Source organism: Cannabis sativa, chromosome 6 (assembly GCF_029168945.1).
Source record: "Cannabis sativa cultivar Pink pepper isolate KNU-18-1 chromosome 6, ASM2916894v1, whole genome shotgun sequence".
NCBI lineage: Eukaryota > Viridiplantae > Streptophyta > Magnoliopsida > Rosales > Cannabaceae > Cannabis > Cannabis sativa.
In genome coordinates this window covers 17398596-17527112 of record NC_083606.1, presented here as the reverse complement: position 1 = coordinate 17527112, position 128517 = coordinate 17398596, and the positions used below count along the sequence as shown (strand labels likewise).

General features: G+C 36.5%; 6 protein-coding genes and 1 non-coding gene across 9 annotated transcripts; 3 read left to right on the top strand and 4 right to left on the bottom strand.

The window, feature by feature from the left end:
• Positions 1-60416: 60416 nt before the first annotated feature.
• LOC115724656 (nuclear pore complex protein NUP205) lies at positions 60417-81800 on the top strand. The gene is made up of 45 exons (XM_030653994.2): positions 60417-60783; positions 60960-61055; positions 61789-61863; positions 61983-62087; positions 62184-62294; positions 62793-62952; positions 63921-64006; positions 64190-64312; positions 64449-64673; positions 65643-65732; positions 66229-66387; positions 66815-66931; positions 67035-67241; positions 67868-67969; positions 68078-68221; positions 69672-69802; positions 69892-70011; positions 70132-70255; positions 71241-71438; positions 72366-72484; positions 73277-73427; positions 73510-73622; positions 73711-73792; positions 73996-74082; positions 74200-74277; positions 74691-74897; positions 75117-75209; positions 75365-75478; positions 75574-75744; positions 75849-75904; positions 75985-76057; positions 76176-76366; positions 76513-76639; positions 76739-76816; positions 77396-77560; positions 78117-78281; positions 78359-78496; positions 78880-79023; positions 79446-79562; positions 79656-79751; positions 79878-80015; positions 80098-80198; positions 80901-81020; positions 81270-81402; positions 81509-81800. The coding sequence occupies exons 1-45, from the start codon at positions 60643-60645 to the stop codon at positions 81590-81592; spliced, it is 5655 nt and encodes a 1884-aa protein (XP_030509854.1). The 5' UTR covers positions 60417-60642; the 3' UTR covers positions 81593-81800.
• An 83-nt stretch (positions 81801-81883) lies between these two features.
• Positions 81884-89175, bottom strand: LOC115724657 (probable polygalacturonase At1g80170). Of its 2 annotated transcripts, none has more exons than XM_030653995.2 (11): positions 89061-89175; positions 84260-84355; positions 84013-84150; positions 83771-83908; positions 83467-83637; positions 83361-83387; positions 83053-83260; positions 82878-82959; positions 82680-82788; positions 82462-82578; positions 81884-82331 (listed from the first exon to the last, which is right to left on the bottom strand). In XM_030653995.2, the coding sequence occupies exons 2-11, from the start codon at positions 84260-84262 to the stop codon at positions 82101-82103; spliced, it is 1224 nt and encodes a 407-aa protein (XP_030509855.1). In that variant the 5' UTR covers positions 84263-84355; positions 89061-89175; the 3' UTR covers positions 81884-82100. The 2 variants fall into 2 exon arrangements, with proteins under 2 accessions (XP_030509855.1, XP_030509856.1); XM_030653996.2 differs by having other exon boundaries at positions 81884-82245.
• Positions 86047-88752, top strand: LOC115725307 (uncharacterized). Its single transcript, XM_030654775.2, has 2 exons — positions 86047-87006; positions 87917-88752. Exons 1-2 carry the CDS (start codon positions 86395-86397, stop codon positions 88277-88279), a joined length of 975 nt encoding a protein of 324 aa, XP_030510635.1. The 5' UTR covers positions 86047-86394; the 3' UTR covers positions 88280-88752.
• Positions 89176-89256: 81 nt separating the features above from the next.
• LOC115725308 (uncharacterized) lies at positions 89257-95941 on the bottom strand. Its single transcript, XM_061117135.1, has 8 exons — positions 95800-95941; positions 95474-95619; positions 95223-95298; positions 94386-94468; positions 90441-90479; positions 90128-90198; positions 89941-90055; positions 89257-89830 (listed from the first exon to the last, which is right to left on the bottom strand). The coding sequence occupies exons 1-8, from the start codon at positions 95843-95845 to the stop codon at positions 89756-89758; spliced, it is 651 nt and encodes a 216-aa protein (XP_060973118.1). The 5' UTR covers positions 95846-95941; the 3' UTR covers positions 89257-89755.
• Positions 95942-96053: 112 nt separating this feature from the next.
• On the top strand, positions 96054-98237 carry LOC115725311 (protein BUNDLE SHEATH DEFECTIVE 2, chloroplastic). Its single transcript, XM_030654781.2, has 5 exons — positions 96054-96193; positions 96273-96370; positions 97068-97143; positions 97494-97590; positions 97891-98237. The coding sequence occupies exons 1-5, from the start codon at positions 96136-96138 to the stop codon at positions 97967-97969; spliced, it is 408 nt and encodes a 135-aa protein (XP_030510641.1). The 5' UTR covers positions 96054-96135; the 3' UTR covers positions 97970-98237.
• Positions 98238-98350: 113 nt separating this feature from the next.
• On the bottom strand, positions 98351-98423 carry TRNAR-CCU (transfer RNA arginine (anticodon CCU)). Its single transcript has one exon. It is a non-coding gene; the product is annotated as a tRNA-Arg (tRNA).
• Positions 98424-98725: 302 nt separating this feature from the next.
• LOC115725310 (uncharacterized) lies at positions 98726-100546 on the bottom strand. 2 transcript variants are annotated; one of them, XM_030654780.2, is made up of 3 exons: positions 100261-100546; positions 99689-99747; positions 98726-99596 (listed from the first exon to the last, which is right to left on the bottom strand). In XM_030654780.2, the coding sequence occupies exon 3, from the start codon at positions 99579-99581 to the stop codon at positions 98922-98924; it is 660 nt and encodes a 219-aa protein (XP_030510640.1). In that variant the 5' UTR covers positions 99582-99596; positions 99689-99747; positions 100261-100546; the 3' UTR covers positions 98726-98921. The 2 variants fall into 2 exon arrangements, with proteins under 2 accessions (XP_030510640.1, XP_060973117.1); XM_061117134.1 differs by lacking the exon at positions 99689-99747 and having other exon boundaries at positions 100261-100463.
• Between the last annotated feature and the right edge of the window lie 27971 nt (positions 100547-128517).

Sequence of the window (128517 nt, the reverse complement as noted above, 5' to 3'; positions counted from 1 at the left end):
TCTTTGCCCAATTCAGCTAGTTGTTGTTGTAATTGAAGCTCCAATTCAAGGTAAAACCCTTTTGCTTGCCTTCTTTGATGTTCTTTGATTTTATTTTAAGTTATGGTTTGTAGTTTTGGGATTTAAGGGGGTTGTGAGTGTATTGTTGGTTTGTTCTCTTTTCTAGAGTTAGGTATTGATTGCTTTGAGTGTTTAGGGCTGAATTAGTTAGTTATTTTGAGGTTGGGATGGAATTTGAGTTTAAGAGCTCAAGTTGGAGCTCTAATGGTGGTTTTGTTTCTTGGTTGATTTGTTGAGTTTTCTGGCTTGGAACTGGTTTATTTTAGTGCATACAGGTGTTCTAGAAAGTATTGAAAAGTTTGGGCTCGATTTGAATTGAAGGGATCGAAATTTTTGTTCCCTACTCAGAACCGGTCGACCGGTTCTGAGAAGCCTCTTGCAACCGGTCGACCGGTTGGTACCCAGGAACTGGGGTTCCGGTTGGGAACTGGTTTGCGGGTTGGGGCTTTTTCCCGAGCCTTAGTTTTTCCCGGTTTTGTGTAATTTAGGGTATTGGCATCCTAATTATCGATAGGGTTAAGCTTAGTTTGTATTTTAAATCCCCGTTGAGTGTTTTAGCGTGACTCTCATCGAATTTTGAAAACTATGGTTTAGGGCCCTGTAAAACGTCGAGCTGCGTTTCCACTTAGGCTGACCGGCACACTTGAGCACGGAACAAGGTAAGATAGCGTAAGAATTTATATATGAATGTATATGCTTGTGTTAGTATAGTGTTGCAATTGAGGTGGCTACGGTGTTACCATCACGAGTACCTAGGGTATGTCGTGTTCGTGGTATAACACTTAGTAATTTCCAGGAGTACATTTAGGGCTCTACCAACACGAGTACAGAATTGGTACTTTAGTGCATTTGGTACAGTAGTCGTACTACCCTTAAGAACGTTCTTAACCATTTGGTGAGCTTAACTATTGAGCTTAGGGCGGCTTAACCAATAAGCTAGCATCGCATTATTTTTATATATTTCTTGCATATCTTACTGAGTCTGTTGACTCATCAGTTTGCTACCTTGTGTAGGTAAAGGAAAAACAAAGTTGGAGGAACAGTGAGGCAGAACTCAGCAATGATTGTACATATCGCGGCAGTGCAACTTGGAGGGTTTCGATCTTTTACTATTTTGGAGTCTGTATTTTGGGGTTGCATTTTAGCGAGTTGGTTTTAAAAAAAAAATATATGTATTACATGTACATATTAGTAAAGTACTTTTAACTTGTATTTTGATACTCGGGATCCCGACCCATATGGTTATTAAGCTATAAATTATTAAAATTAACTTTTAAGTTTATTAAATATAAAATACGGGTGTTACAGTTTGGTATCAGAGCCACTAGGTTGTCCACTGAAGACCGTCAAGATATGTACAATCAAGGCCAGTGTCGAGTTCAACTCACGGTTTTGTAAGCTTTATTTCTTTTTGCAAACTGTTTTAAGATATGTTGTATATATGATTAAATAAGATGTTCTTAACCCTAATTGCGGTCTAGAAAATATTTTGACCACTGTCTGACCTACGTGCCTTGTGGGTTCGCAGGCTAAGTCCTAATTAATGGACGACCAGCGAAACGTTAGAAGGCAGGGTGAGTTGGGTGAGACCGGAGGTGGTCGGGGTGGTAGAAATCCCCAAAACCCCCGTGGACGCGGTGAAGGCCGCGGTCGTGTCCCGAGAGGTGGACAAGAGAATCCACCTCAGGCCCCGGTTGATTGGGAACAAAGGTTTGCTGAGATGCAAACTAGAATTGAGCAACAAGAGGAAGAGATCCGACGACTCAGGCAACGGGATGCTCCTGTTGAGCTTCCCCCGCAACCGCCTGCTGCGGTTCCTGCAGCCCCTGCGGTGCCAGCTAAGCAGACTGTTGCTGGTAACCGTATGGAGCCTTTATATGAGAGATTCAGAAAGCAAGCACCTCTAGTATTTCTGGGAGGTCCTGATGTTCTTAAGGCTGAACAGTGGTTGACTGTTATTGAAAGAATATTGAATTTTATGGGAGTGGTCGGAAATGACAGAGTGGCATGTGCCACATTTCAATTTCAAGAGGATGCCCTGATTTGGTGGGAGATGGTATCCCTCACCAGGGATGTGACCAGAATGACCTGGGAAGAGTTCCGGGAATTATTCAATGCCAAATATTATAATGAGGCGGTCCGCAGTGCAAAGCGGAAGGAATTTGTTGAGTTGGTACAAGGCGAGGGTATGTCAGTGACTGAATATACAACCAAATTTGATCGCTTGGCCAAACTAGCCTCTGGGATTGTACCGACAGATTTTAGTAAAAAGGAAAAGTATTTGGCTGGACTGAATGCTAAGATCAGGCATGATTTGGTTAATACCACGAATGATACCACAACTTATGCAGAAATGGTTGACAAGGCTCTTCGAGCTGAAGGAGCACTTAAATTTTTGCAAGAAACCCGAGAGTCTCCTGGTGTTGGTGGGATCACTATTCTCCCTATGTCTGGTCCTAAAAAAGAGAGTGGGGGTTCTACATTTGAACAGAAGAAAAGAACTTTCCCATCTTCGGGGAAACCAGAACAAAGGAGGACGTCAGACTTTCTCCTATCCTGAGTGCCCGCGTTGCAAGAAGCATCACCCCGGGACTTGTAACCGGAGAGCCTGCTTTCAGTGTGGTTCTGTGGGACATCTCAGGAAAGACTGTCCTCAGTTGAAGAAAGAAGAACCAAAGCCTGAGGTCAAACCTGTGCCTGCACCTGCTCGCGTATTTGCTATAACTCAGGCTGATGCTGCTGCCAGCCCTTCTGTAGTTACAGGTCAGCTTCTAATCAACGGTTTTGTTTATACTGTTTTATTTGATTCGGGTGCTACTCGATCTTATGTGTCATCAAGACTCCTTGATCAGTTTGATAGACCTAGTGATATTCTTGAGACGGGGTTTGGAACCCTGTTTCCTACTGGAGAATTAATTATTTCAAGAAAGTGGATTAGATCTGTGTTAATTAGAATTGAAGATAGAGAATTGAATGCTGATCTTGTGGAGTTACCATTGGCCGAATTTGATATTATACTTGGTATGGACTTTTTGTCCAAATATTCTGCTAATATTGATTTTAAACGGAAAATAGTAACTTTTGAATCAGAGAATGAGGAACCTTTTGTTTTCGTTGGTTCGGTTCAAGGTTCTCGTGTTCCAAGAATCTCTGCATTGAAAGCTAGGGATCTGTTATGTAGTGGATGTGTTGGATTCCTAGCAGTGGTGGTGGATTCCAGTAAACCCGTGTTGCTTGGACCAGAAGAGGTTAAAGTGGTTAAGGAATTCCTGGATGTGTTTCCAGAGGAGTTGCCTGGATTACCACCTCAGCGGGAGATAGATTTCATCATTGATTTAATTCCTGGAGCAGAACCTATTTCAAAAGCACCCTACCGAATGGCACTTGCTGAACTAAAAGAACTAAAGATACAACTCCAAGGGATGTTGGATCTAGGGTTCGCTCGGCCTAGTGTGTCACCTTGGGGAGCCCCTGTGCTATTTGTGAAGAAGAAAGATAGAACTCTTCGAATGTGTATCGATTATCGGGAGCTGAACAAGTTAACCATTAAGAATAAATATCCTCTGCCTAGAATTGACGATTTGTTCGATCAACTTCAGGGAAAAACGGTATTCTCTAAGATTGACTTGAGATCTGGATATCATCAGTTGAGAATTCGAGAAGAGGATATTCCGAAGACAGCCTTCCGAACCAGGTATGATCATTATGAGTTCCTGGTTATGTCTTTTGGGTTAACAAATGCACCGACAGCTTTTATGGATCTCATGAATAGGGTATTCAAGGATTTTCTCGATAACTTTGTAATTGTATTTATCGATGACATTCTGGTGTACTCTCGGTCAGAAGCAGAACACGAGCAACATCTTCGAATGGTTCTGGAGCGACTTAGAGATCATAAACTCTATGCAAAATTTAAAAAGTGTGAGTTCTGGCTGTCACAAGTGTCCTTTCTAGGGCATATTGTTGGAAAGGACGGGATTATGGTTGATCCAGGGAAGATTGAGGCGGTGAAGAATTGGCCTAGACCTAAAACAGTCACTGAAATTCGAAGTTTTCTCGGTTTAGCGGGTTATTATCGGCGCTTTGTGGAAGGTTTTTCCAAGATTGCAATGTCGTTATCTGAGTTAACTAAGAAGAATCAAAGATTTATATGGTCAGATAAGTGTGAAAAGAGTTTTCAAGAGTTGAAGCAACGGTTGATTACAGCTCCAGTTCTTGCCCTGCCATCTGATCAAGAGAAGTTTGTAGTGTATTGCGATGCATCAAGGCAGGGTTTAGGCTGTGTGTTAATGCAAGCAGATAAAGTCATAGCCTATGCTTCCCGGCAATTAAAAGATTATGAGCAGCGTTACCCAACTCATGACCTAGAACTTGCAGCAGTGGTGTTCGCCTTAAAAATTTGGCGACATTACTTATATGGTGAAAGGTGTGAGATCTATACTGACCACAAGAGTCTCAAGTACTTTTTCACTCAGAATGATCTGAACATGAGACAGAGAAGGTGGTTAGAGTTGGTAAAAGACTATGACTGTGAAATCCTGTATCATCCTGGAAAGGCAAATGTGGTGGCAGATGCTTTAAGCAGAAAGGGACCGGATCAGATATCAACATGGTCATGATTTCTCCTCAGTTAGCCTCAGAGATGACTAGGGCAAACATTGAATTGGTGACTGAGAGATTATTTAATCTGACACTTCAGTCAGACTTGTTGGAAAGAATCAGAGTGGCCCAAATGGAAGATCCTGAATTGGTTAAGATTCGAGAAGATGTCTTAGCGAGCAAAGCTAAAAACTTTTCAACTTCTGAAAATGGAATGCTATTGTTTAAAGCACGAGTGTGCGTCCCTGATATCAATGAACTTAAGAAATAAATTATGGAAGAAGCTCATACTACTCCCTACTCATTGCATCCAGGAACCACCAAAATGTATCAAGACTTGAAACTTTATTTTTGGTGGTATGGGATGAAGAGGGATGTGGTGGACTATGTCACTAAGTGCTTAACTTGTCAGCAAATTAAAGCCGAGCATCAGCGACCAGTAGGGTTACTTCAGCCATTAACACTTCCAGAATGGAAGTGGGAAGACATTGCGATGGATTTTGTGGTTGGCTTGTCTAAAACCACAGGGATGTACGACTCAGTTTGGGTTGTGGTGGATCGCTTTACAAAGTCAGCACATTTCTTACCTGTTAAGGTAACCTATACAGTGGATCAGTATGCTGATTTGTATGTGAAAGAAATTGTTCGTCTTCATGGAGTACCGAAGTCAATCGTTTCAGATAGAGACCCTAAATTTACATCAAAATTTTGGGTGAGTTTACAAAAGGCTATGGGAACTAATTTGAAATTCAGCACAGCCTTTCATCCTCAAACAGATGGGCAATCTGAGCGAACCATTCAAATACTTGAAGACTTGTTACGAGCTTGTGTCATGGATTTTGGAGGGTCATGGAGTAAGTATTTGCCTCTGATTGAATTCTCCTATAACAATAGTTACCAAAGTACCATAGGAATGGCTCCTTATGAGCTGCTCTATGGCAGAAAGTGTCGCTCCCCAATTCATTGGGACGAAACAGGAGAACGGAAATATTTAGGCCCTGAATTAGTCCAAAAGACAACCGAGGCAATTGACAAGATCAAAGCTCGAATGCTTGCTTCTCAAAGCAGGCAGAAAAGTTATGCAGATCCCAAGCGACGGGATGTTACATTCCAACCTGGTGATCATGTCTTTCTACGGGTATCCCCAATGAAAGGAATCAGACGCTTTGGAAAGAAAGGCAAGTTGAGTCCTAGGTTTATTGGACCTTTTGAAATTTTGGAAAAGGTTGGTCAAGTTTCTTATCAGTTGGCTTTACCTCCATCATTGTCAGCTGTACACAATGTATTCCATGTTTCCATGCTGAGAAAGTACGTGTCTGATCCAATGCACGTTCTGAGTTATGAGATGTTGGAGTTGCAACCTGACCTATCTTATGATGAGCAACCAGTGTAAATTCTAGATCGGAAGGAAAAGATCCTTCGAACTAAAACCATATCGTTGGTTAAAGTACTCTGGAGAAATAGTAAAGTGGAAGAAGCCACTTGGGAACTGGAATCTGTTATGAGGACTCAGTATCCTGAATTGTTCAGGTAGATTTCGGGGGCGAAATTCTTTTAACGGGGGGATAATTGTAAAGACCGCATATGGTTAATGCTTTGAATTATTAAATAATTAAGGTTTGTGTATGAGATTAACTAATAATTATGAAATGTTTATTTTGGAAATATATTTATTATTATATATGTTATTATGCTATTTTATGTAAATTACCTAATTTCTGTGATTGTGTTCGGAGGCTGTGGACAGCGACGTTGGGCCTTTAGAGAGTCGTATTTTATATGTTATAGAATATCATCGAAGTATTATAGTTAGATGTTAGAAGCGTTAGAATTGTCGGGGTTTTAATTACCAACTTACCCTTTGTAGTTGGTCAATATTAGGATTTTAGTTAAGGGCAATTTAGTAAATTGCCAAGGGAAGATTTTGTCTTATTTGGTCTTATTTAGATCTGAATATAAGCTTAATTGAAAAAGAAAGTCAAATATACTTGGTGTGAAGAAATAAGGAGAATAACCTAGAAAATCACTTCTCTCTTTCCCTCTTTCTCTCGACTTGGTAGGAACCAGCACTAAGCTGGGATTTTCTTTGCCCAATTCAGCTAGTTGTGTTGTAATTGAAGCTCCAATTCAAGGTAAAACCCTTTTTCTTGCCTTCTTTGATGTTCTTTGATTTTATTTTAAGTTATGGTTTCTAGTTTTGGGATTTAAGGGGGTTGTGAGTGTATTGTTGGTTTGTTCTCTTTTCTGGAGTTAGGTATTGATTGCTTTGAGTGTTTAGGGCTGAATTAGTTAGTTATTTTGAGGTTGGGATGGAATTTGAGTTTAAGAGCTCAAGTTGGAGCTCTAATGGTGGTTTTGTTTCTTGGTTGATTTGTTGAGTTTTCTGGCTTGGAACTGGTTTATTTTAGTGCATACAGGTGTTCTGGAAAGTATTGAAAGGTTTGGGCTCGATTTGAATTGAAGGGATCGAAATTTTTGTTCCCTGCTCAGAACCGGTCGACCGGTTCTGAGAAGCCTCTTGCAACCGGTCGACCGGTTGGTACCCAGGAACTGGGGTTCTGGTTGGGAACCGGTTTGCCGGTTGGGGCTTTTTCCCGAGCCTTAGTTTTTCCTGGTTTTGTGTAATTTAGGGTATTGGCATCCTAATTATCGATAGGGTTAAGCTTAGTTTGTATTTTAAATCCCCGTTGAGTGTTTTAGCGTGACTCTCATCGAATTTTGAAAACTATGGTTTAGGGCCCTGTAAAACGTCGAGCTGCGTTTCCACTCAGGCTGACCGGCACACTTGAGCACGGAACAAGGTAAGATAGCGTAAGAATTTATATATGAATGTATATGCTTGTGTTAGTATACTGTTGCAATTGAGGTGGTTACGGTGTTACCATCACGAGTACCTAGGGTACATCGTGTTGCAATTTCCGGGAGTACAGTTAGGGCTCTACCAACACGAGTACAGAATTGGTACTTTAGTGCATTTGGTACAGTAGTCATACTACCCTTAAGAACGTTCTTAACCATTTGGTGAGCTTAACTATTGAGCTCAGGGCGGCTTAAACAATAAGCTAGCATCGCATTATTTTTATATATTTCTTGCATATCTTACTGAGTCTGTTGACTCATCAGTTTGCTACCTTGTGTAGGTAAAGGAAAAACAAAGCTGGAGGAACAGTGAGGCAGAACTCGGCAATGATTGTACATATCGTGGCAGTGCAACCTGGAGGGTTTCGGTCTTTTACTATTTTGGAGTCTGTATTTTGGGGTTGCATTTTAGCGAGTTGGTTTTAAAAAAAAAATATATGTATTACATGTACATATTAGTAAAATACTTTTAACTTGTATTTTGATACTCGGGATCCCGACCCATATGGTTATTAAGCTATAAATTATTAAAATTAACTTTTAAGTTTATTAAATATAAAATACAGGCGTTACAACTCAAGTAAGCCTTATCTTGAATAGTCTGACTCCAGCTTTTCTACCCTATGCATCAAATTATGTCATGAACAAAATAGGACATAGACTTTCATGAGTTAGTCAATGACCTTCAAACATATGAAAATTTGATTGGAGGACCCAAGAAGAAAAGGGGTAAACCTCAAAATTCTAGCAATGGTAATGGGACAGTTAAACCTGAGGCACATGTTGCCTCTACTTCAAGACCCAAATCTAAGAAGAAGTGGAAAAATGCCAAGAAGCGAGCCAAAGCTGTGAAAACAGTTCAAAACAAAAAGGCTGCTGCTACTGGTGATGCACTAAAAGGAAAGTGTTTCTACTGCAATGAGAAAGGTCATTGGAAACCCCAATGTCCTAAACTTCTTGCAAAGAAATAAGGTATTTCTTTTTTATAAACTTTAAGAGTTTTAGTGAATTATTATCCAATTGGATTTTTTGATTCTGGACTAACTTTGTTTATTTGTTCTTCTTCTTATTGTAGGCCAAGCTACTTGAACTCAGATGCTATCTTCGTGAGTTGGATCGGAAAGCTGGACAAAAGGGTGAAGATCGTCCAAGATGAAGATGAAGCTCATTTATTTATCTAATTTTGAATTAATTGTTTTAGTTTAAAAAACAATTTGGATTTCAAATTTTTAGTTTGGGATTTTTATTCCTGTTTTTCTCATATTGTGCAATACATTATTTTCTTATTAATAATATTTTATTTTCTATTACAAATAAATTGCAATTTATGAGATTGAGCTTCATTTAATTTATCTTAAACCACAATTACCACATTATATTTATATGTTTGTATGTGTAAGTGTTTTGATTATTGATACAAATTCTATAATATTTACAACTCTTCATAGAGTTATATTAAATAAACACTAGAAATTATTTCTATGTTTATAAATAATTGTTAATTCTAATACAATTATTGAGAATTTGTTTAATAAAAGGATCTTTTGATCTGATAGGGGTGGAGAAAAGTTAAGAAAACTATGCAGTTCAACGATAATTAACTCTGGATTGTATTCAACTCCACATAATCTCTATAACACTTAGAGAATCATGATCTTTATAACCTTTAGGGGTGGATCATAATCTCTATATACTTAGGGGTGATTTTTTAAAATCCACAGTACTCTATGTTACACATATTTTCTTTAAACATGGAAGTAATATAATGAATTAGCTATTATCAGTATAAATCCTTGATCTTGATTGTATGTTCCAATTTAGTTTTACAGTTGTAGTAAATAATGATACCTGTAAAAGTTCTTTGATAATGTATCACACTACCTTAACTGAGTGGGAGAATTTTAAAATTCTTTACCCATCTTCATTAGGTTGACACTTGTGATAGGAACTTAAGAACACTACTGAAAGCTAATCTAACCATTCATGTGGATAGAAATAACTTATCAGAATTATGAGAATAAGATAAAAGAATTCTAGCACAGTCTATTCGAATGACTTGAGCCAAGATTTCTTAATCCTCATAACATTTTATGTTATCTTAATTTTGATTACTTAATCTCTAGCAAGTATTTTTCACTTCAAATACTAGTCTGCTATGTTGATAATTTAGTCTTAAAAGAAACTTATAGTTTCAGACTAATACAATAAGTCACAACTAGATAACTCTCCAAACAATAAAGAGGTTAAAAGTATTATTTAACCAGACATCTGCTATTGAGTAGGAGCTATCTGAGATGTAATCAAATAAGGAACGTTAGAAGATATTCAAGAAAGATTTATGAAAGTGATCTATATGTTAGATATTAAGGAACTGTATATCAATTATCCTTATATCCACCCCAACTCATTCAACATTTTGACGTGGTGGTTACTCTAGGGGTGGAGGAGTTATTCTATAATAATTCAAGCTCTACCAGAGAAGATTTATAGCTTTGTAAATTCGAAATAACCAGAAAGTTATTTTACTGAAGAAAAATCTACGCTGTATTATCTCAATTCCACATTTTAAAATATGAGAGATATGTCTTCTATTTATTCAGATGCACTTTAAACAGTAAGGATTTCAGTATCCATTGATGAGTAATGCATATAGTAAAGGTATTGGGTTTTATGCCCTAAATAAAACTCTTTACAATCTGATTAGTTATCAATACAAGAAATTTGAAGTGATTGATGTTTGCATGAATTTTACATGCTAATGGTTTAATATGTTTATTACATTCATACACACAAAATCAGTTAAATCCAGATCATATGTTTATTCACAATTACAGTATCGTCAACACAGTGGAATGTGATTGTGATCATATGAATCAAAAGTTTTGGTCCCTGTTTCATCAGTGTTATTGGATGTGTACTTACACTTGGAGTAAGTGTGTTCTTTCCAGGACATTAGTAAAGTATACTAGTTTCGAATGTATGGAGTATACATTGGACTGGACCGATATTGCAACTAAGTTAAGATATTACAAACTTACCATTATACATATCTTTCCAAGTCAATGTCAGTAGTTGATCTTAAGATTAAAAGAATCTAAATCCTGATATGCTTAGGCTCAACTCAGGAGTGCTATTCATGTTCTTAGATTTATTAGTTAAGCCTACCTTTGGGTCAGGGTGATACGTATATTTTGGGAACATGATAGTATGATTGAGTGGGAGTGCTGAACATAAATATGGAATCTATAGCTTCTACTGGTGTATAGAAGTCAAGTGATGATTCCCTTCGAGCTTAGCAAATAGAAGTAAATGGATGAGCTCTTGTTTAACTGACTAATTATTAGATCACTAAACACCATTTACAGGTAGCTAAGTGTTTTAAGGGGCAAAATACATTGAGGGGTGAGAACGGTAAAGAAATCCCATCTCGATGTAGATCATCTATATAGAGGATCTTTAAATCACAATAAGATTATAACAATGGTTAAATGAGATAGTATATTGATATCGTGAAACATACAATATGCTCTATATAAGTCTGAGAGTGCAATTCTAAGTTCTAAGAGTGGATTCAACGAAGAATTAATAAGTAGGAATTTACTTTGTAAATTTGGTTCACTTATTGGAAGCTCAGCATATAGATCCATGGTCCCCATTCTAGTTGAGAACATTCTGCTTGTAAGACTCATTAATTGATTCGTGATTGATCAATTATAATTCTAAAGTTAGACTATGTCTAATTTTATGAATTTTCACTAAGCATGGGTGAAATTGTAAAGAAAAGAGATTCTAGGTTTATTTATTTATTAATGGACTTTATATGTCTAATTAATAATTAAATTAAATGACAATATTATTTAATAATCTATTTTAGTTATTAAATAATTAGTTTTGGCATTTAAAAGGTTAGAATTGGAAAATTGGCGTTTTTGAGAAAATAGAGATAAAATTTGATAAAATTGCAAAATCAAGTGAGGCCCATTTAAACACCATGGCCGGCCACTTAGATGTTGTTTTTCAAATTAATATTTTTATTATTTTAATGCCAAATAAATCCTAACCTAAACCTAGTAGTTGCCTATAAATAGAAAGTGATGGCTCAGTCACAACACATCTTTGAATAAGCCTTTCTGACAGAATTTTCTCTCTTCAGAAAACTGAGCCTTCCCCACTTTCTACACCTTGGCCGAAACCCTCTCTCTTTTCTTCTTCATCTTTTTCGTGACCCTAGTGAAAGAGTAAGTGCCCACACACAGCACGCAGTAACTCAATCATAGATTGGAAGACTGTGAAGGATCAAAACTTGAAGAAGAAGGACATTCGGGCTCAGATCTTGATTATACTCTGCTACAGAAAGGAATCAAGGGTTAGAGATCTGAGTGGAAGGAGACATTAATTCCGCTGCATCAATGTAAGGTTTTCTTAACTTTATATGTGTTTATTTTATCGTTTTAGAAAGTTCATATTTAGGGTGTTTAAACAACATACTTGTGAGTAGATCTAAGATCCTGGTAAAATAATTCCCAACAAAAGGATGTTTCATAAATGTATTTATGAACTAGTTGTTGGGTTTTGTGCCCTAAATAAACCTTTTACAATCTGATTAGTTATAAATATAAGAAATTTGAAGTGATTTATCTTTGCATGAGTTTTACATGCTAATGGTTTAATATGTTTATTACATTTACACAAAAAATCAGTTAAGTCCCTGTTTCATCAGTGTTTTGGATTTACACTAATGTGATAATCAGCAATGATGTGTACTTACACTTGGAGTAAGTGTTATGTTCTTTCCAAGATATTGGTAAAGTATACTAGTTTCGAGTGTATGGAGTATACATTGGACTGGACCGATATTGCAACTTAGTTAAGATATTATAAACTTACCGTCATATCTTTCCAAGTCAATATCAGTAGTTGATCTTAAGATTAAAAGAATCTAAATCCTGATATGCTTAGGCTCAACTCAGGAGTGTTATTCATGTTCTTTGATTTATTAGTTAAGCCTACTTTTGGGTCAGGGTGATACGTATCTTTTGGGAACATGATAGTATGATTGAGTGGGAGTGCTGAACATAAATATGGAATCTATAGCTTCTACTGGTGTATAGAAGTTAAGTGATGATTCCCTTCGAGCTTAGCCAAATAGAAGTAAATGGATGAGCTCTTGTTTAAGTGACTAATTCTTAGATCACTAAACATCATTTACAGGTAGCTAAGTGTTTTAAGGAGCAAAATACGTTGAGGGGTGAGAACGGTAAAATTATCCCACCTCGATGTAAATCATCTATATAGAGGATCTTTGATCACAATAAGATTATAACAATGGTTAAATGAGATAGCATATCTATATCGTTGAACATATAATATGCTCTATATAAGTCTGAGAGTGCAATTCTAAGTTCTAAGAGTGGATTCAACGAAGAATTAATAAGTACGGATTTACTTAGTAAATTCGGTTCACTTATTGGAAGCTCAGCATATAGATCCATGGTCCCCATTCTAGTTGAGACTATACTGCTTGTAAGACTCAATAATTGATTTGTGATTAATCAATTATAATTCTAAAGTTAGACTATGTCTAATTTGTGAATTTTCACTAAGTAGGGGTGAAATTGTAAAGAAAAGAGATTCTAGGTTTATTTATTTATTAATAGACTTTATATGTCTAATTAATAATTAAATTAAATGACAATATTATTTAATAATCTATTTTAGTTATTAAATAATTAGTTTTGGCATTTAAAATGTTAGAATTGGAAAATTGGCGTTTTTGTGAAAATAGAAATAAAATTTGTGAAAACTGCAAAAACCAAGTGAGGCCCAATACACACCATGGCCGGCCACTTAAGTAGGTTTTTCAAATTGATATTTTCATTATTTTAATGCCAAATAATTACTAACCTAAACCTAGTAATTGCCTATAAATAGAAAGTGATGGCTCAGTCAAATAACAAGTTTTCATAACCTTTTTCTGTCAGAAAATCTTTTTCAGAAAACTGAGCCTTCCCTTTCTTTTCTATAGCCGAACCTACACTCTCTCTTTTCCTCTTCATAAATTTCGAACCTTAGTGATAGAGTAAGTGCCCACACACAGCAAGTGGTACCTCAATCATAGATTGGAAGACTGTGAAGGATCACACACAACGAGAAGGGCATTCGGGCTCAGATCTTGATAATACTCTGCGATAGAAAGGATACAAGGGTTAGAGATCTGAGTGGAAGGAGACATTATTCCGCTGCCATCAATGTAAGGTTTTCTTAACTTTATATGTGTTTATTTATCGTTTTAGAAAGTTCATATTTAGGGTGTTAAACAACATACTTGTGAGTAGATCTAAAATCCTGGTAAAATAAATTCAACCAACTGGCCTCAGAGCCATGGTAATTGATTTGCTTGCAAGAAATTTGGACTTTAAAACGATTGTTTGTTATTTGGATAGTTTCATGTTGTGTTGAGTGTTATATGATGATTGATTGATGCTTGTGAATTTTCGTGAAAAATAATTGAAATTCTGTTTCTGGAATTATTTTTATTGGATAGTATGGAAAAAATTAAGCAATTTACTTTTTTACAGAACTCAATTTCGATTTAATTTGAATTAGTTTTGATTTTTTGAAGTTTCGGAAAAAAAAAAAATCAGGGTCTTGCAACAGGGCCACGCGCGCGGACGAGGGTGACACACTCGGACAGCACGCGTTCAGACAGCTGCTCGACCGAGCGCTTGTCTGAATCACGTTCCAGTGCGCGCGGAAATCCTGCAGCCCTCCCCCTGCGCCGAGTTTTCTCGGCAGTGCAACCCCATATGCGCGCGCAGCTTGCATTTTTTTTTTTTCGTTTTTCTTCGATTTTTCATGCTATTTCATGGATTTAAGTTCCGATTTTTTGTGTAGTTTTGTATTTAGACATTTACTATTCCTATTTCAAGTCTAAATATCATAATTAAATTAATTAATTTTTTTTTAATTTAATTCATGATATTAGTGTAATTTGAATTTGAAAATAGTAAATATCTATCTTTTTTGCTTAATTATCAATCTTATTTTTAAATTTGATTATATCTTATCTTATTTTTAAATTTAAGGTCAGATATTAAATTTTTAAATTAAATATTTTTTTTTCAAATAATTTGACCTTATTTAAATTTAGAATAAGATAACTATAATCATGATATTTTAAGTAGAAGTAAGATATTTTGCTAACTTTTAAATTTTTTTAATTTATTTATTTAAATTAAATCATAAAATCTGAAAAAGATATTTATTTATCTTTTTTATTTTTATTGAATATTTAATTTATAAAATAACATTAAATTTTTGAAAGTAGTTAGCAAATTTTTTGAAATGATATATAGGTTAGTTGAAACCTAATTTTTTAAAATTGTACGTTTAATTTTAAATATTATTTTATTATTAATTTCAAAAATATATATATATTTTATTTTTTTTATTCGAAAATTAAATATTATTTTTTATTATTTAATTAATTTTTTGAAATTTAATTATTTAAAATTAAATAAATCCTACATCCAACTATCCAGCTAACCTTGTTGCAGGAGTATGTGTTTTAGCTTGTTTGTAAGTTTTGTAAAACCTATTATGGCTTGATTGCAAATAGCCATAGTTAACTTGTTGACAGATTCAATGATCTGATTTTAACTCATGGTTCAATTGGTCAATAAATAATTTGTAACAGGTAAATTTTACAATCTTCTTTCATCTGTGTATGACCTAGCAACGTGATAGGATCCATCCAAATGTGTGCCTGTGTGAGCCTATATGTTTATTTTATTATATAGATGCATATAGGTTGTTGCTAAATAAAATGTCATATCATGATAGATTTTATTTAGGTCCATTTAGGTTTTGGACCTATTCAATTAATAACAGTTATTTATTTTAAGGTTAAATTCCTCTTTTTTGGGCCTTGTGTGAGAGTTGGGGGCCCATTAGAAGTGGGTACGACATACTGAACCCAGCTCCCCCTCACATGAACTACCCCAATTGTGAAGGCCCATTTGCCTGATTTGAATAACTGTGCTAGGTTAATTAAATTAGTTTGACCTAATAAAATTGATTAGTAACATAATTAACTTTTAAAATATATGAAATTTATTTTCATTATAATATTTTAAAGTTAATTCTAAGAAAAACACTCTTAGTTTTAGATATTATTTCTAGAAAAACTATTTGTATTTTTCTTGTATTTAATTAAATAAAGAATTTTAACTAACTAGATTCTTTCTGGAACTTATTTAATTAAATATTCCTATTTAAGTTATAAATTAGTTATTTTAACTGATTTTTCATATCTACCTTAAATTTGAATATTTTATTTAAATTTAAAATTAAGTTGAAGAATTCTAGGCATTAGTTATTAAAGATTCTTAAGATATTTTTTAAATTAATTTTAAACTTAAAATGGAATATTTTTCAAATTAAGTGGTTACAACTTAATTTTTTGATATTTAGTTAAATTTAAATTTGAAAATATTTAAGTTCTAGATTTTTTTTATTACAACTTAAATTAGATACTTTTTCAAATTTTTGTTGAAAAGATACTTAGTCAAATAAGATATTTTCTAGATAGTTATTTCTAGACTAATTAATATTAAATAGGAAAATATTATACATAGTGAAATTAATTATTTAAATAATTAATTTTGGTACAATTTAATTAGTATATTTTTCCTAGTATTAAACTAGAGATTAATAATTAAGCTTTCTCTACACTTAATTATTTATTTCTTGAATTTAATACATTTAATTAAATTGAAAAATTAAATATCTAGGTTGATTTTCATCATGATACTTAATTATTTCTTTTTCATGACACTTAATTAAATAGAAAATTATTTTTAAGTTGAAATTTATTTTTCCAACTTAAATTTAAATAATTTTCAAAATAATTTTTTTTTTTATTTTATTAGTCAATTTCGAATTGCATTTAATTATGTTAGATGTTTTTTAATTTATCTTGAAAAATAGATTAAGTTGTAAATTAATAATTTATTTTAATTAATTCTTGGATCAACTTAAATCAATGATTTTTTCATTTATTGATTAATTTAGAATAAATAATTTAAAGTATATTACTAGAAATTGAATTAATTAGTTAAGAGGAAAATCTAGATAGGTGATATTTTTGCTTGAAGTATTTTTCCTAAGTATTTATTATTTAAGTATTTTCAAAAAATAGTATAGTTTTATACTTTCTTTTTCGAAATACAATAAATATATTCTCATGAAAATTAATACAACTTAAATAGAAAGTGATGGCTCAGTCAAACAACAAGTTTTCATAACCTTTTTCTGTCAGAAAATCTTTTTCAGAAAACTAAGCCTTCCCTTTCTTTTCTATAGCCGAACCTACACTCTCTCTTTTCCTCTTCATAAATTTCGAACCTTAGTCATAGAGTAAGTGCCCACACACAGCAAGTGGTACCTCAATCATAGATTGGAAGACTGTGAAGGATCACACACAAAGAGAAGGACATTCGGGCTCAGATCTTGATAATATTCTGCGACAGAAAGGATACAAGGGTTAGAGATCTGAGTGGAAGGAGACATTATTCCGTTGCCATCAATGTAAGGTTTTCTTAACTTTATATGTGTTTATTTATCGTTTTAGAAAGTTCATATTTAGGGTTTAAAAAACATACTTGTGAGTAGATCTAAGATCCTGGTAAAATAAATTCCAACACTAGTTTCTAGAAGTTTGGGTGGATTCAAATATACTACACTTAATCTGAAGATCAAGACAACAGATTGATTAAATTGCACAGTTTGTTTTATGTTAGTGCAAGTGGGAGTTTGTTGGGTTTTGTGCCCTAAATCAAACCCTTTACAATCTTATTACTTATCAATATAAGAAATTTGAAGTGATTTATGTTTGCATGAATTTTACATGCTTATGGTTTAATATGTTTATTATGTTAATACACAAAATCTATTAAGTCCAGATCATATTTTTATTCACAATTACAGTATTGTCAACACAGTGGAATGTGGTTGTGATATATGATTCAAAAGACTAAGTCCCTGTTTCATTAGTGTTTTGGATTTACACTGATGTGATAATCTGCGATGATGTGTACTTACACTTGGAGTAAGTGTTATGGTCTTTCCAGGACATTGGTAAAGTATACTAGTTTTGAATGTATGGAGTATACATTGGACTGGACCGATATTGAACTTAGTTAAGATATTATAAACTTACCGTTGTATCTTTCCAAGTCAATATCAGTAGTTGATCTTAAGATTAAAAGAATCTAAATCCTGATATGCTTCGGCTCAACTCAGGAGTGCTATTCATGTTCTTTGATTTATTAGTTAAGCCTACTTTTGGGTCAGGGTGATACGTATATTTTGGGAACATGATAGTATGATTGAGTGGGAGTGCTGAACATAAATATGGAATCTATAGCTTCTACTGGTGTATAGAAGTCAAGTGATGATTCCCTTCAAGCTTAGCTAAATAGAAGTAAATGGATGAGCTCTTGTTTAAGTGACTAATTCTTAGATCACTAAACATCATTTACAGGTAGCTAAGTGTTTTGAGGGGCAAAATACGTTGAGGGGTGAAAACGGTAAAATTATCCCATCTCGATGTAAATCATTTATATAGAGGATCTTTGATCACAATAAGATTATAACAATGGTTAAATGAGATAGCATATCTATATCGTGGAACATATAATATGCTCTATATAAGTCTGAGAGTGCAATTCTAAGTTCTAAGAGTGGATTCAACGAGGAATTAATAAGTAAGGATTTACTTAGTAAATTCGGTTCACTTATTGGAAGCTCAACATATAGATCCATGGTCCCCATTCTAGTTGAGACTATACTGCTTGTAAGACTCAATAATTGATTTGTCATCAATCAATTATAATTCTAAAGTTAGACTATGTCTAATTTGTGAATTTTCACTAAGCAGGGGTGAAATTGTAAAGAAAAGAGATTCTAGGTTTATTTATTAATTAAGGGACTCTATATGTCTAATTAATAATTAAATTAAATGATAATATTATTTAATAATCTATTTTAGTTATTAAATAATTAGTTTTGGCATTTAAAAGGTTAGAATTGGAAAATTGGCGTTTTTGAGAAAATAGAAATAAAATTGTGAAAAACTGCAAAATCCAAGTGGGGTCCAATAACACCTGTGGCCGGCCACTTAAGCAGATATTTCTAGTTGATATTTTTATTATTTTAATGTCAAATAATTGCTAACCTAAACCTAGTAGTTGCCTATAAATAGAGAGTGATGGCTCAGTTCAAAATAACCTTTTTCTCAGAAAATCAGAGATTGCATTTTCTGAAAAAAAAAAAAAAAAAAAAAAAAAAAAAAAACTGAGCCTTCCACTTCTCTCTCTATAGCCGACCCTACCTCTCTCTCTTCTCCTCTTCTCAATTTCGAAACCTTAGTGATAGAGTAGTGCCCACACACAGCAAGTGGTACCTCAATCATAGATTGGAAGACTGTGAAGGATCACACACAAAGAGAAGGACATTCGGGCTCAGATCTTGATAATACTCTGCGACAGAAAGGATACAAGGGTTAGAGATCTGAGTGGAAGGAGACATTATTCCGCTGCATCAATGTAAGGTTTTCTTAACTTTATATGTGTTTAATTATCGTTTTAGAAAGTTCATATTTAGGGTGTTAAACAACATACTTATGAGTAGATCTAAGATCCTGGTAAAATAAATTCCAACACTTAGAGCTACTCACAAGTATGTTGATTAACACCCTAAATATGAACTTCTAAAACGATTATAAATAAACACATATAAAGTATGAGAAACCTTACATTGGGTGTAGCGGAATAATATGTCTCCTTCCACTCAGATCTCTAACCCTTGTATCATTTCTGTCGCAAAGTATTATCAAGATCTCGGCCCGAATGTCCTTCTTGTTGAATGTCTTTCTTCACGATCTTCCTCACTATGATTGAGGTACTACTTGCTGTGTGTGGGCACTACTCTATCACTAAGAGGTTCAAAATTTACAATGAAGAAGAAGGAGAGGAAGGTGGCGGCTAGGTTAGAGTGAAAGGCTCAGGTTTTTTTCTCTGAAGGAAACAAGATGTGAAAATCTCTTTTTCTTGAAGCCATCACTATCTATTTATAGCATGCCACATAGGGTTAGGTTTGAATTATTTGGCATTAAAATAATGAAAATATTAAATGATAAATCCAACAAAGGTGGCCGGCCATGGCTAGTGGATTTGGACCTCACTTTTGCAATTTTGCTGTTTTATCATTTCTGCATCTCATTTTCTCAAAAATACCAATTTTCAAATTCAACCATTTAAATGTCAATTCTAACTATTTAATAACTATAAATAATTATTAAATAATATTGTCATTTATCATATTTATTAATTGGACCATACAAAGTATCTTAATTAACAAATATGCCCTAAAAACTCTTTCTTTACAATTTCGCCCTTACTTAATGAAAAATTCACAAATAGACATAGTCTAATTTGAGAATCATAATTGATTAATCAAAACCAATTAAATGAGTCTTACAAGTAATATTGTCTCAATTAGTAGGGGGACCATGGGTCTATATATCTGAGCTTCCAATAAGCAGATCAAGAATTTACATCCTAAATTCACTGACTTATTAATTCTTCGTTGAATCCACGCATAGAACTTAGAATAGCACTCTCAGTATATAGAACGCTCTATATGTTCCACCATATAGACACGTCATTAGTTATCCATTGTTATAATCCCTATTTGATCAATGATCCTCTATATAGATGATCTACACTGTAAAGGGATTAGATTACCGTGACACCCTACAATGTATTTTATCCTTAAAACACTTAACCCCGTATAAATGATATTTCAGCTAAGTGAAATGAGTACTCCACCATTTATTTTCGTTTGGTCAAGCTCGAAGGAAATCATCCTTTACTTTCTATTTGTCAGATAGAAGCTATAGATTCCATAATTATGTTAGCGCTCCCACTCAATTGCACTACCGTGTTCCCAAAATGTACGTATCACCCTGACTCAAAAGTAGGCTTAACTAACAAATCAAAGAACACGAATAACACTCTTGAGATTGAACCTAATCATATCAGGATTAAGATCATTTGATCTAGGATCAACTAGGCGATATTGACTTGAATAGATATTACGGTAAGTTTAATTAAATCTATGTCAAAGTTCAATATCGGTCCCTTCCAATGCATACTCCATGCACCCAACCCAAGCTTTACTTTAACCAATGCTTTGGACAGAACATAGCAATTTTCCAAATGGAAGTAAACTCTGTTGTAGATTATCATATCTAAAAAAACCCCGTGTTCTGATAAATCTAGGAATCTTTATTCACATAGTCATGTTTACTTTCCACTATGTTGACAACACAATAAACAGGATCAAGTATGTGAAAAGGGTTTGGATGAATTTATAAATCAAATAGACAAGCAATTGATAAGATGAACCAAAACATACAAATGAATGAAAAATACTTCTGTTTCTTTATTGATATTGAATAAAATGGATTACATTGAAATGGAGTTTTATTTAGGGCATAAAACCCAACAATTATTATATATATATTTCTATTATAAGGTATATATTTTCTGTTATATGGTATATAAGTTTTATTGTATAGTATATCATTATATTTTAGATCATGCATGTTAAGTTTTTATTTTATTATATATAAAGGTGACACCACTACAAAATGGGTCTTTAGCTTCTCTTTTTTCAACCCATTTTATAAAAAGGGAAGCTAAAGGGTGTTAAAATACCCGCTTATTGAAAATTGACCTTTAGAGGCAGTTATTTTATAAAAACCGTAGGTATAGAATTGCATTATACCATTTAAAGTTGGCTGAGAAATAAAAGACTTTGGGTTATAAGAAATAACCCTATGGCGTCGGTTCCTATATAAGAACCGACGACATAGGGTGCACGATTATTTGACACGTGTACCCTATGTCGTCGGTTCTTACATAAGAACCGACACCATAAAGTTATAAAAAAAACCCTATCGCATCTCATTTCATCATCTTTCCTCTCACTCGAACACACAACCCAACCAAACCCAAAAAACCAGAACCCAAACCCTCGCTAACCACCACTTCCGCCACCCCTTTTCTCCTCCATTTCTCATTCATTTTAGCCCATTTTTTTAATCTTCCATTTTCGATACTTAATCCCATACACGCAAAAAGTTTTCATTTTTTACCATCTTTAAGTGTCATCCGAACCCATACAAAAATTGTGAGTATAACTCCGGCCACCATTATTTGTTGAGAAAACATTGAATCTCAACATCCTTCAAGGTATAAATATAGTTTCTATTCATTTTTATAATGTACATTATTTTATTTTTGGTTTTTGTAAATTATTTTTTGGGTTTTTTTATTTTAGTAATATTGTTGTGTTGTATGTGTATAGTGCCCGAATTTTTTGCGAAATTGCTCGTCGGATTGTGTATAGTACCCGATGCAAATATCAAATTTGTCCAAAAAATTTAATGTTAGACGAGTTACCATCGGGTACTTTCATATTTGCAAATGATTTGCAAACTATTTGTTTTTCTTTTTTGGACAAAGTGAAACAAGCAGGAGGCAAATATGATCGCTCACCTTTCTTCTCAGGTGTCAGAGATTGTCGTATACCCATTTCAACGAGATCTAAACGACTATTTAGACTGTCTTTAGTTTTTTCAGGAATATCAAGTAAGGTACCTATAATACTCTCACACACATTTTTTTTCAATATGCATGACATCCAAACAATGTCGAACAAGTAAACTTTTCCAATATGGAAGACGAAAAAAGATTGACTTTCTTTGAAAACAACCATTTGTTTTTTTTATTCTTTTGCGTCTTTCCATACTTAAAAATCTACAAGTTCAACTTGTTGGAGAATTTGTTCCCGTGACAGTGGCAAAGGAGCCATATCTCCCTCTTTTGTACCATCGAATGCTTTCTTCTTCCGTCTATCAGGATGATTTGTAGTCAAGTTCCATTTGTGACCCATATAACACATTTTGTGTCCATTTTCCAAGCGACGAGCCGATGTGTTAGTGCAACAAATCGAATAACCTTTGTAACATTTTGTGCTTAAGCCTGATAAATTACTATAAGCAGGGAAATCACTGACAGTCCACAATAACATAGCTTTCATATTAAAGAATTCTTTTTTAAAACCATCATAGGCCTGAACACCATTCTCATACAATTCTATTAAATCGTCAATCAATGGTTCCAAATATACATTGATATTATGTTCGGGTTGTTGCGGGCCTGATATCATTAAAGAAAGCATGTTAAATTTCCTCTTCATCACTAACCAGGGAGGAAGATTGTACATAACTAGGAAGACATGCCATGAACTATGATGACTACTTAGAGATCTATGTGGATTTACCCCATCCGCAGACAGACAGAGACGAATGTGTCTTGGTTCAGATTTGAATTCAGGATTTATGTAGTTTACTTTTTTCCAAGCTTGGGAATCTGCAGGATGTCTGAGTTTTCCATCTTTCACTCTCTTGGTCTCATGCCAAATCAAAATTTCAGAATGTTTTGCACTACAATATAATCATTTCAGTCGCAGAATCAAAGGCATGTACCACATCACTTTTTGGGGGATAAGTTTCCTATTCTCCTTACTCTTGTCTACTTTATGGCGGGATAAACCGCAAGTTGGGCAATAATTCATGTCTGCATATTTCTTACGATATAAAATGCAATCGTTCGGACATGCGTGAATTTTTTTCATATTTTAATCCTATAGAATTTAACGTTTTTTTCACTTCATAATTAGATTCCAGGAAGCAGTTGGTAAATGGTAAGATATCTTTAAAAGCAGCTAAAACTTGAGTAAAACATTTATCGCTCACTCCATTTTCTGCTTTTATGTTATAAAACTTTACCATTGTTGGTAATCTTAGTTTTTTACAATCATTGAATAGGGGTTTATTAGCATCACTTAGAAAATTATCGAATTTCTCAAGATCATTAAGAAATTCCTCCTGTGCTTTGTTAAGCAAGTCCAATGGATGATCATCGAAATCATTACCATCGATATCATCTACCCCCGCTTTCCTAATGGATATGGATCATCAGGTAAATATTCGCCATGCCAATATCAAGTAGTAGAACTTCTATTGAAACCTCGTAAATACACATGGTCCTTAATCATTATAATATTCCCTTTAGATACATTACAACAATCTACACACGGACAATGAATACGATCATGATTTTTAGAATTCTTTAAGTCAAACTCTAAAAATGCATCAAACCCTACTTGAAATGGCAGTGTGTCTCTCTCCTCACGTATCCATGATTTATCCATAACAAAAATCCTATCCAAAAAAAAAATCAGTATTTAGTAACTAATTATAGCTAGTTACTAATTACACAATGTAACTAACTAGGTTTCTCACAATTAATTCATGTTAATTTATAAAGTACTCAAATTCTTGTTTTAGTTTGGTTCATGTTATTAAGTTGTTTAAGATGTAAAAGTTGTAATTAACTAACTAGGATAGCGTTTAGTTGATTGAAATGTTGGTAGAATTGAAAAGTTTATATAAATGTGTATATAATTATTTATGTTATGTCACCTAACTTCTTATAACTATGTTGTAATTAACTAGTTATTTGTGTTATGTAAATATTAATATTTTTTTAGTAAGAATTATCCTAATTCTACCGAAATTTCGGTAGCATAACGGCTGTAATTGGACGTTCCCAAAAATTTTAAAACTGCTTAAAATAACAAACAAAACAAATATAACAATACAGAACAAACAAAATAACATAAACAATACAAAATTTATCCACCCATCCGACCGCAGTACATGTATTCGTAGAACCTACTTCACTACGGATGAATATTTAAGATATTCAAACTCAACTAACATGCATTGATATTTAATCATATAATAAGAAAGTTAGTTAAAGTATATACCTATATATGCAAGCTCAAATACGATCAACACAAAATTATGCCGAACCTACAATATAAAGAAATACAACGAAATTGCAAAATTAATTATTTCATTACTCACTAGTTATAAAAAATAGTAACAAGTTACTTAGTTACTAAATTATACATACATATATATAATTAATTATATCCCACAGTAATTTAATTTTAAAATTTTTATTTCTAGACTAATTAAATCCCTCCAATGTCATTCTCATTCACAATAAATATATATTACTTAGAATATATACAATATAATTACAAATTGTATTAACATAAAAAATATACACACATATTCAATAAAATACAAAATATATATATGTACTATATATTGAGGTTTAAATTTTTATCTTATAACCGCAATCCGACGAGCAATTCCGCAAAAAAATCTGGGCACTATACACATACAACACAACAATATTACTAAAATGGAAAAACCCAAAAAATAATTTACAAAAACCAAAAATAAAATAATGTACATTATAAAAATGAATAGAAACTATATTTATACCTTAAAGGATGTTGAGATTCAATGTTTTCTCAACAAATAATGGTGGCCGGAGTTATACCCACAATTTTTGTATGGGTTCGGATGACACTTAAAGAGGGTAAAAAATGAAAACTTTTTGGGTGTATGGGATTAAGTATCGAAAATGGAAGATTTTTTTTAAAAAAATGGCTGAAATGGATGAGAAATGGCGGAGAAAAGGGGTGGTGGTTGGCGAGGGTTTGGGTTCTAGTTTTTGGGTTTGGCTGGGTTGTGTGTTCGAGTGTGAGGAAGAAGATGATGAAATGAGACACGATAGGGTTTTTTTTATAACCCTATAGCGTTGGTTCTTATGTAAGAACCGACTGCATAGGGTACACATGTCAAATAATTGTGTACCCTATGTCGTCGGTTCTTATATAGGAACCGACGCCATAGGGTTATTTCTTATAACCCAAAGTCTTTTATTTCCCAACCGACTCTAAATGGTATAATGCAATTCTATACCTACGGTTTTTATTAAAAAACTGCCTCTAAAGGTCAATTTTCAATAAGCGGGTATTTTTACACCCTTTAGCTTCCCTTTTTATAAAATGGGTTGAAAAAAGGGAAGCTAAAGACCCATTTTGTAGTAGGATTATAATTGGGTGTATGGGCGCCTAGTTAAAATCCAATTTATGTTTATGCTTTTCTTACTGAGTCTGTCAACTCACATATATTGTTTACATGTGTAGGTAAGGGTAAACATAAGGCTGAACAACAGAAATTGCGAGCAAATAAAGATTGTACATATCAAGGTAGTTAGACCTAGAGTGTTCAATCTTTGGGACAGCAGGTTTTATTTTGGTAGTTGCTAGGCAATAATTTTTGTAGTTATATATTTTGTAAAATAGTTGTAACTTTTAAAGACGAGGTCCCAGATTATGTAAAGTTTGTTTATTTAAAGTTTAAAGGTTAACTATGAAAAGTTTTAATTGAACACGAACTTCAATAAACTCATTGGTTAGCAACAAATTACACAGTTAGTATTTAAACGATAACACACCTAATCTAGTAGGGTGTTACAATTTAGTATTAGAGCTGCCAAGTTATCTTCTAATGATCGTCACGATATGTGCAATCATAATCAAAGATAAGCTCAACTCACGGTTCAGTAAGCCTCTATTGCTTTAGTAGTTTGTTTATTAGTACGTTATAAGAAAAGCCTGTTAAGAAGCATGTTAGTATCCTGATAACTGAATAGACACATGTTTTATTTTTTCAAGTAAGCAGTAATTAGAATTTAATCTTGATCGTGATCTGACCAGGCTGTTGGAAATATTTTACCACGATCTAGATTTACTAACAAGTATGTTTCATTAACATCCTAATATGAATTTCTAAAATAATGAAATAAACACATAAGGGTTTAAGGAAACCTTAACACATAAGGGTTTACCACGATCTAGATTTACTAACAAGTATGTTTCATTAACATCCTAATATGAATTTCTAAAACAATGAAATAAACACATAAGGGTTTAAGGAAACCTTACATTGATTGAAGCGGAATATAATGACTCCTTCCATTCGAATCTCTAGCCCTTGATTCCTTTCTGTAGCAGAGCATTATCAAGATATGAACCTGGATCTCTTTCTCTCCTTCTTGAGCCTGATTCTCCTTCTTGTTGATTGGATTCTTCACAGTCTTACACACTATGATTGAGATACCACTTGATGTGTGTGAGCACTCACTCTATCACTCAAGGGTATGAAATTATGAACATAATAGGAAGAGAAGGTGGTTTCGGCCTAAAGAGAAAGAAGGCTCAGGAAAATTTTTGAAAGTTAAATTTTATCAATCTTTAAGTGTGAGCCATCACTATCTATTTATAGGTAACCACCTAGGTTTAGGTTAGATTTAATTAGCATTAAAATAATAGAAAAATAAATGGTAAAATCTACACTAAGTGGCCAGCCATGGGTTGGATAATGGGCCCACTTTGCAATTTTGTCATTTTGTCATTTTCCCATCTCATTTTCTCAAAAATGCCAATGTTCCAATTTAACCACTTAAATGCCAATTCTAATTATTTAATAACTAAAAATTAATTATTAAATAATATTGTCATTTAATATATTTATTAATTAGACTAATAAAGTCTCTTAATTAATAAATAAAACCTAGAATCTCTTTTCTTCACAATTTTGCCCTTGCTTAGTGAAAATTCATAAACTAGACATAGTCTAATTTTAGAATTATAATTGATTAATTAAAATCAATTAACTGAGTCTTACAAGCAGTATGGTGTCAACTAGTATGGGGACCATGGGCCTATATATCAAAGATTCCAATAAGCAGACCCAGAATTTACCAAGTAAATTCACTGACTTATTAATTCATTGTTGCATCCACGCATAGAACTTGGAATTGCACTCTCAGTCATATAGAACGCTCTATATGTTCCACGATATAGATACGCTATTAATTATCCATTATTATAATCCCAATGATCAATGATCCTCTATAGATGATCTACATTGCATAGGGATAAAATTACCGTTACACCCTTTCAATGTATTTTATCCTTAAAACACTTGGCCACCTATAAATGATATTATAGTGAACTAATATAGTCACTAAAATGAGCGCTCTATCATTTATCTCTATTTAGCAAGCTCGAAGGAAATCATCATTTCACTTCTAAATACCTATAGAAGCTATAAAGTCCATATCTATGATTAGCGCTCCCACTCAATTACACTATCATGTTCCCAAAATGTACATATCACCCTCACCAAAAAGTAGGCTTAACTAACAAAGCAAATAACATGTATAATACTCTTGAGATTGAACCTAACCATATCAGGATTAAGATCATTTGATCTAGGATCAACTAGGTGATATAGAATTGAATAGATATTACGGTAAATTTATCATATCTAATTAAAGTTCAATATTGGTCCCTTCCAATGTATACTCCATACATCTGATACTTGTAAACTTTGCCAATGCCCTGGAAATGACATAACACTTATCCAAGGTGTAAGCATACCTATCGCTGATTATCATGCCAGTCTAAATCCAGTGAACTGACAAATCAGGGAATTAAACTTTCGAACATATAATTAAGATTATATTCCACTGTGCTGACAACACTATAATCATTAACAAATACATATGTTCTGGACTTAATAGAATTTATACACTAAACAATCATGAAATAAATCATGTGAACCATGCAACATAAAATGTTATTTCTGTTCTTTATTAACTAGTAAATCTGATTATATTGAAATGAGTTTTATTTAGGGCACAAAACCCAACACGGTCTAGCTCACTATTTCACATGTTGTTGTAATAGAATGGATGTCAGGCAAAACATGCAGAGCCAGGGTAATTCGGTCAGATCCAGTGGAACTCAAGGAGTTCAATTTCCTCTGAATATTTGTTTCCGAGGCAGAGGCCTAAGAGGTAGGGCCCGCGGTCAGGGAGATGTTAACCCACCGCAAGCTGCCTAGGATTGGAAACATCGGTTTGCTAAAATGTAAACCAGGATCAATGAACAAGATGAGGAAATTCGGCATTTGAGATAGCAAGGTGCTCCTACAATACCTGCACCTGAGGTGCAGATGGTTCATGCCCCTGCTATGCTAGTGGGGCCAGTTGCTGTTGGCAATTGAATGGAACCATTATATGAAATGTTTTGTAAGCAAGCACCTCTAGTCTTTTTGGGAGGTCTAGACATTATGAAAGTTGAGCAATGGCTAGCCGTTATTAATAGAACTCTTAACTTTATGGGAGTCACTGGCAATGATAGAGTGACATGTGCTACTTTCTAGTTCTATAAGGATGCCCTAGTTTGGTGGGGCATGGTATCCATCACCCAGAATGTCACTAGAATTACCTGGGAAGAATTTGAAGAGCTGTTTAATGCAAAGTACTACAATGAAGCAAGTTTACAGTGCAAAAAGATAGGATTTCACTCAATTAACCCAAAAAGAGAACATGTCAGTTACAGAATATGCAACACAGTTTAATAGACTGGCTAGGTTGGCTTCGAGAATTGTGCCAATAGATTTTAGCAACAAAGAAAAATATCTGGATGGGTTGAATCCCAAGATTAAACATGACTTGATGATCATAACAGATGGTGCTACTACCTATGCTGATGAAATAAATGCTCGGCCAACTTACATTTTTTTATTAAAAAATTGAATTTATATAGTGTTTGAATAAAAACTAACTGTTTATATCCATTAGCACATTTTTCAAAAAGATCTTGGGAAAAAAGGGTCTATCGTTTAGAAAACGTAGATCGAAAACAGGACAATGGAAAATCCCATTTTTTTTGCTCTAAAACGCGCATAACTCTTTACTCGATTATTCGATTTTAGAAATTCTAATTTTGTTCTCTTAGTTAAATGATATGTGATTTTAAAAGTAAATTTAAAAAATTTAAAAATCATTTGGGGAAATAACTTGTCGCACAAGTTAGTAGGCCAAACTTCGTACTTAAAACTTTTTGAAGTATAAACTTGAAAATCACTGTACAAGAATAAGAAATGTAAATAAACCTTCATGAAGTCTTCTCTTGAGTTCCTTAAGTCTTTGAGTTCACTTCGAATCACTTTTGAGAATTTTGGTAAACTTACCATTTTTTTATGAGCTAGATGAATTTCATTACTCCAAAAACGATTTTTACAAACTAAAAAGACTAAATAAATAGCCTCAAGAACTAAAATTCTATACATACAGTTTACTAATGTATCTCTTTTCTCTCTTTTTTACAAAGCCTCAAACCACATTACCTCTTCCTTAGTTATCTTTTTAGAACCAAGACATGAAATCTATCTTTCGTAATCCCCTTAACTCTATACACTAACTGTTCAGCCATCTGCTCTTTCACCAGCCAAACCTTTTCATTTCTTGCCACCCAAATATTGTATAGAATACATGCTAAGGCTGCTGACAAAACCTACTTCTTGAACTTCCCTATTTTTGCTTTCTCAATCCATATTAGTAGCCTTTGTAATGAATTTGTACAAGCTTTCCATTGCAGCCACTTCTTTACCTGGTCCAAGCAATCTCGACTGTAGTCACACTCAAAAAATAGATGTTGAAGCGATTCTTCATGTGTGCCACACAATACACAAGTGGAGCTATCAAGTATGTGGAATCGATATAATCTCTCTCTTTGTTTTAACCTATTTTGCACAGCAATCCACATAACAAAACAATGCTTAGGCAAACTATATCGACACCATACTTCGTTACACCATCTAACCTTTTCCTAAGGAGCCGAAGCATCTTGTAGCCATCGATAATTTGATACTTTTGTGCAGTGAACTGCATTGGATCAATGATTTGAGTAACTTTGTTTTTAACCTCCACAATTTTCCTCCAGTACCAGCTACTTTGAGCATTAGCTTTATATTGCCACCAATTTCCATCTTGTAAATAGACATTGTTGAACCACTTTAGCCACAAACTATCTTTTTTGGAAGTTATAGCCCATAAATATTTCATCATAGCTGATGTGTTCCATGTTGAAATGTCCTTGAATCCGATCCCCCAAGTGGATTTAGTTTGACATAGTGTGTTCTAAGCCACTACTCCTAGACCCGAGGCTGCAACTTGCCCTTTCCATAAGTAAGCTTGGCGAATACTCTCTAATTCTACAATGATCTTTTTTGGTAATATCATAATTTGACTTCCAGTATTTGTGAATTTCCATTAGGACCGAGTTGACTAAGACTGCACATCCTACGAATGATAAATTCTCGGTACTCCATGATCTAAATATGCTAGTCATTTTCTTAGTAAGAGATTTGCATTCTGTTGTTCATATTTTCTTTGCACATATTGGAATATTGAGATACTTGAACGACACCTCACTCCTACAAAAACCAGACACATCTATGATTCTTTGACACTCTTTTTCCTCTATTCCACTATAGTAGTGCTGATTTGGCTTTATTTGGCTGAAGCCCTAAACTATATGAGAATAGTTTAAGGCCTTGTAAAATATAATAGATGTTTATAAAATCTGTTGGAAATTATTTTACCAGGATCTTAGATCTACTCACAAGTATGTTGTTTAACACCCTAAATATGAACTTTCTAAACCGATAAAATAAACAAATATAAAGTTAAGAAAACCTTACATTGATGCAGCGGAATTAATGTCTCCTTCCACTCAGATCTCTAACCCTTGTATCCTTTCTGTCGCAGAGTATTATCAAGATCTGAGCCCGAATGTCCTTCTCTTTGTGTTTGATCCTTCACAAACTTCCAATCTATGATTGAGTTACCACTTGTTGTGTGTGGGCACTTACTCTATCACTAAGGTTAGAAATATAGAAGAAGAAAAGAGAGAGAGAGAGAGAGAGGTTCGGCCAAGGTATAGAAAAGGGAAGGCTCAGTTTTCTGAAGAGAAAATTTTCTGTCAGAAGAATAATGAAAAGTGTGTTGAAAACTTATGTTTGACTGAGCAATCACTTTGTATTTATAGGCAACTACTAGGTTTAGGTTAGGAATTATTTGGCATTAAAATAATGAAAATATCAATTTGAAATACCACATAAAGTGGCCGGCCAAGGTGTACAGAATGGGCCCCACTTGGTTTTGCAGTTTTAACAAATTTTATTTCTATTTTCTCAAAAATGCCAATTTTCCAATTCTAACCTTTTAAATGCCAAAACTAATTATTTAATAACTAAAATAGATTATTAAATAATACTTTCATTTAATTTAATTATTAATTAGACATATAAAGTCCATTAATAAATAAATAAATCTAGAATCTCTTTTCTTTACAATTTCGCCCCTGCTTAGTGAAAAATCACAAATTAGACATAGTCTAACTTTAGAATTATAATTGACTAATCACGAATCAATTATTGAGTCTTACAAGCAATATGTTCTCAACTAGAATGGGGACCATGGATCTATATGCTGAGCTTCCAATAAGTGAATCGAATTTACTAAGTAAATTCCTACTTATTAATTCTTCGTTGAATCCACTCTTAGAACTTAGAATTGCACTCTCAGACTTATATAGAGCATATTATATGTTCCATGATATAGATATGCTATCTCATTTAACCATTGTTATAATCTTATTGTGATCAAAGATCCTCTATATAGATGATTTACATCGAGATGGGATAATTTTACCGTTCTCACCCCTCAATGTATTTTGCCCCTTAAAACACTTAGCTACCTGTAAATGGTGTTTAGTGATCTAAGAATTAGTCACTTAAACAAGAGCTCATCCACTTACTTCTATTTGTTAAGCTCGAAGGGAATCATCACTTAACTTCTATACACCAGTAGAAGCTATAGATTCCATATTTATGTTCAGCACTCCCACTCAATCATACTATCATGTTCCCAAAATATACGTATCACCCTGACCAAAAAGTAGGCTTGACTAATAAATCAAAGAACATGAATAGCACTCCTGAGTTGAGCCTAAGCATATCAGGATTTAGATTCTTTTAATCTTAAGATCAACTACTGATATTGACTTGGAAAGATATAACGGTAAGTTTGTAATATCTTAACTAAGTTGCAATATCGGTCCAGACCAATGTATACTCCACACATTCGAAACTAGTATACTTTACTAATGTCCTGGAAAGAACATAACACTTACTCCAAGTGTAAGTACACATCATCGCTGATTATCACATTAGTGTAAATCCAAAACACTGATGAAACAGGGACTTAGTCTTTTGATTCATATGATCACAACCACATTCCACTGTGTTGATGATACTGTAATTGTGAATAAACATATGATCTGGATTTAACTGATTTTGTGTGTAAATGTAATAAACATATTAAACCATTAGCATGTAAAATTCATGCAAACATAAATCACTTCAAATTTCTTATATTGATTACTAATCAGATTGTAAAGAGTTTTATTTAGGGCATAAAACCCAACAAAATCACCTTTACAAAATACGAGGACATCATCTGCAAAACTTAAGTGAAAAAATTACCATTTTACCCTTAGAGTAATTTTGCCTTAGATAATTTATTTTATGTTTAATTGTGCTACAAAATCAACAAATCATTAGTGACAGATAATAATTAAATATTTATTAATCATCAAAATAAGGAGACCTAAGAGTTTGAGTCAATAGTTTTGGTTTGAGGATCGCCCACCTTCACCTTCCCCTTGTCCTTTGTAGGAGTTGAGGTTTCAGTGTTGGTAGGGTTGCTCTGTTTTCTCCATCAAAAGGTTCTTCCAAAGTATCCTCCTCAGAGTCTCCGTCCAGGTCGCTGAGTTTATCCTTGAGATGAGCCATCATTTTCTCCCTCTTTTGGGAGAACTCTTCTTGACGTACTAACTTTTGTTGAGTTTCAAGTAGCTCATTGGACACTCGAATTAGGTTTGGGTCGTGCTCGTAGTAGTATCCATCTTTGTATTAGCCATCTATGATTTCTCCATCATCTTCTTCTTCCTCTTCTGTGAGATTTTTCTTAACGAACTGCTCTCGTCATTGGTTTGTTGCAGGGGTCCGACCATCAATTTTAGACACTTCTCCGTCCCTCACATGACTTGTTTGGCAAGGGCAAGTGATTAATAGTGAAAAATATACATTTAAGTAAGCTTAAAGTATAAGATAAATTAAAAATAAATTAATATTTTCATGAAATTAATAAGATATATTTTTATGTTGAAAATATTTAACCACTTGAGGCTAGCTCAAGTGGCCATAGGTGGGTGTGTGTGTCTTAGAGGTCCGAGTCCTAGGTAAAACATGGTTGTAATATATAAACGCTTAAATAAAAAAAAAATATGTTGAAAATATTTAATTTAGATTTAATTTATTAGTTTTTTTATTATAAGAATTAAAATTATTGGGAGTTTTGAAAAGAAATGAAGAATTGAAGAGAAAGGAGTAATTTTGTAAAAGAAAATCAGATTTTGGGCCTGGGAGAAGCCCACTCGCGCGCAGCCCAAAGATCCATCACCAGCCGTCGGATCGAAGATCAAAGGGGCTCAGCGCGAGCGTGTAGTCCATGGCCAGAGGCGCGTGAGCGCCTGTCCCTCTCTGCCCAGCCAGCTTCTTTCCACACGCGTGGTACCCGCCAGCACTTCTCTCTCTCCAGCAGCTCCTCACACGTCGACACGTGTCCCGCCTGTGCAGCCTTTCTCTCTCCACCAGCCATTACATGCTCGCCACTTGTCCGCTCCTCCTTCAAGCTGAGTTTCAACAGCGAATACATGTGCGCCAAGTGTCGTCTCCTCCTTCAATCCGCCATTTTTCAAATTGTTTTGAAATGCAATTTCAAAATACATTATAATTTTATATTCCTTTGCATTTATTTGGCTCATTTTTCTATTTCTCTCAGCCAATAAATTGCACATTGTATGTTTTACCATTCTACCCTTCTCATATCTCACATACCTCATTTATGCCAGAAATTTCTAGAAAAATATTAAAATAATGAATTTATTAATTATTGTATGTTTTACCATTCTACCCTTCTCATATCTCACCTACCTCATTTATGCCAGAAATTTCTAGAAAAATATTAAAATAATTAATAAATTAATTATTTTAATTCACTCACTTTGGCTATAAATAGGGAAGAGATGAAATAACCTGAAGCGAACCTCTCATTATAATTTAGTGAGTAATTTTTAAAGTAAAGAAACTATAGCAAAATTTCTCTTCACTTTTCTTCTCGGATTTCTTTATGAGAATGATTAGCATAATGGCCTAATCTTCCTTGGAAGGTTAGGGATCATTCCATATGCAAAGTGAGGTTATTTTGTATCTTTGATTAACTTGTAATATTTATTTGAGCAATGCAAGTTCTTATTTCACTTTTATTTTCTTGTTCTTCATCCATCTATACTACTATATATGCTATTATATACTAAATATATATATATAGACTTAGTCATGCTCTTTCTATATATTTTTATTTAGTGATTGTAGTAATAGTAGTATTTATCTTATTCTATCTTTTGTGTTCATTCTTATTTACTTGTTATTAAACATATAGGTTTAGTCACTCTCTTCCTATGTGCTTAAAAATTAAGAAAAGTAATATTAATGTTCATTTCCTTCACTATCACCACCATCTCTATTTCTATTTTCTTTGTCATTATTTTTACTAAAAATATATAGGATTACTCATGCTCTTTCTATGTGTTTCTATTTAGTAAAAATAATATTTATGTTCAGTTTTATGTTTAATCTTTTATTGCATTATTGCTTGATGTATAATGTCATTTCTAGGTTCTACATAAGATTAAATCATTTCTTTTATTTGCAAGAACTTGTATACTCAAAAATATAACGAACTTTAATGTTAAATCATTTATCAAATTTGTGAATCAACGGTACAAAATAGCTAAACAAGCATATGGATGATTCTTGAAGCCTTTCTTTCTTTTACTATTGATTACACCTTTATTTACTTTATTTTAATATTTATTACCAAAATGAAAATCCTCAAACTCATTTGGTCACTTATTTGTTACTATTTATTAACCTTTTGTGTTTATTTTTCTACTAACGTTTTTGTCCATAATCACCTTCTTGTGGAATCGACCGTCCGATCTGTACTACAACCACCGCTAGTGGAAGTCACATTTTGGACGTTAATCAGCAAGATTAACATCATCCATGACGACATCTTGACCAGTAGGGAGAGGTTTTTCGACAACAGTTTTCCTTGTAGCCACCATTGTTGCAGATGGTAGGTAGTTTGGATGGGGGTTAAGCTTGGCAGACAAAGGTGTCAGGGGAGCCGTCGAACAAAAGGGTTATATGCAAATGTTGTAGTGGTGCGCGCACTACCATGGTTTGACATAAGGGACAATACCTGATCCTGAGTCAGAGAGGTGAACACGTCAGTTAAGAGGAGATATCGGCCTCTTATCTTGTAGTGGACATCCGGTATTTACCCTGGGGCACGCATTCGACTCCTGGTCTATGGTAGGCTTCTGAGAGTCATCTTATGGTAGGCGTCTAGGAGCATCTCGTGTGGTCTTTCTCTAGGTGTGCCCTTATCCTTGTTCGATGGTCTTTGTTCCTTCCATTTCCCAAAAAACTAGGAAGACTTTCAGGTTTTGGAAGAAAGCTATGTCTCGGAGGCGAAGCTCTTAATCTTTGTTGGGCTTGGGCCCACTCCAATTTTGGGTTGGGCTTTCATAAGCTGGAAGACTTAGGCCCAACTTTAGATGGCGACTACTTTTTGGTTATGCCACGTGCTGCCTTTCGATAACATGAATAATGGTTACATTTATCATGAGATCTAAATTGTCATTAATTATAGTAATTAATAGTTATTAAATATGGCTATTAAAGGTTTGAGATTAATTAGAAATTAATTTTAAATCTTAATTTGATGATTTAATATTACTAAAATATAAAAGGATTAATTAAGTGATTTTAAACCTGATGAAAATAAGAGTCAAGAGGCATAATATATAGAAGTAAGTTTGTACAAATAAAGCTAATCTGTCCAATGAATCAGACTAGCTTGATCGACCTGATTAAGGAATTTTTTTTATATATTTTTATTATATATTATATAATTTATTTACATATCTTACTATTATAAAAGTGTCGTAATAGTGTGATAATTATAATGACAACTTTACCCTTAGTGAGAATCTAACATAATAATAATGTCAGAGCTTCTGGATAGTTCCACTGAGAGAGCGTGCCTAGGGTTCACGATGTCTTCTTCTCTTTCGTTGCAGTCACCGTCGTCGTCGCCGTTTATCAGCGTTAATATCCGTCCGTGGTCTCCTCCATTCAATGACGGTAGACTCGGTAGTAGCACGATCTTCCATCCACCAACGCTAGCTTCGAATGCTGTTAGCAGACGAAACCAAGCATTCATTCCATTTGTCTTCTCCTTCACAAGTAACCTTCAAATCTGTAATAACTTCTTGTTTTGTGTCCCATCTGTGAGTAAATACCCATTGTCTTGATTATCACCTCTCCTTCTACTCTTTGATAACAAGCCCTTTTTGAATTGTGCAATAAATATGCCTCATCCTCCTGTACCCCCTGGCTTATGATTAGATCTATATATCTAGACGACCTCTCTTCTCTTACAGAGAACCTTAGAGATCCCGTAGGAGCCACTGTCGAATTTGCAGAGATAATCATTCGAATGTCTAATATGGAGAAGTTATGTTTCGATGCTTTTTAACCCATAGAGATACCTGTTTCATTCCATGCTCTATATATAACTAAATCTCCTCTGTTATTCCCTTCATCTTGTATCTTTCAGATACTTTTTCTTGATCGTACCCTCTTTATAACCTGGTCCCTTTCCTTTTTTAGCCTCTCTATCTCACGACATCACTTGAACATGGAAGACCTATCCAACACTTCGAATGTAGCTTTGAACCTCACTGAGTTTGAAACCCAAATCCATTCCTTTTCTGATATCCCTGAACATCCTGAAGAAGATAACCGCGAGGAGCCATCAGCTTTTCTTGCTGTAAAGCTGTTAACCACTCGCCATTTTAACTCGGAAGCTTTCAAAAAGAGACTTAGGCAGATGTGGCCTGAGCATTTTTCTATCAATGTTCTGGAGAAAGAACCTAATTTTTTCACTGTTGAGTTCGGGTGTTTTGGTGATCATCAAAGAGTGCTTGTTGGTCAGCCCTGACATTTTGATTATAAGCTTATTGTAATGACTCCTCTTGAAGCAGGTTCAGTTATTACCGTCGAAATGCTCACTTCCACACCATTTTGGATCCAAGTCTCTGGTATCCCGTTTCTAAAACATTCTCGTGCTCTTGCACAAAGGCTCGGTGAATGTGACAGTCAGTAGTCCTGTGATGCGTAAGGGGAAATACCAGGTAAGCTGTGCAATCCCACATTGCCTGAGGAAGGTCAAGTGGGATGATTCTGAGACTATGTAGGTATGGGACTGCACAATTAAAGAGAGCACAAATGGATTGATTGTTACTACCTATATCAACAAGGTGCATCTTGTTTTTCGATAGCCCATCATGAAAGAACTCCACAGTTAAGCGTGCTTGACCTGGGGCAATTTCAGGATGGGTGACCTCCTGGGAAGTTTTCCCAGGGAGTGTGCGAGTGAGGACAAAACACGCTGAAAATACTGGTGTTGGTCTGTAGGGTCAGTCGTCAGTCCATGAAGCAGCCAGAGTGACGTACTCGTGTATAAGAGCCATTCATTCCGTGGGTGTAAGGACTCAATTGAGGCTTGAAGCGGGGACGTTACAAATGGTATCAGAGCCTTGACCCAGCCGGAAGTGTGGTCGACGAGGACGTCGGACCCCATAAGGGGGGGTGGTCAGTAGTCCTGTGATCCGTGAGGGGAAATACCAGGTAAGTAGTGCAATCCCACATCGCCTGGGGAAGGTCAAGTGGGATGAGATTATGAGACTGTGTAGGTATGGGACTGCACAGTTGAAGAGAACATAAATGGATTGATTGTTACTACCTATATCAATAAGGTGCATCTTATTTTTCGGTAGCCCATCATGAAAGAACTCCACAGTTAAGCGTGCTTGACCTGGGGCAATTTCAGGATGGGTGACCTCCTGGGAAGTTTTCCCAGGGAGTGTGTGAGTGAGGACAAAGCACGCTGAAAACACTGGTGTTGGTCTGTAGGGTCAGTCGTCAGTCCATGAAGCAGCCAGAGTGACGTACTCGTGTATAAGAGCCATTCATTCCGTGGGTGTAAGGATCCAATGGAGGCTTGAAGTGGGGACGTTACAGTGAAGTTCTTGGGCAATTTATCGAAGTGGATACAACCTCTCTTAAGGAGACTTGGGGCCCTTATCTTCGTGTCCGTATTGAGCTTGATGTTACCCAGCCCCTGCCCCGTGGCACTGGTTTTCATTTCCATGGAATGGCTGTCCCTGTTTGGCTTGCCTTTCGTTTTGAAAATGTTCCCGATTTCTGTCATTATTGTGGCCGCTTGAGTCACATAGTGAACCACTGCCATGAGTTCCTAGCTAAATGCGACTCTTCCTCGGCTCCACCACTACTCCGATATGTTCATTCTCTAGGAGCAAAAATCTGAGTAACCTCAAACCCATTCTATATTGCTAGTACTCGAACTCGGCTTAGGCCTCACATTGATAGCCCATATTCTTTGGCTCCCTTGTCGCAATATAGTTTCCATCAACCTCTTATCTTTTCTGAAGGTTTTTTTCATGAACCTCCTTCTAATTATGGTGTGCAACATTTGGGTCAACCACAAACCACTTCTATAGGTTTCTATATGGCTAGCTCTTCCCACAATGTTTTTCCTCACCAATCACATGATCTTAACCAACCTGCAAACCTCCTTCCACTCAATTCAGCCCCTGTTACAAATGCAACACCTTCATATGGCCTTCCTGCATCTCTCCATCAACCCCACACTACAAATAATAACAACCTCAATGCCTCACCTGTTACCACTACTGAACAACTCAAGATTCCACTTCCTAAGTCCTCTTTGACCACGTCAGCTTCTATTGTGGCTACCACAGGGGGTTCTCATCATGTTGTCCCAGTTTCCCAAGCCTTTTCCACCATTATGGCGGATCTTAACTCCACACAACCTCTCCGATTTGCAATTGGCACTACATCGGTTCAGAACTCCCAACACCACTATCAATCGCAGAGTGAAACCGAAAAGACCCGACTGCCTTAATGCTGAAGAATTTCGAAAAATGCTCAAACGCACACGCAACTTAGCCAAAACCCTTGATGAAGGACAAGTTGAAGAGGCGGGTGACGCTCAGCGTACCTGCCTAGAGCCATGAGCATCATCAGTTGGAATGCTCGTGGATTGGGGAGTAAGCGAGCATTTCGTTCTCTCTCCCTTTTAGTGAAGTAATTTCGCCCAACTCTTTTGTATATAATGGAGTCTAAATTCCTTGTTGGTGCTTTAAATAAATTTGCTTCGCCACTTAAATTTCCTAATGGTTTAGAGGTCCCACGTGTCGGGCTTAGTGGTGGTCTTTTGTTGCTCTGGACACATGATGTGGATGTAACTTTGCTTTCACATAATATAAGTCACTTTCACTGTTATATTAAACTTCCAAATTTTACTGCTTTCACTTTTACTGCTTTTTATGGTGCGCCATCTCACCAAAATAAACCGCACTCATGGCAATTACTTCAACGTCTTGCAAATAACTCTCGTTTATCCCATTGGCTTATCATGGGGGTGACATTTCTCGTACTCCCTCAGCTCATTTCCAAACTTTTGTTGACGATTACGAGCTTCACCCTATTTCCCCTTTGGGTAGTCCATTCACTTGGACCAACCGTCAAAAGCAACCATCCCACACACAAGAGAGACTTGACTGGTGCCTTTCCAATGCCGCTTGGGACGCAACTTTCCCCACTCCTCGTCTTCTTCACGGTAATTTTTTTGGTTCTGATCATCCGCCTTTACTCCTAACCATCCATTACTAGCCTGACCAAGCTAATCCAACTCTTAGATTCATTTTTGATAAGCCTTGGATGTCCGAACCGGGTTTTGAGGATTGTCTTCGTGATGCTTGGACTTTAAACAAACAGACTTCTCATCATAACCCATTGCTCTGGTTCAATGAGAAATTCCATAATTGCTCTTCCCGTCTTAAACACTGGAAGCAATCTTTGGGACCTCCTCTTGCCGCTCATATTCGTGAGCTTCAATCTCAACTCAAGAGCGTTCAGTCTTCTCCTCAGCCCACAAATGAACAATAGGATTGGGGAAGACAACTTAAGAGTGAATTAAACCGCCTTTTACATAAAGAGGAAGAGTATTGGCAGCAACGATCCCAGATTACTTGGCTCAAGCTGGGCGATAAAAACACTCGCTACTTTTATCGTATTGCTCCTATGCGACGTCAAACCAATAAAATTCATTCTCTTCAGTGCTCGGATGGTTCCATGGCAAGTGACACTAATTCCATTTTGTCAATCGTTGAAAATTATTTTGCCTAACTTTTTCAAACTCAATTACCTGAAGACGACATCATTGACTCTGTTTTAACGGGTATCACAGAGCGCCTTAATGAGGAAGAAGTTGGAGTCCTCCAGGCAAATTTTTCTGCCAATGAAATTACGCAAGCCGCTTTCCAACTTGCAAATGACAAAGCACCAGGGTTAGATGGCTACAATGGTTCCTTTTTTAAGAAAAAATTGGCATTTGGTGGGTAAGGATGTCATTAGTGCTGCCCAAAGCTTTTTGAATGGAGATGCTGGTATCTCTGCGGTAAACAACACACTCCTAGTTCTTATCCCTAAAAAACAAAATCCTGAGCAGATCACCGACTATCGCCCTATTAGTCTTTGTACCACTTTTTATAAGATCATTTCTCGAGTTCTGGTAAACCGTCTCAAACCCATCCTCAGTCGCATCATCTCTCCCACTCAAAGTGCTTTCCTCCCAAAACGCTTAATTTCTGATAACATCATCATTGGTCAAGAGGTAATGCACTCCCTCTCCCACCGCAAGACAGGACGCCTGGGATGGATGGCTCTCAAGCTTGATATGGCCAAGGCTTTCAATCGTGTGGAATGGGTTTTCATTCAACGAGTAATGGAGAAATTTGCTTTTCCTCAACGGTTCATTAACCTTATCATGGCTTGTGTCTCTACTGCAACTTTCTCTTTCTCCATTAATCAACAAGTTCTTGGCCATGTTAAGCCTTCCATAGGAATTCTCCAAGGGGATCCCCTCTCCCCGTATTTATTTCTCCTGTGTTCTGAAGGTCTTTCCTCTCTAATTTGCCTCAAAGCTCAACAGCCCCAACCACGTAAACACTCTCTTGGAATAAAAATTGCCAGGAACGCTTCCACTATTTCTCACCTCTTCTTTGCTGATGACAGCCTCCTTTTAGTTTTGCTTCCTCTGCTGCTGCGGCTATCATCAAGCAAATCTTAAATGACTATAGCTTGGCTTCTGGTCAATTGGTAAACTTTACCAAGTCGGCCATGTTCTTTTCACCAAACATCAGCTCTGAAATCAAAACCGACATCACCAACATCCTTGGCATACCTATTAGAGATACTTTTGACAAGTATTTGGGCCTTCCTCAAACATTTGGAAGAAAAAAAAAAGGATGCCTTCAATTACATTAAAGATCGGGTTTGGTTTCATATAAACAAATGGAACTCCTAACTTTTTTCCAAAGGGGGTAAAGAAGTCCTTTTGAAATCAGTTGTCCAAGCTATACCCTCCTATGCCATGGCTTGTTTCAAACTCCCTGCCTCTTTTCACACTAAACTCGAATCTATGATGGCTCATTTTTGGTGGGGAGGATTGGAGCAAAATCGTAAAATCCACTGGAAAAGCTGGTCTTCTCTTTGTTTCTCAAAATTCCATGGGGGTCTTGGTTTTCGCTCTATGAAAGCTTTCAATCAGGCGATGTTGGCTAAACAGGCTTGGCGGCTTCTTTAGTCTCCTCACTCACTCGTTGCCACCTTACTCAAATCCCGTTACTTTCCCAACACTAATTTTCTTGATTCGGGAAAGGGCCATAGACCTTCACTTGTATGGAACGGTATCTCTTAGGGTAAAGAACTTCTCCAGTCAGGTATTCGCAGGTCAGTTGGTGATGGTACCACAATCTCCATCTTCAATGATGCCTGGGTTCCAGGGTATGATAAACTTCATTACCTTCGATACCAATCAGATGCTAATTTGACAGTGGCAAACCTTTTAACGCCTACTAAGGAATGGAACCTCACCCTTCTCCAATCTACCTTTCCCACGGATATTTGTCAAGCCATCCTAACCATTCCTCTTGTCAACATCATCACACCTGATACATATTATTGGTCCCTTACCCCACATGGCACCTACACAGTCAATTCAGGTTATCATCAAGCCCATAGTCAACTCCACCAAAATGATCCAACACCTTCGGATAATACTGTCTCTCAAACTTGGTGGAAACAGATGTTGTCACTCCCTTTAGCTCCCAAATTTAAGGACTTTCTTTGGCGAGCTAGCCATGATAATCTACCCACCAGCCACAACCTTTTCAAATAGAAAGCCTTACCTTCACCATGTTGTTGCTGGTGTTTTTATCATGATGAGACCCTAGAGCATGCTCTTTTCAGGTGCCCAACTGTCCAGGAGGTATGGATTTTAACTATTTTCCATGATTTTATTGATAGAAATAGTTTTCTCACTTGTATGGATTTACTTTACCTTGCTGCCACTACATTTATTGCTAGAGACTATCACTACTTTTTGTGTTTGCTGTGGAAGCTTTGGCAATGCATGAACAATTGGTTACACGCTGGTTTGCATACATCTCCTTCCCAGGTGCTGCATTGGGTAACAGATTACATAGATCGGTATCAAAGCTGCAACACCAATTGTTTTTATACTAGTCAAACACCTTGTGTCTCTTTGTTGTCCACAGAGAATGAACCACACATCCCCAGCTACAGCCTCCTGATTTCTGTAGATGCAGCTCAAGATATAAGGCAAAATAAGATGGGCTTTGGTATGGTTGTTCAGACATGTCAAGGGGAGATACTCTTAACTTTGGCAACACCTTGGAGCGGACTACATCAACCTATGATAATGGAATCACACGCCTTGTACTATGCTCTTTCTTGGTGTTCTAATCACTCCATTTATCCAGATGGCATAGTTTCGGATTGTAAGGTTTTAGTCGATTATATTTGTAATAAGGATACTTATAATCTACATCTCAACAAATTTGTTGCTGCAAATTAACAGCTTACTGTCATCTTTCCCTAAAGGTTTTCTTAGCTACATCCCAAGAGGGGCAAATGAAGCTGCCCATTCCCTAGCTAAGAAAGCTTTAGGCCTTGACCAGGAAGTTTTGTGAAAGAGCCCTTCCTCTCTTTGTGATTTGTATCCTGGAACATCTTGATTTTTATTAATGGATACAACATTCTTCTTAAAAAAAACTTTACCCTTAGTGAAATTAAATATAGTGTGATAGGAAAACAATTTTGCCATTTGAAAAGTCAAAATATCAATATTCACTCAACTCTCTCTCTCTCTCTCTCTCTCTCTCTCTCTCTCTCTCTCTCTCTCTCTCTCTCTCTCTCTCTCTCTCTCTCTCTCTCTCTCTCTCTCTCTCTAACTAAGCAAGTACTTTATTTTTCGATATTTTATAAGCTTAAGTTAATTTTTTTAGACACTATTCATCTAACCAATAATAAGTGTGACAAATATAAAATTATATATACAATAATATATAATAAACCCATAAGCAACCATGTATAATAAAATTTGTTGATAATTTTATTATATATTTATAATTTGTATCCTCAAAATTATTAATAATTATTTTTGCTATAACTTATTTAAATTTACTATGGTTTTGAACTAAATTTTTAAACACATTCTAAGTAAACAAATAAAGTTACATAGTTTGATAGATAAAATTGAACAAATTCTCTATCTTATTTTTTTATAAAAAAATTATCTCAATAGTACCCAATTAAATACAAATTTTTGTTCTAATATGTATTTTCAAAAGCATAATAATAATAAAAAAAAGTAATTGTCGACGTCAAAAGTCTTTTTATGTTTTACGTGTTATTTACTTAACCTTTTAATTTATTTATTTTTGTGACAATACTCCTTTAATTTTACTGCTAGTTTCAAATTTAAGACGCCTGTTAAAATTTCACCATTAAAAGTTAGTTGGATTTCCAGTGAGGACACTTTTGTATGCGAAATATGTTTTCATTAACTTTTAGATTTTAGCGCCACGTGTATACATGTGTACACAGTGACAATTCCAATTAACATTTAAATATCGAATTTAACCGGTTCTTCAAATTGGTAAGTAAAAATGAAATTAAGAGAGGGTTGCTACAAAAAAAAAATAAAATAACAAAGAGCTATGTGTATAAAAACTAAAACATAAAAGAGTTTTGGTCGCCAATTACCTTAATAAAAAATTTATATGTTTCCATAAGCTATTTTGAATTCCGATAGAGAATACTATGATTTTCTTAAAAAAATAAACTAAATGTATTTTCCATTTCGGTGAAAGTTTGAATTATAGTAAAAATTGAAGGAAAAAAAACTTTTTAATGATTGACTCTAATTTATCATATAACACAAATAATAAATTTTGGGAAAAACTCTACTACTCAGGTGCAACTTAATCAATTCCAACAATAATATTATTAATTATAATGTACCACACCATAGTTGTTTTGTTTTCCCTCAAATAGTCAAATTAATCTTCTTTCTTCCTTCCTTCCTTCCTTAATAATTTAATTATTAGTTAAGTATTAATCTACTTTTCTCTTGTTCTGTCCTTACTTATAATTAATACTATTATCCTTAAAAAGAAAAAAAAAATAAATTAGGTGTTTGATTTTTAAATGTTATTACACTAAAAAGCATTGCGAACCGTTTTTAAAAAAATGAGAAAATATTGTCTAAATTTTTAAAACCTTAAGAAAAATACTGTATAAAATAAAGTAATCAAGAAAAATCATTTAGTATTTGTTGACCGAGATTTTCGGCAACTATTAGAATATGATTATATTAAAGAGCTGTAAGAAAATGAGACGAAGATTTTTACGTGGTTGGGGCGTTAATGAGCCTTAGTCCACGAGTCTTTGTTATTAATGGATGTATTTAATACAGATTCCACACTTGAGAGAATGTTTTTCTCTTAAATACAGAGAATGTTCTTGGTGAGTATTTTCTCTTCTTGCTCTTTTGCAACCCAAGATTCTCGACCCCATTAAATGAGCTTTGAGGGGGTATTTATAGTGTTTTGGTGGAGTAATCCCTAGAATTGTTCTTACACATGTATCTGTAAGTATCCATAAAGTTGGGTATTTCCAATGAATATACCATGGGTGATGCATGGTCAAATCCCTAGGTGTTGTAGGGTTTTTATGAGGAATGTCCTTTTTGCCTTGTGATTGACGTGACTCTTCGCAGAGTAGCCGTCGCTAGACTTAAATGATCATTACTGTAGCGCTGCTGTTTGGGGGTTGTGCCGTCAGACTTTATTGCGTGTTACAGTCCCAACACGCTTCCTCCCATGCGGCATTAAATGCGACTTGATTGCTCAGGAGAGGCCTGACACATCCCGGAGAGGCTTCATGCTATGCGAGCTTCCGGGAGTACCTTGTATTCCGGGTGCCTCCTCCGGGACCCATGCCCATGGCGCTTCCTTGTGGCGTACAAAGACTTATCAAATATTTACAAGTTATCTGATCCACGTGTCCCATTTCGACTGGTCCACGTACTTTGGGCGAATTCAGGGGCAACATTTACCCCCCAAGCCTTGTTTACTTGGAAAAAATAAACCAAGGCTTGCTTAGGTGCCTCCGGTCGACTCCTCGTTTCCCTGGCTCAAGCCTAGAGCGCGTGGGGGCACATTTAATGATGACATTTAATGCAGCGGTTTGCTTTTTGCAGGAATGTCTCCGGCCGCCTCCTCGGTCTCCTGACACGAGCTTGGGGCGCGTGAAGGTGCGTCTAATGATGGCATTGAATGCAGCGATTCGCTTTTGCAGAGGTCGATTCGTTTCACGTCCTTTGATTGATGCAGCGCATTAATGGTGTCAGACGGATACTCAAACGTTTCCACCGCCTTTATGGCAGATTGATCTGATCCGTTGATTTTTGGGAATTCGAATCGTGCATCTCCCCCACCGTGCGATTGGTAGGTGATGACGCCTGTTCCTCATGCGTTTTTTCCTATAAAAGCCACCACCTTTTCTTCATTTCGGTTACTTTCCATCTCTTGCCATTTTTGCTCGAATTTCTCAGAGAGAAAAATTCTTCAGAGTAGCACGAACTGACTTAGCACTTAGACGTTTCTTTCAGTTTTCCAGTGTTTGCCTTCGCCAGTTCTTCTCAACTTTCACTCGTCCACATTCAGTACCCCCAGTTCAACGATTTACTGTAAGTTTCTTGCATCCTTAGATAATAACATGCTTTCATTTACTTCGTTCGTTTTCTGGGTTCGTACTTTGAGATTTCTGGGTGCGTGAGTGTTTTAAGTTCTTCGAGTGTTCTGCTTTATGTCTACTGCTTTAGTTGTAGGATCGCCATTATCATGCCTCTGTTATAATCGTACACCTTTGTTGAAGAGAGCCATGTGTTCTTCGCTCAACAACCGCTTAGGGCATAGAATGGGTTTTTTTTTTTTACTCTAAGAAACCACTTTCTGGGATTTCACTGCACCCGACACTTGTTCAGGGAATCTCTCTAGGGTTTCCCATGTGACACATGTCCGGAGGGGGCCTCTTTCCAGCGGTTAGGGGACCCCCACTCCCTTTTTCTTGACTTAGGGTTTGGTATGGGACCTAACTGCTGGAATTTTCCTTTTCCCTTTTTGTTTTTCACAGAACACAAAATGTCTGCTTCTGGCTCGAAATCTTCGAAGAAGAGTGGGAAAAGCATGGCCACGTTGGAGGAGGTTTCCCTGGGGCCCGTTGCCCAGGAGGGGTACAAATCCCGCGCGACCGGGTGGGAAGCGGCTGAGCTTCGATCCACCCTAACTTGTCCTCACCAGCTGGAGAATATTATAGAGGTTGCTGGGATCAAACCCTCCACCTCAGGGACCTACCACCGGCCTCCTCGCGACTCGGAGACGCCTAATCATAACTATGACGGCTTCGGGGCTTGGAGTCAGACTTATTTGATGGCTGGTGCCATGCTCCCGCTCCAAGATTATTTTGTTAATTTCCTTGTATTTGTCGGCCTTGCGCCATACCAACTCATTCCTCAAGCTTACCGCCTGCTCTCAGGCTTATTTATTTTTTACACCGCCCGCGGCTGGGGGTCTCCCAGCCCGGCGGAAATTTTGTATTTTTATGAACTTGTATCCGTCCCCAAGAAAGGGGACAAACTTAAGGATGGTTTTTATGGGTTCCGGATCCACCCTGCTAACGAGGGGGTGGTTCCGTATAATAGGCAGACTCACGTTAAGGAGTACCGCCATCGCTTTTTCTTCTCCTCCGGGTTCAGGGCCGTGGACCACCCGGAGCTTCTCACGGAGTGGGTGCGGATCCCACCTTACCAGCGGACGCCTCCTACTCAGACTTTCCTCCGAAGGGCCCAAGCCTTTGCCTCCTACGACCGCGCCGATCTTGATGTCGGGGGCCTAGTCACCACGGAGAATTGTAGGAAGGCCAAACTTATCCTTTCTCACCAATCCGTGGATGACTCCAACCTCTCACGGGTCATCTGCCCCAACGTGAGGGCGCCGGTTGCGGAGAAGACCTTCCGGGATGAGCTCATTGCCACGGCAGAGAAGAAGTATCAAGATTATCTCTACCGGAAGGCCCAGGAGAAAGCATACTCTCAGGCCCAGGCCGCCTCTGGGAGAGCGCTTCGCGTGGGGAGTCCGGTGGTGCGGAGGAGTCAAGCCATTGCCGGGAAGTCCGAGGCAAAATTTTTTGACAAGATTCTTCAAGAAGAGATTGGGGATCGTCCTGCCAGGAGGCCCTTTCGTATTGAAGATTCTTCCGAGAAGCAAACTTCCCGGCCTCAGCCTTCGGTCCCCGAACCAAACTCGGGGGCTCCCGGTGCTAGCACCTCCGGTGCCGGCGGTAAGTCTCCCTTGATAATTCGTTATGTTCCTTCCGTTGATGAATACACCAGTCGTAGGCCCGTAGGGTTCGACGAGCGTCTTCGTAGATTTAGGATGTCGTCGACCCGGTGGGGGGATCATTTGAAGGAGTTTTATTTTTCGAACTTAGGAGATTACCTAGGTCGGTCCCGGATGGGCTCCGGCCCTCCGGAACCTATTCCCTTAGGTCCCTCTGCTTACATAACGTCCAGCTGGTTCCGGCCCTCGGACAGTTATCTCGGAGATGACGCTACCAGCATCAAAGTTCAGGACTTTGCTAGGGCCGAATTAGGAAGTTCGGGTAGGAGTAGTTTATTTGCTGTATCTTGTATAAGCGGTTCCTCACGGACTTCTAACACTTGCTTATTTTTTTTTTGAAACAGGTATCTCCATGGATGCCATCCTGGAACAGCTTGCCGGGGTTCATACTCCCGTGGCTCCTCTGGCCTTTACCTCCTCTCCCCCGGCACCTTCATTGAAGGTTTCTTCCAGCGCTCCCCCCGACACTATTGACTTAGTGGATGATGAGGAGGTGCTTCCGAGAGAAGGCCAAGGGGAGGGATGGGACTTCTCGGAGGAAGCCGCTGAGGGTGCGGGAGAGCCTCGAGCCCTTCCGGAGGAAGTAGAGGAGGGCGAGGAGGAGCCTGAGGTGGCTCTGATTTGTAAGCGCAAGGGCAAGATGATTGCCCAGGATGAGCCAAAGAGGCCTCGGAGAGCCGACACTCCTGCTCATGGTCTGGACGGCGGGGTCTCCCCGATGGAGGAAAATCCTGCTCCTCCCAACATCGTGCTTACCCCGATTCCGGGGGACGAGGTGAGGCAGGAGCTTCGCATAGCCAAACACAACTATGCTATGGATGAGTACTCCCGGGGGTATGCCGAAGTGGAAGCCCTTAGGAGAATTCTGCGAGCTGAGGTTGAGGCGAGCATCAACCACCCGGAATACCAGGATCCGTGGGACCTTAATCTGGACCCCTTATCGGACTGGTTCCGTCGCTTCCTAGGGCCTACCTTGGCTCCTTTTGCCGCGGAGATGACCGGCGAGTTCGCTTCTCAGCTCACCCGTTGCGCGCCTAAGCGGTTTGCCACTTGTGCTTCCCTGAACTCCATCTTCCAGGTCCAGGACCTCAGCCATTCTCTCACGGTGGTAAGTACTTTGCAATTTTTGCGTTTCCTTTTATTGTTTGTATTTTGTTTTTTCCTTTGAGAAATTCCTCCTTCTTATCCTTTCATTACGGTTGAGCTTGTTGCTGAGGCTGGCCGCCTCTCCAAGAACATCATAAACCATGGCTTCGTTTTGTCCGACTTTGGGGACATGAACGATGTCAGGAAGGTCCTCCAGGACCTCACAGCGGAGAGGCAGATCTACCAGGAGGCTGCCGAGCGCCAGGAGGCTGCGGCCAAGGCCAAGGAAGAGGAGGCCAAACGGAGGGAGGCTCAGGCGGAGGCCATGATCCGGGACGAGGCTCAGCGGAGGGACAGGATGGAGGCCCATCACCAGGAGGAACTAAGGGCTCAAACCGAGGCTGCTGAAAAGGCCAGGCGGGACCTCCGGGAGGCCAGGGAGGCTTTGGATGAAATGGTCGCCAAGGTGAGATCTTTAGAGGAAACTCACCAGGCGGACATAGAGTCCAAGGCCGCTCTAGCTGCGGAGCTGAAGGAGCTGAGGGACTTCAAAGAACAATCCATCAGGAAGGCCAAGAGGGCCGAGCTCCTCTCTCCCGTTTCTTGCGCCCGGTGTCCGAAGCGCTTCGACGATGGAGTCTACATCGCTTGGTCCAACAACGATCAAAATATCAAGCTTACTTTTTATCCCAAACCCGAGGAGATGATTGCCAAATTTCGGGAAAAGAAGAAGAAGCTTGATGCCGCGCTTGAGGCACGGACTGGACCTCGTCTTCCTCCGCGGGCCGACTGAGCTGCCGTACTATTGACCCAGATTCCACCCATTTCTTTTATAATTCTCTTTTTTTTTTTGTTTGTACATATTTGCTGCTGCCTTAGAACAATATACATATAGGTAGCAGCTTTTATTCGAAGGGGAGACAATTATTAAGGCCTGTCCCCGGGCCGTTTATATGTATATGACCTGCCCTTTGGGCTAGGATATTTTTTATGCGATCTTTCTTTTGTCACACTTATGTTTCTTAACCTGTCCTTTGGATCAGGATTTTTATACTTATGCTTTTTATTTCTGTGCATATTTTCTGACCTGCCCTTTGGGTCAGGATATTTTACTTAGTTTGTTTTTCTGTTCGTCCGTGCGGCATACCCTAGTACCCCCCTGAGTGGCATAGAAACTTTGTTTTTAAGGCACTCAGTTTTATTTAATATAGAGGAGGTATACATTTGGACGGTACAAACCCTTTGAACAAAATCTAAGTTTTAATTCGCTACTGGTAATATTTTGTGAGGTGATCGGCATTCCAGGCTCTTGGGACGGTGGTTCCGTCCATTCTTTTTAGTTTGTAAGTGCCAGAACCGATCTCGTCCTCGATCTCATATGGTCCTTCCCAATTTGGTCCAAGTACCCCCACTCCGGGTTCTTGGGTGGCTGGAAAAACCCTTCTTAGGACCATATCCCCAATAGCGAATTTTCTGCTTTTAACCTTGGAGTTAAAATACTTGGTCACCTTCTTTTGATAAGCAGCCATCCGTATTTGAGACTCATCCCGGAGTTCTTCGACTTGATCCAAGGCTTCTTGGAGCAGTGCCTGATTAGTGGCAGGATCATAAGTCGTCCTCCTGTGGGATGGGAATAATGTTTCCACCGGGACCATTGCTTCACAACCGTACGCCATTGAGAATGGCGAGTGGCCGGTTGTGGTTCTGGGGGTCGTTCGGTAGGCCCATAATACCCTTGGCAATTCTTCAGGCCAGTTATTTTTACAGGCCAGCAGCTTCTTTTTCAAGGTGACCTTTAGGATTTTATTGACTGCTTCCGCCTGACCGTTTGTTTGAGGCCTGGCTACCGCGGAGAAGCTTTTTACTACTCCGTGTTGGTTGCAGAAGTCAGTAAATTCCTCGCAATCGAATTACTTTCCATTGTCTGAGACTATTTTGTGAGGCAAGCCGTATCGACAAACTATGTTTTTGATAACAAAGTCCAATGCCTTCTTAGCAGTTATTGTCTTCATAGGCTCAGCCTCTGTCCATTTGGTGAAGTAGTCTACTGCCACTATTGCATACTTTACTCCTCCTTTTCCCGTAGGTAGAGACCCGATGAGATCTATTCCCCAGACCGCGAAGGGCCAAGGGCTGGTCATCAGGGTGATCTCGTTTGGAGGAGCTCTCGGTATGTTTACGTACCTTTGGCACGAGTCACACTTTTGGACATAGTCTATACAATCTTTTTTCATTGTTGGCCAGAAGTACCCTTGCCTCAATATTTTCTTTGAGAGGCTGGGTCCTCCCATATGATCTCCACAGAACCCTTCATGGACCTCCAGCATGATCTGTCTAGCTTCAGGGTCCGATACACACTTTAAATAAGGCATGCTGAGTCCTCTTCGGTAGAGAATTTGGTCCATCATTACATAACGATGAGCCTGATACTGAATCTTTCGAGACAGTGCCCTCTCTTGGGGCAACTCACCTGTGGTTATGTATTTTATGATGGGGACCATCCAGCTGGGTTCTTGCCCAACCGTTAGTGTGGTCTCTTTTATTTTGATGCTTGGCTCGGCCAAGCGTTCCACTGGTACTACCCCCAGCTCTTCGATTTCACTGTCCGAGGCTAACTTAGCCAGACAGTCCGCATGAGCGTTCTTCTCTCGGGGGATTCTTTCTATTTTATAGTCCACGAACTCGTGGAGCAGTTCTCGGACTATTGTTACGTACGCGGCCATCCGCTCGCCGCGAGTTTGGTACTCTCCGGATACCTGGTTTACGACCAGTTGAGAGTCACTGTAAACTTCCACTCTTTTGGCTCCTACAGCTTTTGCCGATTTCAGCCCTGCTATCAGGGCTTCATATTCGGCCTCATTGTTTGAAGCTGTGAAGTTGAATCGGAGTGCTGCCTGGAGCCGCAATCCAGTAGGTGATATCATAGCCACTCCGGCTCCCGAACCGTTCTCATTAGAAGCTCCGTCTACAAACACCCTCCAAGTGGGGATTGGCGGTACCGGCGTATTAGCTGTTGCCTCGGCTTCATTGCATTCGGTGATGAAGTCTGCCAAGGCTTGGCCTTTTATGGAAACCCGGGGGACGTAATGTAAGTCGAATTGACTCAGCTCCATCGCCCACTTGAGGAGTCTTGCGGATGCTTCAGGCTTCTGGAGAACTTGTCGGAGCGGATGATTGGTTAAGATTTTGATCGGATGGGCCTGGAAGTATGGCCTCAGCTTCCTTGATGCCATCAGGAGGCAGAATACTAATTTTTCAATGACCGGGTACCTTGTCTCGGCCCCTATCATGCGCTTACTGACATAGTACACGGGGTGCTGAATTTTTTCTTCCTCCCGGACCAGGGCAGCACTGACCGCGTGCTCGGAGACGGCCAAGTAAAGGAACAAGTCTTCTCCAAGGACGGGTTTTGATAGGATAGGAGGTTTGGCCATGTGGTCTTTTAACCTCTTGAATGCCTCCTCGCATTCATCCGACCATTCGAACTTTTGGCATTTCTTCAATACGTTGAAGAAGGGTATGCACTTGTCCGTGGATCGTGAGATAAAGCGGCTCAGTGCGGCTACCTTTCCGGTCAAGCTCTGCACGTCTTTGTGTTTCTTGGGGGATGGCATGTCCAGGAGAGCTTGGATTTTCTCCGGGTTTGCTTCGATCCCCCTTTGGCTGACTATGAAGCCCAGGAATTTTCCCGATTTGACCCCGAAGGTGCACTTTTTCGGGTTGAGCTTCATACCGTATCTCCGGACGACTTCGAAACATTCTTCTAAGTCGCTTGCATGGCTGTTGCACGCTTTGGATTTGACGAGCATGTCGTCCACATATACTTCCATGTTCCGTCCCAGGAGGCTTTTAAACATCTAGTTAACCATTCTTTGGTAAGTTGCTCCAGCGTTTTTCAGTCCGAAAGGCATGACTAGGTAGCAGTATACCCCCTTATCGGTCCTGAAGCTAGTGCACTCCTGGTCTGCCGTATGCATTTTTATTTGGTTGTACCCAGCATAGGCATCCATGAAGGACAACAGCTTAAATCCAGACGTGGCGTCTACCATTTGGTCGATCCTGGGTAGCGGGAAGCAGTCCTTTGGGCAAGCTTTGTTTAGATCTGTGAAATCTATACAAACTCGCCAAGTCCCGTTCGGCTTGGGCACCAGGACCGGATTGGCCAGCCATTCCGGATAGTACACGTCGCGGATCATGCCACTGGACAAAAGTTTGTCCACCTCTTTCTCCAAGGCCTCGGCTTTCACCGACTCGAGCGGGCGTCTCTTTTGCTGTACAGGAGGCATGTCCGGGTTGACATTGAGTACATGGGTGATGACATGAGGGCTGATGCCGGTCATGTCTTCTTGGCGCCATGCAAAGATGTCGATGGCGCCCTTCAGTGTTTTTATTATTTTATCCTTTTCCTCCGGATCCAGGCTCTTCCCTATCCGGAGTACTTTGGTGGAGTCGTCGTCGCACACTGGTATTTCTTTGACGTCCTCCATTGGTTCCACGACCCTTTCGGATCCTATGCGAGGATCCAACTCATCCTCTTCAGCCTTCTCTATCTCAGGGGACCCCCGGACCATGAGTACTAGTAAGTGAGTGGCAACATTGTAACACTGCCTGGCTTCTCCTTGATTTCCCCTCACAGTTCCGACTCCGGCTTCCTGGGTAGGGAATTTCAGGCACAGGTGTCGGATTGAAGTAATCGCACCAAAGTCCACTAGGGCCGGTCGGCCTAGGATCGCGTTGTAGGCTGTTGGACAGTCTACCACCACGAAGGTGCAATACTTAAATGTGCTCTGGGGGGTATCCGGGCACAGGGTAACCGGGAGCCTTACTTTTCCCATTGGGATTAGCGTTGTCCCGTTAAACCCCGTGAGCTGTGACCCACTAGGCGAGAGGTCCCGGTCGGTCAACCCTATCGCAGTGAAGGCTTCTTTGAAGAGCAAGTTCACGGAACTCCCATTGTCAATCAAGACCCTTGCCACCACTTTATTTGCGATGGGGGTCTTAATGACCAGCGGGTCGTGATGAGGAAAACGCACCGTCTTGGCGTCTTCTTCCGTGAACGTTATGGGTTGGTCCATTAGCCGAGGCCTTTGAGCTGGGAGTTGAGTAACCTCCCGTCGCAAATAAAGTGGAGCCTCCCACACCTCACTGTGTTTCGCGGCTTCGGCATATCGTTTTCGCTCCTTGCGAGTGTTTCCTCCGATATGGGGACCTCCGGAGATCATGGCTACCCGTCCATTAGGCCGGGGCGGTAGCCCGGGGATATGCTGGGTGTCACCTGCGGGAGCAGCCGGAGGCAATACTCCTGCTGTACCCCCTGGCGTTCCCGGAGGCATACCCCCGGCCACCTGCCCTGGATTAAGGTGGGGCAACCTATTTTTGATCCACTCATAGAGGTGGCCCAAGCGGATCAGATTTTCAATCTCGTCTTTGAGATTCTTACACTCATTGGTGCTATGACCAATGTCGTTGTGGTACTCGCATCTTTTACTCGGATCTATCCGGGAGCTATCTTTGTACAATGGCTGCGGTCTCCGGTAGTGCGTATTTTGCCTAGTGGCAAAATATACACGTTCCTGGGAGTCCGTGAGCTCTGTGTACTGAGTATATTGGGGTGTGTACCCCTTCTTTTGGCGCTTCTCTCCCGTTCGGGTGCTGCCCTTGGAGGACCTTTTGCTCCTCGACCCTTGGGTAGGGTCGGTTAAGCTAACAGTCGGGGCCGCCTGTGAAGGAGCTCGTCCATTCACCCCGGACGGGTTGCCGTAATGGGAAGATGCTGGTGCCAAAGCTTGGCCCTGGCTGTACCCGGGAGTAGCAGAGAATTGTATGCCACTCACTTGTGGAGTCGCGGTCGGGACGATGCCGAGGGCGACACTCCTGGCACGTACCCTGCTATCCCGGTGGGATAGTAGCCTCCGTAAGCCACGATCTGGGCTTCTTCGAGGTTAATATATTTTTGGACCCTCTTCTGGAAGTCCTGGAGGCTAGCAGCACCTTCTTGCTGCAACTCATTCCAGAAAGGAGTTCCAGTACGGATTCCTGCTTGGAGAAGTGCAAGCTGTTGTCCGTCATCAACCTTCTTGGTCTTTGAGGCCTCTTCCCGGAACCTCTTGATGTAATTCTTCAAGGTCTCGGTAGGCAGTTGCTTGATGTTGGTCAAGGCACTAACCTCCAAGTTAACCTTTCTGGCGGCGACAAACTGTCTCCGGAAGTTGGTTTGGAGTTTGTTCCAACAACCCACGGATCCTGGTTCCAGCTTTTTGAACCATTCCTCCGCTGACCCGCTCAGAGTGAGGGGGAAGCACAGGCATTTGGCGTCATTGCTGACCCGCATGACTGTCATGACACGGTTGAACCGTGACAGGTGGTCACTGGGGTCGGAGTTCCCGGTATATGCCGCCATTTCGGGCATCTTAAAATTTTTAGGGAGCTCCGCCTCCAGGATATGCTTGGCACACGGCTCCCGATCCTCGCTGTCCGAATCGGAGTCGTCTCCCTTCTGCCTCCGGGAGACTCGGGCAATGTCCTTTCGAAGTATGGCAAGTTCCGCCATAATTCCTTCGTTTAGCGTACCCGAGGAAACCACGGGCCTGTATCTTTTCTGGTCAAGGTGATCTCGGAGGTCACCTTGATTCCCATTGATTTGATTTCTCAGATCAATGGGAGGACATCTCTGTCCTCTTCTTCCTCTACCCCCTGGTTCCTGGTGCACGGAAACGCTTTTCCGGTCCCCTCGATCCTGAGGGCCAAGACTCCCTCTTTGGGGCTTGCCCCTCTGCGGACCTTTCCCTTTAGGGAAATCTGAGCGGACCTTTCGCGGATCTCGTGCCTTTTTCTTTCGCCCAGGGGTAGAAGTAGGGTTTTTTGTTTGATTTTCCTCAGCAGGGTGCCTTATAGGGCTAGGCTCCCTAGGTTTTTGCTGCTGGGAATTAGGCGAAGACGTCGCTGGCTCTCCGTCGAGCCCAGCGGCCATTGCCTTGGGGTGCACGTGAATGCCAGCTGCCTCCATGGCTAGCATCACTTCCTGCATTTTTTGATTTTGCGCTTTCTGAGCTTCGATCTCAGCTTCATGATCGATAGCTTTTTGTCTAAGGAGCACCAACTCCGAGTAACTTCCTCCGTCGTAGGCATACTCGTCGAGGTTTTCCTCGTAGTTCTCGTCGGGAACTATTTCTTCTTCTTCTTCCTCGGACTCCTCTGCCGCTCTTGAGGCTACATCTTCCTCATTTGGATCTTGAGCATCTTCCAGAGGGCGAGGATGACGTGTACTTCTGGTCTCCACCATTGTTGTGAAGTCGAATGCTTGTAATGCAGTAGCTTTCCTCAGCTCTCAATGAAAGCACCAAAATGTTGACCGAGATTTTCGGCAACTATTAGAATATGATTATATTAAAGAGCTGTAAGAAAATGAGACGAAGATTTTTACGTGGTTGGGGCGTTAATGAGCCTTAGTCCACGAGTCTTTGTTATTAATGGATGTATTTAATACAGATTCCACACTTGAGAGAATGTTTTTCTCTTAAATACAGAGAATGTTCTTGGTGAGTATTTTCTCTTCTTGCTCTTTTGCAACCCAAGATTCTCGACCCCATTAAATGAGCTTTGAGGGGGTATTTATAGTGTTTTGGTGGAGTAATCCCTAGAATTGTTCTTACACATGTATCTGTAAGTATCCATAAAGTTGGGTATTTCCAATGAATATACCATGGATGATGCATGGTCAAATCCCTAGGTGCTGTAGGGTTTTTATGAGGAATGTCCTTTTTGCCTTGTGATTGACGTGACTCTTCGCAGAGTAGCCGTCGCTAGACTTAAATGATCATTACTGTAGCGCTGCTGTTTGGGGGTTGTGCCGTCAGACTTTATTGCGTGTTACAGTCCCAACACGCTTCCTCCCATGCGGCATTAAATGCGACTTGATTGCTCAGGAGAGGCCTGACACATCCGGAGAGGCTTCATGCTATGCGAGCTTCCGGGAGTACCTTGTATTCCGGGTGCCTCCTCCGGGACCCATGCCCATGGCGCTTCCTTGTGGCGTACAAAGACTTATCAAATATTTACAAGTTATCTGATCCACGTGTCCCATTTCGACTGGTCCACGTACTTTGGGCGAATTCAGGGGCAACAGTATTTATTGTTTATTATGATTATAAGATTTAAAGTATATAATTTTTATTATAATTATTTAGAAAATAAAAATTAAAAAAACAAAAATATAAATGAAATAGAATAAGGAGAGCCAAACACATGCTTTGCACGTGCCAACCTCACCTAGTTTTATAAAATATGTAGGTTTTGTCTCATGGTGATTAATTTGAACTTTAGATTTAAGTTATACTCGTCTCATTTACTTCAATTTACTAAAATATAAAATGGTTTTTTTTTTCTCTAAAAAATCATTGGTGGTCAATTTGGACAAGTTAACTCGACCAAAGTGACTAATCCATCGGGTGAGTTGCTTTTTTTCCTTAATATATATCGACAAAATCGACCGACATATACTCTTATAGTTAATCATTGATGTTTGAATTCTTATAGTAATTTTAATCACTTTGTTAAAAAAAAAATAGTGATCAATTGTGCCATCTTACTCGATGAAGAGTGTAACTGTCAATTTCCTATTACAACCTCTTAGTCATCTTCTTTGTCCGAAAATAAATGTTGGAATATTTTTTTTTTCAAATTTTTTTCATGTCGTGTTCATTATACTTACAACATCATCTTAGTAAATTTTTAAAAATTTTCGAATAGTTTATAGTGTCGAAAGTGCGTTTAAAGTTTTTTGAACGTAGGTGATAATATAATATCAGGAACTCAATTAATCCTGTCTTTCTTTGATAAGAATCAACACACTCTTTATAAGGTTCCTCCTCCGAATGAAATTCAATAGGATCTAGAGAGATCATGTCTTCCTTCATCTATAGGATCCCAAATATCAAGATCAATCAAAAGTTCTATTCTATCTGAACTATTCATTTTCAAATGACATCCACAATGTTCACTGAAATTCTGTATTTTAATATTCCCAGTTTAATTATTTAATTAAATATTTAATTATATGCGGAATAATGAAACGGGTACTGAAAACAGTTTTTTAGTAGTTACAGAATACAACTCTGTAGCTTCAGAAGAAACCAGAAAAACAAAACACACAAGGTTTTTCAGATTGTTACTAGTCCACGGGGCCACGCCTAGAGATAAGATTCATTAGATCGGTATCAAAAATACAAAGTAATTGACTTATGCATAAATAGACTCCCTCTTATTGTATGCCGCAAGTTTGATGCATTTCACCTACTAACCGAATCTCGATAAAACTCCAAGAGCTCGAAATCCCTTCGATCACCTTGAAGAGTGCTTGAATCCTCCCGATTCAAGACTTAAAAAGCAATCTCCCGAAAGCTTTGTAAACCTTCTCCCAAAAGTTGAATGCTTGAATCCTCTCGATGCAAGACTTGAAAAGCAATCTCCCGAAAGCTTTGTAAACCTTCTCCCGAAGGTTGAATGCTTGAATCCTCCCGATACAAGACTTGAAAAACAATCTCCCGAAAGCTTTGAAAAACCTTCTCCCGAAGGTTGCACTGATGTTCTTCTTCGTTGTAGACTTGAATACTGACTCAAGACAATACAAAATACAAATAAACAGAGTAAGAGTCGAACAACTCTTCTCTACAAAACAAAGACACTCTTTCCTTAAGATATGTATACAAATTTAAGTGTATGAAAGAGATACAAAACCTAGCTGCTATAAGGTGTATTTATAATCAATATACACCTTATTGACAGCTTACACACGGTCTGAACAAGACCCCAGCCCACTAGAAACTTCCCTAAAATAAATCTTCAATCAGCCCAGGAATTTTCATTTCTGTACCTACAGAATCGTGGGTAGTAAGTACAACTTTCCTTTTATAGAAAAGGAAAGTTTAGCTCTGGTTTTCTCTTCAAGAAATCTGATTTAAGAAAATGGGAAACTGATCAGAATATACAGCTGGTTAGATAAGAATTAATTGTGTAATCAAACTTACCATTTTTACCTCAATTTCCATAAATAGGAAAGCTAGACAACTTTCCTTTCAAGTTTAAATACACAAAATATGGTAACCAAATTAAACACACCAGCCGAAATTCATAAGAAATAATAAAATATTTTTGTTAATTAAATATGCCAAAAATAGAATTAACATTCGCAAATATTCATTTTTTATTTCAAAGATTTCTTATAATTTAATCCATAACAATTTTCATATTGAACCCACAAATGTTTATAGTTTTGAGTTACATCTAAATTATTAGAACTTTCTCTTATAGTTAAATCACTCTTATCCATACTAGTTATTATAGAGGAACTCTCGCTTTCACTTATGTTTTGGCTATATCGATTTTCAAGACCGGAGCTATCAACCACTCGACCATCCCTCCAAAAGAAAATTTTTATTTTATTTTTTTTTATTAAATATGACATAGCGATATAAATGGATATTTTTAGTATATTATAGAAATATATCGAGTATGAATTCTTCTATTATCCTCTTATATAATTTAGGGGTCTCTCGATTTGATGAATATTCCATTCCAATCAAAATTTTATTTCGTAAAAGGAATTTAACTCTTTTTTTCTCAATAAAAAATTTGATGGAAACTATATATTCTCGTGATTTGTATCCGAGAGGCAATTATAAATTGAAAAATTAGATTGTAAAATTACCAGAATAATTTTAAAAATTTGATTACTACTTCCAATCCAATTGAATTAAGTATGAGTAACATGGATAAAAGAGACAAAACAATTAGGGCTCTAAAAGTTGGGGGTTTTACAAAACCCTCTTCTTCTCTCTCTATTTCTCTCTATTCAGTACTTCTATGTATTCTTCACAAAGGCCATTTTCCCGCCTTCAACTCTCCACATTTCATTCGGTATCACACTGATTCTCTCTGTCTCTTAGGTTTTCGTCATTTTTGCAAGTGGAACTGGGAGAGGTCCAAAAATTCTCAGCCATGGTCTCAACGAAGGAGCTCCTCTCTATCATTGAATCGTCTCTTTTGGGTCCGTCGCCTCCCTCCCCAGCCCAAAGGGTTGAGCTTCTTCACGCCGTTCGTGCTTCTCTTCCCGCATTTCAGACCCTTCTCTCATACCCAGTACGCTCTCTCCTTTTCGTTCAAATGTCTCTCTTTAGTTTCCGGGAAAACGCGGCACTTCTTTCTTATTTCAAATTTATATTAAGCTTTGATTACAGAAGTACTTTTACTTTTTCCTTTCATAAATGCTACTTCTTTTCGTCTTTATTAGTGGGATTTTTTTGTTGTTTCTGTAGCCTCCAAAGCCCTCTGATCGAGCTCAAGTTCAGTCTAAAGAAGTTAGGCTTCCGGATTCACCACCAATTTCGCTTGATGACCAAGATGTCCAGATTGTAAGTTCATGAACTGTTACTATATGTTTGGTTGCTTAGAAAATGAATGCACGGCCAATTTAGAATGCATTCTGCCTGTAATTAATGTTTATTTGAGATTTGACGCTTAAGCTAGTCCAAATAGCTGAGTTGGACTCGGTTTGGTGAAATGTCCCCCGTCTCCTAGTTTTGTTAATTGAATTGTTTTTGACGATGCGGTTTTAGCATCGGTAATTGCTTATGACGATTCACTAATCTGCCGTACTGTTTGAAACTTCTTCACGGGCCTGGTGCTTTGTTAAATTTTTAATACATGTTCAAGGACATGGTGATAAAGCTCTGATAACTAAATAACTTATGGATTGTACATTTTTAAGTGTGTATCCTCTAGCTTTTTAAGTTAATCAATTTGTATTCCAGTCCATTAATAGTAGAAATTCTTTAGTAAGATTTTTAGTCCTTATTTTCATATAGCTGCAATTTCGTTATATGACATAGATTGTACCTTTTAAGTGTGTATCCTCCAGCTTTTTAAGTTAATAGATTTGTATTCCAGTCCATTAATAGTTGAAATTCTTCAATATGATTTTTTAGTCCTTATTTTCATATAGCTGCAATTTTGTTATATGATATGCTCCGGGTATCATGTGTATGATGTCTATTGACTTACAAGATGCGAACAAAATTTTCTTCAAGTTTATCATGTATGTTGTAACCCTCAACCTTTTTTTTTTGGTGTTATGTTGGATTAAAGGCATTAAAGTTGAGTGACGATCTTCATCTTAATGAAATTAACTGTGTCCGCCTAATTGTACACGCCAATCAAGAGGTATAATGTACTCAATTTTTTTTTGTTTATTTACTATATCATGATTCTTTAATGTCTTACTTGCATCACTTTGGTGAATGCTAATTTTTTTTTTCTCTTGTTTATTGTTTTTTTTCTAGTGGGGTTTAATGGGGCGAGAGCCACTAGAAAATTTACGTCTTTCAGCGGGACTTTGGTACACTGAGAGAAGGGATCTGTTAACAGCCCTCTATACACTACTACGGGTATCTGACACTTTTTTTAATGCTCTAAAACCTTTTTAAACTGTTATTGTCGTATTTTAATTTCGTCTAATACTTCTAGGTGCTGCTGTTTTGCAGGCTGTTGTGCTTGACCAGGGACTTGATGCTGATCTTCTATCTGATATTCAGAAATATTTGGAAGATCTAATTAGTTCTGGGCTTAGACAGCGTTTAATCTCTCTTATAAAGGTTTTTTCTTTTCTTTTCCTTTTCTTTTGAAAGGCTCTTTTCAAGGTTTTCACTTGAGTTTTGTTATTATTTTTTGCATTTTCCATCGTATCCAGCTTGATGAAAACGCGTCTTCTTATTATTTATTTATATTTTAAGAATTTTACTTTTGTTTAATAATGCTCATTATGGAAATCACACTATGATTTTCAAGGTATGGAGATGGACTTGTTGGGGTTTTGGGAATAAAAGTAAAATTTTGGGTGGAATTGTGGAGTTTTAATTCCAGGGATTTTAGTGTCTTTTCATTTTCTGATTTACTTAGAGATTGGTATCTCTATTTGTTATTTAAGATAATACCTTGTCAACTTCTGTTGTTGTTCTTGTTTCTTATAAAAACATTGGTCACCATACTTCAGATTTAGCCTTTTTTACAGCTAATGTTTTGATTTATTTCTTTTGTTAATTATCTCGAACTGTTCTCATCTTATGTAAATATTTGCTGTTGTTTTGACACAGGAACTCAATCGGAAAGAACCAGCTGGTTTAGGTGGGCCTCAATGTGAGCCTTATGTACTTGATGTCAGAGGTGCTCTTGTTGAGAGGCAAGCTGTGGTTTATAGGGAACGACTAATACTTGGGCATTGTCTTATTCTCTCTATTTTGGTTATAAGGACGGGTAAGAGCTCATCTCATGGGGTTTATATCTGCAATCTAGTTGTATTTTCTGTATACAAATGACTTCTTCATTAGTATCTACTATGGTATTCTTTTTTGCATTGCACAACTTCTCTTGTTAGTTGAAATAACCCCCCTTTTTTATTTATTTCTTTCAATTTTCAAAGTTTTTCTTATTTTATAATGGTAAAATTTTCCCGCATGAAAAGTTCTAATTGGACAATGTCCTTCTAGACTAGTTTCTGTAAAACTTGAGAGTAAACGAATGATATAGGTGTTTTGTCTAATTACTTTCTCTAACAATTTTCTTTTTGTCTATTGTTTCACTAAGCTATATCAATAGCATTATGGGATGTTAATTGATTTTATGAAAAGTCAAGACAACAATTACTTTTTTCTTTGGGCTAGATCTTAAAGGGGCCAAACTTGACTTTATAAGATTTTTTTTTGAAAAAAGAGAAAGAAGCCATTGTCTTAGACTGGCCTCCAACCGATATATATTATAATCCTCACATATGGCAAAGGAAAACCGTGGTTACAAGAACCATAGAAAAGACTTGCTCATGATAAAAATTACATAAATTATATGAGTATAAAAGGAAACATAGGATACTCTCTAAGTCAGGGAAATCCATTCTCTACATAGATCCATGAAGGAGAATCTTTAAAATGCTTGGATTTATAAACCCAAGTAGCTGTCCAGAATTTCATTTTCTCCCATAATTCCTTTTCTGATTCCTCACAATCCTCAAATATTCAAGCATTTCTTTCCAACCTTGACCTTATAAGATTGAATTGCCCTTGCTTTTGTATTATGGGGCCTTTTCTTAAGATTAAGAATATTCATTAATGTTTTTCATGTTTTTGAAAATAACCCGTAAGGTAACAGCATAGCTATTCCATATGTTGACTTTACAGTTTTCTGTCAAAAGAATATTTGCCTAAATTAAAAGTTCCTTTTATGTACAGGTCCAAAGGATATAAAGGATATTTTTTGTGCTTTGAAAGATAGTGCTGGTGAACTTAGTGAGAGCAAAGATGTATTGAAACATCAGGTTTGACTTGTTGACCAAACAATTTTCTTTATTGTTCTGTTAATTCTTGAAAGTTGAAATAACTTGCTTTGTTCTTTTCTCTCCATGGGTCTCTCCATGTGTATGTCTTTTGATGTAGTTTTCTCATGCCTTGACTTTGTTGCTGACTTCTTACATAATGCACGTTTTCTTTTGTTTGTGCAGATTACATTTAGTCTTCTTTTTTCCCTAGTGATCTCTTTCGTGTCCGATGCTTTGAGTGCAGTACCCGATAAAGCATCTGTCCTTTCTTCTGACGCTTCCTTTAGACGTGAATTTCATGAAACTGTAAGATAAAGATGGCATTTTATTTTTCTCATAATAATAATTGATGTTGTTTTTTGGAGGAAAGAAAATTATTGTTTTGACTCAATGTTTATGTATTTCTGATGGTAATTGGAATTTGCTGATACTCCCTTTTTAGGTTATGGCTGTTGGGAATGATCCAAATGTTGAGCATTATGTTGATTGTGTACGGCTTGGTTGGGCCGTACATTTGATGTTAATACATGATGCTAGTGCTGCGACTTCTGTTTCAAATGCTTCATCAAATGATTTGGTGTATCTTCATTCCTGTCTTGAAATTGTTTTCTCCAACAATGTTTTCCAGTTTATGCTGGATAAAGTTCTTCGAACCGCAGCTTACCAGGTTTCTTTGTTTTGATATTATATATACCTTCATTTTGAGAAAAATCTACAAATATGAATTATTTCTTTTATTATCTGGCTACGTATGGGAAGGATTATACTGACATTTCATGCTATGTATTGGTTCCTGTACTCTAGTTAAGAACAGTTTTTTTTTTTAAAGGAAAAGAAATTCCATAGAATTACCAACCAAAACATCAAGGCGGGAATACTTTAGGTATTTGAGGAAAGCAGTAGTCCTTAGTTCAAAGACTTGAGAAAAAGGATACCAGAGAGTAGTTAGCTTAAGGTCAAGTAGGGAGGTAGCATTATGTAATTCTATGCTTTTAAGATAAAGATGTTATATTGTGTTTAGCAGGTTGTTTGGTCATAGTGAAATGAGCAAATATTGTATTGCATTTTAGAGATTCCATTTGGGGCTGGTTTGTTAGTGTATGGTCATAAGAAAAAGTACGGAACTCTAAGTGATTAATGTTACTATGATAGTGAACAACATTCCCTTAAGCTCTTTGAAACTTATGTAGGAATTTCTTTATAAAGGTTTATGTCTCACATAAAAATTAAGGTTGAGAAGGTGGGATTAGAATCGTGTTGAAACTTGAAAGCATTTGATGGTCTTTTTTTTTTTTTTTTATATATTTGTTTTCTTGTGTTTAGGATATTTGAATTTAAAGTAATTTTAATTAAGATAAGTGAGGTCTGCTACTAAATTGCACCAATGGAAATATGTTATGTCTTAGGTGTTGAGCACCCTACGCCTACAGTGCCTTATAGCAATGCTCACTTAGTTTTTCTGTTCAATTTCGGTTTCATGTTATTATATTACATATTTATATATCTTTTATTACATATCTTTTTTGTTCTGTTTACACAAATAGTTTGTTGTAGTCCTTTTTTTAATTTATGATTTCTAATTGTCCCCTATAGGGTAAATTTTAAGGCAGCCTTTTTGGTTTTATAAATTGTACAGAATGACGATGAGGATATGATTTATATGTACAACGCTTATCTGCACAAGTTGCTGACCTGCTTCCTGTCTCACTCTCTAGCTAGGGACAAGGTCAGTTGGTTTCTGTTATTATACGGCATTTAGGGAAATTTGATAAACTTGACCCTTGATGTTGTTCAGTGAAGTTTTGTCTGTGTTGAAGTCAATTCAAATTGCAATCGTTTAAATTGGGTTATGAAGAACAGAATGTTCATTAATTTAAATTGTTTTGTGGCTTCTCTTATCATCACTAGTAGTGAGGAAGCATGGAATTTTTTGTTGCAACACCAGCGGCATTTTTTTTTTTAATTGTAGAATGAAAAGAAGAAAATCTAAAATTTTGAAATAGTATTCTATGTTACACTAGTATGCTACAATTTTTATTTTGAAAGTGGAAAATAAAAGGAAATTTGGAATTTAAGTGGGCTATGCTGGATAAAGGTTAGTTTATATATTAAGTTGGGTGTTGTTGGGCTTTGGAGAAAGAAATTGATAGAAGCAAGTAGGTGCCTTCTTTTACCACAGATCAACATTATGTTTTGTGTGCATTCTTTTTTAAACTTTGCAGGTGAAAGAATCAAAGGAAAAGGCTATGAGCATTCTGAGTCCATACCGTTCGTCTGTAGCACATGATTTTATGCATGACAGCAACTCAACTTCTTCACAAGTCACTGAAAGTTCTCTTCCATTTGTTTCGCTATTGGAATTTGTGAGTGAGGTTTATCAGGTTAGTTTGAACCAGAACATCATGAAACTCCACTTGTTTTTTTGGCATATTTGAATACGGACCATCTCCATGTCAGGTGAAGTTGGTTATGTCATAAGTTTTCGGTTTGTTCAGAAACTTATGAAGTCGTTGATGTTATCTTTTCTAGTTTTGCGTGTCTTTACTAAATGGTCCAATGTTAATTATGTGCTTAAATACCTATGCTAATGGCTGTTCATTATCATGGAGCATCTGTTTTCTTGTTCATTTTCTTTCTCGATGAAATTATTCGTATCAATAGATGCATTTGTGCTTGATGCTGTTTTGTTTGTCACACATCATTTTATATGCTTAATGCTTATTTGCGCTTAATGCTGTTTAACTTGTCACACTGCTTATTTATGATGGCCTTATTTTTATTATTATATTTACTGATTTTTTTTATCAGAGGGAACCAGAGCTGTTGACTGGTAATGATGTATTGTGGACATTTGTGAATTTTTCTGGGGAAGATCATACAAATTTCCAAACACTTGTGGCTTTCTTGAACATGCTGAGTACCTTGGTATGAAGTGCATTTCTTCACTGTTTAAATTTTATAAAATGAAGCTCTGACTTCACAAAAAGTATTTTTCGAAGCACTTTCATACTTTCTGGTTCTTTTTCAGGCTTCCAGTCAAGAAGGTGCCTCAAAGGTTTATGAGTTACTTAAGGGTAAAGCATTCCGCTCTGTTGGGTGGAGTACATTGTTTGATTGCTTATCAATCTATGATGACAAGTTTAAACAGTCCCTCCAAACTGCTGGAGCCATGTTACCAGAGTTACCGGAGGGGGACGCAAAAGCACTTGTTGCTTATTTGAATGTTCTTCAAAAGGTTTTGAGTTATTTCATTTTAATTATTTTACCCTTTCAGCTTTTGGAAATAATATGTGCATGGATATTTTTCTGCCAAGGATATCTTTGAACACAGACACATGATATCATTATTCTTTCAGTGGTGGGAGAACATGTTGCTTCTATGTTTGTATTATGCTAAATGGCTTGGTTACTAGTATTGTGTTGGTATTTTTTTTGCAATTTTCTTGTTCCTTTGTATATCAACCTAGTTTTTCATTCTCTTCTAAAATTTGTGGATTTTTTTTTTCTTCCCCGAAGCATTCATGTATGTGAGTTAAAAAATTCTGGATCCATGATCTGGGGCAAACCAATGTGTGAGTTTTCAGAATTAGTAGAATTGCTGTGTATTCTCAAACATTCAAGTATGTGTGTTAGTTTAGAAATTCTGGATCCATGATCTAAAGTAGATCCATGTCCTCTCCCCAACCCAACCTTTCTTTTCGCCGGAACATTTGATGATTGCGTCTTTTTGTCTTTTGCTTTCTTGAAAATCCATACCTGTTAATTGAGTATTTTCATTGGAAAAAGTTATTATTTCTTTTGTTCACCATCAAGAAAAAAGAAAAATAATTTGATGAGTATTGTTCTACCAATTATCTACAGGTTGTACAAAATGGAAATCCAATTGAGAGAAAGAACTGGTTCCTCGACATTGAGCCATTGTTCAAGCTTCTGGGCTATGAGAATGTGCCGCCTTATCTGAAGGTTCATTGACGTGTTCTGATGTTGCTTCCCTCTTTAGTGTAACATCTTGTTGGAGGTTAATCGATTGTATTTTTGTATTGGTGTTGATCAAGTATGGTTCTTGCACAGGGTGCTCTGCGGAATGCAATAGCAACTTTTATTCATGTCTCTCCAGTTTTGAAGGATACAATATGGAGCTATCTTGAGCAATATGATCTACCTGTGGTTGTTGGTTCTCATGTTGGGAACGGTGCACAGCCCATGGCTACACAGGTTAGTTTTTTTGTGTTGTTTCTGAGTCTGTGTAGTTATAAGCTATACTATTGGTAGGTTATATTAATCTTGATGTCAGGAATCATTTCTTGCTTATTATTTGCTTGGTTAGAGAACCTTCTTTTTATTAATGGTTAAAATATGGATATGAAATGAAAGACGGCTGTATTAATTTAATTGCCTTTTTCTCCATATTTCATAGTTATTGTACTGTCCTTTCTGTTGTTTAGCAATGTTTCTAGTGCAAGTACTTTTTGTATTTCTCGAACACATTCTTCCACGGTTCTTTAACATTGATTTGGACCTTAAGTTGTCATAAATGGAAGATAATTCATAATTTAATACATTGAAATTTTACAATTTGAGTTGGCAAGTAATCTTTGTGAAATAGTGATTCCCTCTCAAGGTTTTGTTGGATTATTATTTCTTTGGATATGCAGAAAGGCCTTAAGAGACTAAAATTGACCTTTGTATGCCGAAAAAATTGATGACTATTTACAACATAGTTGCTATAATTATATGGTTTTTAGAGTCTTTTTTTTTAATTTTTTTTTATTATTATTGTCATTACCAATTTAGGAAGAGCCTGTTATGTCCATTACCAATAGTTGAAGTAAAGAGGTATAACTGTCATGGATTGGATATGTAGAGTTGCATTAAGCAGATAGCGAAGCATTTTTGCATTCCTCTGCAAAACTGTGATGTACTATATAGTGACTGATTTGAATGTTTGGCCGGCTTTTTATGCAAGTTAAAGGGATCTGGGACTTAGTACTTCTGTATTGCATGGGATAAACTTTGAATGTGTTAAATGTGTATAATATTTATGTTGTAGTGCTGTAAAATCATGCCATTTACAGGTGCTGACGTAAAGCAAAGTAGAAAAGAAGAGGGGATGAGTAGATAACTGAGAAATTTGGGGAGGGGAGAAAACTGAGTGTTTTTATTTTAAATGGAAAATGTCAGGCCTAAGGATAATAAATAAAGAGGGTAAATGAGTAATTGTAGAGGTACTGGTACTATATACAAGTGAGTAGTGAAGGGGAGGAGCAGAGAATTATTTGGTTAATTGAGCAGTAGCTCTTGGGAGAGTTTCTGGGCCTCTCGAATACCCAGTATCTATCACTTTCATCATTTCATCATCTAATAGCAAATATCAGATCTATCATTTATTTTCTAGCTCCATTCTCATCCCTGTTTAGCCTAATTTCTAGTTCTCTATAGTCTATTCTATCAATCTGTTCTAACTTGTATGGCAGCAGCAAGTTTTTAGCAAAAAATTTGAACACGACTATCATATCGATATAAAACCAAACAGAACCCAAAGGAATTTAAGTAACAAAGTCTAAATCACAAGAGCTCCAATTTCAAGAACCTTAATAAAACTTAAACTCTAATCATACATGTAAAAAAAGATAAATATGTTAACTATCGTTGTGATCTTCATCAGGTGTATGATATGCAATTTGAGCTGAATGAAATAGAAGCAAGGAGAGAACAATATCCCTCAACTATATCTTTCCTTAACCTATTAAATGAACTTATTGCTGAAGAAAGAGATGTCAGCGACAGAGGGCGTAGGTACTGACCATCCACGTATTTAATCTTTCCTTGGAACTTCTTCCTCAGTATGATCACCCTGTTGTTGCTATGCTTCATTGCTTTTGCAGATTTATTGGCATTTTCAGGTTTATATACGATCATGTCTTCGGGCCATTTCCTCAAAGAGCTTATGCAGATCCTTGTGAGAAATGGCAGCTGGTTGTTTCTTGCCTTCAGCATTTTCATATGTGAGTTAATATCTGGACCTACATATTATGTGGGTACTTTATCTGTAAATGCTAAAAATTGTTATTTTATTAACTAAACAAAAAGTAGAGAAACTCGCATATTCATACAGTTTTATGCAGGATACTGAGCAAGTATGACATCACTGAAGAGGATATTGATAGTGTCATTGATCGCACACAGCTTTCAACAGAAACACAACAATCTTCTCTCCAGATGCAACTTCCTGTGCTAGAGTTGCTAAAAGTAGGTGTCTATTCTTGTTTGGATAACATATATATATTTAGCACTGTGAACACTAGATTATCAGTTTTTAAAACATTCTAAATTACATAATTTTCCAAGGTCTAGTTTAGTGATTGATCAGTATGTTTTATATTTATTAAAGCAATATGGAGCAGTAAATGGTGATGACAAAAATCTAAACGTAGATAATACATAATCAGTAGGTGGAGGTTCTATATTCCTTTTTTGAGAAACTATTTGGCCATAGTTTTTTATTGCTATATATATATATATTTTTTTTCAATAGTAAACTTGTATTTCATAATACAGTTTAATTACTGTAAATTAGTAAATGTTGTGTTATTTTAGACCTGATTTTAACCCCAAGATTCGTTTTCCTAGATGAACTAAGCAACTTTCTTGCAACTTTATGGCAGAGGAGCATTTTGAAGTCACTTAAACCATGAGTAGTTTCTCATGTTTTCATAGTATCATAATATAAGATCGGCATAGTCCCTTTGGGGACATCCGATAACTTAAGACCAGCATAAATACACATTACATGTTTCTTTTGAAGTTTGAAATAGTAGTTTGTGAAAATAGTGATGAGTATTAAGTAATATCTAGGGCTAACTGAGGCGTTTGAAAATATTGCAAAAGAGACTTGGAATAGAGTGAGATGTTGGGTAGCGATTTGGCTCTTCAATGAGAAAGATTTCAAGAATGTGCCTTTGTCTGATCTATGTAGAGATTGGCAATGTTTTGATGTAACCGTTTCTTTTCTTAAAGTCTTCAACTACATTATATACCGTCTTGTAAAAGAAGATATTTTGCAACTTAGCTATGTACTGAAAATATTAAAAGTACCTACAAATATTGATTAAGCAATCACTACCCGATAATTTTTCTATATATATACAGTTTATAGATAAAAACTTCATATAATTTACGTTCACGTACAGTTTATAGACAAAAACTTCATATAATTTACGTTCATATGTTGCAGGATTTCATGAGTGGAAAAGCAGTTTTTCGGAATATCATGGGAATTCTTCTGCAAGGTGTCAATACCATTATTACCGAACGAACAAGTCAAATATATGGACAACTTTTAGAGAAGGCTGTACAATTTTCTTTGGAAATTATAATCCTTGTTTTGGAGAAGGATTCACTTCTTTCTGATTTTTGGCGACCTTTATACCAGGTAGTAATTGCCAATTGTTATACTATGCTTTGAATAATCTTACTGTTATGTCGATAATCGTTTTGTCCATGGCATTTTGTTGTGGTGTTGACTGATTTCTGGGATTTTTGTTTTCCATTGAGAATTGTTATGGTTGTTTAATTCATATATTTTGTTTTATGCTCTTAAGATTTAGTTACCTAAAGAGCCTAGATCAACTTGGAAAGTTAGAAATGCATCGTTTCTTAGGGACTAAAGCTTGTGAAAAATGAGTAAGGGTATCAACTTTGGGAAGTGAAATGGCAAGGAGTAATGGAAATGTTGATTCTTTATAGTCATTGATGGAGGAAACCCCAACTTAACAGAAAAAGGAGTGAACAGTATAATTCAATGGAAGCAAACCATAGCTTCAATTTATTAACATTATCTGATTAGTGAAACTCTTTAAAAAGTTAATTACTGAACTCTATCTACAGCATTACACGTATAACTCTTATCTATAAAAAATTAATTACTGAACTTCTGAAGAGCTAGCATAGATTTTGAACCTGAATGTTTTCTTAGAGGCACTTATATTCCAGCATGGATTATTATTTTCAACAAAGAGCTATTTTATTACTAGTTCAAACGTAACAAAAAAAAAAGGAAAAGGGAAAGAATAAGGAGCTAGTTCATCATAATTTGGATCTTCTTGCCAATTTTTTATTGGAATATTAATTTGTTAAGCTGTTAGCGGTATGGACCATAATAGTTGGTAATCTTTTGTATCTTTTAATATAACTTCCAATTATAGTATTTAGTTAGAGTGCCAATGAGACTGAGAAGTCAGTTTTTTTAATGTGTATATTTCTTGTTTCCTTATAAGTTATAAAGAGCTTCTTAATATAGTTGTGCTCATGGTTCGGTCTCATTTTATACATTATTTATTTGTTTCATTTATTTATGCAGCCTTTGGATGTTATACTTTCCCAAGATCATAACCAAATTGTAGCTCTTTTGGAGTATGTCAGATATGATTTTCGGCCACAAATTCAGCAATGCTCTATCAAAATCATGAGTATACTAAGGTACTTCCTTTTTCCCCAGCCTGTTGTTTGTTAATTGGTTTCTCATGGGAAGCTTTATGCCATCAATATCTTGTGACTTAAAATGTTCGACATTTTATTTGTGCTAATGCACATATTTTTTTTTTCTATAAGATGCAGAAGATATTAAAAAAGAAAAGGCAGAAAGAAAAACTATTTCAAAGGGGTAATTACAAAAAAAAAACATTTCTTTTTTCAGAAATTTTTTATTCTAACACTCATCCATTTTGAATTAATTAAGAGAGTGGAATATTATGTTATAATATTTCTTTGTTTTTGTTGATGTTGATGTTGATGTTTTTCTTTTTGTTCTTGTTATTTTATTATTTTATAATATTTTTTTGTTCTTTGTCTTTGTTTTTCCACATCCTTACATTTTCTTCTTTAACAAGGCAGTGCTTTTCTTTTTTGAATTCACTTATTCCCAGTGAGCATCCTATACTTTTCTAGCCAAATATCCTTAGGAATGAAAGGATCAGAATGGAACCTGTCGATGAAGTTTAACAGCAGTTCTGACCTTGTTCCGCTATTTACATTATTTAGATTTAAAGAAATTAAATATCCATGAAAGCCCATTGTTTATTTTAAGGACAAAAGCCCATCGCTTTTTCAAGAATGAAAGCCCATTGTTATTAAACAAAGAACAGTAAGCTGGATGAGGCATTATGAAACTAATCAAATCCCAGTACAAGAATTTCCTCTCCAAATATTGTCATTATATCTATTTTTTTTCTTGTTTGCGCATAAAACTCAAATGCTATAAAATGTTGACAGCTCACGCATGGCTGGGCTTGTATCGATACTGCTTAAATCCAGTGCTGCAAGTTGCTTGATCGAGGATTATGCAGCTTGCCTTGAGTTACGATCAGAAGAGTCTCAGTTCATTGAGAACAGTGGTGATGATCCAGGGGTGCTTATATTGCAGGTTATTATTTGGAATTACATTTCTTTTCTTCCATCTGATGTTAATGTTTTTCTAATGTACATCTTTATTAACAATCCCACAGCTTATGATAGACAATATTAGTCGTCCAGCTCCAAATGTTACTCATATGCTCCTCAAGTTTGATCTTGATAGCAATATTGAACGTACTATTTTGCAGCCAAAGTTTCATTACAGGTTAAGTTTTCTACAAGCTGTTTTAGTGTGTTAATTCGTAATTTCTTCATTTTCTGTATTCATTTGTGAATCATCTGTCCATTTCCAGTTGCTTAAAGATTATTCTTGAAATATTAGAGAAGCTCTTGAAGCCTGATGTGAATGCATTGCTCTATGAATTTGGCTTTCAGGTTAGAAAGAAACACTATCTTGTGTACTGTATTTTTTTGTAAAGCAAATTTTAGCTATAAAAACTTATTTGCAATAAGAAAAAAAGAAAAAGAAAATTCTAGCTGAAAGTAATGTTTTTCTTTTTGATTTTTCCTTCTGCTTTTCTCTCTCTGGAGGATTTTACCACTTGTGCTTAATAAATATTTTATCATTTCTTCTGCAGCTACTATATGAGTTATGCTTGGATCCACTAACATGTGGTCCCATCATGGACTTGTTGAGTACAAAAAAGTATCAATTTTTCGTAAAGGTGAAAAGTTGTGTACTTGTCTCTAGTCTTTTTCTGATAAATTTCTACTCTTTTAAGACAAGAAAGTTTCAGACCTTTTCTAATTAGTTTCTCTGCAATTGTTTTCTATTATGGCAGCACCTAGACACTATTGGGGTTATTCCACTCCCTAAACGGAGTAGCAATCAAGCTCTTCGTATCAGTTCTCTTCATCAGGTTTCTGATATGTTTAATTAAAATAGTTTTCTTCCAGACCACTTGTATTTATGACTGAGATTTACACAGTTACATGGGCGTTATATAACATGACTAGCACAAGGAGGGTTGAGTCATTGTTTTGCCACATTTTTGTTACATCAAATCTTATTTTTGTAAACCATTCCATTGACTTCTGATGCAACTATTTATATGATATCATCAATGGTCACCTTAAACAATGCAAAAATTCTTATTCTTGTTTATTTGTTATTTATTTTCATTAATTAGAGAGAGATACAAACAGGACATATTGAACATTAATTAGAGGTGATAAATGTTATTGTCTAGATTTCACTTCAGATGATTAATAGTTTTAAGCATGTATTGATCGGATTTAACTCAGTCGATTATTCTTTTGCTTACAATTTCAGAGAGCTTGGCTGTTGAAACTCTTAGCAATTGAATTACATGCTGGTGATATGAGTAGTTCCTCACATCGGGACACTTGTCAAAGTATTGTTGGTCACCTTTTTGGACGGGAAATTATTGGAACGGAAACTGATCAAGTCATACAACATTCCCTCTCACTCCAAATTACTGCAGAGCATGCTGGAACTAGAACTATTAGTAAGAGTAAGGTATACCTAATTGCTTGAGAAACAATAGTAGATTTGCACATCTCAAAGCAATTTATTTACTCTCCATTCTTCAGAAGTTGTAAACCTTGCTGTTATCGTCTTACTTGCTATTAATATTATTTTCTTAACTCTATTCTTCTTTATTTAACTGCTAGATAAAGTTAATGCTCTTCTTGCTATCAATTAAGATAGTTGACTTTGTTTCTGGATCTAATTTAGGTCTTGGAGTTGCTTGAAGTAGTTCAATTTAGGTCTCCAGACACGACAGTGAAGCTTTCTCAGATTATTTCGACTTTGAAATATGATTTGCTGGTAACAGTTTAATTCTTATGAACCTATTCTAAAAGTTGCTACTTTATTTATTTGTTGGCCCTGAGAGGGAAGTGGGTTGGTGTTGGGATTTTCAGCCTGTTGAAAATTGGTCCATGTTTCTCAATTACTTAAGTTTCTGATCCATTTTGGTATAGGTTGAGGACATACTTGGCAATCCTACAATTTCAGGAAAGGGTGGTGTCTACTATTATTCGGAGCGTGGCGATCGTCTGATTGATCTATCTTCATTTCGTGACAAACTTTGGCAGGTTGGTTTTCAAGTGCCATATATATTTATTTTCCCCCTTTGGTACTGCACTGTAAACTGTGGTTCACATCTTTTTTTTTTCTCTCTCTTTCACAGAAATTTAGTTCTACTAATCCCCAATTGAGTAACTTTGGGAGTGAACTTGAGGTCAACAATGTTAAAGATACAATACAACAGTTGCTGAGATGGGGCTGGACGTATAATAAGAACCTTGAGGAACAAGCTGCACAACTTCATATGCTAACTGGCTGGTCACAGATTGTTGAGGTCCATTTTTTTTTTTAAAAAAATTAACTTTGGTTACATTAGTTTAGAAGCTTCCAAGATCAGGCTTGAAGTAATTCACTTTGACATATTATCTTCTCATGTAGGTCTCTGCTTCCAGGAGGACATCGTTACTTGAAAATCAATCTGAAGTTCTTTATCTGTAGGTCCTTTATTTTCTTTCTTTCATTGAATTTTTTAAATAATACTAAAAATATGTATGTTTAATATTCTAAATACCAGGGTTCTTGATGCCTCTCTTACCGCGTCTGCTTCTCCCGACTGTTCATTGAAAATGGCATTTATATTGTGCCAGGTATTTATATGTATCTATATATATTTATATGAACATAATTATATGCTTACTATTAATGTTTCTGCAATTCAGCAGGTTTTTACTTTACCCTGTTGACATTCTAGCTTTAACATTTTAGGTTGCTTTGACATGCATGGCCAAACTTCGAGATGACAGGTTTTTATGCCCTACTGGTTTTAACTCAGATAGTGCAGCGTATCTTGATGTTCTCATGGTGAAACAGTTATCCAATGGTGCTTGTCACTCAATATTGTTTAAGCTTATATTGGCAATTCTTAGGCATGAATCATCAGAAGCCTTACGCAGACGGTACTGTTTTGTTTAATGTTATTGGCGTGGGTTGGTTTTGCTAGTTTTTGGGTTTAATGCTTAAGCTTATATTGGCAATAAAGAGATTGTTTATTCTGTGAACTTTTCTTGTCATATTCTGACCTTCAATATTCTTTTTGTTTCAGCCAATATGCACTGCTACTTAGTTATTTTCAGTATTGTCAGCATATTCTTGATCCAGATGTCCCCAAGGCAGTTCTTCAGTACTTACTACTTGATGAGCAAGATGGTGATGATCTAGATCTCCACAAGGTTCTAGCTCTATAATTTTAATGCAAACTTAAATACTATTGTTGGCAGTAATGGTGAAGTACAATTGCTAATTAAAAATTATCATTTTTCTTTTACTAGATCAACAAGGAACAAGCAGAACTTTCCCATGCAAACTTTTCTATTTTAAGGAAAGAGGCTCAACCACTCTTGGATTTGGTGGGTGAAATGTTCCTGTTCTCATTTTTTACTACAATTTTCAATCTCACACTTGTCATGCTTTCTTTACAAACGTGAGTTGATAGCCTCTCCACTTGATTCTATAATCAACATGAAGGGTTATTTTCTCAGGCAGTTTGACTTCCAGAGATAATACGTGTAGTTTGTCTAGCCTATCTGTATAGAGTTATTGAAAGATGGGTTCTACGTTTGGGGGACTCTAAGTGCTTTTATGACCAGAGACGGAGCCAAGTGGGCCTGGCCCCCCCTAATTTTTTCTTATTTATAGTTAATATGCAAAATAGAAGTGATCTTTATTTTGGCCTCCACAATTTTCTTCTTATTTTTCAATAATATCCTGATTATATTTTTATTTTGTCCTCACAAAAGTACATGCTCTATATTTTGTTGCCACTATAACTTTGTGCTAGCTCTGCTTCTGTTGTACATTCAATCCTTCATCTTAATGAAATTTAAGCAGCTGGTTTTGGATATTGAAAGTTCTCCGAGTCTATCTTTTTATTTGTTTCTTAGAAATTGCATTAGTAGCTTACTCATAACTTCATAATGAATCTTCAGGTAATAAAGGATGCAACACAGGGTGGTGAACCTGGAAAGACCATTGCACTTTATGTTTTGGATGCGTTCATTTGTGTGGATCATGATAGATTTTTCTTAAGCCAACTTCAGAGCAGGGGTTTTCTAAGGTCTTGCTTATTAAGCATCAGCAGTGCTTCATTTCAGGTGCTCCTCCTGTTGACTTTAAATAGCTGCTACTTCTGGAAAACTATTTTACGTAGCTGCATAATTTATACTCTTATGATGTCAAGGTCTCAAGTGAATTTTGCTAACTCTTAGATTCTTACTTTGTTTCATAAGATTATGCGGCCTTTGTTAATTATTATTATTATTATTTGTTTCCTGACATTTGATACAAAATTATTTGCCAAGCTTCACTAGCTATGATTTGTTTTCTCATCCTCAGTTTTCTTTTTCTAGTTAAAAGAGAAGCATGGTTCCTGCCTACTATAAGATTGGTTTCTGTATCATCCTGAATAAATTGTGGAGAAACAAATTTTTTATGATAAATTAAATATTAATTTCTGCTATTAGAACTTGCAAATAATCTAAGCTACTCTACAATTGATAATCCAACTAAAATAACCCGGCAAGCTTAGGTGGACTCCTCTTTAGGAAGGAAACAAGTGATGGCTTTGAGATGTTCTACTTGTTTATTTTTTTCACTGTACTTTTTATTTGATACATAGCAGCTTGCATAATCTCTTGCATTCATTTTTAGGATGGTGGGAATTTCCTGAATTCATTGCAGCGAGCCTGTACCATAGAGGGTGAACTTGCTTTAATCTTGAGAATCAGCCACAAATATGGGAAGTCTGGAGCTCAGGTTCTTTTCTCCATGGGTGCTCTGGAACATATTGCTTCATGCAAGGCTGTCAGTTTTCTGGTAAAAAAAGATCAGCTCATTTATTTCATACATATTGCTTGCATTGTATCTTTTTCTGACTTTAAACTAACCACCAGGGAAGTATGAGGCGGGTCGACACGAAGCTGAGAAGGGATGTGGCTTCGGATTTTGATAAGCAACGAATGATCATAACTCCTGTGCTGAGATTAGCATTTTCTCTAACATCGTTGATTGATACATCTGAATTTCTTGAGGTCAGCCTTCATGTGTATCTTAGTCCTGTCTAAGTACAATCTTAGTTTGCATCAGACGTTGGATTGGTTTTCCATTAGACAAGTTAATGCTTTACCTTTAGAACCTGGCTCAATTTGTCCTTGAATATTTATGAATTTGTGGTTCTCTTGTGAATGATTCTCAATTAGAGATCACATGCCCTTGATTGACAAAAAAATTTGAATTTCACCAGTTAGCTCTCTTTAATAACTGATATTAATCTCTGGATTAGCATTACATCAAAGTTATAGTAGATATTCCCTGTTAAATTCATTATTGTTGACCCACAACTATGGTTATTACCTTTCATTTTGCCATTATTAGTTGATGGATTTTACCTAACTACAGTTCAATTTCCTAATAGATAAAGAACAAAATTGTTCGTGAAGTCATAGACTTCATCAAAGGGCATCTATCATTTTTTGATAAAGTTCTTCGGGAAGACATTTCTGAAGCAGAGGAATTAACAATGGAGCAGATCAATCTTGTTGTTGGTATACTTAGCAAGGTATGACTCTTTTCTCTAATCTTCGAAAGCCAAAAAAAAAGAACCACCGAGATAAAACCTGAGTGTTTAGGCCTTCTTCCCTTTATTTAGCTACAATACTTTATGCTGTTATATGGTTAGGTTAAGCTCAGCTGCATTGTTTGGCTTATCCAATGACATTTGGAAGGTCTTGATGCGTACAACTGCAACATTGACGGGCAGAATAGTTATAGAACTTGTGATTTTTGCATAATTTTATTGAAATATATAGGGTCCAATTTAGCTCTACCCCCTTTTGTATTGATTGGATAAATAACTGGTGTTGGTACTTATTTTAGTTTTTATATTTACTTGTGCTTTTCAATATTTAAGATGGCGTATTCTTGTTTTTCATTCTCTTTTTACATAAATATAAACACAAAATCTTCTTATTTTTGATTTAGGTTTGGCCCTACGAAGAGAGTGACGATTGTGGTTTTGTTCAAGGGCTTTTCGGTATGATGCATGCCTTATTCTCTTGTGAGGCTCCTACTTATGGTCAATCAGTTCGATCTCTGGAGGTATGGTGATTCTTCAAGATATATTTATTTTTTATTTCTTTAAGAAAAAGAATATTGTTCTAATTATTTTCTTTCATTGATGTCAAAAACCAGAATCAGAGGAAAACAGAATTAAACAGATTTCGGTTGTGCTTCAGCCTGAGCTCATATCTATATTTTCTCATCAGGAAAAAATCCTTGAGATTACAGGTATATTTATTCTTTTCTGTTTTCTTTCTTTGAGGTAAGGCATATTTAACCTTGTTTGCACTTGTTAGTATACCTGTTATTCCACTCATAATTAACTTCTCCAATCAAATCTTTGCCTTACTGCAGATTTCGAATGATGTATCTGATTACCATACTTCAGTTCAAATTCAACAGCCTACATTAATTTTACTTGGTTCTCTTCTCAATTCTGTGACAGTTGCTCTTGAAAGAGCTGGAGAGGAAAAATCACTATTACTGAACAGGGTAAATTTTGATTTTAGGTTTGTTTGTTTAAATCTCTTTTTTCTACCTGGTCATTTACTAGTAAAATGCTCATGATTTTCAGATTCGAGACATTAATGAGCTATCAAGACAAGAGGTGGATGAAATTCTCACTATGTGTGCTCGGCAAGATTGTGTTTCCTCATCTGACAATATACAGAAAAGGTATTTTTTTTTCATCACTTCTTGTATTTGCTTTCTTTTGGCTGTATTTGTTATGGCCTTATTAAACTGTTCTGGTTCATAACCAAAAGAGGTTCAAGCTTTACGTTCTCCTTGTAGAATAGTTTTAGCTCACTCCTGCTTGTATCTCATCCTACCATCTTCCCTTATCCTTCTATTTTTCTTAGGTTTAATTAAACAAGTATATGATTCAGTGGAAGATATATTTCCCACCGAACTATTTTACATAATCTGATGAAAAAGCAACACAAAACACTTGATATTTTTCCCAGACATGTGTGTACATATTAAAATGACCTGTGCCCAGTCAAAACTGACGCAATCTAGGGAACTAACTCCTAGCTGAAGCCATACCTCAAGATTCATTGATTTACTTATATGCCATTGAGCAAAAAATTTCAATTTTAAAAAGTGTGTGTATGCTTATTGCTTTGTGCAACTTGTGACGTTTTGACTGCTATGCTAGGAGGTGTTGCAATCATAGAATGATTCACTTTGTTGGCTGTAGAATTAATTGCTATCTCGATTGCGGTTTGTTCCATTGTTTAATGTCAACCAGTTTCTTCTAGACATTGGTTCTTTGTAAACAAACAAGTCCTCAGTAGTTTTTCCTTCTTACACGTGTCTTCGTTGCTAGAAAATGTTTGTGATGCTTTTTTTTCTCTTCTCTCCCCATTTTGGCAGGAGGTATGTTGCAATGGTGGAAATGTGTCAGGTCGTTGGCAACAGAGATCAGTTGATTACCTTATTGCTCCCTGTTGCAGAACAGGTTCTAAATATCATCCTCATTCATTTCCAGGATAGGTATGATTCGCTCTAATATTGTTTTATTTTTCGAACTCTAGGAGTTGATCTACACGAGAGTGCTATGCACTGTTGATTATAACTCCTATATATGTCAGTGACCTTAAAGTCTCATCTCAAAATTGGGAATACTGAAAGCTCCTACCTACCAATTCACTGTGAATTTGATGGGTTGATTTATTTTCTCTGATTTCCTTTCATATTTCGCTTACATGGTAGTTCCCTTTTGTTTGAATTTCCTTTCGGCAGTTCAATTACAACAGAGGCAAGTGGAGCTACGAGAACAATTACTTACGGTTCTAGGTCCGAACCAGAAGATGAAATTTCTTTGATAAGTGGAAAGTTACTTCCAAATTTAGAAAGGCTCGAGTTACTAAGTGAGGTGTGATTCTTATTGTGGACATCATTGTCGTTATTCCTGCTGTTATTATAATTTTCATTTGTGAATGGATTTTGAATGTGGTTTCTTGTTTACTTTGGTTTCTCAGGAAAAAGTAGGCCACAATCTGAAGGTATTTCGAAGATTAGTAACTTCACTCAAGGAAATGTCTATTCAAAAGTTAGTATCATGAGAATGTTCTGGGAGACATAAGAGCATGACTGTAAATTTCAGGCTTCTTGTTATTTAGTATTAATTCTTATAGTTTTGTATATTATGATACCAAGTGTAACAGTCATTACATATAAATTATTTGTTGTATAATCAGGCGTCAAGCATGTTTTACTACTGCCTGCGTTATTTCATAAAATTTTGGAAAAGCACCAGTGTTTGTTTTTTAACATGTGTCTCTGAAGTTCCATCTGATTCTAAAATTTTATGGAGTAACCTTGACTAACCGAAAAAATTGGAATGGCCTTTGAAATTTTGTAAAAAATGATATAAATTACTCAAAATTATTCTTCAAAGCAAAGCTATCCTACCCCAACACTTGATAAACTGTAGAATTACAAGTAGGCCAAATGAGTCCATGATCTATTGTGCACATCCTTTAATGTACTCACAGAAACACAACAAACAAGGCTATTACAACACTTGGAAATAAATTTCATACAAGCCACAAAGAGTTGAAAGATAAAAGGTTAGCTTTGAAGACAAGAACTTGGTGCAACCCCTCCCAAGCTATAACCATGAGCATTGGTGCAAATAGAGGTGAGGTTATGTTCAGGTTTGACAGACTTTAGCTGAATTTTCGACAATAAAATTCCAGTACAAGCAATGGTTCGACTGCAATTGAGATTGATAGCCACATCAGTGCTTGCTGTCCCATAAAAGTCACTGAATGACACATTACTTATTTGAACTCCTCTTTGCTGTGTGATTCAGAGAGAAGAAAGAAAAAAGGACTTGACTAAGTGTTTCCACATAGATAATGATTTGTTTTTTGGAAATTTATATAGATAATGTTTTAAGAATAAGAGTTTCATTAAAATAATTTCTTACCAGTTCTTGACAGGCACCTCTGATGAAGCAATAGTTTTGATCAATAATAATTGGGTTTTTCACATAAGTGCAGTAGAACTGCTCGAAAATCGCCCCTCGGACATAACCGTTGCCAACCTATTTGTAAACTTAGTTAAATTCCAAACATAGTTTAATGATATGCTAAATGAATTAAGGGTTTTAATTTTCAGGTTCTTTGTGGTATATTCATCATATACCTGCCATGTCTTGATTCGAGCTCCATTTGTAGTTCCATTGAGATAAACTCTACTCACATAAATGTTCTCTACCTGCACAGAGTTTCCTCCTCTTCCTAGGCTTCCAATGCTTTTCCCCAAAACATAAGATATCGAAAGTTTGCATTTTAAACCATGTCACCATCCACTTAAAAAACAAAACAATAAAAAATTATTTACCTTATTCCATGACCTGGTCCACATTGAATTTGGGATATTTGTACATTAGAAGTATAGTCCCCAATAGAAATACAATCATCCCCTATTCATTTAATAATGTCACTTAGTTTCAAATGAAGAGAATTGGAGAGTTGGGTTTGATAAGGATTTAGATGTTTATGTAATAATCAGTTACCGGTTCCTATTACAATGTTGTTGATAATCAGATTCTGAGAGGCATGAACATGGATACCATCAGTATTGGGACTGTTATAAGGAGCTTGAATTGTCAAATCACTGATTTTTATTCCATCACAAAGCATTATCAACACATGGGTTTGAGAGCTATTGATGAAATGAATATCACTGAGGCTGCTGTTCTTGCATGATACAAGCTTTACTGCCTGCATATCACATCGAATAAAACAAAATATATTCTTTAATCTTATAATAAACACTTCATAGTGTGTGTGGAAAGTATATGTACATAGGAATACCACTTACTGTTGGGGCCAGTTTTGTGCATCCTTCCTAAAAATATTGGACAAATCAGAAAACAGAAGTTAGTGTAAGAAAGCAAGTAATATTAAGAAAAGTAACTGAAATGTACCAGGGTAGGATGATACTTGCATGACTGATCCCACCAACCACTACCCCGGCCATCAATCCAACCCGGACCGGCGATGTTAAGCCCGGTTATGCCCTGAAAAGCCAACCATTGACTTGGGTTTAGCCCTTCCCAGGCTGTAGTTGAAGTTGGTGCCAAAATCCTGCCTAGAATCTGCAAAAATCTTACTTAGAAGAAACAGAACTAAGTAGAACCATTATGTAACTTATTTGACCTCATTATACACAAAAACACATGGGAAAACCATACATATGATCTTAAAGAATAGATAAGTGGAAAACCTCACCAGAAAATTGATGTTCTTAGCTTGGCATGGACCTCTAAACACAACTGGGTTAAGCAGAAAATTCCGGTTTGGAATGACCACTGTTGGATTTTCAGCTCTTGGGTTATCACAAGCTGCAGTCCATGCCTTCAAAAATGCCTGTAATAATAATATTTTCACAATGAAATGTGTTTATATGCTTGGCTAAAAGAAAATTTGACTAGATAAGAAAACCAAAGTTTTCCAGGAAAAGAAAAAAGTACTTTTGAATCATCTGTTATGCCATTACTCAGGGCTCCATAATCCAATACATTGAAAATGTGTAGGCTTTTATACGAGTTGGAGCAAGACATTGTAGCTGAAACTAAACCAAGAATGAGAACAATAGTGCCAGAGCCACCCTGTATTAATCAAATCAATACAGTTAAATCATACAGTTGAATGAAAATGTATATTCAAAAAAGCTGTCCACATATAAATATAAAGTTAAAATTATAAAGCTTCTCACACCATGGTAGGCAGTCCTTTCAGGGATAGTACCAAAGTACCTAAGTGCCCAGAAACCGTTGGTTGCTCACAGGTCACAGGTGAAATCGATAACTGAATCTAAACATGGGTAGAGAGAGAGGGTAACAATGCCAATAAACTGAACATTTAATACTAAAGGGAGAAACAAAAAATCATGGAAGAAAGTTGTACTTGAGTTGAAACTTGAGAATCATATTAAATTTTTTATTATTTATTCTTGTGTGTTTTGGGAGTCACGTGAGTTTAAGGTGAAAAGCAACCGAAAAAAATAAAAATAAAAATGAAGAATTACCCAAACTTTGATTTCCTAGTGTAAGAAATCTGCATGGGAAATTTCATTTTACATGCTTAAAAAAATGCTCCTTTTAAATTTAGACTCTTAATTAATTTATACAATTAAATACTATTGTTTTCAATTTGTATCCAAAATACCCTCTCTCTCTCTCTCTCTCTCTCTCTCTCTCTCTCTCTCTCTCTCTCTCTCTCACCATCGAGACCACCAACCACCACCACCACCGAACCTCCTCATCTATCCAAAAACCCAGACAAAACCTAGAGGCCCAAGACCCGAACCTCCATAGCACTCAAGCATTGAAAAATCCAGAGGCCTCGAACATTTATCTTCGTCTTTGTCTGCGAGCATCATCCATACTGAGAAGGCAACCTTATCTCTAAGCCCAACTAGATGCTCACCAGATTTTGCATTCATCTTCATTTTCGTGTTTATTTATTTTTTTATTGGATTTGTGTTTGTTTCAAACCTTAGATGGTTGTGGTTATGGTATTTTTTGGGTCAAAACATGCTTACGATAAGTTATTGATAGTTTATCGATGATTTATGTTTGTGTAACACAATTTTGTCAAATTAAAATTTATCGATAGCTTATTGATGGCATTTATTGATAAGTTATCGATAGTATATCGATAGGTTATCGATAATTTCTGTTTGCACACAAAAATAGCAGTGCACAGACAAAACCATCAATAAAGTACCGATAACCCATCGATAATTATATTTTGGCCAAAAAACCATACAAATTCAAATATAAATTCAAAAGAGGAAGAGAGAGCGAGGAATAGCTTTTGGTGGTCTGTCTCGGTCTCGATTTGTGGGGTGGTGACGAATGGCGATGGTGGTTGAGAGAAGCTGAGAAGGATGAAGAGAGAAAGATTTGGGTAGGTAAGATTTGGAGGTTCTTGGGTTGAGTTTTGAGTAGATGAGGAGGTTTGGTGGTGGAGGAGAGGAGGTTCGATAGTAGTGGTTGGTGGTCTTGGTGCCTGAGTCTGGATGTCTAGGTGGTGAGAGAGAGAGAGAGAGAGAGAGAGAGAGAGAGAGAGAGAGAGAGAGAGAGAGAGAGAGAGAGAGAGAGAGAAGGTATTTTGGGAAGAAATTAAAACCAATAACATTTAATTGTATAAATTAATTATGAATTTAAATTTTGTTAGAAAGTATTTTTTTAAGTATGTAAAATAAAATTTCTCTTTCAAAATCATCATTCTTCAGCATCTGTTAAAGATATAATTAAGACGAATATCAAATTTACAGTGCCCCATAATTGCAAAATTATTTATTAACATATGTAATTTATAAATTTAACATGCGAGTGGTTTTAACTATTCAATTTATAACATAATCCAGTCCAAAAAAAATTATAACCATAATAATTTCTCATAGCAAAATGTCTATAATAAGCACATTAATTTTGTCATTATTGTAAGCATATTTTAATAGCCATATTTTTTGTGTAAAAGTTTCTTAATAATAATATTAGATTGGAATTTGTTACTAAAATTTAGCAACTATGATTGTTTTTTACTTTCAAAATTTAGATCATTATTAGAAGTTTTTGTAAGTTTATTATCTAAATCTTCGAGTGTCTTTAATTTATATTATTCATAAATACTTTAAATAGATGAACAGCTTATTTATTTAACTAGTTTACTATCGAGGGATATATAGTATTTTTAATGTGTATTTTCATGAATTTGTAAATTGCTTTACTCCTAACTTAGCCTTATTACTTCACTCAGATCCATATCAAATCTAATTTTCCCGGAAATCTTTCATTTCCTGGGAAAATTTGTGAACTTGATCGTTCATATTCAGAGAAAAATCCATGGCAAATGCCTGGAAAAGAGACAGAGGCACGAATTTCGTTTCACCCAGAACGCTGTTCTCACTCTTCTCCATCACTTTCCTCTTCCTAATCTTCTTCCTCTTCTTCTTCACCTCTTCAAATCGCAATCCTTACCCCAGCCCTACCGTCAATATCAAAACCACATTCCCTTTCCGCACAATCCAACCTTTCGATTGCCAGAAATGTCCCCAATCTTACCCGGTGATTGCGAACATCGTCGAAAATCTGAGGCACCCGTTCCTGTACTCGCTCGCCGATTTGGGAAATTTGCCTGAAAAGCCACACAAGAACATAGTCAGATTGCTCAAGGGGAAACCCTTCAGGAAGCCGGACATCTCAGCTACGGTTCAGGAGGTTTTGGAGAAGTTCAGACGTGAAGGCAGAGATGGGCTTTTTGTTGATGTAGGGGGGAATGTGGGTATGGCTAGCTTCGCCGCCGCAGTGATGGGTTTTCGGGTGCTGGTTTTTGAACCTGTTTTGGAGAATTTGCAGCGGATTTGTGATGGGATTTACTTGAATCGAGTTGGGGAACTGGTCACTGTCTTTGAGGCCGCCACCTCTGACCATCTTGGAAATATCACATTTCACAAGGTATTGTTTGTTTCTAATGATAATTTAGTACTGATTAGGTTCAACTATGTAGATTTTAAAATATGCATTTCAATCAAATTACGTTCAACGGTAATGTGAAATCCTAATTAGGAAATTTTTCCATGAATGTGAAGTATATATTGTTTCCTTTGTGCTTTTCGACTTTCGACTTGTTTTATGGTTGTTTTGAACTTTTCTTCTTGCGCGCGGGTATTTGTTAGGTTGTTGAAGAGAAAGTTTGCATTTTTAATAAGGTGCTTCTAAAAATTAGTTGGGTTGGGTAAGGGTTTGGATATTATAAGTGTCGAGTAAATAGTAGTTATGCTTGCTTAACATATAGAAGTATAATTGTCCCAAATGGAGTTTTAAAATAAATTGCATTAAAATCTAATGCGAAGTTCCTAATCTACCATATTTTGGATAATCACTGTATTTAGCTATCTAGGTGAGCTTTTTCTTTAGAAGGTTTTTTTTTTTTTTTTTTTTTTTTTTTTTGGGGGGGGGGGGGGGGGGGGAGAGAGGTAGACTAAGTCTAAGATTGATATTGCTTTTTATGTTGGGTAGTTTGAGAAAAAAGGTCTGTTGTCTATTTTTTTTTTTAAAAAAAATTTCTGTTATGTTTTCTATATTGTGGTTCTCTGTTTGAATCATGTGATACTGAAATTGTGAAAGGTGGTTTAAAAGCTTAAGCATTGACTGACATCTTCCTGAAGTAACTACATAAGTTTTCTGTGATTATCATGATCTACAAGCTGAGTCAATATTGTCATGATCTACAAGCTGAGTCAACAATTTACAAGCCAGTTTGTTTAGGACTATCTGATTTGCATAATATGTTGTGCCCCAAGACTCAATTATTCTGTTCATTTGTTCATGTGCTAATGTGAAATTATCCTCCATTTGATGCCAGCTGGTTGGCCGGCTTGACAATAGTGCTGTATCGGCGACTGGTGCGAAATTGGCTTTCAAGTCAAACGAAGAGATAGCACTTCAAGTTAGGTCTGTCCCTCTTGATGAAGTAATCCCAGAGTCAGAACCCGTGCTTCTACTCAAGATTGATGTTCAAGGTTGGGAGTATCACGTTCTTAAAGGAGCATCCAAGCTACTATCAAGAAAGGGAAGTGAAGCCCCATATCTTATTTATGAGGAGGATGAGCGGTTGTTGCAAGCCAGTAATACAACTGCAAAAGAGATTAGAGAATTTCTTCATAGTGTGGGATATCATCATTGCACGCAGCATGGTACTGATGCACATTGCACTAAGAAGGATTGACATACATACTTTGCCTAAGATATTGATACAGAACTTAAACCACTCTGCAATTCCACCTTGGAATTCGAATATGTTTTCTTTGCGGAAGAAACATTCCTAAGAATGAGTTCGTTTAACTGAGAATTTTTTGGTTTTGAGAGAAAAGAGGAGGTAATGAAACTGTTCAAGCTCCTCTTGAGACTGTTGGCATTCGAATTCAAGCTCGTGTCGCTCGGAGAACGATGATCATTTGCCGAACATTGGTGAAGTGAAAGTTGGGATTGAAAGAAGCTACTTCTTTTGCTCACTAAAATATGTGGGGTGGCTTGATTACTGATCTTTTCTTTGTTAGTTATTGACTCGTGTAAAATTCTTTGTTATTTTAACAGAGGTCTTTTCAGAAAATAGTTTTAGATGTACCCATATCTTTGGGCTGCATGTATTTCATTGGTTTGAAATAGCGTTAGTAATGTTAAAATTTAGATTGTATGCAATCTGAAGGGGAATCTTAATTCTTATGTGTGGATCAAGTACTATTAAACATGTCTTAGGAAAATTTAAATTTAGGCAATTCAAAGTAAGAGAACTTGAAAGCTTTGGAGATTTCAAGTTACCATTAAAGAAGGTAGTTGGTATATGGTATTGTGCAGTGTAAAGGATTTAAAACCAAACTTAAAACTGTGTGATGCAATGTGAGTTGGTACTGATTTTATTGGATTGACAGTTTCTTTTTTATGGCACCTGGCTAAAATGGTTAAAGAAAATCGATTGGATTATGTGTACCAAAAATTGCTTTACATACCTAAAGCAGGTGTATTATAGTTGTAACTGAAATTATATATCGGAATTTGAAGTAATGATAACAATGTTAAACTGGCCTTCATTAACTCCCCTTCATGGGTTTTTCTATGGAAAACTGAGAAAATAAACAAGAAAACATGTAACAAATTAGCAATCAATTGAGATATTCCTAAACCAATCAACACCAAATAACTAGATTGAAGAGAAAACTAAAGTAGGAGTGCTAGCTGATATAGATTCTTGAATCTCATTGTTCATGAAGCAAATTACATCACTTCCATTGTTCATGAAGCAAATTACATCACTTCTATACGTATAGAGAAGTATATTAAAACATTTTGAAGCCAAATCCTGAGCAGAAAACAACTGCAAGTGATTGAAGTACTTTGCATCTAAACTACATTAAAACATATGGTTTAGGGGTATAAAGTAGAAACAATGTAATGAGATTTAGCTTGAACTGGGAAGTTTACATATTCAGTTCAAGTACTAAATGATGCCACTGTAACAATTACCTGCAACATAACATTCATCTTGTATAAACTCAATTGCCTCTTGCAAATTGATTAAGAAAAACATATCCAAATTTACAGAATTCCAAAAATCTTACCATGCTAATAAACTGCACTCTTCAGAATATGAACACTGTATTGGATGGCACAACTAGAATTTATGTAACTACAGTGCTCAGAGGCTTTAGGAGTCTTTTGGTCCACTAGTTTTAGAAGCGCCAGCTCTCTCCACCATCACATCATAAAGTTGCTTTCCATTCTGTAAGTGATTACAACAGCATAATGTTTTTTCTTAAGAAAAGTTATCCAGAAACTTGTGTTTGGAAAGATTTGAGCATAAAACCATTCTATCTAAAAAGAGGAACTCACAAATATAACTGGAAAGAAGTGAACTTGCCCTTCAGGCTTAGTTTGTGTTTCTTTAAAGTAAACAAGAATTGGGAAATTTGGCCACCAAAGCTCCCAATTCACAAATGTTGAATATCTGCAGTCAAATCAAATTGGTGACATTGTTTTACTTCGAAAGCCAAACCAACAGGGCCAATAGTTGACTTACTTCCAACGGTTTTTCCCTCCAACAAAGACATTTTCACCTGACTCCTGAAGCTCGTTCCCTACTTTTACCTCCTAAAGTCATGTTGATTATAAATGCCAAGAGAATATATCCAGAAATGAGTCAAAATTGATGTAAAAACAACAGATGTTATATCGAATTCTAAAAGAGTTAGCCGTCCAATGCAGTGAACCTCATCCTTGTACAAAATCAAAATTCATAACAGACACAGGATGCTATCGTTCATTGTAGCTCACTGTTGTAGGATAGTATCTAAAAGAAAGAACAAACTTTTCTGGAAGATTGAGAAACAAACCAGGGCCTCGTTGTCGAATACAAATCTGACTCTCGTCGTCTGCAAGAAGAATGGAATACAAGACTTATTTTTGGGAAAATGAATGAATATGTTAGAATATTAGCTCTATATTAGTTATAAAAATTAGAGTAAATTGTATTTTCTAATTTCTTATTTGTATTAGTTATAAAAATTAAGGTAAATTGTATTTGTATATAAATATATAGTATTCTATAGAATACAATATAGAATTAATTCACCATTTTTTATATGGTATCAAAGCCTACTTAAGATTGTGCTCATTTAAAAAATTAAAAAGAAATAAGGTTTGTTTAGGGTTCTTTTTTCGGAAATCCTATTTGGAGTGCATCTTAGTTCTTACCACCCACACAGGGAGGAAGCCCAAGAAGACCAGCGAGTGGGCCCCACGTGCCGCCTCTTTTGGCTGCCATTATCCTACGCACCGGCGCGTGGCACTGTTCTAGGTCGTCATTTTTCTTCATGTTGTTCTCCTCGACCTCCCTGGTGGTTCCGTTGTCCATTTCAGTTAGTATGTGTTATATGCTTCGTTGATTTGTACATGTGAAGGTATGGGTTCTCTTATTTTGGTTGTGAGATTTTTCGATTGCTAGCTCAATATCTCATTTTGTTCCCAGCTTGTCTCAATTTGTTTGCTCCTTTATCGGATTGTTGGTTGGTTTGTTGTTTGAGTTAGTTTGGTGGGACGAATATATTTGTAATGGCTTTTGGTAGACCAGTTCTTGTTTCTGCGGATGAATATGTCAAATTCTTACAGTATCAAGAGTCTCTTAAGTATTCATCTTCTTTTATCACTACTATTGTTGATTCAGGTAAACCAAATTTGTTTCTTCCAAATGGGTTATTGATTCTGGTGCTACAAACTATATGACACGTAATTCTAGCTTCTTTTCTAATCTTCAACCTCACGTTTCCACTTCTACTAGTAGATGGGTCACCATCTTGTGTTCTTGGATCTAGTACAATTATTCCTACTCTAATGCTTCCTTTGTCATCCATCTTACATTTACCTAATATTTCTATTAATTTGATCTATGTCAGTCAACTTACTCGCGATCTTAATTGTTATATTTTTTTTTTCTTCTAATCATTGCTTATTTCAGGATTTTATGGCGAAGCAAATTATTGGTAAAAGACACGAATCTGGAAGTCTCTACATTCTTGATACACCAATATCTAAATCAGTTACCTTTTGTGGTGTACAATCCCCCTTCGAGGCACATTGTAGGTTGGGCCACCCATCTCTTCCTCTGCTTAAAAAGCTTTATCCACAATATAGCAAGTTGTATTCGTTAGATTGTGAATCATGTCAGTTTGTTAAATATCATTTCCTTAGTTCAAGTCCTAGAGTCAATAAACGTGCTAGTGTTCCTTTTGAATTAGTCAAAAAAATCTAGTTTTCGCTATTTTGTTACTTTTATGGATGATTATTCTCGTGTCACTTGGTTGTTTTTGATGAATAATCGTTTTGAATTGTTCTCTATATTTTGTGCTTTTTATGCTGAAATTCAAAATCAATTTAATGTGTCCATTCGTACTTTGAGAAATGATAATGCAAAAGAGTACGAATCTGGTGTATGTCAATCTTATATGACTCAAAACGGCATGCTTCATGAAACTTCTTGTGTTGATACTCCATCTCAAAATGGTGTAGCAGAACACAAAAATAGACATCTCCTCAAAACAGCCAAAGCTCCCTTATTTCATACGAATGTTTCTAAACCATTTTGGGCCGATGTAATTTCTACTGCATGTTTTTTAATTAACCGCTTGCTATTTTCTGTTTTTAATGGTGAAATCCCTTACAAAATTATTTTTCTCAATAAGCCAATATTTCCTATTGAGCTGAGAATTTTTGGTAGCACTTGCTTTGTTCGTGATGTCCACAGGTAACTAAATTAGATCCCAATTCATCGAAGTGTGTAGTTCTTGGTTATTCTTGTTTTCAGAAAGAATATAGGTATTATTGTCTCGATATTAACAAATATCTTGTTTCTTTTGTTTCTTATAATCTTCTCTCCTCTCCTTGCTCTTTTATTGCTTCTCTTGATTCTATCACTATTCCTGAAACTGTTCGTGAAGCAATGTCTCATCCTGGTTGGCTTGCTGCAATGATAGAAGAGATGAATGCTTTAGTTGCAAATAGTTATTGGGACTTGGTTAATTTACCTTCAGGAAAACGAGCCATAGGGTGCAAATGGGTGTTTATGGTTAAATTCAATCAAGATGAAATAATTCTTAAAGGCTCGTCTTGTTGCCAAGGGTTATGCTCAAACCTATGGCGTAGACTATTGTGATACTTTTTCTCCTGTTGCTAAACTCATATTTGTTCGATTGTTCGTTTCTACAACAGCTACTCATCATTTGCCTTTGCATTAGCTTGATATTAAAAATACTTTTCTTCATGAAGATCTTGAGGAAGAAGTGTATATGGAGCAACCTCTTGGGTTTTTTGCTCAGGGGGAGTTAGAGCGTGTTTGTCATCTTCGCAAATCCTTATATGGATTGAAACAAAGTCCTCGTGCTTAGTTTGGTAAATTTAGTCAGGCTATTGAGAAAGTTGGTTTGTTGAAAAGTAAGTCACATCATTCCATGTTCTATAAAAGGTCAACTCCTGGTATCATTTTGTTAGTGGTGTATGTTGAAGACATCGTTGTTACTGGAAATGATACTGAAGGCATCTCATCCCTTAAGTCTTTCATTCATACCCAATTTCACACGAAGGATTTAGGGGTGCTTTAGTATTTCTTGGGTGTTGAAGTTGCTCGGAGTAAACAAGATATTTTTCTGTCTCAAAGGAATTATGTACTTGATTTGTTAATTGAGACAGGAAAATTGGGAGCAGAACCTTGTAATGATCCAATGAGTCCAGATGTGCATCTTACACGTGATGGGGAACCATTTGAAAATCCTGAGAAATATCGCAGATTGGTTGGAAAGTTGAATTATCTAACTGTGACTCGTCCAGATATTGCATTCCCAGTTAGTATCGTTAGTTAGTTTATGTCTTCTCTAACAATTCATCATTGGGTAGCATTAGAGCAAATTTTATGTTACTTGAAGAGAGCACCAGGACGAGGTATAGTTTACAAGAATCATGGACATACTCAGATTGAGTGTTTCTCTGATGCAGATTGGGCAGGCTCCAAGGTAGATAGATGATCCACTTTAGGATATTGTGTACTTGTTGGGGACAATCTGATCACTTGGAAGAGTAAGAAACAAAATATTGTGCCTAGATCCAGTGCTGAATCAAAATATAGAGCTATGACACAGTCTATGTGTGAGGTAATATGGATTTATCAATCCGGGTTTAAGACTTCTATTCCAGTAAAATTGTGGGTATGATAATCAAGCTGCTTTTCATATTTCCTCAAATCCTGTGTTTCACGAGCGAACTAAGCACATTGAGATTGATTATCATTTTTTTTGTGAAAAAAATCAACAAGACCTGATCTCCACAGGATATGTGAAGAATAGAGAATAATTAAGAAATATTTTTACAAAGGCTTTGAATGGGGTGCATGTTGATTATCTTTGTAACAAACTGGGCATGATTAATATCTATGCTCCAGCTTGAGGGGAGTGTTAGAATATTAATTGTATATTAGTTATAAAAATTAAGGTAAATTGCATTTAGTAGTTTCCTATTTAGTCTTCTAACTTTGTATACAAATATATACTATTATATAAAATACAATATACAATTCATTCACCATTTTCTAGAGCATGCAACAAATACAAATAAAATGAAAACAGATTAGGCAGAAGAATATAATTGAAGTCTTTGCTAGATTAATTTATCTAACTTCACCATAGTTTTTTAACATTAAAACTTCATACAAGAAAGACATTAACAATCATCATATATCATGAGACATGTTTGCTGAAATCAGTAATGTTATATTAGTCATTGGTTTCTTGTACCTGGAACAGTAAGAGTGCACCAAGGAGACCAACAGGTGCAGCTGGTAACAGATTATTAGAATAAGCTAACCCACCAGCTAGACCTGTTCCAATCAACATATGCTGTTATAGATTATGTATAAATGGCTCAATTGTACAGAAAAGAACTAATGACAGTACTTACATATTTGGTATTTAAACCAATGTCATAACCTGCTGATTCTGAAGTTCATAATTGGGTGAACTATGAAACAGAAAATATCTATCTAGTAAAGTATATGTTTTACTCAAATATAGGTCTTTAGCATTAAAATAACATCTCTTTTACTCAAATACAACTTTAGCAATCCATTCCATTACAAAAACTTAGAATATAATTCATAACAATACCAAAATCCAACATTATAGTAAATGAGAGACCACACCGAGCAAAGGATGCAGTTAATTAGTAGCTTAATTTACTTAGCAAAAGATTGTTTTATCACTAAGAATTGGAACATAGTATTCCCAATCGTTTCTCCTTGTATATTTAATTCTAAAATAATTATCTGCTCTCCATACAAGTTTTCAACGATTCAATATTTTCACTTTACTCCATGATCATTAATTTCATACCCAAATCCTAAAATAAGTAATGCATGCGATATTTTTTCATCAGGAGCATCATCATCATCAGTATATCTAATAAAGTATAGGAGATGTATTTAGGTGATATTTCAATTGAGTAAGTCTCATGTTTCAAGCATTTTGCTAATTTTCATGGTTAAATTTGATTGGAAACAGATATACAATACAGCCAGGATTTCACTAACATAACTATGCATACATAGAGTAAGAAGGGGAAACCTTGGCACCAACCTAGTAGGACAATCGGAATTCGGTAATCCGGGTCAGGAATTACAGTCTCTCTGGTGTTGGTCTTCTTCCTTCCAAGCTGCCAAACATGAAATGAACACCAAAAAAGTTGCTCTGAAAAATTAACTATATCTCCCAAAATAGGCCATCAGTACACAAAATAATTAAAACATTTTAACATTAACAAACTAAAGCACGCCCAAGATTCATAAAATACAATAAAGTTTCAACTATAAGAGGGTGAAGTTTTTAACCACTGAGGCCACCACAACAGAGTTGCCATAACATCTACTCTGAATTTTTTTTCCTACTGCAAATTGATGAGTACACATTAGCTTTCCATAGAATGAGCTTCTGAAGTTCCCTGCACCCACTTTTCCATCTGTTTCAACTTTTCCATCTGTTTCAACTTGACATATGTTAAACGCCACACAACTCAATATCATCTAGACCTTTCACCCAAATATGGACACATAAAATAAACTTATTTTCACCAAAAAAAGCCAATTGCCCTTGATTATAGAACAACTATAGAAGCTGATAAAATTGAAGACCCAAAACAAAAAGTGTCAAGACTTACTTGGCAAAGAGAGAAAGCAAGGAGATGACAAGAGGGTACTCGCCATTTCCTTTTTCTTTTTGATATAATAAATATATATTTAAGCGTATTAATATAATAGTTTTGGGTTTTTGTGAGGAACAATGGTCTGTCTGGCCAAAATATCCCCATGCTGGGATAAAATGGACTTTTCACTAGAGGACATTTGGGTAATGACATTAATTTGATGGTCTCAAAGTGAGTTTCAAAAGGGCCTTATCCTGTTCTACTCGTATATTAATATATTTCAATAGTCACAACCGTCATCACTTCCCTCACCACTTGCCAAATATACAGAGAAAAAAGGATACAAATTCAATGGCAAGCTCAGTTTGCTTCACTCATGTTTGTTCCTTGAAGCCCTCAAACAAGCCAGGTCTCTCTGTCTAGATTTTTCTAATATGGTTTTAATTGATGATGTGTGTTTATATATTGATCTGAATATTCTTTCACAGACTTGTTTGTTGGAAATTCGGTTCCTGGGAAGGTTCTCCGGGCCAGTGAAGTATTTCAGCATTCGAAAGGGTCAAAGTTTCAGTCATTAGAAGTAAAGGTGAGAAATTGAAACAAACCAATTTATCTTATCCAGATAATGAGAAATTGAGTCCCTTTCTTGCTGAAATTGTTTCCCCTAGGCATCCAAGGAAGCTAAAAGCTTTCTGGCCAATTGGGCTAAGAAAATACCAATGTTACCTTTCAGGTAGAATTTTGTTTAGGCAATTCAGGCTGATAATTTTGGTGGCTAAGGAGAGACCATTTTGCAAAAGTCATAACAATGTTGAGTTAAAAGAATTAAGAAGTAGCCATTCATTGAGAATGTAAGAAAAACTGTTGCTTTGAAACATAAATTATATGTAAGCATAGGAAGAAGACTTGAGTGCCTACAAATTACAAACAGGTAAAAAGAGATCATGTTTGCCAGGAACTCACTAATGTACAATGGTTTTCTTATCTTCATTGTTATTTTCTGATAGGCATTAGGATAAATAAAGAGGGTAATTGGGTAATTGGAAAGGGGGGATTTGTGCTATATATATGAGTGAGTAGTGAAGGGGAGGGGGAGAGATTTGTTTGGTTAAAGTGAGCATTAGCTTTTGGGAGAGAGCTGGGTCTCTCGACTACTTTCCAATATCAGTATATCAGCTATATTTCCTTCTATGGGCTACTGTTCTTACCTAATTGATAAGAAATTCCTATTATTTTCCTTGTGATAATTCTTCCCTTGAACTCACTTTCATCTTGTTTTACAGGCTGCAGAAAAAAACCAATCCACCAAGCCAACCACCAAAGTAAATAGCATTGTGTGTACTAAATGTGAAGGAAATGGTTAGTGAAGTACCCAACTAACTTTAACTCGCCCATACATATGCTTCGAATTATTATGATGGTTTAAAATTTCAGGTGTTGTTAATGTTTGTTAAAGTGATACTATAGAATAAAAATTATCAAAATTCCTAGGTAAAATTTGTCTTTTGGGCACATTTTATTATGGCCTTCATCACAACTAGGGGGTACTGATTTCAATTGTATTATTTAACTGATATTTATTACTATGAGCTAGTTACTCTGCAAGTGTTATATTGTCACATGTTTTTCTTTTTTGGTTATCCGAATAGCTAAATTCTCAGGTAATATATATATTTCTCATCTGTTTTTTTTTTTTTTAAAACCAACAGGTGCTGTAAGCTGTTCTCAATGCAAAGGTGAGGGAGTTAATTCAGTGGACCACTTTAATGGACAATTTAAGGCAGGTGGATTATGTTGGCTTTGCAGGTACCTATGTTGAATGTTCTTGTGCTTTGATTTTGGTGTTTATACTTGACAAAATATGTTTCTACAATACCATTTTTAATCATGTTGGTCATGATCTCAATATAGCAGGAGAACAACTTAAAATTCATATTTATATAATCTGAGATACAATTCTCAAACAGTTAAAAGACTGTAATTTCAATCGGAGTCTCGTTTTTCTATCATTTCACTGCCCGGTCAGATGGCAATTGTTGCTTTTACCACTGAGGTCCTCTGAGCTCCCAATGTTCTTACCATTTTTGTAACTGTAATTCCTTGCAGGGGGAAAAGGGAGATGCTATGTGGAGATTGTAATGGGGCCGGGTTTCTTGGCGGATTCATGAGCACATTCGAAGATTAGAAGATTGTGTGTAGAGTTTCTACTATGCATCTTCTCAACCAGAAGAAACCAAAATGGAAGAAGGAAAAGAAAAAAGGCTATAAAGTATAGCTGGGTTTTTGTTTTGTTATTGTAGTACACTCTGCGAGTGAGTTATAACCAAAGGTGTTTTAGATTGAGTTCCAAAGGATGTTAATTACTTGAACTAGCGTAAATCATGGCCACTCAAATCTTAGTACAATTTTTCCTGTTGGGTATGAATTATGAAACCTGTGTGTTGGTAACTAAATTAGTAGATGGTGGAGACTTTAAAAAATAAATAAATTTTTTTAGAATAAAAAATCTAACCAGGTTAACTAACTTGTTAGATAAACAAAAATTCTGAAAATATACTTACTAATGCGCGCCAGGTAGGGGTCGAACCTACGACTTTCTGCTTAGGAAACAGACGCTCTATCCACTGAGCTACAGGCGCTTGATGATAAGTTACACATTGTGTAATTATACTATTATTACTAATTAAACTAAGTTGAAAACTCAAACTAAATTTCAAACATATTTACATATATTTTTAAGGCTGTGCAATTTGGCTACCTGGGGACTCAACTGCAAATTCTTATTGATGGAAAAAACAGTGGCACAGAGTTGAGTACCATAGACTCATCATCAATAATGGTCCAGTTCTATGCTATCACAACTATAACACTGTCGCTTTCAAAAAGAAAAGTAAAAAAAAAAAAAAAACTACAACACTGTCACTAAATATTGGGCATGAAATGAAAAGGAAAGGGGAAAGATAGAAGTCCCCTTGTACAGGAAAATAAATTCATTGCTTGTAAAAGTCAATCATAATAGTGAAGTTTCCATTCGAAAAAGGCATAAAAAACCTTTCAAGACATTATTATATCACTCATCTGCTACTGCTTCCAAAATGATTCAAAACAAAGGCTCAACAATGCTTTTGGTTTAGTTCTCACTGTTTATCAGACTCCCGCCAGAACTTGATGATGTGCAGACTCTCTTCATCTGTTGATCTTTGTAAAACAATCCTAGATGCATATCCTTTTTGCCTCATTTCAAGACATATCTTCAAGGGAAAGTTTGATGCAAGAGTGACCATGTATAACCAGCCTTTTTCTGATAGAAGAAGGTCAGCAACTGGTAGGATTCTATCAATAACTCTACGCCCATCCTCTCCTCCAGCCCAAGAAGAGGTAATTCCTTCACGACCGACTTCATCCTCAGGGGTCGGAACATAAGGTGGGTTCACAACTATTACATCAACTAATCCAGCAAGACGTTTTTCCAATCCTGAAGCAATGTCAGTGGAAATCAACTCGGCATGAACTCCATGTGCTTTCAATGTCTCACTGGTAACAGAAATTGCATAAGGGTTTGTATCAGTGGCAAAAAACTGAACCCCAGATGAAGACTCCTGTCCTAGAAGAAGGGCTAGAGAAGTGATAACATAGCCACTTCCACAACCCACTTCCATACATAGTTTCGGTTTATGTTGTATTAGATTAGATCGATCGGCTAAGAGTGCATCAACAAGAGCAAATGAATCATCACAAGGTTCATAAACCTCAGGATGAGAACTAACAAGGCGGATTTGAGCAATTTTGTAACCCATCTTGTGAAAAAAGACCTGTCAATTTCAATAGACAACAATATGTTATCATTGTAAACCACTTGAGAAAATTATACCAACCAAAACTGGGAGTGTTCCCTCCCTAGTACCTGCTATAGTCGCTTCATTAGAATGTAAAATCTACCACTTAAAACCAGCCAGACTTCACCTACAATCAACAGTGTGATTTCCACAATTTGATGATTCTCAGAAACTAATAATAACATGAAATTTTTTCAATTCAATATGATAACAACTCAAACTAATCCCTAACAAGTAGCAACAATCTTATTTGGTAATAATAATTGAAAATGAACTCTAACAAGTAGCACTTAGCAATTAGAAAAATCGCATAAGAATAATGATAATAGCATCAATATGTCAACTTTTTATTATTATTTCTTAATAGCAATCAAGAATAAACTAGACTCGACAACCAAAATGTCCTTTGTCTATGAATTATCTATTACGCAAAAGAAATACAAAAGTGATGGGTACATACATCATATAGAGTCGGTGAGAGTTTCATAAGTAAAGAAACGCAATTATTTATTTTCACAATAATCTTCAAAACCCACATACAGAAACCGAAGAAAATAAACAAAATTGCCCTTAATTTGAAAGAAGTACAAAGTAAGTTGAAAAAGAGTGAGCTTGAAAGACCAGAGATGAGAGAACAAACCTGGCGAACAGGCAGAGTGAAGGCTTCACCATCACCAATTTGTTGTTGCTGAAAGGGGCGGAGCCATCAGAAGCGAGGTGGTGGAGAAGGTGGGAAAATTCGGGTGTGGTGGTCCAGCCAGCCTTCAAATCACAGTGAGGGCCGAGGGGTAAGAACTGAGATATGAATCCTCTTCAAAAGTAATGGAGGGATTTTGTGGAGTAATTTTCACTACAAAAAATGTTTGAACCTAAAAATTTTAAAATTTTACAAAAAAAAAAAAATAAATAATAATATTTTATGTAATTATTTTTAATTTTAACTTTGGCAACTTATATTTATGTAAATGATTTTGAAAATTTTCATATTTTGGTTTTGGTTATAGTTGGTAGCTTTTTGATGTATTTGATTTGAATCACTTATGTATTTACGACGCAAATGTCTGCTACCGGTGCTGGAACCTCCTCGAACCAGAATAGCTCATTGTTTAACCGCAGAGCATCTTTTACCAGGCCATAGGTCGTTAAATTCTCAGAGCAAGCCACATGGGACAAAACTGCCCCCGGAAATTTAGACAATAAAACTATAAACATCTTCAAACAACACTCCTAGCTCATTGAAATACACTTAAAAAAATAGTAGAAAACCAGAATAAAATTTTTATTAGAAAATTATCAAATTGATCAAAATCTACCAAATAACATGAACTAAGCAACCAGAACCCCACTAAAAATTACTAGAACTAGCCAAAGGGATTACCTTTTGGCTAGTAGCATTTGAATTATAACACTCTACCTCATAACCTTCGTAAAGTCACTATCCCTTACTAAGACCATATCATCTAAAATAAATTTTAGTAAAAAGTAATGAACCTAAACCCTACCATATATGTATAATGAAATTACTACTTAATCCATTTCTATTATATCATTCATAGAAGTTGACTCTCTTGTTTGATAAAGATCTTCCAAAAACAACCTTAGAAAAATCTAAGCTTTCTTGATTGACATTACCAACATGATAAACACTATTATTTGACTCTATTAGAGTTGACTGTATATTATATAAATTATAATATACTACTAGTATTATTAAGATAGATAGATGTAAGAAGAAAATAGTGATGTATATCTTAATGCTTTCCTAATACTATATATAGTTATTCATATTATTATTTTTAATTACAATGAAATATAATAAAACTCATACTTATTAAGTTTTATTGTCTATTTATTTTAGCATCTTATATGATTAAATCAAAAAATTTCAATTCATTATTAATGTCTCCTATCTCCCACTGATGATGACTCACATTTATAATTTATACAATAAAACTATATTATTTTATTTATCTATTTATAGTAAAAATAATATTTATAGTCAATATAAATTATTTAAAATTAACTAATATAATCACAATTCACAATCTAAATCGACTTAATTATTTCTTATTTATTATCTATATAGATGGGTTGGAATACCAACATCATAACCAATACTAAAATCTTCTAATTATTTTAGCCATTCGATTTACTAAAAACTATTCATATTGGTATTTATATATACAACGAAAAAATAATAAATTCAATACTCATTAACTTTTACTACCCATTTATTTCAGTATCTTCCCAATCAATATATCAATATATATATATATATATTTATATAAAGGAAGGTTTTAAGAGAGTTGAGGTGGTTTTCTATAAAAAATAGTATTACTATCTTTCTATTTTATGGTGATTTTAATTTTTTTTTAATTATTTTTTATTATAATATTAAATTAAAACAAACTAATTAAAAGTAATTAATTATCAATGGCTTATAGTATTCTAAAATTAAAATTATTTATATATGATAATTACAACATTTTTTAATATATGTATTAACTATTTGAATTCTACCATTAAAAATAAAAACTATTTGTATTCTTTGTATTTATTTATGAGACTTTTCATCTCTTCACCATTCTTGCCATGCTATATATATGTATATCCTACTATTGTTCAATAACATGAAAAAAAAAACCTGAAAACTATCACATGTATACCATAATAATATATATTTTAGAGTTTGATTTTTTTTTTTTAAGAAAAAATTATCCTATGGAATTAGGAAGAGCGTCAAACTATTGGTATGCTTATGATTAATAAGGTATATGCATTTTCTATTTTCTATTAGTATTTTTAAATATGTCATATTAATAATATGTCATATTTTTCATTATTAATATTTTCTATTAATAAGGTATGCATTTTTAATTTTTTTACTAACTATAATCTATACCCTATATATACATCTATTACAATATATTTATATTTTTTTTTATATATATATATATATATAATCAAAGAGGTGAGGAGACATTTTTCCTTCTAATATTTTCTTTTCTCTAATTTATAATTTTTATTTAATTAATTTTTACTAATAATATCAATTGATTAAAAGAGAATATATAGAATCCTCATTGACATTTTAATAGAGAAATTATTATGTGTGTGTATTGTTAGAATTTTAATAGGCAAATTATATTAATAGACAAGTTATTACACTAAAAAAGTAATAAAAGTAATAGAGTAGAATTCTAATAGCTAGAGAAATTACAAATTATTATGTGTGTGTAGTATTAGAATTTTCATAAGCAAATATTAACTTAAAAGAAAAAAAAGACAAATTATTATTATTATTATTTATAATTATTATTGTGACATTCTTTTTATATGCCAATATTTTTAATAGAATATGCCAATGTATGTAACAAAAAAAATTCATGTTAGAGGATATGAAAATGTGACTTTCTAATTTTATTTATTCTTTTCTATTATTTATTGTTGACCGAGATTTTCGGCAACTAATAAAATATTGTAGAATTATCGAGCTGTAAGAAAGTGAGAGAAGGATTTTTACGTGGTTGGGGCGTTAATGAGCCTTAGTCCACGAGTCTTTGTTATTTATGGATGTATTTAATACAGAGATTCTACTTGGAAGAATTTCACCCTTATAAATACAGAGAATGTTCTTGGTGAGTATTTACTCTACTTGCTCATATGCAGCCCAAGATTCTCGATCCCATTAAATATGTTTTGAGGGGGTATTTATAGTGTTTTTGGTGGGGTAATCCCTAGAATTGTCCTTACAAGTGTATCTGCGAGTATCCATAAAGTTGGGTATTCCCAATGAATATACCATGGGTAATGCATGGTCAAATCCCTAGGTGTTGTAGGGTTTTTATGTGGAATGTTCTTATTGCCTTTTGATTGACGTGACTCTTCACAGTGTAGCCGTCGCTAGACTTAAATGATCATTACTGTGGCGCTGCTGGTTGGAGGTTGTGCCGTCAGACTTTATTGCGTGTTGCAGTTCCAACACGCTTCCTCCCATGCGGCATTTAATGCGACTTGATTGCTCAGGAGAGGCCTGACACCTCGCGGAGATGCCTTAGCGTTGTGTGAGCCTCCGGGAGCACCTTAAGCTCCATGTGCCTTCTCCGGGACCTATGTCCGGGACGTTACCTTATGGCATAAAAGACTTAGCAAATATTGTGAATTGCTTGATCCACGTGTCCCTGTCCGGTTGGTCCACGTATATTGGGCGAAATCAGGGGCAACATTTACCCCCCAAGCCTTGTTTATTTGAAAAATGAAACAAGGCTTGCTCAGGTGCCTCCGGTTGACTCCTCGGTTTCCTGGCACGAGCTTAGAGCGCGTGAGGGTGTATTTAATGATGGCCTTTAATGCAGCGATTCGCTTTTTGCAGAGGTCGATTCGTTTCACGCCATTGATTGATACAACGCATTAATGGTGTCAGACGGATACTCAAGCGTTTCCACCGCCTTTATTGTAAATGAATCTGGTCCGTTGATCTTTGGGTATTTGAATCGTGCGCTTCCCCCACAGTTCGATTGGTAGGTGGTGACGCCTGTTCCTCATGCGTTTTTGCCTATAAAAGCCACCATCGTCCCTTCATTTCGGTTACTTCCCATTTCTTGCTAACTTTGCTCGAATTTCCTAGAGAGAAAATTCTCAGACCTGGAACGAAGCCTTCAAACACTTTGCGATTTTCCCAGTTCTTCTTTGCTCGCTGCTACCAGTCCTCGTCTTCACTCGACTTGCATCAGGACCCCCAGTTCAACACTTCATTGTAAGTTTTTTGCATCCTTTGCTATTATTGAATGGCATGCTATTACTCATTCTGTTTATTTTTTTTCTGGGTTTGCATTCGAGATTTCTGGGCATGCAAGTGTTTAAGTTCTTCATGCAGTCTGTTTTGAATTTACTGCTCTAGTGGTAGGATCGCCATTGTCATGCCTCTGTTGTTATTGTGTTTTTTCTTTGTAGAAGACCATACGCTCTTCGTACAATGGTTGCTTAGGCCATAGAATAGGATTTTTTTTTTCTGTTTCCTTTATCGTGTAAAGCCATCTTCTGCGAATTTACTGCACCCGACACTTGTTCAGGGAATCCTTCTAGGGTTTCCCGTATGACACGTGTCCGGAGGGGGCCTCTTTCCAGTGGTTAGGGGGCCCCCATTCCCTTTTTCTTGTTTTAGGGTTTGGTACGGGGCCTAACTGCTGGAATCTTACTTTCTTCTTTTTTCACAGAACAGAAAAATGTCTGCTTCTGGCTCAAAGTCCTCAAAGAAAAGTGGAAAGCGCATGGCTACTCTTGAGGAGGTCTCCTTGGGACCCGTTGCCCAGGAGGGGTATAAATCCCGGGCGACCAGATGGGAAGCGGCCGAGCTTCATTCCACCTTGACTTGCCCCCACCAACCGGAGAACATTGTGGAGGTTGCTGGGATCAAGCCCTCCACCTCGGGGACCTACCACCGGCCACCTCGCGACGCGGAGACGCCCAACCATAATTACGATGGTTTCGGAGCCTGGAGCCAAACGCACCTGATGGCCGGTGCCATGCTTCCTCTTCAGGATTACTTTGTCAATTTTCTTGTTTTTGTCGGCCTTGCGCCATATCAACTCATTCCCCAAGCTTACCGCCTGCTTTCAGGCTTGTTTATTTTTTATGCCGCCCGAGGATGGGGATCCCCCCGCCCGGCGGAAATTTTGTACTTTTATGAACTTGTGTCCGTCCCCAAGAAGGGGGACAAACTTAAGGACGGTTTTTATGGATTCCGGATCCACCCTGCTAATGAAGGGGTGGTCCCATATAATAGGCAGACTCACGTCAAGGAGTATCGCCATCGCTTTTTCTTTTCCTCCGGATTTAGGGCAATAGACCACCCGGAGCTCCTCACTGAGTGGGTGAGGATCCCTCCATACCAGCGGACCGCCCCTACCCAGACCTTTCTCCGGAGAGCCCGGACCTTTGCTTCTTATGACCGAGCCGATCTTGACGTCGGGGGTTTGGTCACTACGGAAAACTGCAGGAAGGCCAAACTTATCCTTCCGCATCAATCCGTGGAGGACTCTAACCTCTCTCGGGTCATCTGTCCCAATGTGAGGGCGCCGGTCGCGGAGAAGACCTTCCGGGACGAGATCATTGCCACGGCAGAGAAGAAGTACCAAGATTATCTCTACCGGAAGGCCCAGGAGAAGGCGTACTCTATGGCCCAGGCGGCCTCCGGGAGAGTACTCCGTGTGGGGAGCCCGGTGGAGAGAAGAAGCCAGGCGATTGCCGGGAAGTCCGAGGCTAAATTTTTTGACAAGATTCTTCAAGAAGAGATTGGAGATCGTCGCGCCGGGAAGCCCCTTCACATTGAGGATTCATCAAGGAGAAGGGCTCTCAGGCCACAGCCCTCGGTCCCAGAGCCAAACACTGGGGCTCTTGGTGCCAGCACTTCCGACGCCGGCGGTAAGTCTCCTTTGATAATTCATTATGTTCCTTCTGTTGGCGAATATGCCAGTCGTAGGCCCGTAGGGTTCGACGAGCGTCTGTATAGGTTTAGGATGCCCTCGACCCGATGGGGGGATCGTTTGAAGGAATTTTATTTTTCAAACTTAGGAGATTTCCTAGGTCGGTCCCGGATGGGTTCCGGTCCTCCGGAGCCTATTCCCTTAGGTCCTTCAGCTTATATTACATCCAGCTGGTTCCGGCCTTCGGACAGCTATCTCGGAGATGATGCTGCCAGCATAAAAGTTCAGAACTTTGCTAGGACCGAATTAGGAAGTCCGGGTAGGAGTAGCTTATTTGCCATATCTTGCGTTAATGGTTTCCCACGGGTGTCCTAACACTTATTTTTGCTGTGGCAGGTATCTCCATGGACGCCATCTCGGACCAACTTGCTGGGGTTCACACTCCTGAGGCTCCTCCGGCCTTTACTTCTTCCCCAATAGCCCCTGCTCTAAGGATTTCTTCTAGCGCTCTCCCCGACACTATTGATTTAGTGGATGACGAGGAGGTGCTGCCGGGAGAAGGTCAAGAAAAGCAATGGGGCTTTTCTGAGGAAGTTGCGGAAGGTGCAGGAGGGTCCCGGGCTCTTCCTGAGGAAGCTGAAAAAGGTGAAGAAGAGCCAGAAATTGCTCTGATTCGCAAGCGCAAGGGAAAAATGATTTCCCAGGACGAGCCCAAGCGGCCTCGGAGAGCTGACACTCCGGCCCATGGTCTTGATCGTGGGGTCTCTCCCATGGAAGAGCATCCTGCTCCTCCCAACATTGTGCTGACTCCAGTTCCTGGAGATGAGGTGAGGCAAGAGCTCCGGATAGCCAAGCATAACTATGCCATGGACGAATACTCTCGGGGGTATGCCGAGGTGGAGGCCCTTAGGAGGGTCCTTCGGGTTGAGGTGCAGGAAACCATCAACAACCCGGAGTACCAGGATCCGTGGGACCTAAACTTGGACCCCCTATCGGACTGGTTCCGTCGCTTCCTTGGGCCCACCTTGGCTCCCTTCGCCGCGGAGATGACTGGCGAGTTCGCTTCTCAGCTTACCCGGTGCGCGCCTAAGCGGTTCGCAACTTGCGCCTCCCTGAACTCTATCTTCCAGGTCCACGACCTCTGCCACTCCCTCACCGTGGTAAGTGCTTTGTAGTTTTGCTTTTCCCTTTATTTTTCTTCTTGGGGATTTTTTCTTACACTTGTGTTATTGTTCAGCTTGCTGCTGAGGCTGGCCGCCTCTCCAAGAACATTATTAACCATGGCTTCGTTCTGTCTGATTTTGGGGACATGAACGACGTTAGGAAGGTCTTTCAGGATCTTACTGCGGAGAGGCAGCTCTACCAGGAGGCTGTTGAGCGCCGGGAGGCGGCTGCCAAGGCCAATGAGGAGGAGGCCAAGCGGAGGGAAGCCCAGGCGGAGGCCATGATCCGGGATGAGGCCCAGCGGAGGGACAGGCTGGAGGCCCAGCATCAAGAGGAGCTGAGGGCGGAAAGTGAGGCTGCTGCAAAGGCCAAGCGGGAGCTCCGGGAGGCCAGAGAAGCTTTGGACGAGATGGTTGCCAAGGTGAGATCCTTAGAGGAAACTCACCAAGCAAACTTAGAGTCCAGGGCCGCTTTAGCCGCGGAACTGAAGGAGCTCCGTGACTTCAAGGAGCAAACTACCAAGAAGGCAAAAAGAGCCGAACTCCTTTCTCCTGTTTCCTGCTGTCGGTGCCCAAAGCGCTTCGACGATGGAGTCTTCATGGCTTGGTCTACCAACGACCAAAATATCAAGCTTACCTTCTACCCCAAACCTGAGGAAATGATTGCCAAATTTCGGGAGAAGAAGAAGAAACTTGATGCCATGGTAGAGGCGCGTATTGGACCTCGCCTTCCTTCGCGTATTGACTAAGCTGCTTCGAGATTAACCCAGTATAACCAGGATTCCACCCACTTCTTTTATTATTATTATATCTCTTCTTTTTTTTTTTTGTATATATTTGCTGCTACCTTGGGACAATATATTTAGGTAGCAGTTTTTTATTTGAAGGGGAGACAATTTTTTAAGGCCTGTCCCCGGGCCATTTGTATATATATGACCTGCCCTTTGGGTCAGGATATTTATATGTGATCTCTCTTTTGCCACATATTTCTCTTTTTTGACCTGTCCTTTGGATCAGGATTTTTATACTTATGCTTTTTATTTTTGTGCATACTTTTCGACCTGCCCTTTGGGTCAGGATATTTTACTTAGATGGTTTTTCGTCTGTCCGTGCGGTATACCCTAGTACCCCCCTGAGTGGCATAGAAAATTTGTTTTTAAGGCACTCAGTTTTATTTAACATGTAGAGGAGGTATACATTTGGACGGTACAAACTCTTTGAACAAAGTCTAAGTTATTTTTGCTATTGGTAATATTTTCTGAGGTGATCGGCATTCCAGGCTCTTGGCACAATGGTTCCATCCATTCTTTTTAGCTTGTAAGTGCCGGAGCCGATTTCGTCCTCGATTTCATATGGTCCTTCCCAATTTGGCCCAAGTACCCCCACTCCGGGTTCCTGGGTGGCTGGGAAGACTCTTCTTAGGACCATCTCCCCAATAGCAAATTTTCTGTTTTTAACCTTAGAGTTAAAATACTTGGTCACCTTCTTCTGATAAGCTGCCATCCGTATCTGAGACTCATCCCGGAGTTCTTCGAATTGATCCAAAGCTTCTTGAAGCAAAGCTTGATTCGTGGCTGGATCGTAAGTCGTCCTTCTGTGGGATGGGAATAACGTTTCTACCAGGACCATCGCTTCACAACCGTACGCCATTGAAAAAGGCGAGTGACCGGTCGTGGTTCTGGGGGTCGTCCGGTAGGCCCATAACACCCTTGGCAACTCTTCAGGCCAGTTGTTTTTGCAGGCCAGCAGCTTTTTCTTCAAGGTAACCTTTAGGATTTTATTGACTGCTTCCGCCTGACCGTTTGTTTGAGGTCTAGCCACCGCGGAGAAGCTTTTCACTACTCCGTGCTGGTTGTAGAAGTCAGTAAATTCCTCGCAATCGAATTGCTTTCCATTGTCAGAGACTATTTTGTGAGGCAAGCCATATCGACACACTATGTTTTTAATAACAAAGTCTAGTGCTTTCTTAGCAGTTATTGTCTTCATAGGCTCAGCCTCCGTCCATTTGGTGAAGTAGTCTACTGCTACTATTGCATACTTTACTCCTCCTTTTCCTGTTGGCAGGGACCTAATAAGATCTATTCCCCAAACCGCGAAGGGCCAGGGACTAGTCATCAGGGTGATTTCATTTGGAGGAGCTCTCGGTATGTTCGCGTACCTTTGGCACGAGTCATACTTTTGGACATAGTCTATACAATCTTTTTTCATTGTTGGCCAGAAGTACCCTTGCCTCAATATTTTCTTTGAGAGACTAGGTCCTCCCGTATGATCTCCACAGAACCCTTCATGGACCTCTAGCATGATTTGCCTAGCTTCAGGGTCTGATACACACCTTAAATAAGGCATGCTGAGTCCTCTTTGGTAGAGAATTTGATCCATCATTACATAACGATGAGCCTGATACTGAATCTTCCGAGACAGTGCCCTTTCTTGGGGCAACTCACCTTTTGTTATGTATTTTATGATGGGGACCATCCAGCTGGGTTCTTGCCCAACCGTTAGTGTGGTCTCTTTTATTTTGATGCTTGGCTCTGCCAAGCGCTCCACTGGTACTACCCCCAGCTCTTCGATTTCGCTATCCGAGGCTAACTTAGCCAGATAGTCCGCGTGAGCGTTCTTTTCTCGGGGGATTCTTTCTATTTTGTAGTCCGTGAACTCGTGGAGCAGCTCTCGGACTATTGATACGTACGCAGCCATCCGTTCGCCGCGGGTTTGGTATTCTCCGGACACCTGGTTTACGACTAGTTGGGAGTCACTATAGACTTCCAATCTTTTGGCTCCTACAGCTTTTGCTAATTTCAGCCCTGCTATCAGGGCTTCATATTCGGCCTCATTGTTTGAAGCTGCAAAATTAAACTGTAGGGCCGCTTGGAGTCGCAGTCCAGTTGGTGATATCATAGCCACTCCAGCTCCGAAACCGTTCTCATTGGAGGCTCCGTCCACAAATACCCTCCATATGGGGATTGGCGGTACCAGCGTATTCGCGGTTGCCTCGGCTTCGTTGCATTCAGTAATGAAGTCCGCCAAGGCTTGGCCTTTTATAGAAATCCGGGGTATGTAGTGCAAGTCGAATTGACTTAGCTCCATTGCCCACTTGAGGAGCCTTTCGGATGCTTCAGGTTTTTGGAGGACCTGCCGGAGCGGGTGATTGGTCAGAATTTTGATCGGATGAGCTTGGAAGTATGGCCTCAGCTTCCTTGACGCCATTAGGAGGCAAAACACTAGTTTTTCAATGACCGGGTATCTTGTTTCGGCCCCTATCATGCGCTTGCTGACATAATACACGGGATGCTGAGTTTTCTCTTCTTCCCGGACCAAGGCAGCGCTGACCGCGTGTTCGGAGACGGCCAAATAAAGAAATAGGTCTTCTCCAAGGACGGGTTTTGATAGGATAGGAGGCTTGGCCATGTGATCTTTTAGCTTTTTGAATGCCTCCTCGCACTCGTCCGACCGTTCGAACTTTTGGCACTTCTTTAGCACATTGAAGAAGGGTATGCACTTGTCTATGGACCGTGAGATAAAACGGCTTAATGCAGCTACCTTCCCGGTCAGGCTCTACACATCTTTTTTTTTTGGGGGGGATGGCATATTCAGGAGAGCCTAGATTTTTTCCGAATTTGCCTCAATCCCCCTTTGACTGACGATGAAACCCAGGTTCTTTCCTGATTTGACTCCAAAGGTGCATTTCTTTGGGTTGAGCTTCATGCCGTATCTCCGGACAACTTCGAAGCACTCTTCTAAATCGCTTGCATGGCTGTTGCATGCTTTGGATTTGACAAGCATGTTGTCCACGTAAACCTCCATGTTTCGCCCCAGGAGGCCTTTAAACATCCGGTTAACCATTCTTTGATAGGTTGCTCTGGCATTTTTCAGTCCGAAAGGCATGACTAGGTAACAGTATACCCCTTTATCGGTCCTGAAGCTAGTGCACTTCTGGTCTGCCGTATGCATTTTTATTTGATTGTACCCAGCATAGGCGTCCATGAAGGATAGCAGTTTGAATCCGGAAGTGGCATCTACCATCTGGTCGATCCTGGGCAGCGGGAAGCAGTCCTTTGGACAAGCTTTGTTTAGATCGGTTAAATCTATACACACTCGCCAAGTTCCGTTCGGCTTGGGCACCAGGACCGGATTGGCCAACCACTCCGGATAGTACACGTCGCGGATCATGCCGTTAGCCAAAAGTTTGTCTACCTCTTTCTCTAGAGCTTCGGCTTTCACCGAGTCGAGCGGGCGTCTCTTTTGCTGGACGGGAGGCATGTCCGGATTGACGTTGAGTACATGGGTGATGACATGAGGGCTTATGCCAGTCATGTCTTCTTGGCGCCATGCAAAGATGTCGATGGCGCCCTTCAGTGTTTTTATTATTTTTTCTTTTTCCTCCGGGTCTAGGTTCTTCCCTAACCGGAGTACTTTGGTGGAGTCGACGTCGCACACTGATATTTCTTCGACGTCCTCCATTGGTTCCACGATTCTTTCGGACCCTACACGGGGGTCCAGCTCATCCTCTTCAGCCACCTCTGGCTCAGCTGATTCCCGGACCATTAGCACGGGCAGGTGGGTTGCGACATTGTAACATTGTCTTGCTTCCCCCTGGTTTCCCCTCATAGTTCCGATTCTGGCCTCCCGGGTAGGGAACTTTAGGCACAGATGCCGGATTGAAGTGACTGCGCCAAAGTCTACCAGGGCCGGTCGGCCGAGGATCGCGTTGTAGGCTGTCGGACAGTCCACCACTACGAAGGTGTAGTATTTGAACGTGCTCTGGGGGGTGTCCGGGCACAAGGTGACGGGGAGCCTTACTTTACCCATTGGGATAAGTGTCGTCCCGTTAAACCCTGTGAGCTGTGACCCACTGGGTGAGAGGTCCCGATCTGTCAAGCCTATCGCGGTGAAGGCTTCTTTGAAGAGTAAGTTCACGGAACTTCCATTGTCAATTAAGACTCTGGCCACCACTTTATTCGCGATGGGGGTCTCTATAACCAACGGGTCATGATGAGGGAAGCGCACCGTCTTGGCGTCTTCTTCCGTGAACGTGATGGGTTGGTCCATCAACCGGGGCCTTTGAGCTGGGAGTTGAGTGACTTCCCACACCTCATTGTGTTTCGCGGCCCCGGCGTACCGCTTACGCTCCTTGCGAGTAGTCCCTCCGATATGGGGACCTCCGGAGATCATGGCTACCCTTCCATTAGGCCGGGGCGGCAGACCGGGGATATGCTGGGCGTCGCCCGTGGGAGCAGCTGGAGCCAATACTCCTGCTGTACCCCCCGGTGTTCCCTGAGGCATACCCACGGTCACCTGACCCGGATTGAGGTGGGGCAACCTGTTCTTGATCCACTCATAGAGGTGGCCCAATCGGATTAGATTTTCGATCTCGTCCTTGAGATTCTTACATTCATTGGTGCTATGACCAATGTCGTTATGGTACTCGCATCTTTTGCTCGGATCTCTCCGGGAGCTATCTTTGTACAACGATTGTGGCCTCCGGTAGTGTGTATTTTGCCTAGTAGCAAAGTACACACGCTCTTGGGAGTCCGACAACTCCGTGTATTGAGTATATTGGGGGGTGTACCCCTTCTTCTGGCGCTTTTCTCCCGTCCGGGTGCTGCCTTTGGAGGACCTTTTACTCCTTGAGCCACAGGAAGGGCTCGTCGAGCTAGCGGCGGGCAGAGTGTGAAGGAGCTTGCCCATTCACTCCGGACGGGTTGCCAAAATGAGATGATGCTGGTGCCAAGGCTTGGCCTGGGCTATACCCGGGGGTAGCAGAGAATTGTATGCCACTTGTTTGTGGAGTTGCGGTCGGGGCAGTACCCGAGGGCGACACTCTGGGCATATACCCTGATACTCCGGTGGGATAGTAGCCTCCATAAGCCACGATTTGGGCTTCTTCGAGGTTGATATATTTTTGGACTCTCTTCTGGAAGTCCTGGAGGCTAGCAGCTCCTTCTTGCTGCAACTCATTCCAGAAAGGAGTCCCGGTACGGATGCCTGCTTGGAGAAGTGCAAGCTGTTGTCCGTCATCAACCTTCTTGGTTTTCGAGGCTTCCTCTCGGAACCTCTTGATGTAATTCTTCAAGGTCTCGGTGGGCAATTGCTTGATATTAGTCAAGGCGCTGACCTCCAGATTGACCTTTCTTGCGGCGACAAACTGTCTCCGGAAGTTGGTCTGTAGCTTGTTCCAACAGCCCACGGATCCTGGTTCCAGTTTTTTGAACCATTCCTCCGCGGACCCACTTAGAGTAAGTGGGAAGCACAGACATTTGGCGTCATTGCTGACCCTCATGACCGTCATGACACGGTTGAACCGTGACAGGTGGTCACTAGGATCGGAGTTCCCGGTGTAAGCTGCCATTTCGGGCATCTTGAAGTTCTTAGGGAGTTCCGCCTCCAGGATGTGCTTAGCACATGGCTCTCGGTCCTCGCTGTCCGAGTCGGAGTCGTCTCCCTTCTGCCTCCGGGAGACTCGGGCAATGTCTTTTCGAAGTATGGCGAGTTCCGCCATAATTCCTTCATTCAACGTACCCGAGGAGACCACGGGTCCGTATCTTTTTTGGTCAAGGTGATCCCGAAGATCACCTTGGTTCCCATTGATTTGATTTCTCAGATCAACGGGAGGACATCTCTGTCCTCTTCTTCCTCTACCCCCGGGTTCTTGGTGTACGGAAACGCTTTTTCGGTCCCCTCGATCCTGAGGGCCAAGGCTCCCTTTTTGGGGTTTGCCCCTCTGCGGACCTTTCCCTTTAGGGAAATCTGAGCGGACCTTTCGCGGATCCTGCACCTTTTTCTTTCGCCCTGGGGTATAAGTAGGGTTTTTTGTTTGATTCCCTTCAGCAGGGTATCTTATAGGGCTAGGCTCCCTAGATTTCTGCTGCTGGGAATTAGGCGAAGACGTCGCTGGCTCCCTGTCGGGTCCAGCGGTCATTGCCTTGGGGTGCACGTGAATGCCAGCTGCTTCCATGGCTTTTTGTATGGCCAGCATCACTTCCTGAATTTTATGGTTTTGCGCTTTCTGAGCTTCGATCTCGGCTTCGTGATCGATAGCTTTTTGTCTGAGAAGCACCAGTTCTGAGTAACTACCTTCGTCATAGGCATACTCGTCGAGGTTTCCCTCGTAGCCGTCATCGGGGACTATTTCTTCTTCTTCCTCGGACTCCTCTGCTGCTCTTGAGGCTACATCTTCCTCGTTTGGGTCTTGAGCGTCTTCCAGAGGACGAGGCTGACTGGTACTTCTTGTCTCCACCATGCTTGTGAAGTCAAATTTGTTTATAGTAGCTTTCTTCAGCTCTCAATGAAAGCACCAAAATGTTGACCGAGATTTTCGGCAACTAATAAAATATTGTAGAATTATCGAGCTGTAAGAAAGTGAGAGAAGGATTTTTACGTGGTTGGGGCGTTAATGAGCCTTAGTCCACGAGTTTTTGTTATTTATGGATGTATTTAATACAGAGATTCTACTTGGAAGAATTTCACCCTTATAAATACAGAGAATGTTCTTGGTGAGTATTTACTATACTTGCTCATATGCAGCCCAAGATTCTCGATCCCATTAAATGAGCTTTGAGGGGGTATTTATAGTGTTTTTGGTGGGGTAATCCCTAGAATTGTCCTTACAAGTGTATCTGCGAGTATTCATAAAGTTGGGTATTCCCAATGAATATACCATGGGTAATGCATGGTCAAATCCCTAGGTGCTGTAGGGTTTTTATGTGGAATGTCCTTATTGCCTTTTGATTGACGTGACTCTTCACAGTGTAGCCGTCGCTAGACTTAAATGATCATTACTGTGGCGCTGCTGGTTGGAGGTTGTGCCGCCAGACTTTATTGCGTGTTGCAGTTCCAACACGCTTCCTCCCATGCGGCATTTAATGCGACTTGATTGCTCAGGAGAGGCCTGACACCTCGCGGAGATGCCTTAGCGTTGTGTGAGCCTCTGGGAGCACCTTAAGCTCCATGTGCCTTCTCCGGGACCTATGTCGGGGACGTTACCTTGTGGCATAAAAGACTTAGCAAATATTGTGAATTGCTTGATCCACGTGTCCCTGTCCGGTTGGTCCACGTATATTGGGCGAAATCAGGGGCAACATTTATTATCTATCTTCTTTTTACTAATAATAATATTAAATATTAGTAAACGGTTATAAATTTTAAATGTATTAATCATTATTATTAAATATTTTTATTTATTTTATTTTCCTTATTACTCATTTAAGAATATATGTTTTATTATTAATGCCTTTTAATTTAAACAAACAAAACCAATACGATTATTATAAGAAAAATAAGAAGACAAAAAACTGTTTCGATACTCTTCTATATTCTTATTTTTATATATATACAGTAGAACCTCTATTCAAGAATACTCTATTCAAGAATAACCTCTAATTTGTTATAAAAAAATGAAGTCCCAATTTGGGCCAGTTATAAATAAGAATAACCTCTATATTGTAATTAGTTATATATTTTTTAAGTCCCGTATTAATAAAATATACCTCTATATAAGAATACTTAGATCTTAAATAAATATATACATATATTTTATAAATTTACTTATGTAAAATTAATAATTTTATTTTAAATTATAGTACATGTATAAATATTATATGTACTCGAAAATAATTTTAATATAATATAGTATTAAGAATTGTTTATTGGTATTTTTGTTACATTGATATTTTTTGATATTTTGATTTTTTTTTTTTCAAGTGTAACTCTATTTAGTTATAACCTCTCAATTAGAATATTATTTTCTTGGTCCCAAGTGTATTCTTGAATAGAGGTTCTACTATATATATTTATATCAATTAATAGTAGAGTGATCATTCCTTTTTCTTCTTTATTAGGGGTCATATATATTTATATATATATATAAATATACCTTCCTATTTTTCATCGTATTATGTCACAATTAACACTATTTAGTTTACTTTTTATTTACTCAATTTAATTTGCAGGCAGTTCACTTGGTGGTTCTCGGTCGGAGCTTATTTTTTATTTTTTCTAATTTCATTTTAAATTTGTAGTTGGATGTATTATTTGGATGTTTTGTATTTGATGAGATTTATAAGATCAACGTTTTTATCTTGGGTTTGTTTATATTTTTTTTATTGCTTCAGTTGTTATATTTAGATCTAGATGGTGTAATATTTGTTTATATATATATTTTTTTTTATTTTTTTTATTTTTTTTTACTTCGATTTATAACTGAAGCAAAAAGTTTTTTGTGTCGGTGCACTACTATTTGCTTCGGTTATGAACCGAAGTAAATTTTTGTTTTTTTACTTCGATTTATAACTGAAGCAAAAAACTAACTAGCGTCGGTTCATAACGAAGCAAAAATTATCACTATTTGCGCCTATAGTTATAGCGTCGATTACACCAACTGAAGCAAATTTTTTATATGTCACTTAATAACCGAAGCAAAAACTCCTTTTTGTAGTAGTGTTCTCACATTAAATTTCTTTCTCTCATATCATATATATAATAAATTATGTGTTTCATCTGTACATATATTATTTTAATTTATCTCTTTTCTTCCCTTTATATTGATGTATATTTATATATTTCTAATTTATATTATTAAGTAGTGATATTACGTCTACATGTATTTTTTTTCTACTTATATTTGTTATCCATTTATATATGCTACTTTAGTTAATAATTTTGTATAATTTGAATAATATAGATCGATGATAATTCTAAGAAATGAAAATAGTGGAGAACCTACTTCTAATTTTGCAATATCTTTATAAACTTACTTTTGCAAATGGATACAAAGAGGAGCGAGAAGATATTGCTATATAATAATGTCTTCAAAAGCTACAAAACTAATTTTTAACCTACATAAATGAAAAATATTTATATATTGATGCAAAATAAATTTAAAACATAGAAATTTAATATATATATATATATATATAATAACAGTATATTGTATAACAATATATGTATATTGTATAATGTCTTCATTATTATAAATTGTTTCATTCAAAAAATACATGATTTTGAGAAAATAATAATAGTATATTGTATAATATACCACTCATTCAGTACAAATATTTTGTAATCACAATAATAACAAAAATTAAAATTTATAAGACCGCGCGAAGCGCGACTTAGTTGCCTAGTATATATATAAAGGAATGTTTTTAAGAGTTGATGTAGCAGCCTAATTGTGATTATTTTGGCAATCTCTTATCTCCTAATTTTTTGATTTATTCTTATTTTTTTTATTTATTTGTTTAAACTCATTAATTGACTTTAATGAGATGGCTTTTGATGATAGCATTTTAATCTACATACTTATCAATAATCACTCAAACATATTCCATCTTTATTCATATTTTACTCTATTTTTTTAGTTAATATTAATTAATATATTAATATATCATAAAATCCAAACGTTCCAACTTTACATATTATATCCTTTTTACATTTTCTAAAATAATTAATGTGAATTAATAATAATTAATCAATATCAATATATCAATCAATATATATATATATCTTTATTTATTAAAAGTGCCTATCTAACGGCATTTCTTGGTTTAACATTCTTGGTTTAACAGAATATACTTAAAAATAAAAGAATATTCTGTTAAATTTAACGATTAGGTTTGATCCCCCGTTAAAAAATAAACCCAATAATTAAACCCAAAAATTAAACAATCTTTTAAATAAACAATCTTTTAAATATTAATAATCTCTTTTTAAATTAAAAAAATCATCTTAGCCACATATCTCTCTAACAAACCTATCTTGGGAGAATATTAATAATTTTTTTATTTATTTTTTAAAAAAGAAAAATATAGATAAAATATTTAGAAAAGATAATATAAAAGAAGATTGATTGTGTTGGCTTAGAGATTTTTGGGCTTGGGCTTAAAAAAATAATAATAAAAAAAAAGATAAAATGGGCTGTAATTAGTATTTACCTTATATGTTTGTGCTTATTTTTAGTTTTATTTTTAATTTTACCACCAAGAGGAGAAGGTTGAAAAATATTAGAATATGAAAATATTATTGGTGCTTATTAGTAATTTGCAAAGAATGTGAAAGTCTATAAATATATAGTTGTGTAGCTATTATTAGATATGAAATGAGATAATAGAATTTTTTTCAATTAGAAGATTAATGTACATTTTACTATTAATAACATACATTATTATAACACAACTATATTTTACTTACTAAATATACTGACACATATTTTATTTTTATAAAACAAATCGTTCAAATAATTATACTATTTTAATTATTAATTCAAATAAAAAACTAAAATATTAAATAAAACTAACACTACGTAACTTGACACGTAACAATCACATAGTATATATATATATATAAAGGAAAGTTTGAAGAAAGCTGAGTTGGCTTCCTATAATGATAGTATCATCATCTTTCTATTTTATGGTGATTTTAAATTTTTTTTAATTATTTTTTATAATAACAATAAAATAAAAACTAACTAATTAAAAGAAATTAATCAATGACTTATAATATTCTAAAACATGACTTATAGTATTCTAAAATAAAAACCATTTATATATGATAATTACAACATTATAACATATGTATTAACTATTTGAATTCTACCATTAAAAATAAAAACTATTTATATTCTTTGTATTTATTTATGAGACTTTTCATCTTTTCACCATTCTTGCCATACTATATATATTATATGTATATCCTACTATTGTTCAACATGAAAAAAAAAAAAAAACCTAAAGACTATCACATATATACCACATAACAATATATATTTTAGAGCTTGATTTTTTCTTTTAAAAAAAATTATCTTATGGGATTAGGAAGAGCTTCAAACTATTGGTATGGTTATGATTAATAAGGTATGCATTTTCTATTTTTTATTAGTATTTTTAAATATGTCATATTGAATAGCTCTTTTATGAGACTTTTCATCACCAAAAATCTTCAATATTCTTACTGTGAATATATATTTATATTCTACTATTACTTAATGTTAGACATATAAAAAAGACATAAAAGAGACTATCATATGTGTACCATACTATATACATATATAAATTTTAGAACTTGAAGGTTCTTTAGAAAATTATCATGTGGGATTAGAAAGGAAGCTATTGGTATGATTGTGATTAATAAGGTATGTATTCTTCATTTTCAATTATTATTGTTGAATGTACATTTTTGTATACATTCTCATACATATATTTATGTATATTATATTATTTTTAAGTAATCATCTTACATATAAAATGGATTTTAGGAAAACGCTTAAGCAATTACCTTATATTTATGAAATTGATTTTAAAATTGTAGATCCAACAAGGCTCATCATATTCAAATGCAAAATCATTTATAAAGTCTAGATCTTTACATAGTGATGAGAGCATCAATAGTGATATGAAGAGATAACTTGCACTATAGCAAATGAATGTGGTTATAGAATGATCGATCAACAACATTTAAAGTTTAAATATTTCAAAAATTAATCGGACAAATTAGAATCGATATTTTAGTCCAAAAGAAGGTCATATTTTTGCTAAGATATATTAATTTATTTTTTCTCTTTCAAGTTTCATATGTTACCATTTATTATTTTTGTTACATTTTATTAAATATTAATATGGTTCTTTATTTATATATTGTTTTATTTTTTTTTATTTCTTTTTTAAAGATCATATATATATATATATATATATTGTAAATAAAAATATAGTAATGTACTATGTAGTTAGATCAATATATAGAGAATGGTAAAGATTAATATACATATCATTTTTTTACTTTCGTGAGGACATCACATTTGGTCTCAAAAAAAAAAATAAAAATGAAGAAGAAGCAACTTATTTACATCAATATTTTTAGCAAAAAAAAAAAACTTATTTACATCAATTTTGGTAATAGAAAAAAAAAATCATGCACATTAATTTTGTAACAATACTGAAAATTCTTGGCATTTTTTTTAATATTTATTATTATTATAATATTAATAACAATCTATTTATCTATACATATATATTCTATATGTATATGATATAAATATATAAAAAAAAAAGTGATTTTACATTCTGTTTATATTTCAATTTATTTTTATTATTATGTGAGAGTTTTATATTTTTATCAAAAAATAAAAATGCATGAAAAAAGTTTATCATTAACTATCATTAATGGATCAAGTGAATTCTTTTTATTTTTATAACTCTCACCACCACTACCACCATTATTATTATTATTATTATTATTATTATTATTATTATTCCACTATTGATTTTTATAATATATCATTTGGCAATGTATTTACTCATTACTACAACATGCAGTAATACCATATTATTCTAAAATAATCCATATAGTAACCGAACAATTATTTTATTTTTGATAGAGAAAAAAAATGTGAGAAAATAAAAATTTAGATAATATAACATTATTTTTAGATATAGACTATTATACGGTTTGACTATAATTAACATCTAAAATAAAATTAATCCATTATATTTATAACCATTTAAATTATTTCATTTTGTAGTTGTTTTATGTAACACCCTAACTAATTTAGGCGTATTACGTGATTTTTAAACGTACTGTGCAGCTCGTTGCTAATCAACGAGGTTTATGGAAAAACGTGATTAATTAAAATTTTGCTTTTTCATTAAACTTATAAACCATTTTACCAAAAAGTCTCGGGATCCCGATTTATAAAAATATTTACAAACGTTTTTACTATTCAACTTTTACATCAAAATAAGGTCATCTAACGACCGTTACAAAAATCTCGGCCGTCGTCCCGAGGATCGTACGCTCCAGCCTAACCGCCCCGACATGTACAATCCCATAAGCTCGCTCACGGTCCATCGGCAATCGCCTTGCCTTTACCTACACATGAACGTAAACTGTGAGTCGACAGACTCAGTAAGAAAAGCATACTAATATCATACATAAAACCGACCGCCGTGTCCAACACGATGCCGAGTCCCGCTCTTGCCATGTCCAACATGGTGCCGAGCACTACCGCCATGTCCAACATGGTGCGGAGTTTTGAACGTTCAGGGGACGGTACTATTGACAAGGATCCTCCTGATCGGTCGAACCGGTCATACTCCGCCGCCGGTCATACTCCACTCGTACCGACGGATAGGTCAATAAGCATCGAACCACCAACCGGTGTCGGCTGATCGGTCGAGCCGGTCATACTCATTTCTTGGTCATACTCCGGCTGTACCGACGTGACGGGGTTGGGTGGTTCGAAGCCTAAATACATATCTAATGTAATCTAACAGGCTTCCTACATGCACGCTAAACATGTAATCTACATATGCATCTTGTTATACTAATCTTACACGGATTCCGATTTCGGGTGTCTTGGTCAACTGGCCCGAAGGCTGAACGGCGGATTGCGGCTCCTAAACCATAAAAATCACAACGCTATAAGTGACACGCTAAATCACTTCCGGGGACTAAAACTTGAAACTAAAAGTTTCCCTATCGATAAAAAGCATGGCAATACCCCTAAAAACCCAAAAACGAGGAAAACTAGGGTTACGAAAAATCCCCAACCGGAAGGCAGGTTGCCCAATGGAGAATTCCAGGTTGGAAAAAATCTGAACCCCCATCCGGAATTCCGGATGCTCAACCGGAATTCCGGTTCCTCGCAGGCAGCAATCAAAAATTCACATATCTTGACCAATTCGAACCCAATTGATCCCAAACTTTCCAGACCTGCTCTATAGGTCCCAAATGACCATTCCAAGGCCTCAAACCTACCCAGAAACCTCACAAGCAAATTTCACCATTGAAGACCAAGCTTTGAGTTCAAGAACTCAAACTTGGTTAAACCCACTAGCATGCACCCTAGCCTAGTTAATTCTACTTAACTAAGCATTAAAACACCTCTGCAAACTAACAATAACATCCAGCAAATATACAGAAACAAAACATGGCATTTTCTCACAAAAATCATCAATTTTCCCATATAAATTAAAAGCTTGAACAACCTAGCTACTCATGCTTCAAATAACTCATTTATCATCAAAAATCATGCTTTGAATCCATAAATTAACAACAAAATTACAGCAGCAAGAACATTTCACAATCACATGCATTTTCAACACTTTTCATCATTTTCTTGAATAAAACACAAAGTAAGGTTGAGAACCACTTACAAGCAACTAAGGATCACAAAAATCAACACAAGGAAGACTTGAATCACCAAGAAAATTCCCCCTCCTTGCTGCTCAAAGATGGCCGAAAGAGAGAGAGTGTTTGTGTGTGAGATTTTGGAATTTCTTTTTCAAAAAAAAACTAAGTGTTGAAAAAAAGAATAAAAGTCATAATATATCATCTTAATAAATCCATTTCAGCCAAAAAGGTTATTTAAAAATAACATTAAATTCTTTTATTAAATCAAATAAGACAAAACACTAATGGGGCAAAAAGACCATTTTGCCCCTCCACCATAAAATCACATAATTCATACTAAAGGGGTATTTTTGGGACATTCTAAATTCCCGGCCATTTCCGACATTCCCAATGTCTAAAACCCGTCCCCAAAATACTAACATACTAAGTTGTGATTTCTACTGAGCCAAACGCCGAGTTCCAAAATACCGGACACCGGAAATGCGAAATATAAAAACTGCTGATGACATAATTATGCATATCTGAATTCCATAAATAACAATGATAAATTATTTAAATAGCTATAAATAATTTCCTGATTAATCATAAATAACTGCTAATTTCCGAATTAACTAAGCGGGCTTTACATTTTAGTTATGTAATTATAAAAATATATATACAACAATCAAAATTAAAGGTCATCAACTACGTTGATATTTAAGAAAGAAATAGAAAATTTAATTACAATTACAATTAGTATTTTTATACCAAGTTGTATTGTATGTTATATATTTTAAGAAAAAGAATAACTCGACAATATTAGTATTCATATTGTGGTTATTATATACATTTTATAATATTAAAATAATAAAAGTGAAAATACTGAAAAAATATCTAAAATACGTATTTTTAAAATATTTTTTTTCAACTACTTTGAATATAAGTATACATTTATATATATATATATATATATTATTTTTTCATTAAAAGATGATATATATATATATGCGTATTCTCTGAAATATAATACTAATCATAAATATTAACAAATATAATTATACACTTATAAAAGTAGCATAGAATAGTAACTTATATGATATAAACTTGATATTTTTGAAAAATGTATTAAATTGTGGAAACATAACATTACTATTAGTGATTATCAACTATTTTATAAAAACTAGCTAGCAAGGAATATATCCATATTAATATAATAAGTTAGTTATTTATAACCATCTCTATTATTAATATATATAGTTAATTATTTTATTATATAACTTGAAGTGATCATTTCTATTATTATTAATATATATGAATAGAACAAATAGACATTATATTTGAATAGATTAATTTAAAAAAAAAATTAAGATTAGTTCAGATTTTTGTTGATATTTTAACTTTTATACATTAAAAAAATAATATATTTTATTTATTATTTATTCGATATAAAAATTAATCAACTTAAAAAATAACAATTGTTGAAAACCGCGAGAAGCGCGGATTCATTCCCTAGTAATAGAATAAAATAAAAATATCCTCAATTCACTATTAATGTCCTCACCTCCCATTGATTATGAAATCTCCACATTTATAATTTTTACACCAAAATAATATTATGTTATATATAGTAAAACTCATATTTATTATCAATATAAATTCTCATAAATTGAATTAAAATGAACTAATTAATATGATCGCAGTCCAATTTGAGTATTATGACTTAATATTTCCTTATTTACTGTTTATATAGATAGATTGGAATACCAACACTATAACTAATATTAAAGCCCTTCTAATTATTATTGCCACTCAATTTACTTAATTAATTTTTAAAATATATCCTTAGAAATTGATTAATAAAATTTTCGAAAACTTTCCCCTATTTACAAATTGGTAGATCCCAATCCATCCTAAATAAAACATAAGTTAATTATAGTTATTACCATTTAAACCTTTTTTTTAGATGAAATATCAACTTCATTGAATAAATTAGCATTCTGAATACAAAAGATGTAAGAGTTCACCAAAAATAGAAATACTACGATTAGATTGATACCGAGAATGTCCAGCAACATAATGTGATACTCGATTTGCTGATCGTCTAATAAAAAATAAATTAATATTTGGGAGGGTAGATAACAAAAGTTGACAGTCTTTTATTAAAAGGCCGAAAGTGGACTTCATTGCTTGGTTGCTTTGAATAGCTTGTACTGAAACAAGACTGTCCGTCTCGATCTGAACATGTTGCCAATTATTGGTCTTTACCCAACTGAGAGCTTCTTTAATCCCCATGACTTCGATGACTTCAACTGCATATCTTCCACCATGGCAACCGACCCGTGCTGCAACAAGGTGACCAAGATGGTTTCGGGCAACAATTCTGAAACCATACTTATTGTTGCTATAGAGTGCTACATCTACATTAATCTTGATAGTGTTTTCTGCGGGTTTAGTCCATGACTCAGCGCCATCACCGATGTTTTCAAGACAGATTGATGACAACGAAATTTTATCCTGAGCTTTATTCCAGTGATCAAGAGCTACTTGTACATAAGTAAGCATGTCATTAACAGAGGATTATTTCTTTTTCCAAACAACCTTGTTCCTAGCCTTCCAGATTACCCAGCTATACATGGCAATAAGACAAATCATATCAGCTTCAGCTTGCTTAAAGATGGTCTCCAACCAATTACCGAAAGATCCGTCAGGATCAAAAACTACTGGAGTTGCACATTGGCTCCAGCAATCAAATGCAAATGGGCAAGAGATGAGGACATGGCTAATGGTTTCAGGTTGTAGATTACAAACAGGGCAAGTGACTGAAAGATCGACATGCTTAATCACTAGTTGGACACAAGTTGGTAATGTACCTGTAACGACTCTCCACAAAAAGTTTTTGACTTTTGGGGGAACCTTCAATTGCCATAGTTGCCGCCAGAAGTCTGAGTTTTCAACCATCTCTTCGGTACGCTTTTGTTGTTGGAGCATGTTATAAGCACTTTTGACCGAGAACTCGCCCGTTCTTTCCCCCTCCCAAGACCATTTAAACCTTTAATCCTCTTAAATAATACAACAATTCATTTTAAATCTTTCCTTAAATCATAACATAGCTAAACTCAACCATTTTATAACAATTAGTAAAATCAGAATAGTGCATAATTTATTAACTTTAAAATTTTGTTATATTTTTAAAGTTCATGATATCGTGATATTTTAATCAAATTACCCTAAATAATTAGGGGTCAACCATATTATAGGCGCAAAAACCTTGAAAGGTACCAAAATCATTAACAATGGTGCAACTCAACCATCAAATTGGTACTGAATTAAGTAATAATAATCTGCTAAATATAAATATATAAACTATTAATAGAGTATAAATACAATAGTTTAAATCAAGGAAAATAAATTAAAATAAAAAATATTTATTTATTTATTTAATATATTTTAATATTTAAAAACAAAAATTAATAGTTTGACTAACAAAAATAAATATATTTTAAACAATACCATAAATATAATTAATATAGTTATAAATACTGAATTAAGTCATCGAGAAATTTCTTTTCTTACTTAATTGGTGTTACCGATAATTTTTCAATATTAAAGTTACCATGCTTAAATCACGCGCCACCTTCGCTTCCAGCAAAATCAACACAGAAATCTAAGCCGCCCATCCTCAAGGGTCTGGTGAAAACAAGACTAAGAACGGTCGGTGAATGGTGATCGAGCCTTAGAGAAAAGTGGTTGAGGAGGATCCCAAATCTCTATGAATTTATACAACCTCTGTCAAACTAGAGCCAAGACACAAAGCGAAAAATACTTGTATGCATGTAATATATTAAAATATACAGAGCACTCGAGAAACCACTCATCAAATTATGAGTGCTAGAAAAAGTTCCAAAATAACAAACCAGTCCCAAATTCACCAAAACAGAATAAGCCTGCTCTATAGCCCATAGATCGAAAAAAGTGTTTTGCCTCATTATCAGTAAATGGAAACGTACCATTGCTACGCGTACAATGAGTGCAGATTTGCTACGCGAACAATGAGTGCATTTGAAAAGGTAAAGTAATTAAAAACAAAAGAACAATAGAGTTTTGAGATGTGGTTTTTTAATGTGTTATGACATGGGTATTGTGTTGATTAGGCAAAATTTAGAAAACAATATAATTTTATAAACTTATAAACTTTAAAAACTTATTTGTTACCTCCCCTTATAAATATATATTTTTTATTTTTTAAATTATTTTTAATTGGTCATATCAAGTACTATGCATTTCTAACCATTAAAGGCTCGTTTGGTACGCCGTATTGTATCGTATCGTATTGTATCGTATTGTGTTGGATTGTGTTGTGTTATATTGTATTGTATTAGTATTATTTATTAGGAGAATTATCTCATATACTATTTTTTTTAACTTTTTTTTTTCAAATTTGCAGTTTGAGTGTCTAAAGTGGTTGCAGCGCTAGTTGCAATAGGGGTTTCTATACAATTTTTTGTTGCAATTTAGGTTGCAGCGCTAGTTGCAATAAGAGTTTCTATGTAGAATTTCGTAAAAATGCATAGAAAATTGTTTTGAAGTGTAAAAATGAAAAAGCCCATATTTATTATAATACAATATTTGGTATTGACTTGTATTATTTGATTGTGTAAAGTTATAATATATTTTCAATACACTCGACCCCAACAACAACTACGGGTTCGGTCCCAAGTTCCGGGTCCTAGGTTTAGGTTCGAGTTGGGGTCCCAAGTCGGGGTCTGGGTCTCGAGTTGGGGTCGGGGTTAGAGTTTGGGTCTGGGTTCGGGTCAGGGTCGGGGTTGGGGTCTGAGTTCGGGTCTGTTTCTGGGTCCAGGTCTTGGGTCCTAGGTCTGAGTCTGGGTTCGGGTCTCGGTCCGGTCCGGGTCCGAGTCCAGGTTCAGGTTCTTGTCCAGGTTCGGGTTTGGGTTCGGGTTCTTGTTCGGGTTCAGGTCCGGGTCTGGGTCCCGAGTTCGGGTCCCAGGTCCGGGTCCCAAGTTCGGGTCTAGGTCCCGAGTCCTGGATCCGAGTCCGAGTCCCGAGTCCCAGGTCTGGGTCCGAGTCCAAGTCAGGGTCCGAATTTGGGTTCGAGTCTGAGTCCGGGGTCTAGGTCTGGGGTCCGGGTTCGGGTTCGAGGTCTAGGTCCGAGTCTGGGTCTGGGGTTCGGCTTTGGGTCTGGGTCTGGGGTCCACGTCCGAGTCCAGGGTCTGGGTCCAAGTCTGGGTACGGGTTCGGGTCTCGGGTCCCAGGTTAGGGTTCGGGTCTCGGGTCCCAGGTTAGGGTTAGGGTCGGAGATTGGTGTTGACCCCAAATTCTTTGTAAATATTATAATACAACCTAATACGGACCATTTGTTATGTATTAAATAATACAACATACATTGTATTAAAAATTTTGGTCGTAATAATTAATACAATACATTGCTTTATCCAAACAAAGTGTTATTTATTATTTAATATAATACGACCCTTATACGGCGTACCAAACGAGCCCTAAATGATTTATGCCCTACTTCTCTTCTTCTCCTCTTCTCCTTTAATTTTTCGTTATGTTTTTGCTTATTGATTAAATAATTAATATTTTTACTCTCTGAATTTTTAACATTACTTAATCATGTCATTTAAAATTAACATTTTTATTGTCTGAGCTTTGATCAATACGAAATTTTGTCATATTTTAATAAATAAAATTAATATTAAAAATTATAATTTTCTATTAATTTTGAAAAAATTAAAAAATATTATTAAAAAACTAATAAAAGTAGTAAATTAATAAAAAAAAAAATACCAAGTTTACTTTAAAAAAACCCTAAATTATTCTTAAAACAAATATTTTTAAACTTTATCTTATTTATAAACACGTATTTTAAAAATTTAAACTAAAATTATTAAAAATCCAACAAATAACTAAAACAACTAATATTTACCAAGATTTTTGCAAAATAATAAAATATAATAGAGCAAAAAAAATATAAATTATTATTTTGTCCTTAAGAATTTATTTCTATAGAAGTTAATTCTCACTCCAAATTTATTCATCAAATAAAATCTTCCCTTGTACAGTGTTGTGTAGAGGTGACTTTGTTGGATATATTTTACCAGGATCTAGATTTACTAACAAGTATGTTTCATTAACATCCTAATATGAATTCTAAAACAATGAAATAAACACATATAAAATTTAGGAAAC

Excerpts from the sequence above, each read along its gene's own strand:
- LOC115724656 (XM_030653994.2), top strand. The coding sequence starts at position 60,643 with ATGGTCTCAACGAAGGAGCTCCTCTCTATCATTGAATCGTCTCTTTTG. Across the intron at positions 64,674-65,642 it reads TTCGAACCGCAGCTTACCAG|AATGACGATGAGGATATGAT; the intron begins GTTTCTTTGTTT and ends TAAATTGTACAG. Across the intron at positions 67,242-67,867 it reads ATTTGAATGTTCTTCAAAAG|GTTGTACAAAATGGAAATCC; the intron begins GTTTTGAGTTAT and ends AATTATCTACAG.
- LOC115724657 (XM_030653995.2), bottom strand. Across the intron at positions 82,579-82,679 it reads CTCGAATCAAGACATGGCAG|GTTGGCAACGGTTATGTCCG; the intron begins GTATATGATGAA and ends GTTTACAAATAG. Across the intron at positions 82,332-82,461 it reads GAGGTGCCTGTCAAGAACTG|CAAAGAGGAGTTCAAATAAG; the intron begins GTAAGAAATTAT and ends TGAATCACACAG.
- LOC115725307 (XM_030654775.2), top strand. The coding sequence starts at position 86,395 with ATGGCAAATGCCTGGAAAAGAGACAGAGGCACGAATTTCGTTTCACCC. Across the intron at positions 87,007-87,916 it reads GAAATATCACATTTCACAAG|CTGGTTGGCCGGCTTGACAA; the intron begins GTATTGTTTGTT and ends ATTTGATGCCAG.
- LOC115725308 (XM_061117135.1), bottom strand. The coding sequence starts at position 95,845 with ATGGCGAGTACCCTCTTGTCATCTCCTTGCTTTCTCTCTTTGCCAA. Across the intron at positions 90,480-94,385 it reads GTGCACTCTTACTGTTCCAG|ACGACGAGAGTCAGATTTGT; the intron begins GTACAAGAAACC and ends TTCTTCTTGCAG. Across the intron at positions 89,831-89,940 it reads ACTTCTTTCCAGTTATATTT|AATGGAAAGCAACTTTATGA; the intron begins GTGAGTTCCTCT and ends AATCACTTACAG.
- LOC115725311 (XM_030654781.2), top strand. The coding sequence starts at position 96,136 with ATGGCAAGCTCAGTTTGCTTCACTCATGTTTGTTCCTTGAAGCCCTCA. Across the intron at positions 97,144-97,493 it reads TACTAAATGTGAAGGAAATG|GTGCTGTAAGCTGTTCTCAA; the intron begins GTTAGTGAAGTA and ends TAAAACCAACAG. Across the intron at positions 97,591-97,890 it reads GGATTATGTTGGCTTTGCAG|GGGGAAAAGGGAGATGCTAT; the intron begins GTACCTATGTTG and ends AATTCCTTGCAG.
- LOC115725310 (XM_030654780.2), bottom strand. The coding sequence starts at position 99,581 with ATGGGTTACAAAATTGCTCAAATCCGCCTTGTTAGTTCTCATCCTGAG.